The sequence below is a fragment of the Lactuca saligna genome, chromosome 1 (genome assembly GCF_052625555.1).
Source record: "Lactuca saligna cultivar CGN05327 chromosome 1, ASM5262555v1, whole genome shotgun sequence".
NCBI classification, from domain to species: Eukaryota; Viridiplantae; Streptophyta; class Magnoliopsida; order Asterales; family Asteraceae; genus Lactuca; species Lactuca saligna.
In genome coordinates, this window is record NC_136417.1 from 49,010,636 (window position 1) to 49,154,814 (window position 144,179).

The 144,179-nt window shown below is 36.4% G+C and overlaps 4 protein-coding genes and 2 long non-coding RNA genes across 15 annotated transcripts; 2 read left to right on the forward strand and 4 right to left on the reverse strand.

Moving 5' to 3' along the window:
* Positions 1-110: 110 nt before the first annotated feature.
* LOC145035752 (secoisolariciresinol dehydrogenase-like) lies at positions 111-1,182 on the reverse strand. Its single transcript, XM_078984253.1, has 2 exons — positions 1,027-1,182; positions 111-924 (listed from the first exon to the last, which is right to left on the reverse strand). Exons 1-2 carry the CDS (start codon positions 1,044-1,046, stop codon positions 129-131), a joined length of 816 nt encoding a protein of 271 aa, XP_078840379.1. The 5' UTR covers positions 1,047-1,182; the 3' UTR covers positions 111-128.
* Positions 1,183-26,722: 25,540 nt separating this feature from the next.
* On the reverse strand, positions 26,723-28,270 carry LOC145035757 (secoisolariciresinol dehydrogenase-like). The gene is made up of 2 exons (XM_078984260.1): positions 28,147-28,270; positions 26,723-27,653 (listed from the first exon to the last, which is right to left on the reverse strand). Exons 1-2 carry the CDS (start codon positions 28,164-28,166, stop codon positions 26,864-26,866), a joined length of 810 nt encoding a protein of 269 aa, XP_078840386.1. The 5' UTR covers positions 28,167-28,270; the 3' UTR covers positions 26,723-26,863.
* Positions 28,271-44,476: 16,206 nt separating this feature from the next.
* LOC144998046 (secoisolariciresinol dehydrogenase-like) lies at positions 44,477-45,710 on the reverse strand. Its single transcript, XM_078957885.1, has 2 exons — positions 45,691-45,710; positions 44,477-45,269 (listed from the first exon to the last, which is right to left on the reverse strand). The coding sequence occupies exons 1-2, from the start codon at positions 45,708-45,710 to the stop codon at positions 44,477-44,479; spliced, it is 813 nt and encodes a 270-aa protein (XP_078814011.1).
* Positions 45,711-68,338: 22,628 nt separating this feature from the next.
* On the forward strand, positions 68,339-71,561 carry LOC145035764 (uncharacterized). 3 transcript variants are annotated; one of them, XR_013678370.1, is made up of 4 exons: positions 68,339-68,547; positions 68,958-69,056; positions 69,705-71,102; positions 71,307-71,561. It is a non-coding gene; the product is annotated as an uncharacterized LOC145035764 (long non-coding RNA). The 3 variants fall into 3 exon arrangements; XR_013678369.1 differs by lacking the exon at positions 71,307-71,561 and having other exon boundaries at positions 69,705-71,267; XR_013678371.1 differs by lacking the exon at positions 71,307-71,561 and having other exon boundaries at positions 70,920-71,267.
* Positions 71,562-72,887: 1,326 nt separating this feature from the next.
* On the reverse strand, positions 72,888-110,606 carry LOC145035783 (secoisolariciresinol dehydrogenase-like). 3 transcript variants are annotated; one of them, XM_078984304.1, is made up of 2 exons: positions 110,456-110,585; positions 72,888-73,778 (listed from the first exon to the last, which is right to left on the reverse strand). In XM_078984304.1, exons 1-2 carry the CDS (start codon positions 110,473-110,475, stop codon positions 72,983-72,985), a joined length of 816 nt encoding a protein of 271 aa, XP_078840430.1. In that variant the 5' UTR covers positions 110,476-110,585; the 3' UTR covers positions 72,888-72,982. The 3 variants fall into 3 exon arrangements, with proteins under 3 accessions (XP_078840430.1, XP_078840420.1, XP_078840426.1); XM_078984294.1 differs by lacking the exon at positions 110,456-110,585 and adding an exon at positions 74,696-74,852; XM_078984300.1 differs by lacking the exon at positions 72,888-73,778 and adding an exon at positions 106,774-107,666 and having other exon boundaries at positions 110,456-110,606.
* On the forward strand, positions 94,604-96,507 carry LOC145035770 (uncharacterized). Of its 6 annotated transcripts, none has more exons than XR_013678374.1 (3): positions 94,604-94,906; positions 95,191-95,944; positions 96,361-96,507. It is a non-coding gene; the product is annotated as an uncharacterized LOC145035770 (long non-coding RNA). The 6 variants fall into 6 exon arrangements; XR_013678373.1 differs by having other exon boundaries at positions 95,191-95,939; positions 96,358-96,507; XR_013678372.1 differs by having other exon boundaries at positions 95,191-95,939.
* Positions 110,607-144,179: the final 33,573 nt, after the last annotated feature.

The following is a 144,179-nucleotide window of genomic DNA, read 5'->3' on the forward strand; positions in this document are numbered from 1 at the left end:
TCATCAGTCATCACAGGCACCTCAATTTGGTGGGACCAATGCACAAAAGAAAATTGAAAGCAGACACAAAAACAACATTAAGCATTAATCCACCACTCTCAACATAAATGTATGTAAATCACCTCAATTTATAAAGGGTTCTCTGGATATTGAAACATATTGAATGATGGGTTAACAATGCTAAATCCACCATCAATAAACAAATTATGTCCACTAATATACTTAGCCTCATCACTCGCCAAAAAAAGGGCAGCTTTAGCAACATCATCTGTTGTAAGTGTCACACCCTTAAGGTTTGCAACTGAGTTTACCTTGTTCTTGAAATCCTCCCCTTTAAGCCCAGTGAAACCTGTGGCTTGTGGTGTATCTAGTGCGTAAGGTGAAAGACAATTGACTCGAATACCAAATTGTCCAAGCTCAACTGCCAGATTCTTGGTTAAACCAGCTACAGCATGCTTTGAACAAGTGTAAGCATGTGGGCACAAGCCACCGATATTTGACACAACACTAGCTGTTGATATTATTGAGCCAGCTCTTGCTGGAACCATAACCCTAGCTGCATGTTTCATGCTTAGAAAGACACCTGTGACGTTGACACTAAGGACACGTTCAAAATCCGATTTTTCATTATCGATGATGTGATCCTTATTAGGATCCATTGTTCCTGCATTACAAAACATGATATCAAGTTTTCCGTATGTGGCGATTGCTATATCTACTGCTTTTCTGACATCTTCTTCGTTGGTTACATCACAATGGACATATATTGAGTTTGATGATCCTATGGACTCACAAACTGCTTGACCAAGTTGGTCTTGAATGTCTGCGATGACTACTTTCGCTCCGTGTTCAGCAAAGAGTTTCGCAGTACACTCCCCAATTCCGCTTGCTGCTCCAGTTATCAAGGCTACCTTCCCTTCTAACCTACAGATTATGTATTTTTTCTACTATAAATTATTCATTTACAATAATATTAATAATAATAAGATAACCGAAAAACTCAGTATTAATACTAGAGATGATAACCTTCTTGTAGTGGTTGTCATTGGCTTTAATTTGGAATATCAAAGGATTGTTGTATGGACAAATGAAAAGTAAAGAGCTATAGTTATACAATTAGAAGAATTCTTATGGCGCTACAGCCTCACATATGTACATCAGACCTTCAGTAAATGAACTCTTTTTTTTTTTTTTTTTTGTGTGTGTGTGGTTGTTATTTGCTTTAAAGAAGACAAGGGACATATATAGTTAGTGGCTACAAATGGATATGGGAGTAACGATAAAATTTAGCATGAGGATATGTGTGGCCTAACTTCACATATAGAAAAATCCAAGATTGTGTACGTCTAGGTTGAAGCGGTTACTGAGTAAAATAATAGCTGGTTAATCACAAAATAACCAAAACCAGAGTATAAAAAATCACTTTTTTAATTATTTAATCATTTATTATTTATTATTTATTATTTATTATTTTTTAATTAAAGAGCCTTTGATGGTGTTAGAAGTTGATGGATGTATGTACAACAACCAAATTAGGAGAAGAATATTAGAATAGTGTGTGTAAACTGGCCACAAATAATAGTAATAACAAGATTTTACGATGCATAACTACCCAGATTCAATACTTTCGAGAAGTGTCAAAAACTCATCAGGAGTGTCAAATACTCTCGAAACTTGGTTTTATAATGGGTCCTGAGTTTTCATACGTCCACTAAAAATTTTATATATTGATGTTAATATCCATTAATTTAATTAATAATAAATAATTAATAGAGAAAGAAAGATCCAATTTCCAAACTGGGTAGTGTGAGGGGCACACCCAAGAATTTTCTAAAAAGGGGACAAATATTTTTTTTATAATGATTTATGCAGACAAATATTTGTTTATAACCTTTTATGGGGTAAATACTTTTGAAGAGTCAAAACATATAATTTTGAAGGGTTAAAATATATTATATATATATATATATATATATATATATATATATATATATATATATATATATATATATATATATATATTTTAAAAAACTTACTTTTTAATTTTTTTTTGTTGTGGGGGCAGCTGCCCCCACTCTAGGACCGCCACCGGGTACGGTGAAGACAATACTTTATACTCCGTTGATGCTTCTTCTTCTTCTTCACTCTCTACTCTGTAGACGCTGCTTCTTTGGTTCTTCCTCTCACTCTCAAATGCTCAAAGGGTAAGTGAACTTGAATACATCTCCTATTGCTTCTTCATCTCTCTCCAGCACCACTCATTGACCGAGAATTTCCATCGACATGCTTCAAAAATTGACGCTCTCATCCAGTTGTTAATCCAAAAATTGATCGGTGTATGTGGGTGTTCATATGCAATTCTTGTCACTATGTTCCAATCGAACAGTTTGTAGTTTTTCTTGTAAAAATTACTTTCTTTTTCACTATTATGCATATGGACTAAATCATTTGTTGTGGTTATTTTGCAATGGTAAGTTATTGATGTTATGAACCTTTGAAAGACACACTTTGCAATGGAAGGTTATAGTGTAATGTATCTTTGAACTTGCAAGATGGATGTGGATCAAATCATTTGTTTGTTTTGTCTATTTCTTTATTGTGTTTCTTGATTAAATCGTATGAACCAGTGCATACTTAAGTGTCATAAATCTTTATTTTGCAATCGTTGCATAACTCGTATAGTTCATAATTTAACATTGTTGGCCTATTTCAAAGTTTAATGATCGATTAGGAGGTATTAAGTGATTTTATAAGGGCAAAAGTTACTCATAAACTCGTTGAACTGTATTCCATATTTTCATATCAATTTTCTTTTTTGTTTTTCATCACACACCTTCTATTCCGCTGCTATTGTACTTTGTCCACAAGGGCAAATTCCTTAAGAAAGATGGATACAAGGTTATTAGAAGATGACACAGAAGATGATGATTAAGAGAGGGAAAATGATTGTAATTTGCAAAAAGAAAGGACGTGGATATTCTATTAATTGCATCAAGGAGAAGGAAATATCTAGTTTTCTTGGTGATACCAGATCATCGAATGACCGCACCTATCTGAGTGAAAGAAGATGAAACGGAGGTAATTTTATACCTTAGAGCATCCACAATACATAGTTCAATGAGAGAGTTAAATGACGTGGCATACCTAATTGACATTCAATAGATTAAACTCTACCATTGTGGGATGCCATGTTGGCATTCAATAGACATGGAGTTCAATGACCATTGAACTCTTTAATGGAAAAAATAAAATCTTTTTAATTATTAAATATATATTCCATTGAACTCTATTGAGTTCAATGCATTGTAGAAAAATTAATATATAGTTGTATAGTAAGTAAAATGATGATTTGTCAATCCATTCAACTCTAATAAGTTTAATGTATTATGGATGCCCTTAGGCTGACCTAAAAACTAATGCCTTTTAATATATTCCACCGTATCTTCTTACATCTTGTTGCTATTTTTTCATCCTACCTATTTAAGATGATGAAATATACAAATTTAACATGCCAATCAATTTTAAATTTAATTGAACAACACTTGTCACCATCTAAAATAGGTAGGAAGATAATAGGAACAAAAGTAGGAGGATATTTAATTTCTCTAATTCATATCACATCAAGCTCATGTTTGTGCTGGGAAGAACAATCGGAGAACACATGAAAACAGGCGATTTATGGACATGTGAGCGAGTGGTGATGTGGGTTTTTGTAGTTTTATGGTGAAAGAGATATTCATGGTATTTTAGTATAGGATTACATTAAAATTTGATTTTTTTAATCTTTGTTAAATGAAGAGCATAACAATTTCATTTAAAAAAAAATCATGGAAGTATCAATTCCCAGTGACTAATAAAAAATCTTGATCTTTTTATCCCATCACTTGACTATTTCAATCTTACTGAAAATTTACCACTAACGATGCTCGATTGGATGTAAGATGTTATCATATCGAAGGGATCTTTTAATAGAATTAATACATAAAAACTACTCATCAACTTTTTTGAACTGAAATATAATAAGGAAATCCATATGTGGATTTTAATTTTTTCTAATCGGTCCAAGCTTGTGTTCAAAAATACCTCTCGAATGTAAACAAAGGAAAAAAAAAGCAATGTTAAACATTCAATGCCAAATATGGCCGTTCTTGTCCATCATGTTGTCTATCTGACTTCTTTTTTTGTGTTTCTTTATCCACTCATTAGTTTCATCAATTTGTAATTTGTTACTATTGAACATAATTTATTTTTGCATCGATTCCCAAGGCATGCTCATGTAGCTTCAACATCTGATGCTCAAGCATGTGCAACATTCTTCATCAACATCTTCTAGTAATTAGGCTCATGGGAGGAACTTGAGGAGATTAAAAACCATTTAAAATTAGCATCAATTTTCAACTAGTTAGAAGACATTTTGAGAGTGAACGAGAAGGTTAAGCTTATGAGTAAATTATGAGAGGCGATGACATATCGTAATTTTTGTATAGATTAGGTTATGGTTTTACATTTTTATAGTGGTGTGACATAGTGTGATCCAATTAGGTGAAGTTGGGTGAAATCATAAAAGTATGAATTAAATGAGTGTTAGGTGGGGTTAAATTGTTGATGAAAAACCTTGGAAATTGATCCATATGCAGAACCAAAAATCAACCCAGATGTTGAAATCGCTCCAGATGTAGAAATTGATGAAGAAAAACCTCGAAACCTATGGTGAAAAACACACAATAATGAATACACACATGCAAATCTTGATTGATGTGTAAATTATTCAACAAAAACCTTGTAACGATGGGAGGTGGGTTTTTGAGAATCAAGTTGAAGATTTTTTTTGAAGGTTGGGGTTTTCTAGATCTCTAATCCATGTCGTCCCCGCTCATGACCACCGTGAATGTGCCTTCGTCCGGTAACCTTTATCAGCCGCCACTTTGGTTTTCAGTTTCTTACATCTGCCTTCATCAACAATTGCGCATGACCTTCTGTTGGGTTTTATTAAAAAATAGTCTAAAATAAATAGTTAAAACTATGAGTTTAGCAACGGAAGCAAATTTACATTTTAATAAACTAAAACCATTTTACGCACCGAGGATCATTTTGCAAAGCTATTAATGATTAAAACACAACCAAAGAAGGAGAATGTGTTACAACCTTCGAATACTTTGATTCCTCTTGTCAGGTTGGAAGTTGATGAAGAATGTAGAGCAAAGATCCTTCTTGTCTAGGACACCAACAATAGGTCAATGATAAAGGTGCTAGCCAAAATCTTATAGTAATATAAAACTCTTAAACTTTAACTTAGTACCAAGTATTAACTCAAATAAAGTATGAAAGCATCATCTTCATCATTATATGACACAACCCATTAAGCACTTCAGAGAAAGAAAGGGAGAATGAGAGAGTATCCACCGTTCTTCATAAGAAAGAAGTAAGCAGAAAAAACTAGCTCAAAGGCTCCATATATGTAGTTGGAATAAGTCTTTCAAGTCACCTCATGCCATACCCATTAAGTCTTACTTTTAAGAGGTAAGTTTTAGAGTACTTATGGCAAGAATGACAAGAAACAAGCAATAACCTCCACCTTGTGGAGGTGCCCTCAGTTTTGAGTTAGAAAGAAGGGAAATAGTTCCTAACGCTCTTCTAAATCATACAAAACATATCTCAAGCTTTATAAAAACTAAACTACTTTAGGTTATGTAAAAACTAATGAGTTATACTTTAATTTTATTAAAAGATTATATAAGAAATATAATATTTATTAAGAATAATCCTTATATATATATATATATATATATATATATATATATATAATATTTATCAAGAATTAGGTTCTTACAAATAATATATTATCATCAAGTTATTGTTAGGGTGACCTTTTAACATCATATGTTACCTAGAAAATATCATTCTATAATGTTTCTTGGGCATAAAGATCTTTCAATCTCCCACTTGCACAAGAGCCTTTGTAGATTGACATAGACAGTGGTGAACGTATAACAATATTTCACTATCCCTAGTAATATGTGATTTTTGTGCAACTCTATCAAAATCTAATTTCCAGAAGCTCAAAGCTGCAATTGATGTATAAGGTAAGTTTATTAGTTATCCATTTGTTATAGACATCTTGTTGAAATGAGACTTGGATCGCAATCAATCTGATTTTATGTTCAACTTTGGGTAATATGCATTAGGTTTCTAGCTCCTAACACATAAGAGGAACATATCATATGTTGATTACATAAGCCTCTTGCATAGTTCACACCACACCTGAAAATTGTTTTTGTAACTGCCTGGTGAAGTATCAACATTTGACCACATCAACTCATAGTACTCAGTACACTTAAGTCCCATTATGTATCTCAAGTATTAAGGATACAAATATAGTACCTTTTATCAAGTATCACTCACGAAAGCTATTAGGAAGTAAAGCGGATACTAAGCAAACCTAAAAGCACACAAGATATAGTATTTACGTGGTTTGGTCAAGGCGATCTACGTCTATGGTATATAACCCATGAGATTCACCGGACACTTTATAATTCAAGATACAAGTACGTTATTTCATGGCATACAACCCATGAGCATCAGCAACACACACGATGGACCATCTTAAACCATAGTCGAACATCATGATACACAAGTGGCACATCATAAAAACTAATGTTCCAACATCCATCATGGTGACACAACATGGTATATTTCTTGAGCATCATCATCTTTTAAGAATACGTGGATCCATATGAAACAATAAAAGAATCAAGATGGTGCATCATGTACCAAGATGGTCTATGATGCCACAACATCTCCTCCATGGCATAACACCTCATCAAGATGGCACAATATTTACCTCTTGGCACAAATCCTTTCCCCATGATGCAACATCTCCTTCATCGATTCCTTATGGCATAACATTCATTCCTTTGGTGCAACTCCTTTCCCCAACATCTACATAGATGGTGCAAGATGCAACCATATGGCGTAACATCCCTAAGGATGGCCCAACTTCAGTCTTCATGGCACAACATGTTGCTACATGTTACTCTAAGTTGGTCCAAGTTCTCCAAGTTGCTCTAAGACGCTCCAAGTTGCTCCAAACCACCTTTTGGAAGATTCATTCCTTTATCAATTGATTCATTCCTTTGTCAGATGATTCATTTCCTTCTTAGAAGATTTGTTCCTTTGTCACATGTTCCATGAATCCTAAGATCTCCATCGAGTTCTAAGTGCACCATTGAAGTTAATTACTCCAAAGGAATACTCCAAATGCTCGAGTCACTTTTAACAATCTCGACTTTGACTTGAGAATCCTATGAAATCCACCTCCAAAAACAACTTCGTCTCCCTTCCTGTTGTAACACACATTCCAAGAAATTTCATTTCTAACCTTAAACTTTTTAAGTTTTTCCTTTCTGGTCCGTACGCCATGCATACTTAGGCTGTATGCATGGCGTACTCATGCATGAGGAAATTGGGTTCACAAGCATACAACAAAAATACTCATCAAGTATGTGAGGTGTATGCTATTCAGACCAAAACTCTAGTTTGAGGGTTTGCACCATATATAATCTGCTTTATGGTCCCAAGACCTTCACCTTCATTAGCTTCCACCTAAAAATCATCTCTATAGCTAACCCTGATCGTAGAGAGTGCACCTTAAGCTCTTTTGTGTGTTTTCGTGGTATTCTTGAATAAAAAGAAGGTGGTGGTAGGACTTTGGAGCTTGGAAGAAGTTTGGATTTAGGATTCTTACCTTGCTAGCAACCTTCAGGAGGTAAAAAGCTCCTAGCTTGATCACCGTTTCTTATAGATCTAGTTATTCCTTTATCAAGGGCCTTTTTGGTACCAACCTTGGTGATTATTGAGCATAGCATGCCCTTAACCAAATAAGCCATCCTTTGAGACCCATTGAGGGGTCTTGAGTCATAAAAATGAGATCTTGATGCTTAGTGTTTCCCCATGCATGCTTTAGAATGTCTTTAGGGATTAAGAAGTTAGGATTATTGGTATAAAGCACTTAATGGAAATGCAAAGTCATAAAGTTTGAAACTTTATGACTCTCAGTGGTAATTTGGCCTTGGACCTACAATTTAGTTGTAATAGATTAAGTATTAAGCACTTAACTCATTAAGTGGAGAAGCAGTGTGTACTTTAGGGGTATAAATTGGTCCACTACATGTATGTAGTTTGAACCCACAACTCCTCGGATAGTGAGTACACCCCACATACATCCGAAGTACGCCCATCGTACGAGGGCTGAGTTGACTCGACTAGGCTGACTCAATTGATTTTGTAAATTTTGACCGATTTTGACCAAGGGTATTTTGGAAGACTGTTATTAATTTTAGTTGGGAAATAATTTGGATAATAGGTGCCACGTAGAACCGATTTTTGGAGCAGGGATTTATTCAACTTGCAGTCAGACTGAGAGGTGAGTTTTCCTCACTGTAGTAGTGGGTCGAAGGCACCAACGCCAACCCACTGGATTTTATATTCTAGTATATCGGATATTGTTATGCAACAATGATCTGTTATTTATATATTGTGAGATATAGGATGTTGCTATGGACACACCTATTTTTCTGACTGAATATATGATTATCTGTTTCCTGGTTACATGTTAACTATTATACATATGTCGACATAGTATGGTTGGGTTGAGATTGTAATGCTTTCTATGGTACCCAACAAACCTGAGAGTAATCTACACATAAGTTATAGGCCCCGAGGGAAAGATAAACTTATGTTGTGGGCTTGGGAGCAATCCAGATATGAGCTGAGGGCTCGATAGGTAAGCTAGACTCATGATGTAGGCTCAGAGGAAATTTAGTCTTTTAGTTGTAGACCCAGTATATGTTGTTATATATGTATATATATATATATATATGTGTGTGTGTGTGTGTGTGTGTGTTAGTACTTTTGGGGAACTCTTTAAGCTTTTGATTACAATTTTAGTTTATTGTTTTAGGTACTTCTGAGGATCATGGGAAAACGAAGGCATGATCATGCACATCTTCCTATTTTCATATGATTGGTTTATTTTCGTAACTCTGATATTATGTTACTTTTGAAACAATTAGTTTTCTAATCAATGAAGGTTCATGGTTGATTTTAAATTTTTTTTATATTTGTTGGACTTTTGGAGTGTTACAAATTGGTATCAAAGCCTTGGTTTGAGAAAATTAGATAAACAATCATGTGAATCTAGACTCAAACTAGGGAATTGAAAAAGTTTGTAAATGATTTTCAAAATTGTTTTCAAAAATAACCAAGGAAGGATGCGATGTGTACAATCAACCAGAGCAAGAAAGTATACCCGAAGTTACTCACACTTTTATTTGTTATGATATGGTAGAATAGCATTCTAGTTTTAGGATAGGGATCTTCACGAAATTGCATGATAAAATTGCATGATGTATGATGCCTTATTCCTATAGAGTTTTCTTGTTTATTGTTTGTAGGATTCTTTCGAATGTGAATTAACTATTAATTGAATATGTTAAGTCACATTCTGCATGGGTTAAATGGGGTCGTTTGGTAGTTGATGTAAGGGTGAGGTGTGGATCCTAGGATATCCTAAGGAGTACATCGTACTCATGATGCATGTTTTAGAAATTGTTGGAAGTTTCATGGATGGGTTATGTGTAAGCATCCATCCAGTTGAGGAATGTCTAGTCTTTCTCTAGGGAGTGAGAATAGGATGTATGTGTATTCTAGTGTGTGTTGTTAGGGTTGTAGTGATGATCTCCTAAGACAAATACGGGTAGGTGTGAAAGGTAGTATGGGTTGGTACTACCGGAAGCACAAGATCTGTACACGTAACAGGGAAGTCAAAACCTGTTAGGTCATAATTTTTTTGGTTTGAGCTAGGCATCAATCTGTGTAGGTCTTGATAGGGTTTTCATCATGTAATGGGTGTTTGGTTATGTTTGCAGCTGTATGGGTGTTCACAACCGTGAACACGTGTGCGACTGTGAACATGTGTGCGGTAGTGAACATGTTTGCGCTTGGTTTCCTCCTTTATATAGGTGTTAGATGTGTCAGATAATAGTAGTCGTGTGTGTGTATCCAAGTGTACCTAACGTTTGCGGCCTAATAGACGTGTGCATTGTTGGATCATTCTTTGCTTCTACTCCTTCTTTTGCTTGTTGATTACTGCTTCTTTGTGTGTTTGATCACTGGTTGGATCTATAATTATGGACTTACAATTGGTATCAGAGCCAATCTAGTATCAAACTTGGATCAAGTGGTGTTTACGGTTGGAGTAATCTTCATTCTCAGAATTGTTCCATCTTGGTTGTTGGGTTTTCTGCATTTGATCGTGAAGTTCAAGGCCAAAGGAATCGAAATAATCTCAAAAACATCAGTTTTCATCATAATCTGGGTGTTTACAGTTTCACCTGTTGAATCGTTTACGATCGTGAACCTTGTGTACGAGCGTGAACAACTCATATTCATTGACTGTAAATCTCCATTTGATCGTGATCAATTCATTGACCGTGAACCGTTCATTGACCGTGAACCATCCATTGACTGTGAACCATCCATTGACCATGAACCATCCATTAACCGTGAACTCATCTCCTGTGCACGGCTGTGTACGACCGTAAACCTCTCTTGGTTATAGAATCTCATCATTTTCGGTTGCCAATCTCCTTACAAAATTTTATTTTCAGTTAATTAAGAAAAACTCAGAAAATTTAAAAAATGGAATCACAAAACTTAACAGTTTATCAGGAATTGGACTCGATTATTTGAACCACTATAAGAATCCCATGCTTACTGTCAGCTGAACGTTTCTCGGAATGGAAATATCAAATGGAAAAGTATATCAAGATGAAGGACTTCAAAATATGGTGAAGTATTCTAAAGGGTCCTGTCAGGATCATAACTACACTCGAAAATGGAACAATTGTGACAAGGAATTCGAAAACTACACAGATGAAGACTTCGAGAAAACTGAAGAACAAGAGAAGGCCCTTGCAACTCTAACAATGGATTTGTCTCCGGAGATAGCATAGGGATCTTGTGAGTATGATTCATCCAAGGCTCTCTAGGAAGCCCTAATCGAGGTGTATGAAGGGAATGAGGATATGAAGCAAATCCGTCAGGATATGCTTAGACAGAAGTTCAATATGTTCAATCATGTTCTTGGAGAAACTTTGGAAGCTCAACTGCAGTGATTCATTACTCTCACAACTGAGAAAGGTTCAGCAGGAATCTCAGTGCCAAGATCAGAAATCAACAAGAAGCTGGTTAATTCTATCCCAAAGTCATGGGACATGAATATCTCAATCATCAAGAAGACAAAAGATCTCAATAGACTTAGTCTTGTAGAAACAATGGCAATCATCAAAGCTTGTGATTTGGATGAAAAAAAAGAGAAATCAATCATGTGAACTCGTATTCTACTGCAAGACATTAGGATTTATTCAAACAATGTTTTTTCATCCTTTACTGCACCTGCTCCACAAAATCAAGCCTTTGTTGTTCCACAAACACCATCCTCAAAAATCCATGACTTATCTATATGCAACATCTTCCTCAAAAGCCCCTGGTCCTACCTCTGCTCCCAAAAAAGACGAAGAAAACATGGCTTTAGCTTCTGGGTTGGTGAACTGTTATAACGCCTTTGTGGCTGGTGAATTGCCACCATAGATTTCTTTTGCTGATTCAGATGAAATTCACCCAGAAGATGTGGAGGAGATGGACATCACTTGGCAGATCACAATGGCAATGTTCAGGGCCAAGCAATTTATAAAGAAAACAGGAAAGAACACTTAGGGAATGCATGCAGAGAAGAAAGTTGGTTTCAACTAGGGAAAGCTGAGATGCTTTAACTGCAACGAGCCTAGTCCCTTTGCTCGTGAGATCCCTAAACCTGATCGAAGAGAAAATAATGAAAGGACGATGGTGCTAGTGGGAAACAACAGGGGAGCTGCTACCAACAACGAAACTGGAAATCTAGCTGTGGTATCTCAGTCATTTGACTAGGAGGATCAAATTTAGGCTCTAAACATTTTTGGACCTGAAAATGCTCACTTGGCCCAGATCAGTGACATCCCTGAAGAGAAAGCTAGAGATTATCATGAAGAAGATATGATGGAATTATAGTTTGCTTTCATGGTGTCCACTACCCCTGAACTTGAAAAGAAAGAGGTCAGTCAAACTTCCTGTTCTCAAACCTGTATTGATACTGTTAAATTTTTACATGAACAGATTGAATTACTGCATAGAGAGAACGAGGACCAGAAATATGAGGGATATAACCTTATGAAGGGCCAAAGGCCGTTAAAAGAACAATTAGAGGCCAAAACTAAGGATTTTAGGAAATTAAAAGAAACTATAGCAACAAATGTGAGAACTATAATTTCATCAAGAAACAACTCACCACTGTGACTGACGAGCTTCACACATTAAAAATTCATTTTGAAAATGCTGATTTTAACTTCAAAAAGTTTGATATGTCAAGTAAGAAAGTTGCAACCATGATAGAAAGTTAGATGAAATGGCAAGACAAGAAACAAGTAGGTCTAGGGTATGAATGTGTCCCTCCACCTTTCAATCATAATTACACTGCTATCCCTTTGACCCAAGAAGAGATGGACAAAGAAGAATTTATTGAGTATGGAAAACATGTTGTACACGTGACGAAGAGTAGTGCTAGGGAAAAGGATATTAACATTTCTTCTTCCTATGTAGATTCACCTTTAAGTCAGGGAAAGCTTGCGGTAGAGAAGAGTGTGTCTTATCGTAATAGTGTGTCTGATGTTTTTATTTTAAACACCGCTACTTTTGTTTCTAAGACTGATGTTTTGATTTGTGATGACTCTATGTCAAAGCATGTTGATCCAGTTGTTTTTGTTAAGCGTGATGATGTATTTGCTAAATCTCATGTTTTTATCAAAAGCACATCCACTCCACCCACACCTGTCACACCACCTGAGTCTTGCACATGCACGTGTAGGAAGAGTGAGGGAGTAAATAAGATTAATAGACCAGAGAAAAGTGGTACCAATTTTTTTGCTAAGAGGAAAACATGTTTTAACTGTGGGACTGCTGGCCATATTGCTTGCAATTGTCCAAATAGGTAATTTGTTCCTTTTCATGCACACAGAAGATAGAACGAGTCACAAGGAAGATCTCTCATTAGAAGAATCTTGAGATCTCATCCTCATGATGATGATTGGAATGTTAATAACAATAGAAAATGGGCTGAGCTTAAAAGGAATAAACATGTTTTTCGTGAAAATATAACATATACTTTTACGAATTTGAACGTGGCTAAGCCAAGATCGGGTTCATTAAAGTCTTCGTGTGGATCTTCGGTTGATATTAGACGAATACCCAAATGATCAAAACAAAAGAAAACTATTTCAAAATCACCTGAAAAAACTTCAAAACATAAATACCAATGGGTGCCCAAGAATTTAAATGTCCAATCGCCTGTTTGTGCATCTGGTGATAAATCAAAATCAAAAAGTGAAAAAGAAATTTTTGTTGCTAAAAAGGGAAAACCCAGTGTTTCTATGAACTGGGTTCCAATATCTAACTAATATCACGCATCGTACAGGAACAGCTACGGAGGAATGTCGTCAGACCTTGGTATGTCGATGGTGGTTGTTCCAGGCACATGACAAGAGACATATCCCAACTGCATGACATTCAAAATTTCAATGGGGGTTATGTTTCTTTTTTGGGAGGAGAAGGCAGAAAGATCACACAAAGAGGAGCTATTACAAATGGAGTGCTGAGTTTTGAGAACGTTAATTACACTCCCAAGTTGAAGCATAGTTCATTGAGTGTCTCTCAAATCTAAGACATAGGCTAATCAACTCACTTCACCGATAAAGAATGACTTATTTTGAAGCCTGGAATCATTATTCCTGAAGATTGGATCATAGTGAAATCAAAGCAGGATGGAAATGCTTACGTCATAGACATGAATCATAATATCCCGGAGCAATTCACATGTCTCTTCTCTAAAGTCTTTGAGCATAATGCCATGCTTTGGCACCGTTGAATCAGTCATGCAAACGTCAAGAACCTGAATCGTCTTGCCAAGAACAAGATAGTGCGTGGCCTACCTGTCAAAGACTTCTTTACTTTTGATTAATGTGTGGCATGTGGACAAGGAAAACATCATCCCAAGCCCCATTTGCCAAAGGCAGTCAACTCAATTAGAAAGGTTCTCTAATTGTTGTACATGGATTTATTTGGTCCTATCAACATTCTTAGCATCAAGAAAAGTTCCTATTGCTTGGTTGTGACAGATGACTACTCGAGGTTCACTTGGTTTTTCTTCCTATCCAACAAGAGCGGAATTGCTAATCTGATCAAAAAGTTTGTGGTGATGGTTAAGAATAAAAAAATAAAAAAGTGAACGCGCTCAGAACGGATAATGGCACGGAATTCAAAAACATTGTTCTTGATCATTTTTGTGCCGAAAAGGGTATTAATGCATCAGTATAGTGCTGTTCGCACACCTCAAAATAATGGTGTTGCTGAACGGCACAATGGTACTCCAATGGACGCTGCAAGGACAATGCTATGTGATTCTAAACTTTCGGTGTTCTTTTCGGCAGAGGCGATCAACACTGCCTGTTACATCCAGAATCGTGTGCTAATCAACAAAGCCCAAATGAAGACCCCATATAAAATCTATATAATTACAAGCCATTTGTTGCTTACTTTCGAATTTTTGGATGTCCTTGCACCCTCCTTCACTTAGAGTCCAACGCCAAGTTCAACTCGATGGATGATGACTGTTACTTCATGGGATATGCTACACATACTGCTTACCTTGTCTACAACAAGAAAACCAAGAAGATTGTTGAATCTTTCGACGTGCGTTGGCTGGAGGAGAATGAGACAGACGCCCGAGTCGGTCCTGACCGGTTATTTGATTACGATTCTTTATTTAAATCATTTCATGTGTTTTTAGATGATGCATCAGGGTCTTGATCAGGTTCGAAGGTTGTATTAAGATGAAGAGTAAGATGTTGTGTACAAACCACCTTCGGTGCCTTTTACGATGTCTAGGGTGGATGACGATGTTCCAAGCACTTCTTCAGATTCTCCTGCACAAAGAATCAATCCTGATGCTGAAGCCACTCCACTCACTCCTGCTGAAAGAAAGTTCATGACCAGAGATACTTCTGCTACTACTCAAACTTTCATGGAGCTTCTCTTTCCCAAGCCGATTGCAAATGGATACGTGACAAACACCTCTCACCATTTAATATCATATGAGTCGTATGAATCAGCAGGTGACAGACATATCAACATCAATAACCTTCCTGTCACACTCAATGATATCAGCCATAAAATCCCCACCAGACTTCAATGCTATCATCCGATCGAAAACGTCATTGGTCAGCTAGGCGGCAGAGTCAAAACGAGGATCCAGAGTAGAGTTGTCAACACATGTCTCTACTCTTGCTTGATCTCTTAGATCGAGACAAAGTACATAGAAATGGTGTTGAATGAGCCTAGTTGGGCTATAGACTCGCCGTCTCTACTCGACGAGTCGGGCTATAGACTCGCCAACCTACACGTGCACGAAATCCCGTCTCTACTCGACGAGTCGGGCTATAGACTCGCTGAGTCCCTCTTGAAAACTTCTTAATAAATAACATGGAAACAACATACCAGAGACCTGTCGTTACAGAAACGAAGAAACCTTAGATCTGAAATCCCTTGGATCTAACTCTTTTGATCTCATGAAGCATAATAGAAAGGGAAAATTTATGTTTGAAGGAAAATTTCCATTGGTAAAGTTTGTTCAGTTCGCAGAAGTTAGTGATGCAACTGAGTGTGCAGAATCCACAGGTGGTGAAGAATCTGAAGACGAGGTTATTACAGCCTCAGAGCATGGAGCTAAGCGTGTTCCTCTAGTTGCAATCATTGCTGAGGAACACGTTCCATTGGTTAATATGGAAGGAGATGATGATGATGATGATGAAGAGGAATTGGATCTTGGTGGTGACCTTTATGGATATGATAACGATGACTTATTCTTCGGGTTTGAGCAAAGTCACGACATAAGGCTAAGCAATGTAGACCTTGATGCTTTCTTTGACAATGTCAATGAAGTTGCACAAACTCAAATGGAGACAGGGGAAATGATTATGTTCTTAAGACAACGCCTCCAAATTCTACTTAGAGGGCTGATCCTTCAACTATTATGGATACAACTTCAAGAATTCCTCCCCTTCCAGTTGATTTTCCAACATCATTGCGATCTGACAGTGATCCAATGTTAACACAAGCCTCCCCGGCTCAAATCAAGAGAAGAAAAGTTGCTCCTAGGTTGGGAGTGCTTCTAAGGGAGCAAGCTTTGTATGTTCAAAAATCCACCACTGCTGCAACATCTATTCAACCAACACCTAAAGAAGGTCTAAGTGTTATTTGAATTTCGCATGAAGGCGGGAGCTCTTCAGCTCTTGGGGGTTCTTCTCCATCAATACCTGCACATGACACCGCCTCTGAAAGGCTTTCTAGGTTATTGGAACAACAAGATTTTGATCCTTCTTCCCAAGCCAAAGGAATATCTATTAAGGAAGGAAGTGTAGGGGAGCGGATCCGTCGATATCAGACCTAAGAGCAGAGATTGGAGTTTTGAACCAAAAGATTATTGAAAAAGACGTTTTGATTAGAAACCTTGTCGTTCGAGTTTCTGAACTTGAAGAAGAAAATGCATTAAAGTCATAACAAATCTCCACTCTACAACTAAATCTTGGAACCCTGACGGTTGGATACTTTGACTTGAAAAATAAACTTATTGCATAATTTGGTGACAAGTTCAAGACCACAGTCGAAGATCCAAAGGCATCCGAGACATCTCAATCTGCCCTAGCCAATACATAGCAATCTGATCACCTTTATGACAATATTCTAGTCTGAACAACAACAATCATTGACCAATTTGAAACTGAACCTGCTCAAGCGCCTCCAATAATTACTCTCAAGCGAGCCCGACAATCGGTATCCTCTCAAAAGAAATGGCTCTTCATGAAGAATTATGATTAGAATATTCATTGAGACCAACCCCAACTCACTGTGACGGATATCGGAAAAAGGCAGTTCAGAGATAGATACGGTGACAGGTCAAGGGTTCGTATGTGGGGGTTTCATGATAAATTAAACTGTTAGCTGATCAAACACAAGAGAGGGAATGTGGATTACTATAAAGACAAAAATGATTTCTATTCCTTAACGATGGTGGATCTTACTGAAATCTCTACAATTCTATTCTCCAATCCATCAAATGACCCATGTGGATCAGACTTCAAACTCTTCTTGGAAAACCAAGTTAAGAGAAAATTTGATGGAATGAAGAACGCTGAATCATTTCTGAAGAGAGCCAAAGATGTGTTTGACCCAAAGACCAATAAGGTATTCATGAATTTCATGTGGCCTGCAACAAATCAGATGAAACAGATCCCAAATGCGAAGAAATTTTGTGATGGATCTCTGCGCAAGATGGAATATTGGGCCTATGATGAAGCCACAACATCTGCTGTCATCAAATTCCCTGATGAAGTATTTCGTATTGTTGACAAAAGGGATTTGCTTCAATTTGGTGAAAAGGACATTCACACTTTGGCCCATCATCAAATCTTACGCTAACATGAAAATTTTGAAGCTGCTGCTAAGGATTTCATAGGCATGATCGCAGAAATCATCGAGAAAAAGATGTGGTTGGGCGCAATGGGGAAATCAGACGTGCTAGTCATCGCGAAAGAATAAATCTATGCTATCCTCAAACCAAGGGGGAGACTGTTAGGTCATAATTTTGTTGGTTTGAGCTTGGCATCAATTTGTATAGGTCTTGATAGGTTTTGGTCATGTAATGGGTGTTTGGTTGTGTTTGCAGCCGTAAGCATGTTTATGGCCGTGAACGTGTGTACAGCCGTGAACGTGTGTGCGGAAGTGAACATGTTTGCGTTTGGCTTTCCCCTTTATATAGGTGTCAGATGTGTCAGATGAATAGTAGACGTGTGTGTGTATCCAAGTGTACCTGACGTTTGCGGCCCTAATAGACGTGTGCATTGTTGGATCATTCTTTGCTTCTACTCATTCTTATGCTTATTGATTACTGCTTGTTTGTGTGTTTGAGCACTGGTTGGATCTAGAATTGTGGACTTACAGTTATGATTAGTGATCTATAAGATATGTTTGTTTGTTTATAGGTTGGTTATTTGTAAGCTTGTATGTGATATATGTGTGTCGACATGGTATATTGTGTGGTTGGGTTAAGGCGGTCCTGCTTTGTGCTGAAGACCATCAGACCTAGGGCATCTTGGATAGACTGAAGACCAGTGGGGAATACATGTTAGGCCGAAGGCCCAAAGAACGGTCCATATATGATGAAGGCTAGGTGTGGCGTACCAGTCTTGTTGTAGGTTCTGTGAGTGTACCAGGTAGACTATAGTCTAGTGTGGCATTCCAATCAGACTGAAAGCTTTGTATGCATGTTGTTTGCTGTTATTGTTAGCATTATGAATTGTGTTGCTATTTTGGGGGAACTCACTAAGCTCTGGGTTATAGTTATAGTTTATGTTTTAGGTACTTCTGATGATCATGGGAAGGCGAAGGCATGATCGTGAACTTACTTGAGTTTTGATTTATGATTTTAGGAAAACTCTGATATTTAACAAGTTTTGAAAAGTAAATTATAAACAATGATGATTTATGGATGGTTTTAAACGTTTAAAATATTTCATGAATTTTATGGATGTTACAAGTTGGTATTAGAGCCTTGATCTGAATGAATTATTGGAACACTTGTGTGAATCTAGTCTCGAACTAGGAAAATGATTTTTTTTTTTTTTAAAAATTTCAAATATTTTTCAAAATAATCAAGGAGGATGTGATGTGTATGATCAGCCGGAGCCAGTAAGTAGACCCCAAATTATCATACTATTATTCGAGATTATGTGATGATATGTTAGAACAACATGCTAGTAACAGGATATGGATCTTTAGGAACTGCATGATAGAATTTCCTGATATATGATGTGTTATCTCTTTTAGTGTACTTGATTGATTGTTGTATGACTTTTTCGAGTGTGAACTGACTATTGAGTGAATACGCTAGGTCACATGCTACATGGGTTAAATGGTCTTAGGATAAGGATTTGGTCCTACTGCCCATTTCTTGTCTGAGTCCAACCATTTTAGGATTGAATCTTTTAGTCTAATATTGTTTAAGTAGTGCAACATGAGATTGTATTCATGTAATAGTTATCTAGCACCAATAGAGGGTTGTGTGGTAGTTAGTGGTAGGATGAGTTGTGTGGGGTCGGCCGACTAGTTTCGAGATGTGTAGTCTTTCTCTTAGATGTGGGGATTTTTGTATGTGTGTATGCAAGTATGTATTGTTAGGGTGTGTTGTTCCAAAGGAGTAAATTTGCTTTTATTGCCAAGAGAAGGGGCATTGGAGACAAAGTTGCTCTGTCTACCTGAGAGATCTAAGAGATGGGAGAGTCAAGGCGTATGGCTCTACTTCATGTAAAATCCATTAACTAACTCTATAAGTTCCTATTTTTGATTCTTAATACATGATGTGATAAGATTACATTTGATGTTTTGTAGGATCGAAGAAAATAGAGGAAGCTTAAAGGAAGAAGTAAGCTGAGTCTGATCGCAAAGAAATGGATTTCAATCGCATGATTCGATGATCGGATTTTTTGGAGCTTCTACTTTTAGAGTTATGATTGCTTAAGAATATTTAATATCGTAGTTTTCATTTGAATTTCATTGTAAGGGCAAGTTTTCCGCACCTTTTATAAATAAAATAAATTTGATTTTGTCTTATTTATATTCCTTGCAATGGCATGAATGAAAATTGATGTTTGTATATTTTAATTCTTAGCAATGTTTAAGTGGATCTGATTCTTAGTAATGCTATTTATGGTAGTATCATAATTGTCTAAGTAAGGAAAGATTTCCATCGCCCAAGTTTCAATTGGACAAAAGCTTGGACTCATATGATATGGGTCATGTGATGCATGGAAATCTTGGTACTTGGAAAATTAAGACTAATTCCTTGATAGAGTTAAGTGAAGGACTAGGAGAACTAATACAAAATGTTGTGCACTAGTTAAGTCCATCACAAAAAACAATAAGATTATTCATCATGATTTACTAAAAGTCTGGTAAATGTGGTTATGCTTACAAGATTAAGTGTAAATCTAAATCATTGAAAAGTTTCAATATATGACAGAACAAATAAGAAGAATCATTTAGGCAGAAAGATAAAAGTTTCTCCAATCTAAGAAGAAGGGAGAGTACTTTTGTATCATGTTTTATGATCATCTTGTTGATTATAAAACCGTATCACAATTAATCCTCTAAGAACACCTTAGTGCACTAGTATGGCTAAGAAGAGGAATAAAAAATTATTGAAATGGTTAAATCAAAAGGATGAGTCATAATTCATTCCAAAATCAAGTCTTAGAGTCATACTCTAAGATTGTGAATTAAGTGACACATCTTAAAATGTTTTAACACACTCATCAAATGTGATGTAGAAAAATTGTTTTTCATGCTATTGCACGTTTGAAATTGGTATGTTGTGATGTCTTACACAAGACGAGGACCAACTAAGACCAATTGTGTGTAGTGTTTGTCTTGACTAGAATTCGCACTAAATCTTGAATATTTGTTTGTTAAGAAATGTTTTCTTGACAAAAGAATCTTATATGTCAAGAGGTTAGTGGGATTTTAAACGATGTTGAAAGGTTTCAAGAACTAATCAAGAGTAAACCTATTGTTAAATACTAGTACACGACTTGAGGTTTGTAACCCATCGTGTTGATGTATTCTTGTTTATGTGCCATTCCAGTTTAGTAACCTATGCATATGATTCTACGATTTCTCAATAGACTGCATAAGGGCAAGCACCTTGTTCTATGAAAGTACATTGACTAGTATAGGTGGGCTGTTGAATAACTTGGAAGCAATGGCATTTGTCACAAACATTATCTTATGATTGTGGTTATGGAAAATTCACATGGATAGGAACACATGCACCAAAAAATATAAGTGTCAAAAGGTTTCTCTCCTTCATGAAAATGATTGTGAGGAAACGCTTTCACTAAGAGAGATTTTAAGGAGATAACGATTATGTAAATTGCATTCTCAAATTCGATTATGATTACGATATCCCTCTTCGTAGTTCGAATTGTGAGATTTGGTGATTAGTCTGAACGTTTGGGACTTAGTAATATAAGTTCTGAATTAGTTTAGACACACATGTGAGATGTCTAAGGAAAGGTGTATGAGTTTGAGAAGCTTAGATAAAGGATTATCGAAGCATATTGTATTAGAAAATATGAACTTTGGAAGTCAATAAGTATTGTTTTCTGGAAGTTTAGCTAGTTTCTGAATACGTGTCAAAGCTAGTGGGAGCATAAATGTTATGTTGTAATGGATATAATCATCATGTTAGTGGGAGCATGATTATTATTTTAAGTGTTGCAAGTTGGAAATATTAATTATAGAAAACAAAAGTTTCACGTTGCAAAGTAGCAGGGATTGAAAAGTTGTTTTGCTATAATTAAAGGAGAGAATGTTATACTTCGTTTCCAATCTAAAATCTTAGATCAAGAAATTTTAATCAAATTTAGTCAAGGATATATTAACTTCATTCTCAAAATTCAATTATGACTACGACATCCCTCTTCATAGTTCAAATTGTGAGAACGTGGCAAATAGAAATATTATGGAAAATGGCTGATAAAGTATCATGCCTTTATGTAAGACATTATGAATCGTGTCCCATATGCTTCGAGTATAGGATCGATTGCATATGCTGTAATATTTGACAGTTCTAAAATTTTTCAAATTCCTAGGGCATTAAGAAGGAAAAAGGGACTAGAATCGGATTTGACTAAAATAGTTAAACAACTGTCAAGGACAATCTAAGGTTCGCCAAAGATTGGTCGCTTGTGGACAGTTGGAAGTATAGTCATGGATGGACCATATTGACATTATTATGAATAGATATGATTCTATTTATAATGAGTTGTCATATGGAAAATATGGAAATGTTTCCTTATTGGGAGTTGGACGTTAAGAATTTATGTCTAGATTAGAAAATTTTATGCAAGAAGGATGTTCCAAGGAATTTATTTTGAATGTGAGACTTCACATCTATGGGATTGTCTTGTAACAATCTCCAATAGAGCACTTTTTAATTTTATTGGCAAAGTCTTGGTGACTTTGGCGAGAATTTGAATTCTTCCACTAATGAATAGGATTAGGAATTGTGAAATGAGCATCATTGGAAATGTTTTCATTTGATCTATTTCACAAAGTAAGGACCATAGGTAAACATTGTGTGCATACTTGGTGCATGGGAAAACTGTTGTTATAATTCAAGTAAGAAGTTGATTACCCGAAACAACAAATAATGAGTAATCAATATGATGATTAAATAGAAGGTGTTTTATTTATGCTCAAAAGTTTGGGACCATATAGAATTAGTATTATTCTTGTATTTCACTTTGCATGTTTTGACTTCCCGAATAATAAGATTATTCAAACCCTCCACAGTCGCTCATACTTTGGAAGTAGGTATGAATGAAGACTGTCATGAATCCGTCTGTAGATTGTCTAAAGCGTTTAGACATAGCACAAGCTTGCTGCATAGTTCATGAGTGCTGCTATAAGATTAGAGTATTGGATTAAACCCACGCTCACTTAGATTGCTTCATGGATTTTATCATGAGTGATTGGTGAGACGATAATATCTTATATTCTTGAAACCGAGATGTGTGCGTTGTATTTTGCAAGTCGGTTGCACATTGATAATATGTAAACGCACCAATAACTTGGTGTTATAAAACATATTGTTGTGTGTGATTTTATGAGTAGGTACAAGCGAGCATTCGAGTCAAAGTTTATCCATTTATTTTACCCAAAGTGGGATAAAAGCGATATATGTGGGCCTCTCGATGATTTAGTGATGACACCCTAAGCGCTTGGCCAAGCCGGGACTGAATTGATGTGTTTAATTGTAGTCTATTGTCAGTCGTCATAAATCGGAAATCGGGAAACAACACATAGACTGAGAGAATGATTATAATCCATGTCTAATGTCTATACGATATCTAGAATGGAGGAATATATGATCCCTTATCTAAAGGATAAGTTGCTGATAAGATCAGAGTTCGACAGCGTCTTTGAGAGTTACAATTGTTAATCAGATTGTACTTACATTATAGTTACTAGAATTATCCAAGTGGGAGATTGTTGGATTAGCGTCTAAGCCCGTAACTATATTTGGTAAGTATTTGATCCGGTTGTGCATGGTCCTTTTGGATTGCCTTCACCAAAGTAACTTGATAGGATGATTTATGAGGAGAGAGGTTAATTATGATTTATTAATATATTATATGAAAAATATATTAAAGGAGAAATCATATTGTTTAATTAATATTAGCCAATAATTAATTAAGAATTAGTTTTGTGGTTAAAGAGATTAATTAAACTTAGGGGATTAGAATTGTAATTATAAGATAATTACAGTTAGGCTATGGATCACCTTGGAACATTGATTGGACGAATTCTATGGGAAGCCCATAAAGAATTCGTCCAATGAGTGCTCTAAAGAGAGTCCATGGGCTACTTGGAGTATAAACAGTCAAATTAGGGTTTCCTTGTTTGATAACCCTGATAGCCTGATTATATAAAGACCCCTATGGCCCCAAAAACTTGGCTACGTACCTCTTTTGGAAGAGCCCTTGGCCGTTTTTGGTCCTCATTTCCCTCTCTTCAAAGTCATTCTCTTGCTCTTTGTGTTTGTGAGCCATTAGAGGTGTTACATTTGTAACACTAAGCTTCTTGAAGATCAAAGGACTCTTGTAAACATTGTAAGGTAAGATCTAAACCCTAATTCATATGTTAAATTGTTTATTGTATGCTAGATCTAGGGTTTATGAGCTTTGGAGGATTATTGCATGTTCATTAGACAAACTAGATCCAAAAGATTTAAGGTTTGCATGTACACCATAGGATTGATATAGTGCTCAAAACCCATCAAAATAAATATCAAACATAAAGTGTAACCATAAATAAACAAAATTTCAATATTAAAATAATATTTTTACTTTTACTTATAAAGTTATGACTTTAACTTTTAACATATTATTCTTAATTTATGAAAATTTTATGTTATTGTATGTCAACTATTATCAGTTTAAAGCTACAACTTTTGAACAGTTTGGATAAAATATAAATTTCAGTTCAACTTAAAAAAACTCAATGAATATTTTGTGAATTGTTAAATGTGATAAATTATAGTGCTAAATGCAAAAAAAAAAAAAAAAAAAAAAAAAAAAATTATAAGATTAATTTAACTAAAATATTTCATAAAGTTACTTTTATAATCGTTAAGAGTTTTCAAATAAGTAGCTTAAAATAACTTCTAATAATAATAGTTAAAAATAATTATATATAAATGATTATATTGTTACCTTAAAAATAAATAAAAAAATATTTGATGTTTTAAATAATTATAATGATAGAAATTAAAATCTTAAACAAATAAATTTTTAAAAATTAATTAACAATAATAACAACTATAAATACATTAACCCATATATTATATTTAATTTTATTCATGAGTAACTCGCAGATAGATGTGTTTTAAATGATTAACATTATACAATTATAATATATATATATATATATATATATATATATATATATATATATATATATATATATATATATATATATATATATGATCATATAATTCAAAATAGTCAATATATTATTTCAATTGAGTATAAAAATTATTAAATCAAATTTCACAACAATGTTATTGTTATATTTAAAAAAAAGATATATTTGTGAATATTTCAACTATATAGGTCTTTTTGCGCAATGCGCGGACATTCGTCTTGTACTGTTTATATTTTTATATGAAATAATTTGCTTTTGTCATATTTTTAAAAGTAGTGTATGTGGAGTTGTTCACTAAGGCGTTAATTAATTAGCTTGGGATTGGGTATCAAAATTATCATATGTATATATCCGGATCAGAAACAAAGGGTGACCAGGGTTCTATGGTGAACACGGGTGGAGGGGAAAAGATGGATGCAATCATGCATCTCAGAATGTATAATCAAAATCTTACACAAGTGTTGTAGCATGTAGTAGGGATTCCGATGTCGAATGGTGGTAGAATAACTACAAATGATGTCTAGAAAGTGTTTATATTGATCATACGTATCTCATGGTGGTACAATATACATTCCTTAATAAACTGTATTTTAGGAGATGCATAAGATGTCGATTAAATTTCAAATTTGTACAAGTTGGTAAAGAACAAAAGATTTCTATATATGACTTTGAAGTTAAATGCATTGGGGGATGTTTGATCTGGATCGACTTTGAGAATAATAAGGATTCCATTAAATTTAAGCAATAACATGTCGGTGTAACACTAAATTATAAGGAACTTCAACCTCTTTCTTCAATTATTTGCGGAAGGAGAAACTAGTTTGGATTAAGATCAACAGTCTACCACTCCTACTTGGTCCAAGAATGCATTAAAAAAAGGAAAAATGACATAATTGTCTTATGAACTTTCTAGGTTTACCCGTTGAATCTCTAAAGTGTTTGTCGAGCTTTATGGGTCCCAATACTAGGATATGATCTGTTCTTTTAGTCACTGTCAATATGTAATAGCCAGTTCAGTGACCTTTAAAAAATAAAAAAAAAATAATAATAATAAAAAAAAACCCATCACGTTGTGCCCCTATAAAACCAAAACAATAAGTTCGGGGATCAATTCGTATAAAAAAAACTCTCCTTTTCTTCTAAAGCTGATTCACACTCAATTTGTGGTGATCCCCAAATTTTTTTTGGTATTATAAGGGCACAATGTGTGTTTTTTATTTTATTTTATTTTATTTATTTATTTATTTATTTGAAAATTTACTGAACCGGTTATTATAGATTGACAGGGACTAAAAGAGCAAGTTATATCCTAGTTTAAGGACTCATAAAGTCCGATAAAAATTTTAGGAACTTAACGGATAAACCCTAAAAAGTTCGTTGGGTATTTGTGTGATTCTCCCTTAAAAAAAAATCACAAATACATGAGGTTTACCTTTATTTTGATGAAGACCAGAAGATTGTCGTAGTTGTGATAGAATATGTATTACCATATCTAGCTATCACTTCAATTATAATTTCCCATATGTGATGGTATATGTAGATAACATGGTATACAGAGTAAGAGCAAAGAAGATTTCCAGTTAATTGGGTACCAAATATTGATAATGATGCGATGAATTTTGAAAAAGACAAAAAGATTAATTTTAACTGCATTAATGTCCACAAACATAAATTTATCTATTTCTTGCTGCGTGATGTTCCAGTTGAATTGCAAAACATATCTATATGCTGTAAAACACACCTCAAGGTAAAACCTGCACTACCGCCTCTCATCTTCTTCAAGATACAGAAGCGTCAACCAGTTGCTAATAAAAAGGACATAAACAGAGATTCACGGAAGGCACTTCAATCCCAGATTTGCTATCTCAGTTTTATTACATTTCTCTAACAAAAGGATTTGTCCATTCTTACTTCTACAAAACTAGATCTATTTTGTGTTAGTGATTAGAAAACACGTTACACACGAAGGGAAAGACCTCGGGTAGAACTTAGAAGAGCCTATAAATTCAGGTCATTATTTTTAAGAACTAAGAAGTAATAAAAACGACTTATTTTACATTACAAACTCATACAATATATATATGGTACAAATGTAAAAGACCTTGCATATTGTACCTTTGTCTTATTACATACACACTAATAACACTAATAATATGACATTTCCAATTCAAAGATTCTAACTAGGGTATTTAATCATGTTCAATGATGGATTAGTGATGCTAAATCCACCATCAATAAACAGATTATGTCCACTAATATATTTAGCTTCATCACTCGCTAGAAACAGGGCTGCCTGAGCAACATCATCTGTTTTCAACGTCACACCCTTAAGGTTTCCTCGTTCATTCACATACTTCTCAAACTCTTCTCCTTCAAACCCAAAGAAACTCGTGGCTAGTGGTGTGACCATTGCATGAGGCGAAAGGCAATTGACTCGAATGCCAAATTGTCCAAGCTCTACAGCCAAATTCTTTGTCAAACCCACTATAGCATGCTTTGTACAAGTGTAAGCATGTGGGGTTACACCACCGAGTCTTGAAGCAACACTAGCCGTTGATATTATTGACCCCATTTTCCTTGGAACCATTACTCTAGCTGCATGTTTCATGCCTAGAAAGACGCCTGTGATATTGACACTAATCACTTGCTCGAAGTCTGTTTTTTCAGTGTTCATGATTCCTGGTTTGTTAGGATCATCTGCTATCCCAGCATTACAAAACATGATGTCAAGTTTTCCATAAGTGGAAACTGCAGTATCTACTGCGTTTTTGACATCTTCTTCGTTGGTTACATCACAATGGACATATATCGAGTTTGATGTGCCAATTTTCTCACAAACCGATTGACCAAGTTGGTCTTGAATGTCTGCGATGACTACTTTCGCTCCATGTTCAGCGAAGAGTTTCGCAGTACACTCCCCAATTCCGCTTGCAGCACCTGTTATCAAGGCTACCTTCCCTGCTATCCTACAAGAATTGTATTAAAGCCATAATTATGTTACTTGATTTTTCTTCAAGTAAATTGGTTGTAATTCGTACAATATTCTAGATCTAATATGGTATTCCGATTAAACTCAAGAATAATTAGTAAAATAGTATTCCGATTAACTCAAGAGCAATTAGTTAAGTGTCTTGTAGCGTTTCTAATAACTTTGTTTGAATCCCAAGATTATCCAAACATAATAAAATAGAATTTTGAATATCCAGATGGTATGGTGATGTATAAAGAAAAAACGACCAGCTTTTCATACAACGACGATACTTGATTTTTCTTTGGAATCTCATCAAGTTTTATGAAAATTTCAAAACGAATTTTACAGGTTATAAAAATAAGCAAACGATGTTTTTTTTTTCTTCCAAAATACCTTTATTCATTCTTTTGTGTTGCCTAAATTAATGATTTTTCTGTTAAAATACGTATACGCACGAAACTATAAAAGCGCACGATAAGGAGACAAACCTGCTTGTAGTTGTTGTCATTAATTTGGCTATGAAAAACACCAAGGATAGGAAGTGGCTACAACGGAAAACCAAGTGGAGAGTGGAGAGTTATGTGGAAGGATGAATATAGGTCAGGGTTTATATGGATCGTCCATCTCATATGATATGAGATAAATATATATATTTTTAATTATATCAATTTAAATTTTAGGAAGAATTTCATATATATATCCTTCTTAAACATCAAAATATAATATTTACCCAATTTAATTTTTAAATATCATATTTACCCTTCATAAAATTTCTAAATATCATATTTACCCTTCATAAAATTTCAAAATATCATATATGTCCTTTTTAAACATCAAAATATCATATATGTCCTTCTTAAATATCAAAATATCGTATATGCACTTTTTAAATATCAAAATATCAATGGTAATATCTAAAATATCCTCCATTTAGAACATAATAACAATCAACAACAACAAAAACTAAACTATCAAAATATACATTTTATAGAAAGGGTTGAAAATTAATCTTTTTGTCTGTTAAGAGGTCGATATTCCAACAACTTAGAAGTTCACATTCCATTATCATAGATGTCAGGGTAATATGGTTAAATTTCATAATTATTATAATAGTTCTAAAGTATAAAAAATGATTATAAAATATTAAAAATATTATAAAAAAGGATTTTGGCAAATATAATATTTTGAAGGTTTATGAAGGGTAAATATGATATTAAGAAATTAAGTTGGGTAAATATGATATTTTGAAGTTTAAGAGGGGTATATATGAAATTCTCCCTAAATTTTAAATTTATTTACTCTCATAAATTAATTAATATAAAACCTTTCAATTACTTAATACTTGTTTTATTTGTTTTTAATAACAAACAGATAATATATTATAAATTAAAAAAACAAATAAGTAGATGTCATCAAACATCAGATGTACTTGTTACTCAAAATTATATATTTTTATAAAGGATGTAAAATATCTGTTTTAGTTATTTATGATTGCCTTTTCATTCAATGTTTAACTAAAAATCACAAAGTTGATTTATGAACTTATCGGAACATTTTATTTAGCATAATTTTTTAACTTCCGAAAGGATTTCATTATTTGAAGTGTTTAATTACCTTTAAAACTTATAACAAACCTCTATAAATAATAGGTGATGTTTGTTTTTTTAAATATGTGGATCACAGAAAAAAAGATAGACCACATGTTTGCCTTCTGTAATAAGAAAACTGCTTATCTTTTAATGTGTCCGGTCTCTTAAAATAAAGTGAAATATAAATAAACTCCTTATAATAATATATATATTTTTTTATGTATCAACCACCACCAAATTTTATATAACAGTCATAATTAATCTACTAATAAAAACAATAATTAACAATAATGTTATGACGAGATATTTTTAAAAAATGATTTTTTTTGTATATCTTTACAATCTTAATGTAAATGAAAATGAGAAAAAGATTTAAAAAAAAAAAACTATAATACACTAATTTCTTAAATGGAGAAATCACATATATATATATATATATATATATATATATATATATATATATATATATATATATATATATATATATATATATATATATATATATATATATATATATAAATATATACTAGCCGTTACCCGCGCACAGCAGCGGGGACAAATAGTTTCTTTCAACGATATTTTTTTAAAGAAAAATGTTATGTTCCAAAAGAAAGTTCATGCCGTGGGTGAGAGGAATGACGGTAGTCGTGATAGTGGTTGGTTGAAGGCGGAAAGAGGCAGAGCGGCTGTGGTGGTGGTGGTTATACTGTCTTGGTTACTGGTTAGGGTTCTTCGAGAGAGTGTGCGTATATTTCTTACTTTGAAGGGATTACGAAGATAAATATTATGAGATGACTTGTTACCAATGTAAGAAAAAAGATCCTCTATAAATTGTTGACATTGACCGCTTCAAATGGCTGAAGTGTTGAGATTGACGGGTTCAATTTGCAAATTAATTTTTCTATTAATTTGATACAATATTTTTAGGGAATAAAGGATAAGGTTAAAGTTTTAATATTATTATATTATAAATGGGTTGTACTTCAAGCTTAATAGTTTGGACGTCTTAAAAAATAATATTATTATATTCAATCTATTTATAGAAATAGTTAGATTTCTTTTATAAGTAGTAAAGATATATATATATATATATATATATATATATATATATATATATATATATATATATATATATATATATATTTGTAAACAAGTTCCTAAAAAAACTAACTTCATAAAAACCAAAAATTTGTTAAAAAACTTATAAAAATGTAATATAGGTAAAATAATAGAAAACAAATCTCTAAAGAAAAATCAATTTCTAATACTAACATATTTAATAGAAACTTATACATAAAAACAAATATAAATGAATAAATGTAAAAAATTGTAACACTCCAAAAATCACAATAAATTTAAAAATTTTAAAACCAATCATGAATCAATATTGTTTACAAAAAGAGTAATTATTTCAAAAGCATTATTTCAAATCAAAGTTTTTTCAAGACCAGAAGACATAAAAACTGGAAACTGTGTGTGATCAGACTTTCGTCTTCCCACGATCCTCGAAAATATCTGGAAACATAAACTAAAGTTATAAGTCAAAACTTAGTGAGTTCCTCCAATGCACCAATACACCACAACAAACAAGCATACAGTATGAGCAGCCAGTCTGACTGGACTGCCTTGTAGGGCTAACAGCCTATCTAGACCGCTCCACGAGCCTTCGGTATGACTGGATTGCCTCGCAGGCCTACAATATATCCGAACTACTCCACGAGCAGCTGGCCTAAATGGAGAGCCTTGTCAGGCCTACAGCCTATTTGGTCGTTCACGTGTGTCTTGGCCTACAACACAAAGTAGGACCACCTTAACCCAACCCAACATGTTGACATATGCAATAAACAAACATAAACACAGAGCTAGTAAATACAGATAATCATGCGGATCTACTGAACAGCTATATCTATCATATCACTATCCTGACCAGGATAAATAATCTAGTGGGCTGACCTTGGTGCATTCGACCCACGGGTACAGTGAGGAAGACTCACATTACAGTCTGAATTTTGTCTGAATAACTCCCAGCTCCGAAAATCGGCTCAACCCAAATCCTAAATATCAAAACATTTCCTATTCCAAATTAATAACATTTTCCCAAAATAACATTGGTCAAAATCAACAAGTCAACCGAGTCAACCCAGTCGAGTCAACTCAGGGCTCATCGCGGGGCGTACTCTGGAGGTACGCAGGGCGTACTTTGGAGGTATGTAGGGAGTACTCGGGCTTTGACCGCAGTCGAGAGGTTGACCACATACACGAGGCGTATGCTAGGGTACGCACGACGTATACACATAATTTCCTTTCCTCAATAAGTGCTCAATGCATTAAGCGCTCACGTCCAAAGTTCAGATCCAATGCCAAAATTTCATTAAGAATCCTAAGGTTTCCAACTTTATGAATTTGCATGCCTATTAAGTGATTAATACACAAAATCCCAACTTCTTAACACCTTAAGGCGTTGTAGAGCATGCATGGGAAAAAACTAAGCATCAAGACCACATTTTTATGACTCAAGACACCTCATTAGGTCTGAAAGGACTACTTATTCGATTAAGAGCATGCCATGCTCAAGAATCGCCATTTTTGGGACCAAAAATGCTCTAAATGAACAAATAGATAGATCTACAAGATAAGATGATAAAGTTATGAACTTTTTACCTCCTCGAGGTTGCTAGCAAGGAAAAAATCTTTGATCCAAGTTACTTCTAAGCTCCAAAGTCCTTGTACCAAGTTCTTCTTCTTCAAGAACACCACCAAAGCACACAAATGAGCTCAAAATGCAATCTTCTCACTTAGGGTTTGCTAGAGGGACATTTTCTTATATGGAAGCTGATAAGGGAATGAGAAATAAGGGGACAATGATGCTTATATATGGACCAATCCCTAAAAATTAAGGATTGAGGTTTCTTTATGTGCGCCCTTCGTAGGCGGTGTAAGCTTAGTGTACTAAGTCTATCCCTAGTACGCTCCGCGTACATAACGTACGCCCAATATACTAGGCCTTTGGCTAAAATCTCCAGAATGCCACTATGGTCCATTCTTGCAAACTTTGTCCAACCTAAGGGTCAAAATGCAATATTCTTTCATACATGGAGTTAAAATTAAAAATACCTCAACATCGGGATGTTACAATTCTCCCCCACATGAACTAGACTTCGTCCTCAAAGTCAGCTATTGCGAATAAATCTAGATAATGCTCTCGCATCTCCGGCTCTAGCTCCCATGTCCACTCGAAGCCTCTCCAATGTTGCCACTGAACCTTTACCAAAGGTATCTCATTTTTTTGTAGGACCTTCATCTTTCTCTCCACTAGCACTACTAGCCTCTCAATATAGTCCAGTTGTTCATCCACCTGAATATCATCCAAAGGAACCACTGCCTTATTGTCTAAAACACACTTCTGCAACTATGAAAAATGGAAAGTGTTGTGGATCTGACTGAGCTAACTCGACAAATCCATCCGGTAGGCCACCATGTCTACCCTGGAGATCACACGGAATGATATAATATACCCAAGACCCAATTTCTTCCTCTTCATAAAGCGTATCACACTATTCCAGGGTGATACCTTCAGTATTACCATATCGCCGACCTGAAACTCCAACTGTGACCAGCACCAGTCGGTATAACGCTTCTATCAACTCTGAGCGGTCTGCAATCTCTGTTTGATCTGCTAGATAAGCTCCATGGTATGGAGGACTACTTTGGTCTTTCTTATGACTCTGTAACCAACTTCCCCCCCCCCCCCCCTTAACAAACTGGGGTACGACATCTCCGATCATATAGGAGCTCAAAAGGCGGGACACCAAAGCTGGAATGATATTTGTTATTATAGGAAAACTCCGCAAAAGGTATGTAGGAATCCCAAATCCCACCAACATCTATGACACAAGTCCGTAACATATCCTCAAGTGTCTTGATGGTCCACACGCTCTGACTATCAGTTTGCGGATGATAACCAGTACTAAAATGTAGCCTCGTACCGAGTTCCTTGTGGAACTTCTGCCAGAATCGGGAAGTGAACCGAAGATCTCGATCTGATACAATCAACACCAGAACCCAATAACGAGCAACAATCTCCCGAACATACACATCGGCTAATTTCTTGTCCGAGGAACTCTCCTGGATGGCCAAAAACTGGGCGTTCTTGGTCAGTCGATCCATGATGAACCGAATAGCATCAAATCCCTTGGAAATCTTCGGTAGCGTGGTGATAAAATCCATGGTGATTTGCTCTCACTTCCACATGGGAACCTCCAAAGGTTGTCGCTTGTCATGCAGCCTCTGATGCTCGGCATTAACCATCCTACAGGTCAATCACCTCTTAGCATACCAAGCCATCTCCCTCTTCATACACGACCACCAGTAACTTAGTCTCAAATTCTGATATATATTGGTGGATCCCGAGTGTATCGACTAGCGAGAATTATGTGCCTCATAGAAAACCGTCTGCCTGATCCCACCAGAAATCGGAACCCATACCCAACCGCACCGGGCAAACGTTCCTTAACTATCAGTGACAAATATGTCGATCTCGCCCCTGATCCTCTCATATTTCCAATTCTCATTCTTAACCCTTTCTACCTATGCCCCTCTGATGAAATACAAATGTGGGGAATCAATGGATATCCTGATACACATATCCCCAGCTGAAGATGCGGCCAACTTGCGGCTCAAAGCATCCGCGACCACTTTTCACATTACCCGGATGGTGAAGAATCTCGCAGTCATAATCGTTGACCACATCAAGCCACATGCGTTGCCTCATGTTCAGGTATGACTGGTTCATAAGATATCATAAACTCTTGTGATCCGTATAAATAGTACATTTGACCCCCATACAAGTAGTGCCGCCAAATATTGAGGGAAAACGCTACCGCCCCAACTCTATATTGTGGGTATGATATCATTCCACATGCGGCTTCAACTACCGAGAAGCATACGCAACCACTCGCCCTCTCTAGATAAGAATCACCCCCAAATCAGTGATGGATGCATCACAAAATACAACGAAATCCTCGACACCCTCTGAGAGGGTCAACACCGGGGTCTCACATAGCCTCTATCGCAGTGTATCCAATGTTGTTTATCACTCCGGGCCCAAAAGAAATCTACGCCCTTCCTCATCAGACGAGAGAGATGTAAAACAATATTGGAGAAATCCTAGATAAATCTCCGATTATATCGTGCGCAACCCAAGAAACTCTTGATCTCTGAGGGAGACGTTGGAACCTCCTACTGCATCACAACCTCAATCTTGGCCAAATCGACCAAAATCCTATTCTAGTTAACGATATACCCCATGAACTGGACCTCTCGTAACAAAAACTCACACTTTGAGAACTTGGCATACAGTCGTTCCTGCCTCAATACTCCCAAAAGCTACTGAAGGTGTTCCTCGTGTTGCTCTCTGGTCTTGGAATATACCAAGATATCACCAATAAAAACAATAATTTGTCGATCGAGCATCAGCCTGCATACTCGATTCATCAAGTCCATAAACACTACATGTATTGATAAGCCCAAATGGCATCACCACGAACTCGTAATGACCATAACGAGTCTGAAACGCGCTCTCTTCCACGTCCTTCTCTTTCACCCTCGCCTGATGATACCCTGACCTAAATGAAAGTTTTAGTAATCATAAAACCGAGAGCGTGCATATTAAGAATGTCTAAATCTTACTTCATGAGAGGAAGTTATGATTTTTTTAATATTTGAGCATAACTATGTTAGCACAAAAATCAAATTTTAGATCGATTGATTTTTAGCTGAAACAATGTAAACAAGGATCAAATATCTCGTTAATATGATTCCTACGATATAAAGACAATCGGAAATGGACATCGGAAGAGAGAATTATGGATGTTTAACGTACTTTAATAGATCTCGTCGATAGCTACGAATGGATATAAAATTCGTCTAAAACGGAGGTCGTATGAATTTTTTACGAATTTTCTAAGAATTCAAATTTTTCCGTGGGTAGTTGCGCGCACCAATCAAAAGCACTGCACGCACCTACAACCCACCAGATCCTGACACATGGCCCCAACCTTCCGACATGATGCGCGACACGTCGAGACATAGTGTGTGGCACACATTTCCTTTTTCAGTTATAAATAACTACAACATTTATCTTCTTGCTCCACACCTTCTACACGATTTCTCTCTTAATTTCATTCAAATTTATCCCCAAATTTTCCTTAGAATTAGTATTCCAGTGAAGCCCTATGATCTATGAGTGCCCGATAAGTAGTAGCCATTGAATAGGTGCTCTGCCAGTTTAATTTCCAGAATTTTTTACACTCTATATTGTTTTAAGTATAATTATATTTAAATTCCTAGTTGTTGTTATGAGTTTATAAATAAGTTTTGTCATTGGTTCCAATGTCACATTACTGATTTATCTACTTATAGGGATGAGGTATAAGCTAGATTTAGTGAGGTGTTTAAAGGGAGTTTTCCAAATAGTATACTTTGTATACCAAATGGACCATACCTCCGATATGATCCTACATGGTTGGTCGTTACTTGATAGATCTTGATGTAGATAGTGAGATTATTGAGGAGTCTAGACTACTAATTAGTTATAAGAAATAATAAACTAAGACTTAGTGATAATTGAACCTAGGTCACATCAAAGGAAAAGCTAAGTGTTTAAATGAAGCGCTCCCCAAAATTCCAGTCATCCACTTTAACAAGTGAGTGCATAGTAACTTTTAGCTTGCACATAGATATAAAGCATCTAGATGATGAAATGTTATGTGTGATTATTATATAAATTGCTCGATATTTGTGTTAGATAAATTATATGATTTTACACGGTTAATCATATATGTATTTTATTATTTATTTATATAAAATATGTTGGGTAGTAATGGGTGATGAAAATAATGAGATGATGATAAAAGGACTTGACTACTGATGAACCAGTCCTCTAGCAGGGTATAGATTACGACAATGGACTATTCTAGACAGTCCATTGGAAACACTAGCAAGTTGGAAAATTGTAGGTGTTAGTTAACTATAATTTCATTGATGTACTCTAACGCCCCCCCCCCCCCCCCCCCCCCGCGACCGTGGTTTCCTTATTGAAATTTATTATTAAAAGAATCCCCCGACAAGTATTGTCTAAGCGTTGATGATGATGATTCTTACGATTGGTCCCTTGAGATCAGTATATTCGGATCAATATGTGAGAATAATGGGAACGACTAATCTAGTGAATTATTTGATGTGAAATATATAATTAAAGAACTTAATTATTGTGTGTTGAAAACATTATGTGCTCACCAGGCTCTTAAGCCTGACCTAGTCAGTTTCTTTGTATCACAACTAGCGGTACAAAGGCCCAAGGATGTTCAGTGATTTAAGGAGTTTGTAGGCCATAGTATAATAATATGTTGAAAAGCTTGTAATAATTTCGTTATGCTTATGTTTCTATATTGACAATGACATCCTGAAGTTATTATTGAAAAACATTTATTCGGAAATGCTTGGTAATAATATTATCACATTATTGGGAAAAAATCTCGTATTATAATTCTATAAAAAAACATACTCTGAAATGAAATAAGCATAATTAAATCGGTGTTTTCTGCCGTGAAAATAGGGATGTAACAAAGTGGGTCTTTTCGAGAGGGATAAATTGGCCCAAAGTGTAGTTGTTGGTCAATTAAAATAGGAAAAAAGGTCTTGGAATTCAGCTAGAAAGTTTTGAGAAGGATGCTACTGAGAAGGATTAGATGATTGTTGCGAAAGCTTGTGCTTTGGAGGAGGTTGAACATGAATTGCAGTAGGTGATGAAATAGGGGTTTTCTAGATTAGTGGACAAGGTTCCAGAGAGTTTGGAATTTGCTTATGGTGTGACTCGTGATACATGTTTAGCTGTTGCGAAGGTCATTGGTCTAAGCGAAGCAAGGGAGCTGGTTTACGTTGGTAAAAGTTTGGAGGATGGTTGTAGTGATAGTGTAGATCATAATTTTGTTATGGAGGAAGCCTTGGAATCTTTTGCATTATTGGATCATGCCTCATTGTTCAAGTTGTTTGAGTTGAGCATTTTGGAGCTAAGGCAGTTGGTGTTGCCTCGCAATGATATTGGTTCTTCTTAATCTTGTATTTTTGGATGTAAGCCCTATGTTGCTATGACTTTTCTTTCCCAATCTTTTTTGTGTAATTTAATTTGGCTAATCAGACATGTTTTCCACGGGTGTTTTGAACGTGCTTCTGTACGCTAATGTTTTTGGGCTTGTTTTCTGATTTGTTGCTTTGTTTTTTTGACATAAAGAGTTTTCTTTATGAAGTTCTTATCAATTTATGAATAAGTCTAAAACCATGAGCTTTGTAAAGGATTGATGTTTAATGGAAAATTGGATCGAGGCATTAGCCATTAGAATCCATGCAGGTTAAAGCCAGGGCTTTGGGACCGATTACCGTTTATTAGAAAATTAAGTTTAGTCATTACCCATCAGAATAGAGGAAGGTCAAAGCTAGGGGCTTTGGATCTGATTTTCATTTAATGGAAATTGGGTCAAGGTATTGGCCATCAGAGTATAAGTAGGTCAAATCCATGGTGTTTGGAACCGATTGTGGTTGTTCAACACATGTGATTTCGATATTGTGCATTCAAATTAAAGACATAAAAGTTTGCTATGGTTGCATAATATAAGGAGCGGATGATTAACGCCTCCTTGATTGCATGTTTTATTCAAAGGAAAAAGTGCCATAAAAAGTACGTATTCATAACTTCATAGCAAGTGCATTGGGGTTTCCAAAGGTCGTGTTCTTCAGTACTGGAACACTTCAAGTTCTTTATGTTCCAAGTTTTTGGTATGGTTCACCCTATAGGTGTTTCTAGGATGTATGATCCTTTCCTATGTGCTTTCATGACTTTGTAGGGTCCTTTCCATGTAGGGAAAAAATTTTCACTAGGCTGTACAAATCTAGCTTCAATTTTCCATAGGACCAGGTCCCATACCTTAAATTCTCATTCATTGACTGTCTTGTTGTTGTACTTTTCGATGTTAGGTTTGTAGGATGCCTGGCAGAGTGCTGCTACTTTGCATCTTTCTTTGACCAAATCTATGTTGATTCGAAGATCTTGATCGTTTTGTGTATCATCGAAGAAAGTGGTGTAGGGTATGTCCATCATGAGTTCTTGCGGTAGTATAGCTTCCATGTTATAGGGTAGGCTAAGTGGTGTTTCTTGTGTTTCGACACGTGGTGTGGTTTGATATGACCATAGTACAGTGGGCAGTTCATTCACACAACAACCCTTATTTCCTAATCTTATCTTATCTTAAATCCTGAGTCTATGGTTTTGTTTAAAATTTATGTCTTGCAATTTGATTATGGATAAGATATCGATGTGAAATATTGGTTTATGTTGTATTCTTCACACTAGCTTCTGAAAGGAATTTCAGCAAATTTCAGCTCGGTGTATTGACTAGTGTCCTTGGTGCACAAAATCTGTTAAAGATATTTTTCCAAATGAACATTATGACACTTCGTCCATTGATTGATGCCACTTTGTGAAGTAGTATATAACTATAATTAGGAACTTGAATTTTTTCCGAAGCTTCTGGGAAGGGTCCCACAATGTCAATTATCCACTTATGGAAAGTCCATCGGCTAGACATGCTATTCAGATGAGTTGATGGAAGAATGTGTATTGGTGTGAATGTTTGATATTATTTGCATTTCCTTGTTACTTCCGTGACATCTTTATAGATGTTAGGCCACTAAACTCCTATCCAGAATATCTTCCCGGCAAGGGCTATGGCTCCTTCGTGAGCACTGCCTCTCCAACATGTGTTTCCTCTAGAATCAACTCTCCCTCTTCTTTCGTGATGCATTTCGTCCATGGTGCTGGATAACTCTTCATGTATAATCTTCCATTTCATACAGAGTATTGAGGGGATTTGATTTTGATTTCTGATATGTACATATCTATATATAAATTTTAAGGTTATACCTTAATATTTTAGCCTTAATTATACTCATTGCTAAGGAAAAAACATACTTAATTTGCTATGTTTTGTGTATTAGCAGGAAAAGACATGCTTGGTTCCAAAAGGAAGGAAATTGGAAGCTGGAAGCTAGGAATTTGGATTAAGACAAAAAGAAGAAGAAAAATTAAAGAACCATAACGTGTTGAACATCTCTATGTTGTGGTGAAGTGAAGATTCCCGATAAATCTATGACTTGTTGGATACACGATTTTTACATCAAACCACATTGTGGTGGCCATTAATCGCGCCTTGGTTCACCAAATTTTGGAAAATTATAAATAGATCGATTCTCTCAAAGTGGATGGATGATGGGGGCTATTATCGACTTATAGATATTAGAGACGAACATTGAAGGCTTTGAAGTTCAGAATTGGATTGGTAGCTTGATTTTTGAGAGATATAAAGCAACATTACTCCTTTTTACTTGTTTTAGTTTGATTTGATCATGTCTTCCAAAGTTGATCTTGTTTTTACATGTTTTTTTGCTGAAGATATGGGCTAAACACCATAACTTTTGTAGACTAGATTACATGTTTATTTATGAGTTCATTTATGGATTGGCTTATGCTAAGTTGATTACTTCTTATGTTAGCGTATTAAAGAACTTGTCTATGTTTATGATAACTAATTTTCTGTTTATTGTAGAGTTTAATTAAGTTTATATGACCTATCAGTTTTAATTGACTTGAATCTTATGATCTTGTGATTTGCAAAATTGTAAGACTAGTGTTTTCACCAAAAACCTATGGTTAAATAGAAAAGTGTGTAAGTGAATGTAGGAGATAATACATGAAGGCCAATCATATACTGTATTGATTTAATTAACCTAATAAGATCAATTGATTATAAGTGTCACATAACTCGAACCGAACGTAGTAAAGTTGTTAGTTTATCAGCTTGATCAATGTATGAATCAACTTACTTTCTAAAGGATTAGGTTAGTGAACATTAATCTAGTCAACATAGGAATTGGTAATCAATGAAGCATTAATTCATTGCATTTTCATTAAATCAACCAAGAAAGCAAGTATATCGAATATAAACAAAAGTCTCTTAATTATCTTGGTAAAAAAAATCGTCTTTTGTTTTCCTAGTTTTTATTGTGTTTTCTAGTTGTGTTCTTTTTAATTAAATGTTTAAGTTTCTAGTCGAAAAAACCCCTTTTTAATTAAATAGTTGTTTAGGTAACTTTAGTATATAAAATTATTTAGTAATTTTGTTACCTATGTTGGATACACGCCTATTTGTGCTATCCTATTTATGATTAGGTACACTGTCTTAGGCGTAATAATTAGTTAAATTAGTTGGTTAAAACTAGTATATAAATTGCCGTTCTAAAAAAAATTAGTATATAAATTACATATCATGTTTTGGCGCCGTTGCCAGGGAGCGGTTCCAATAATTTGTTTGTTTATTTTCTACTATTGTTATCGACCCTTTGTTTGGAATTAGTTCCATTCAAAGTTTATTGTCTTACAATTTTTCTTATTTATAAAGCTCATCACACCGCACTTCTGCTATACCACGACATTGTGCTTGTTCTGTAACTTTTTTCGTTTTTGTTCTTTTTACGTTTTTTTTTATTACAATTGGTATATGAATCGTGGATCAAATTTTCCTTTGACACCACCATTTGAAGATCTAAAGTGAGTGTTCCATAAAAAGAAAGGAAAAACGTAGAAGAATCAAGCAACAAACCGGTACATGAACCAAAGTTCGAATGCTTTGAGAAGACTCCTAACGTTATTAAAAAAATAAATGCGCTTTGAATTCATACTTTTAAATTGGAAGTTACATAAGCTTAATTAAAAATCAAGTAAAATCAATTTATTTTTATATATAATTTAATTAAAAATCAACATCTAAGTAAAAATATAATTTATTTTTATGTGTAGATCTACGTACTTATATAAATAAAGACATGCATTTAACATTATTAAAAAAATCAAATTGATTCAAATATATTAGATATCATTAGGAAAAAAACAATTGACTAGACTTATTAGACTTATTGAAAGAAAACGTATTATCATGGAAAATTTTGAATTTTTATTGAGAATATAGGATATTAATAAAATAATTACAGAAAACATTTATGATGGACAGCTAAGAGAGGATGAGATGTCTTAATTAAAGACATAGACTATTGTGTTTTATTCTTATTTATAACCTTTATATTTTCTTTTTTCTTTTTTTGAAATAAATAAATAAATGAATTATATTACTAATTTTTATATTTAGGAAAAAAAAAATTACATTGATTCTATACACATCCAACAAAGTCAAAACTAAAAGCTAACAATTTGTAATACGCATGTATTTTAGAATTAATTGTTACTCACTTTTGGCAGTTATAGAATAGGTTAGTTGAAGAGATGTTAGAACAAACTCAAGGTGAAAGTGAGTTAACACCCGCTCAAGAAAGATAACAATGTACTTTGGTCGTAAACCTTTGCTCTCTGCTAATTCCACAGCTTTTGCAACCATCACAGGTAAAACAATCTACTTTGGTATTTTGGTGATTATTTGCTAAAAAGCTTGGTAAATAGGTTTTTGTCCCAAGTGTAAAAAATAACAACGTACTTTGGTTTTTTTTTTTTTTTTTTTTTTTTTTTTTTTTTTATCTTAGTTTAAAAATTGTAATCTACTTTAGCATCGTAAAATGCATGTTCATTTGGTAATTTTGGTTTTGTGGTGATTATTTGCTAAAAAGTTTAGTAATTAGGTTTTTGTCCAAGGTGCAAAAAATAACAACGTACTTTGGTTTGTTGTCTTAGCTTAAAAATAACAATCTACTTTAGCATTGTAAAATGCATGTTGATTTGATAATTTTGGTTTTGTGGTGATTATTTGCTAAAAAGTTTGGTAATTAGGTTCTTGTCCCAAGTGCAAAAAATAACAACGCACTTTGGTTTTTTGTCTTAGTTTAAAAATAGCAATCTACTTTAGCATCGTGAAATGCATGTTGATTTGGTAATTTTGGTTTTATGGTGATTATTTTCTAAAAAGTTTGGTAATTAGGTTTTTGTCCAAAGTGCAAAAAATAACAACGTACTTTGGTTTTTTTTGTCTTAGTTTAAAAATAACAATCTACTTTAGCATCGCAAAATGCATGTTGATTTGGTAATTTTGGTTTTGTGGTGATTATTTGCTAAAAAGTTTGGTAATTAGGTTTTTATCCAAAGTAGAAAAAATAACAACGTACTTTGGTTTTTTGTCTTAGTTTAAAAATAACAATCTACTTTAGCATCGTAAAATGCATGTTGAGTTGGTAATTTTGGTTTTGTGGTGATCATTTACTGAAAAGTTTGGTAATTAGGTTTTTGTCCCAAGTGCAAAAAATAATAACGTACTTTGGTTTTAGTTTAAAAATAGCAATGTATTTTGATAGTTTTTGTTTATGTTTGATAATTTAACTTATAAGTTTATATATGTTGTTATTAATTATGTAGTTAGAAAATCTTTGTGCAATGCTCAACGACTCGACATATAGGGATGAACTTTACTCGTTTTTTCAATCCCAAAATAATCGAGGAAACAATGGCAACGAAGATAATAGTATGTAGCGATGAGTTTTATTTGCATATGTTGTCACGCTTTGCTACTTGGTAGATTGTAAAACATTAGTTGTTTTTTGTAATTACCGGTGACACTAATACCGGACGACATTATTCCTTTTTATATTTAATCGGATGTTATGTAATTACCGGGCGACATTATTACTTTTAATATTTAATCAGATATTATGACTTCTGATATTTAATTAATTATAATCAAATGTTTGTTTTGTAATTAGCGTCGACACTATTATTTTTTATATTTAATCGAATGGTGTTATGTAATTACATGACGATATTATTACCGGCAACCAAAATCATTAACTAAAAAAAATTAAAAAATGAAAATTATTATTACCGGCGACTTTGTTATTAGCGGCGACATTTATTATTAGCGGCGCGGCATGGTCATTAGCGGCGACATATCTCATTAGTGGTGACATGTTGATCAATAGCGACGAAGCAGTAGCGATGCTTTATTACCGGCGACGAATCGACGCTATCATTATTACCGGTGACTTTTGTCGCCGCAAATGATTGTCTTCTTTGTAGTGTGGGTGTGACTCGAAAATGGATCATGAAAATTTTCTTAAAAATGAAATTATAGATACTAGATGAAACTCTTTTTTAACTAGAAAGCTAAACATAATGATATGGTATATATGCTTGTTTAGATAAAATTCCTACTTAGCAAATCGGGATATATATGTTTCCCTCCTTTTTTATGCCGTATTTGCGAGAATGAAGTGGAACAGTTTTGATCATTTGTTTGTCGGATGTCGAATGGCAACATGGACTTTGGGATGCTATATGCAAGTGGATGGAGATCGTTCGATTGGACCTTGATTCAGTTTTGAATCTTTTTCAGTTACTCAATCACAATATTGTTTATTAATTCAAAAAAGAAGATTTTCTTTTTCAGTTACTCAATCACAATATTGTTTATTAATTCAAAAAAGAAGATTTTAGTGCATGTCATTGTTTGTACTACCACGTGGTGCATTTGGAAGTACATGAATTATCTCTTGTTTGCAACGAGAAAGTTAAAGAAGAAAGGTATAGACTCGTTAACGAGTTTTTTTTCTTTGATATTCAATTACAAATATAAAATATTATGTTAATTTCTTGGGTTGATTAGTTGAAAATTTTAAATCTTTTTAATCTTTTTAATATATATATGGCTAATTGTTTAAAAAAATCGTCTCTCTTGATGTTGATATTTATCTTGATTTATTTCTTTATTATTTTTTTGAACGCATTTATCTTGATCTATTGGATGATACTTAGTTAACAGTATATTAGACTTCTGCAAACCTATCGTTGTGCAATGTGAGTAACGTCGGACTTAATTTTAATGCCGTTTAATATTTCATCAAAACGAAATCATTTCGTATAGATATGTAATCGGACTAAATAGTTACCTGTTTTTAAGACATTCTAAACTTTCATCTCAATGTGTTTCATTTAATAATAGATTGCCCGCATGTTATGTAGAAATAAATATACGAAGATAAAGAAAACTTACACACTTTAACGATATACGTCCATATGTAAAATTAATAACATGATTGAACAAACTCATGTAATTATTATATATAAAACCATGCACGGTATAAGTTTTTATTGCTAAAATTATTTCATGATATCAAACTTGTCGACTTATAGTTCCTCACCATATTTAAAGAAGTTGAACGATATATTAGCATAGCTCAATCCACCATCAATAAGCAGATTCTGTCCACTTATATACTTAGCCTCGTCGCTTACCAGAAAAAGTGCAGCGTATGCAGCATCATCTGTTTTGAGTGTCACCCCCTTTAGGTTTGCTGTTAAGTTCATTGCGTTCTCAAAAGCCTCCTTTTCAAGCCCAGTAATTTTTTTAGTTAATGGTGTAGCTATTCCATAAGGTGACAAACAGTTGACTCGAATGCCAAATTGTCCAAGCTCTACTGCTAGGTTCTTGGTTAGACCTGCTATTGCATGCTTTGAACAACAGTAAGCATGAGAGGCGATACCACCAAGATGTGAAGAAAGGCTAGACGATGATATTATTGTGCCCGATCGCTGTGGAACCATGACCCTAGCAGCATGTTTCATGCAAAGGAAGACCCCTGTTACATTAACATTAAGCACACGTTCAAAGTTTGTTTTCTCATTGTCGATAATACGTGCGTTGATAGGATCTACTACCCCCGCATTGTTAAACATGATGTCAAGTCTTCCAAAAGTAGTGACTGCAGTATCTACAGCGTTTTTGATATCTTCTTCGTTGGTTACATCACAATGGACATATATCGAGTTTGATGTGCCAATCTTCTCACAAACCGATTGACCAAGTTGGTCTTGGATGTCTGCGATGATGACTTTTGCTCCATGTTCAGCAAAAAGCTTTGCTGTACATTCGCCGATACCACTAGCTGCTCCGGTTATTAAGGCTACCTTTCCTTCTAGCCTACATGGGTTGTATAAAAAAAACAAGTTCATATTATCTGAAACAGCGAAATTATATATAACAAAAGGAGATATTTCAACTTGATAATTTGATCCATTACATAAATTTCAAGTGGATGATTAAGTAGAAAGATCGCTTCCCATAACAAAAACACATGATACATTAATTCCTTCTAGATAATTCCACTTGCTCTTGTGGTTATTAGTGATATCTTTCTTTACCAACAAGCAATACGTAACATTTGTAAACATTGTACAAATTTTAGATTTCATAATGCTAAAGAAATTAAAAATACGTTGCATGTTATTATAGATAAAAATACAGATATATAAAATATATTGGCAGCCAAAGAAAAATAAGTTGTTAACTTAATATCCAATGTTTATATAACGTATGTAAACACCATCAATACAAAACTTACCTTTTTGTAATACTTGTCATTGGCTTTGAAAAATATAAAGAGATAGTTAAAGATGGTTTGGAAGGAAGGTGAAGGTCAAGAATTATTATATAGTGCAGATTGCATGGTTTGCATATTTTTATTTTTTTGCCGATTAATGTCTTGGCTCAAGAATTATAATATGGTGGTAATTGATTGACCTACTTCTAATGGATGAATTGAAGGTCGATAGTTAATATATAGTGGAGATTTATTGACCTACGATGCTGAAGGGATTAAAAAATTCATTTCACGCTGTAAAGTTATGTAACCCCAATTTTGTCGACATTAACTTCTTGCTATTGTAGGCTATTTTTTTATTAGGAAGTTATGCAAACTAAACATCATAGATAAACGTAAACGTGTAATTTATTAAAAACAATCAATTTTTTTAATAATTTGGAAAAATGATCATCATCTTTGGAAGCGAACATTCCGCAGAAGACTGTTAATTCCGGAAAATTGGTGGTAAGTATAGATTGTAATCCAAAATCTCATACCATACATCACAGAATCAATTCCAAGGTAGGATAGTTAAAACCTTACATATAGGACTGAACTACTAGAAAACTAAAATTAGGGTCGTTTGATAGTTGTTGATTGGGTTAGATATCTGACTGAGTTTATACTGTTTGATTATTTATCTAAATGTTTGTGTTGAATGAAAAAATGACCATATTACCCTTGTGTTGTCTCTTGTGCTGGATAAAAAAAATTATAAAAACACAAATCATCATATAAAATCCAAATTAAACATACATCAATTAAAATCCAAATACCAAATGTAATACAAAATCCAAATACAAATTGTCGTACATAATAAAAAAAATACACCATTTAACGTGAACCAATTGAAAGTAACTGATTAGCAATCTGGTCACGCAAAGTAGTCATATAGTCATCGGCTTCTAAACCCCATTTTATGCCTTCTATGTTTTGACCCTCATTTCAGAATGAAATCAGTAATTTCACAACGAACATGAAGGGTTTTATGATTTCAGGAAAAAAACACATTATGAAATCATATTTCATAAACAAAAACACATAACAAATTGATTTTATGCTAACTCTTCAATCTAATTGAATCCAAGAATAATGAAAGAAGTGATTTCAAACTTTGATTTCAGAATGAAATCAGTAATTTCACAACAAACATGAAGGGTTTTCTGATTTCAGGGGGAAAAAAAATCACAGAAACATACCTGCAGTGGCGCTGTGTGGTTGTCGTTGGCACTGTCTGGTCTTCACCGGAGAAGATGGCGCAGCAGCAGCAGTCGATGGGATCGGATTTTATGTAGACGAAGATAAAGGGCAAGGGAAAAAATCGCTTCTCTTATTTCTCAGTCAGGAAGTATTTTTTTTAATGACCGAGTCAGCGGATTGGGATGGATTGGGCTGACCGAATCAACTCTAATATGTCAATAACAAACAGCTGACTGCTGATCGGGTCAACAGTCAGCACTAACCGGACTCAGTAAGTACAAATCAAACAGACCCTTAGGTTTTTCTTCCTATACAAGTTGTTGTATTACATTTAGTTATTCAATTACAATCGGGATCTATAATTCTCTATCGTAACTAACTGAGATGAGTTTCTTAAACATCGGTCACAATGAGAACTTTACCAACTTGCATTTTTACATGCCAACCTTGGGAGGATGAACTTTCATAGTTACACAAAAATTAAAAATGATGTTATGGATCATTTCCAACTCTAGTTTATGGATATTAGATATGTGGTAAAGTAATTTTATTCCAAATTTTAATTGTTTATTTAAAATTGCACATCTATGCATTTTCATAAGTTACTTGATGTTTGTTATGTGTATAGGTAGTGTCCTTCTAAGAGGAACTACCTACAGACAATGTTCATAAAGGTTGCTATGAACAGAAACAACCACACCGTGCATATAACGTTTTGTCTAAACGTGACAAATAATGTCAACTCTTGTACTTGGTTCCTGGTGAGGTTGAAGGAACCTCTCAGATGCTAAGGAAATATTATTCATAACCAATATGGATGATGTGATAACTTCTTTCCTAGGTAAGCTATTCCTTGATTCTTATCATGGATATTGTTGTAAGAGTGTGGTATTGCATGTGTGATCAAGATTTATCCAAATAGAACATTTGAACCTTTGTTCTGGCATACATTCAAATCATATACTATGTATGATTTTGAGGAATCATTATTTCGGCTAACCCCGACCTCATGTGAGGTGTTTGCCAACATCGGCCATACGACATAAGCAAGACCCAATTTCCCTTACATTAATTGACATTGATATTCCATAGTTTATCTTGGTGTTATCGGTAAATGAACGCAATGTAACGATAATAACCCTCATTGAGGTAATCCTTGAGTACATGCAACGAATTTTTATTCAACGCGGTGACATGAGAGATAAAATACTATATAAATATTAAAATAATATTTACTTGTAAATTGACCAATATTATAACGTTTATTTTTTAGTGGGGCTTGTCGTCATACTCACCTCGTATGCAAAGATTGTGTTTCAGATGAGGATGCACAAGTTTGTTCAGTGGCAGGGAAAACTGATCCCCTCTGATATTCCACCCGAAATTTTTGATGTTTTTTATTTTAGAAAAAATTGTGTTGTAGATCTAAATCGCCACACCTGTACATGTGGAAAATGGTGTAGTCTCATATAGTGTGTTGGCATGCTATTACCATTATGTTATTCAATTCGCAGTGTTTTACCATATGGTTTAATTGTATTACTAGTCTGATGTATATCGATGTACATAGTAAATGAAAAATGTGCATCGTCTTCCCGTCCATCTGAATGAGAAATACCAAGGTTCTAAATATTAGGCGTAACATGGTGGGATGCGAAGTCTCAAGATTTTACAAGTCGTGGCGAGTCACATCCTATGTAAGGTGTGGCTTAAGGTGACAATTTAGATATAGTAAAAAAGTCAACGATCTACCTTTCGTTGACGTACCTGTAGCGTACGTCTTACTCTACGCATGGTATAGAGTCTTATCCAGAAAACAGGCAAGAATCTGGCTACATTAGGTGTAGTGCAGATTATGCCCCACGTACATTGTGCCTTGCCAGAAAATAATTTTAAGTATTTAATATATTAAGACCATAAACGCAAAGCTAATATCTGGTTCCTAATAGCTCCATAATGGATATAGTTTCCAACTTTATCCATTAGGATGAACTTAATCCATTAAGTCAAAGCCTCCAACCTTCTGATCTGAATGGATATGATGTTTAGATGGATAAAGTTTCCAACTTTATCGATAAAAATGTTACAAAATTTCAAGATCAAAACTTTATACACTAAAATGACCCAAAAATTCTAACACAACTTGTATGGCTTAATTAACAAGCACCAAAGCACAATTTTCTGGATCTATATTTGAAACCTTCATAAATACACTTTTCCACAATCTTGTTCTTCAAGATTTGACTACCAATGGAAAAGTAAGCTCATAAATGATGACAAAGCTCAAAACAACTAAAAGGAGGCTAGGGTTTCTCAATGAATGATCTTAGGTGATGAAGGTTGGTGATTATAGGGTTTCCCATAAGTTAGAGCCCTTAAATAGGGCTCAAAACTTAATAATTGTGGTTTTGATCTGCCATGATTACACCCTATGTAACCTACGTAATGCTATGTGTAGCCCATTAGAAACACGATATACACTTAGCAAGTTGCACCCTACGTAACTTTCCTACGCCATGTGTGGGGCAAAACCCACAATTTCCACTATAACTTCAAACAACCATAACTTCTTTGTTTCAACTCCATTTTTGGCATTCTTTATATGCATCAAAGGTATTGAAAAGCCCCACAATTATATCTATTTTAACTTAAAACATACTGAACTAAAATCTTTAATTCATGAAAGAAGTATGAAACATCATTTTTTCCATTTTACCCTTTGACTCCAAAACACAAACCAAAGGCTTGGATAACATAACAAATATTATCAACATCCAATAGGGTCTAAACCCTATTATGTTGAATCCCAAGGCCTCTACTTGAAGCATTTCTTGTCCGTAATCCGAAAATAAGAAATTCTCGAAATAGAATGTTACAACCAAAATACCATTGGAGAGATTAAACTGCCAATATGTATAGAGGGAGTTAACTATGTTCAATGTTTTTATGTTTTTGATTCTTTGTCTTGCTATAATATTATATTATGTTGGCCTTGGATTCATGACATGAAAATTATCCCCTCAACATACCATCAATGAAGTGTTTGACTGAGTGATCTGAGATTAATATGTATCTGAATTTGTTTTTATTCCGATGTAGTAGAATGGCATATGTTAGTGGGCTAGTAATTTTTGTTTTTATGTTAGTTGTCTCTTAGTATAGTACAACCGACAACATTAACAGGAATGGATGTGTCCGGTTGTTGATCATCAGTCCGTGAGCTTTTTATTGTATTCGTCTTAAGTAACTCCTTATGCTATATAAGGAGTGTCAACCGTAGACCATTGTAACAATTAGAACGTCACCCTTATCATACATGAAATATTCATTCAATCATTCTCTCTAACATTCTTTTTGTTCTTATTCTTGCTTATTGTTCATACTTTATTTTATTATCTTAAACACTTTTTTGAGTTATTATATTTAAGGCTTGATGATTTTATCCTTAACATTTTTTCTCTAATACAACTTAATAAGGGATGCAACTAATCAATCTAAAAAATGTATTCAATGCAAATTGAAAATAGTTTGGGTTTACCTTTAAGATCCCCATTGCTAGTTGTAGAAGGGTATGATCATTGGAAAGTTAGAATGGAGTGATTTTTGGTTGGCAGACAAAAATGTAAAGAGATATGGAAATTTGTGAAAGAAGGTCCTCATGTCCCAGTTAGGTAAATGGTTAGAGATGATGTTGCTAATCTCAAGGTTCAAGACAAGATCATACATGCACCTCTAACAGTCAACGACATCGAGAAAATCCATGCTGATCAAATATCATTTTCTAAAATGGTGTTTGTTGTTCCACCATCTCTCTTTGAGAACATCAAATTATTTAAATCTGCAAAGGAGATATGGGACACACTTCAAGATTCATTTAAAGGTTAGGAAAACATGAAAGACAAGTATTTGACATTTATGGTGAATGGCTTTGATACATTCACTACAACTCCTAGTGAATTTGTAGCCTCTACGTTAAATCAGTACAGAATATAGGTAAAAGAAAATGACTGCACACGGTGTTGTTTAAACTCCTCTTGAGTACAATCTTAAGTTCATCAATAGTCTCAGAAAAGGATGGGGAAATGTCAAGTCTTAGATTGAGAGTAATGGATCTCTGAAGAAACTGAAGCTCTATTCGTTGTTCTACGAACTACAAGGTCATGAGTAAAGGGTTGCTTACACCTTAATAGAACTCTCTGGTGGTCCTCATGCTCTCTTCAGATTGGTCAATACACTTATTCTAAATCCAGTTGTTTCAGATCCATTCAGAGTTGTTCTCAACAATCTTTTTATCTGCTATATAAGAATTTTGCTCCTTTTCAAGTTCAAAGATCCTAGGGAATTTATTCGATAACAACAATTACCATACTAAACATCTTTCCATAATTTAGTGTTTTTACCATTCCCATTTTTTTCATTAAAATCGAATCTATCAAAACACCTTGGTTGAGAAGCCAAGAATTTGAAGCAACAATTCTGGCCCCTCACCAATCTCCAAATTGGAAATGAGAAGTATGAATCCCACCATCATCACCGAATAAACCATTTACGAATTTCACCCATTACATATCTTGATTATCAAAAAAATACCAACTCCATTTTTTGAATAATAGCAACATTGAACGCAACCAAACTTCTAATGTGTAGGCCTCATATACATTCAGAATCTAACACCAAATCCCATTGTATCCAATGCATCTTCCTATTATCGACATCACCTCCTCAAAAAAATTAGAACATAAAGTGTAACATCCGAAAAATACTAAGTAAAAATTTCAATTTTCAACCACTAAAACGAATCATTCGTTTGTTAAAAAGCCAATCAGAGTATAATTTGTTCTCAAACATCAGAGTAAAATCATAAATCGATATTGCAGAATAATCCTCCAGGGGATGCAATGGAATTAAGTCGAGCCCTGCCATTTTAAACCAGAAGTACCTGAAAACATTTAAACATGAAGCTATAAGCACAAAGCTTAGTGAATTCACAAATAAATAACCTACCATACATAACACTGGGCCCCGCCCACAAATAACATGCCTTGCCCTTATAACTAGTGCTGACCACATCAGGGGCCCCACCCAACATACATGCAAGAGTCATAAAGACAATCTAGCATCTTACATAGTTTTACTGAGAAAACTCGGCTAAACTACTCAATAGGAGCTCAACAGCTGCCTCAACAACATAATAGCTAAACCATACTAATTAATTCGAAATTAAAACCATTCCTTAGATAAAAACTTAGTATTACTGAACTTTAACCAAAATTTAAATTGGTCAAATGTCCACGGTCCACAGTGAACAATCAGCCACCATGTCGTGGCCAACTGTTGCCCACGTCGTGGTAGCCATCCTACAAAATAGTCATGGAGAAACTCGTTACGATTTCGTGGGAAGCATAGTGCTACATTATGGGCACGTCCAGACAAAACGGATGTGTTGCATCGTGCCACCAAATTGTGGGTCTTCATTGACCATTTCACGGTTTTTTGTCGGGAAAAGGAATATAAAAATAATGACTATATAGACATGCATATCCAATGCATGTCTCGCCCAATATTAGGTCAAAATGGTAACAAATGAAGTCAAAATGTCATACATGACAACGAAAGAAGTTATGAGTCCAGATCTGAAACATATAATGTACTTGGGACCTTTATAGTAATAAAGTTGCAAAATTTATTCCTAACTCTCGCTCAAAACTCTTCAACATGGAAAAAAACTCATAATACTTTAAGATCCACAAACAAGATTATAACATCCTGAGATTTTGCAGGTATTTCCAAATCCTTTCTTTTATAATTATTTTGTCATTTGTTGTGCCTGGGGTTGGAAGATTGAAGCTATTAGAAGATTGAGGGCTAAAGTTGCAACTTTGGGGTCAAGAGAGTACGCTAAGCGTACATAAGGTATGTTGAGCATACTAGGCGCACCCTAGTATGATGTGCATACACTTGTGTATGTTGAGCGTACTCACGTAAGGTGGAAACCCTAATATTTAGGGTTTAGTGTTATATAAACATCCTTTTGGCTCATTTCTCCCATCACTTTCAGCTTCCATACCCTAGAGACGTCCCAAACCCTAGCCTTGTTTGTGGGTGTGAGTTTGTGGGTGTTTTAAGCACTTAAAGGGGAAGGTGTTTCATCAAATAGTTGGAGAAGGAAGGCAAGCTTAAACATCCGAAGGTCTATGGTCCTCTAGAAGCTCCAGGAGGTAAAAATCTTATACCTTGGCAATTATATTGAGTAGATATTGTCTTGTTTAGCTTCTTGGCACTTTTCTTGTCCCAAAAACCTCAATATTGTGCATGATGCATTTTGGACATATTAAGTTGTCCTTCCAGACCCTAGAAAGGGTCCTAGGTGATAAAAATGTTGTCTTAATAGCTGAATGTGTCCCATGCATGGAGTACGAAGGTCTTAATGGGTTAAGAAACTTTTTGGACGTCCAAAGTCTTAAAGATCAAGACTTTATGACTCTTAGGAACATTTGGTCAATTGACCTAAAGTTTGGGCTTAAGTGCTTAAGCCATTAAGCACTTATGAGAGTTTTGGTACATACTCGTGTACGCCCCACATAGATAGCAGTACGCCCCACGTATCGAGTCAATGGTCCCGTTTTTCAGTCAACACGAGACAGAGTACGCCCCACGTACCAGAGGAGTACGCCCCCCCCCCCCCGTATGCCATATGTTGGGGTTTTGTGATTTGGGCTTTGAGATTGGGCCAGTCGGACTTAGGTCTTGCTGGACTCTCTGGATAAGAGTACTTTGGGTCAGTTTTGGTAGTGAATCCTTAAATGAGGCCCAATTAGGGAGTTGGGGCCAATTTGGAAAATTGGGCCAATGATGGGCTTTGTATATGCGGACTTTTGGATAGTGGATTTGATGGTTGGGCCTTGGCCCAAAGTAAAGAAAAGGAAAAATGGACTAGGTGTGCCCTTAGTCAAGATTGATATCCTATGTGTTGAATTGGTGTTTTTTATTTTGGATAGTTCGAGATTTTTGATGAGACAACGATCGGAGATTTTCAATCCAGTTCAGCACTACTTGCGAGGTGAGTTCTCCTCACTATATCAATAGAGTTTAAGGCACCAATGTTGGCCCTTTTAAGATTTGTATATGGGTTATTTCATGATATGATTATTGATTTACATCCTAGTATTTACGATGGTGATATTCTTAGTGACCTGGTTAGGACGATATATTTAAATGTGTTTCAAGTTGTTCTAGTGAAAAAGAGAAGGGCACGATGCGACTATACTCGTATCTATTATTTGTTTTGAGACATACGCTAAACTCTAATTATGTTTTCAGGCTTTATAGATTTTTATTAAAAAAATTGAAAAAGATTTTTTTACAAAAAAAGGAAATATTTGATATGTACAGTCAGTCGGAGCTTAAAAAGAAAAGTGATTCCCTATATACACATATTTGTTTGATATGTTATTTATGTGATTGATAGCAATGCATGAATCTAGCTTAAGGATATGCTTAGAATTTACATGCTAGATTTCGTGCTTAGTTGAGATGCCTTGTTGCCTTATATGTTGGTTACTGTGTGCTACTTGAAGTCTATGTTAATATCGATAAGTTGTTAAGTGAATGGTTTAGGGTAGTATGCAGTTAGAATCTTTTAAACTTGGAATTCTTGATTTGTCCTTATTGCATGTTTCTATTTTGGTTGTTGCCTTAGGGTAGGATCAGTTATTCGTCTGTCTATCTTACTCTTGACTTTGTACGATTGTGCATTCATAAGGCGACTCGTTGATATTGGTGGAGATTCTTAAAATGAGTATGGATATGTGTGGAAGATAGTATATGATCGTACTACCTGAATAACATGATACATAGTTGGAGCATGAATGGTTGCAAGGGTACTGAGGAGTTGGTAAATAATGAAATAATGGGATGATAACACTATGTATACGTTGTATCCTCTTTCTATTTGTGTCCATAATATTGTAACTGCTAAAGAAGGAGGGGAGGTTTTGTAGTAGGTCTGAGTAAGTCGAATTATACTATATGATTGATGTTGAGGTCTTGCAAGCCATACTTGATGTTATAGTAGAGATGTTTAGGAAGATCAAGGAAGAGTTTATCGTGATGTTTGATGAGAAGTATGTTCCCCTCAGACACCTAGAGGAGTTGGTCACCCAAGGCCTAGTACTATCACTTTATTGTGACTTTTCTGTGTGTCAACCCCTAATGTTTGATGAGAAGAAGGATCTAATTGTCAGTATGCGATAAATAGGTGAGGTGGAGGATGCCTTTCTGTAACGCCCCATTTCTGGTATGTAATTCAAATAAAGTATTTTGATTTTTGAAGGGGTACTCGATGAGTCTATATCCCGACTCGTCGAGTAGAGGTGGGACAATCACGCATTTTGAGCTGGCTACTCGACGAGTCCATATGTTGGACTTGGTGAGTCTGCCTATCTGGATGGAGCCCTAATTTTAAGGGTTTGCACCCTATTTAAACACACTTATGTGCCCCCAACCTCCCTTCTATCACTCTCAGAACATTTCCCCTGTAAACCCTAGCCCTATTGTTGAGTTCGAGTGTATTTGTGATAGCTTGGAAGCTTTGGAAAGGATAGAAGGTCCATTGAGGGGAAGGAAGATCCGGGAGTTAGCTTACATATGTTCTTCATTCAGGTAATGAAGTTATGACCTTGTGCATCCCTCCATGATAACCTCCTTTATGCTTGTTATGCCTTCTTTGGAGCCTTTTATGATTTAAAACTTGAGATATGGACTCTCCTTGGAGGAAAACTTCATATATGGACTCTTATTGTATTCTAGAAGTGTAAAGTTTTAGTTAAGGTCGTGATTGAAGTCCTTATTGAGCTTGGAACCTCACTAAGAACTTAGGGTTGGCATTTGAAGCCTTTAAAGCCATGCATGCATGTAAAGTTTGCAACTTTACATGATAAGCATGCCCTAGATGCATGGATCTGTGACTTAGAGCCGATGTATGGCTAAAATCAGGCCTGTATGGAAAAGGCACTGAATGGACTCGACGAGTCACAAGCTTGACTCGGCGAGTCATATGAAGATAGCCTCGGACTCAACGAGTTGGATGAGCAACTTGGCGAGTCCGATGAATATTGCCTTAGACTCGACTGGTTGTTCTACAACTCGGCGAGTCGGATGAGTTTTCCCGAGAAAAGTAGTGTTTGAGTGAAATGCCTTCATTCCTTCGTAGTTACACGTAAAGTCAGCAACTTTACATTTTCAAATGGTCCCAAGGGCCCAGATCTACAAGTTAGAGGTCCTGGAATGGATTAGAATTCGATTGCATGGAATATGCATTTGGACTTGGCGAGTTGTTTTTCGAACTCGACGAGTCGAGTTGCGAGTCCCCGTTTTCCCTTCGAGTTGTGAGTTCAGATTGGATCGGTGAGTGGAAACGGGCTCAGTGAGTTAAAGTCAAACTTAGTAAAATGAGGGACTCGACGAGTCTGCGCCCTGGCTCGGCGAGTCCGGTCAACTGGAAGTTGACTTTGACCAGGGGTAAAATAGTAATTTTACCCTCAGTATAGTTATCAGTATTTGATTGAGTGTGTTTATGGGAGTTGTAGCCGGGAGAGACCAGAGCAGCCGTAGATAATTCTCGGGTGGAGTTTCAATAGCCAGTTTTCGAAGTGAGTTTTCCTTCCAGTAGGAACGGTTCTACGGCCACAATGACGGCCATCTAGTTAGCAGTCAGTTCCAGACTTTGGTCCGATGCAGTAGTTCAGTATGCTTGATGTCTTTGTGATTCAAGCATGTCTTTGTGTTATGTGTTCCGGACTTCTGTCTGATGCAGTGTGCAGTATATGTGTTTATGTTAGTTGATATGTTTATGCTATGCTATGTTATGATCAATTAGTTTCCGGACTTCGGTCTGATGCAGGGGACAAGGTCCCAGTCAGTTCCGGATTTCGATTTGATGTAGTTTGTTTTGGACTTCGGTCCGATGCAGGGGACAATGTCCCAGCCAGTTCCGGACTTCGGTCCGATGCAGTTTCTGGACTTCAGTCTGATGCAGAGGGAAAGGCCCTGGTTAGTTCCGGACTTCGGTCCATGGTAGTTTCCGGACTTTGGTTCGATGCAGTGGGCAAGGCCCAATATGTGCTTATATGATTGTATGGTATGTGGTAGTCTGGGGGAGCTCACTAAGCTTTGTGCTTACAGTTTCAGTTTTGGTTTCAGGTACTTCCGCAAGCAACGGGAAGGGCTCGGGATTATGGCATCGCACACACCACGACTTCAGTTTTATCCTGGGAGTTGGTTTAGTTTTTCCTAGATATGACTTGACACAGTCTGATACAGTTTTATCACGATACTTTTTATGCTTTTGAGATATTGACGTATGATTTTTAGTTTATGGCATTCGATATTGTGGTTTTAGTATTATTTAAACAAAAATTTTTGGGTCATATTTTGAGTTCTTTCAAGTTGGTATCAGAGCCTTGGTTTGAGGGATTCAGGCACACTTACGGGTGTGAGTGAACTCAAACTAAGGAAATAGTAAAAAGGATTTTTGCAAGAAAAATATTTTCAAAAGAATTTTGAGAAAGAGACTTAAAAAGAAAAGAGTTTTGAACAAGAAAAAAGGGTGTGGTGCATGCGATCAACCGAGCAGTTGGATGAGCAGACCAGGGAGTTTTTCACTTCATAGGTTACCCGTATCATCCTTGAGCAGACTCCTATGATCTTCAGTTCACTCAAGGAGGGTATCTTGGAGTTGATGGATGAGAAGTTGAGCACATTTCGTGCTGAGATGGCGGCCATGATGGGGCCGCGCAAACTCACCTTCAGGGAGTTCCGAGCTTGTGGAGCTCCAAACTACCATGGGGCGCGGGACCACATTGCGAGTACTAGGTGGTTGGCATATGTTGCCAATGCGTTCCGCACTAGCAGATGTCCCGAGGGGGACAAGGTCAGATTAGCATCCTGTCTCCTAAAGGACAGGGCACATAACTGGTGGGAGGAGGTTGGGCACGGTATTGGGGATGACTCAGCACTTGACACTATGACTTGGGCTGATTTTACCACCAGGTTCAGAGTCGAGTTCGCACCGGTTATTGAGGTGCAACAGTTAGCCAGAGAGTTTCAGGACCTTACTTAGACTACAGAGACAGTGGCGGAGATTACCGCCAAGTTTAGGGAGAGGGCTCTTCCTGTTCCTCAGTACGCAGTTGGCGAGGAAATAAAGAAGGCCCGTTATCATGAGATGTTGCGGAGTGATATCAGCCAGTTTGTGAGTCGATCCAGATGCAAGACGCTGGATGACATGATTACGAAGGCGAGAGGGAGAGAGAGAGAGAGAGAGAGAGAGAGAGATTGATCTTGAGATGGAGTAGATGAGGAAGCCGGAGGCGGCTTCGGGTACAGGAAGTTCGGGCAAAAAGCCCAAGGTTTCAGATCATAGGTACAAAGGTCAGCAGAGCCACAGTCGATGTGGAAAATGTGGGAGACTGCACGATGTGGCGTGCAAGGCAGGGAGTTCCGGCTACTACAAGTGTCGTCATATTGGGCATATAAGCAGAGATTGTACAGCTTCTACCACCACCACCGCAACATCAGATCTGATTTGCTTCCATTGCAATTAGAGGGGACCTAAAAAGTCCTAGTGCCCGAGCTTAGCAGCAGCAGGGAAGGTGTCAGCACCTGCCCCTACTACATTGAGGATTATGGACGGTCGTCAGGGCCGGGCCGAGGCGCCAGTGGCGAAGAGTAGAGCTTTCAGATGACAGCAGAGGAGGCGCGAGCGACTCCTGACGTGGTAACGGGTACATATTTTCCTTTTTATCTCTACATTTATTATTGATTGTTTCTAAGGTTATATGTTTGTGTATATGGTCGTTCTTAGTGAACAGCATTTCAGCTACAATGTTGTTTGATTCGGGGGCTACCCGATCGTTTGTCTCCCTTGCGCTTAGCAAGAGGTTTAGTAGAGCTCCTGGGGAGCTGGATTGTCTACTTGAGGTGGAGATAGCTGATGATAGGACCGTCAGGGTCACGAAGGTGCATAAGGCATGCTCGCTGCAGTTATTCGATGAGCAGTTTCGGTGGACCTGGTCCCTATTCCTTTGCGAGGGAACAAGGTCATAGTAGGCATGGATTAGCTGAGCCCCAATGGGGCGGTGATCAATTGCGAGTTGCAGCTAGTGAGGGTTCGCACTCCCAGTGGGGGACAGTTAGTGATTCAGGGCGAGAGGTCACAATGCGGACCGATTCTTTGTTCAGCAGCGAGAGCGAGGCGCTACTTCTAGCAGGGTTGCAGGTTATGTCGCATATGTGATGGATACTCGGGATAAGGGTACGTTGACAGTAGATGATGTAGCAGTGGTGCGAGAGTACCCGGACGTGTTCCCAGAGGAATTGCATGGGATACCTCCGGAGAGATAGGTTGAGTTTACGATTGACCTGGTTCTTGGTGCGGATCCGATAGCCAAGGCACCGTATCGATTGGCTCCTCTAGACATGCAGGAATTGTCTACGCAGCTGCAGGAGCTGCTAGACATGGGTTTCATTAGACCAAGTAGTTCGCCATGGGGAGCCCCGATCTTGTTTGTGAAGAAGAAGGATGGGTCGCACCGTATGTGCATAGAATATTGGGAGTTGAACAAGGTAATGGTGAAGAACCGTTATCCACTCCCAAGGATAAATGACTTGTTCGGTCAGCTTCAAGGAGCATCTTGGTTCTCCAAGATTAATCTGTGCTCGAGTTATCATCAGACGCGGGTCAGGGTTGAGGAGTTTCAGAAAACAACTTGTAGGACCCATTATGGTCATTATGAGTTTGTGGTGATGCCGTTTGGGCTCACCAACGCTCCAGTCGCGTTCATGGACCTCATGAACCGCGTGTGCAGGCCAATGTTGTATCGGTCTGTGATTGTATTCATCGATGACATCTTGGTTTATTCCAAGACTTAGGAGCAGCACGAGGAGCACCTGAGGGAGCTGCTAGAGGTCTTGAGGAGGGAGAAACTTTTCGTGAAGTTCTCCAAGTGCATGTTCTGGTTGTGTGAGGTGCAGTTCCTTGGGCACCTCGTCAAGCTGAAGGGTATACTGGTAGAATGGCCAAGATAGAGGTCGTGATGCAGTGGGAGGTCCCGAACTATCCATCAGAGATTCGGAGCTTCCTAGGATTGGTAGGGTACTACAGGAGATTCATTCAGGATTTCTCCAAGATAGCAGTTCCACTTACCCGACTAACCAAGAAGTCGGTGGTGTTTTGTTGGGGGCCAGAGCAGCTAGCAACATTTGAGACTCATAGGCAGCGATTGTGCGAGGCTCCGATTCTTACCCTGCCAGAGGGAGTGGATGATTTTGTAGTCTACTATGATGCATCGATCACAAGTTTGGGAGTTATGTTGATGCAGCGGGGGTATGTAATATCTTACGCCTCCATACAGTTGAAGCCTCACGAGGCTAACTATCTAACGCATGATTTGGAGTTGGGGGCAGTGGTGTTCGCCCTCAAGATTTGGAGACACTACCTCTATGGGGTCCGTTGTACCATCTGCACGAATCACAAGAGTCTGAGATACCTCATGGACCAGCCGAATCTTAACATGAGGCAGCGTCGGTGGTTAGATGTGGTGAAGGATTACGATAATGAAATCCTTTATCACCCGGGCAAGGCCAACGTAGTGGCCGATGCCTTGAGCTGTAAGATGGCAGTGGCCCCGATCAGGGATATATGCTTAAGGATGATAGTGATTACTCCGTTGTTGGAGCAGATTAGGGAGGCATAGGTCGAGGGCCTCAAGGAGGAGAGGTAGAAGTGTGAAAGGATCATGGGATGAGTAGCTTCTTTTGATTATGATAGCCAGGGACTGTTGACCCTTCATGGGAGAGTTTGGGTACCATACTGGGGTAGAGTACGACAAGTGTTGATGGACGAGGCCCATAAGTCTTGATTTTCCATCCACCCAGGGGGTGACGAAGATGTATAGAGATCTTCGACCCGATTATTGGTGGCCCTGCATGAAGCGGGATGTCGCCTGGTATGTGGCGAGATGCCTGACCTGTAGGAAGGTCAAGGCAGAGCAACAGAGGCCCCACAGCAAGATGCAGTCGTGTGACATCCCAAAAATCTCGGCTAGAAAAGACCGATTTCATTTATGCTTTTTAAAATAATTTTCAGAGTAAATCCTTTTAATTTTAAAAGAGATGCGGAATTTGTTCCCAAAAACAAAACATGATAAAATAGATATTTATCAAAACATTTCATAAAGAAATATGATTTCATTTCATAATCAAAAGACGGGATGTCATGTTCCGATACAGATCATAAAGCATAAACGATAGCATTACAAGTCATTCAACAAATATATACATATACAGACTTGTAAACAAAACAACTTGATGTTCGCCCATCTTAAGCTCTTGCGCCACTTCCTGTAAAATAAATCAACTGAGTGGGTCAGGCTTGGGAGCCTGGTGAGCATATAGGGTTTTCAACCCACAATAATTATATTTAATTTCAACAATCAACAATAAACCCGATTACCCATTCCCGTTATCCTCACCTTACGTTCCTAAAAATAACGTCTATTATAAGGAACCTATTTCAGGATTTTTCATCGGGACGGACATCACTGCAGAGGGGCTTCCTCAACAATAAGTGTCCTAAAGGCAACCATGTGGGGGATAGAGTACACCGGTGAACACGTCGTTCACAACACCTACAGGTAATGAGCCTGCTAGTGTTCCACAGGACAGTCTAGAATAGTCTGTGGTCGTCATCCATACTCTGCTGAATGACTAGAATAACACCAATAACACCGAGGCCTCTCATCTGTTTATTACACACCAATTATCTACCCATGTTCTACCCAACATATTAGTAGATAAAAATATACGTTTTTATACATAGTTTAAAAACCTGTATAACATGCTTTAAGCAATACATATTCCACATAACAGATGAGGCATACACACATAACACGTATTTCATAGAGAATACATCAGATCTGTAAGATAGAAGAGAGTGAATATACACTCACACGTATAACAACCAAATATATACACATAACACGTATTTTATAGAAAATACTTCATAATATTGCATTGGAATGAAAATAACTACACACTCACTTGATCAAAAGATGATCGGGCAGCACTACGGCTTGCAGAAGAGGTGTTTCTCCGTAGATCTGGAAGATCTTCACAAAACCGGGCTCCTCGCGGGCAGCGTTTCGGCTCGGGAATAATGCTCTTCGGGATCCTCGGGGCTTCGGATCTTACTTCGGGGCTCGGGAATATTACCGGGGCTTTGGGGTATAAACGGCACGCAAATCGAGGCAAAACTTAGAGAGAGGGAAGAGTTTGAACAAGAGAAAATGGCTGAATTCGAGTTCTATTTATAGGCTGCTGGGTTTGGGATTACGCGGGGCGTACTCAAATTATGCGGGGCGTACTCGGGTTACGCGGGGCGTACTTTGACGTCACTGCGTGCGTCGACTGGTGGCACTCGAGTATTGGTCAGACAAGTTGCATCCGACTGAGTACGCGGGGCGTACTCAAATTACGCGGGGCGTAATTGACTTGTCAAACTTCTAAATTGCGTAACTTTCGCATACGAGCTCCGTTTTCGACGTTCTTTATATCCACGCGAAGGTCAGACCATACTCTACAACTTTCATTTAGACTCCATCGGCAAATTTTGACTTTTATTTTTATTATTTATTTTTAGAAGGCCGGGACAGAAAAACTTCGTTATAAATTCATAACTTCTTCGTCTGACGTCCGTTCTCGCCTAACTTTTCATCGTTTCACTACTAACAACAAGATCTTCGATTCTCACTTAGATTGTTTCGGCTAAAAACCGCTCGATCTCAAATCGAGTATTCGGGTTGTATACTGCTAAGTCGAAACTTCATAAAATCATAACTTCCTCATACGAAGTCAGATTTGGGCGTTCCTTTTATGCACGCTCTCGGTTTAACGAAATCTACGACTTTCATTTAGATCGCTAAGGCTAAATATCGCTCTATCTTAAATTCATATCTTACGTCACTCGGCGTCGTGTCGGTTCTGTCGCGAAACTTCGACAGGTCATAACTTCTTCGTTATAACTCGGATTTTGGCATTCCTTATATCCCCGGAATCCTTGTTTCGACCACTACAACTTTATGCAAAGATGTCGGGCTTATCTCACACTTAAATTTTGACGCTTATTTTATTCTTAATTTATTAAATTATAAAAATTAAGAAAATACACACATAAATCACATAATTCAAATAATTCACAAATAATACATTCTTATTATTTCAAGTTGAGTTACAAGGTTAACCTAGACTATTACATTGCTAAAAATGGCAAGCCTAGAAACACGGGCGTTACAATTCATTAGATATTCCAGTGTGGAAATGGGAGGATATAACCATGGATTTTATCACTAAGATTCCCAGGACCACACATGGAGTGGATTCGATTTGGGTTATTATGGATCGGTTGACAAAGAGTGCTCATTTTTTACCGATCCAGTAGAGCATATCGGCAGAGAAGCTAGCCGATATTTATGTACGAGAGGTTGTGGCGCGACATGGAGTGCCTGTATCGATAGTGTCAGACCGAGACGTCTGTTTTACTTCCAGATTTTGGAAGCATTTTCATGACGAGATGGGGACTCGTCTTCATATTAGCACCGCTTTCCACCCTCAGACGGACGGGCAGAGCGAGAGGATGATCCAGACTCTCGAGGACATGCTCTGAGCATGTGTTCTAGATTTCGGGGTTAGTTGGGATACATATCTTCCACTAGCGGAATTTTCGTATAACAACAGTTACCACGCTAGCAATGAACGTCCTCCTTTCGAGATGCTATACGGAAGGAAGTGCAGGACCCGATTTGTTGGGGCGAGGTCGGTCAGCGAGTCATTGGGAGCACTGAAGTGGTGCTCAAGACTACAGAGTTGATCCAGCAGGTTCGTAGCAGACTGCAGACTGTGTAGAGTAGGAAAAAGAGTTACGCCGACAGGAGACGTTCGGACTTAGAGTTTCAGGTGGAAGATATGGTCCTCCTGAAGGTATCACCCTGGAAGGTTGTTATCAGGTTTCGGAAAAGGGGGAAGTTGGGTCCCAGGTTCATTGGCCCTTTCAGGGTTTTGCCCCGGGTGGGTTGGGTTGCTTATCGGTTGGATCTTCCGGCAGAGCTTAGCCAGATCCAAAACACTTTCCATGTTTCTAAGTTGCAAAAGTGTTTGGTGGATGAGTCAGCAGTTGTACCCTAGGAGGATATTCAGCTTGATAGCATCCTGAATTATATCGAGAGACCAGTTACGATTTTAGATCAAAAGACGAAGACCTTGAGGAACAAGGTGGTTCAGCTAGTGAAGGTGCAGTGGCAACACCGAAAGGGTTCAGAGTGGACATGGGAATCCGAGGGGGAGATGAGGGAGCATTACCCATAGTTATTTTCAGCAGCAGCAACAGACTTCGAGGACAGAGTCTAAGATAAGTAGGGGAGAGTTGTAACACCCCATTTCTGGTATGTAATTCAAATAAAGTATTTTCATTTCTGAAGGGGTAATCGACGAGTCTGTAGCCCGACTCGTTGAGTAGAGGCGGGACGATCACGTATTTTGAGCTGGATACTCGACGAGTCCATACGCTGGAATCAACGAGTCTTCCTGTCTGGATGGAGCCCTAATTTTCAGGGTTTTCACCCTATTTAAACACACTTATGTGCCCCCAACCTCACCTCTATCACTCTCAAAACATTTCCCCTGTAAACCCTAGCGCCATTGTTGAGTTTGAGTGTGTTTGTGATAGCTTGGAAGCTTTGGAAAGGAAAGAAGATCCATTGAGGGGAAGGAAGATTCGGGAGTTAGCTTACATCTGTTCTTCATTCAGGTAATGAAGTTATGACCTTGTGCATTCCTCCATTATAACCTCCTTTATGCTTGTTATGCCTTCTTTGGAGCCTTTTATGATTTAAAACTTGAGATATTGACTCTCCTTGGATGAAAACTTGAGATATGGACTCTCCTTGGATGAAAACTTCAGATCTGGACTCTTATTGTATTCTAGAAGTGTAAAGTTTTAGTTAAGGTCGTGATTGAAGTCCCTTTTGAGCTTGGAACCCCACTAAGAACTTAGGGTTGGCATTTGAAGCCTTTAAAGCCATGCTTACACGTAAAGTTTGCAACTTTACGTGATAAGCATGCCCTAGAAGCATAGATCTGTGACTTAGAGCCACTGCATGGCTCAAATCAGGCCTGTATGGAAAAGGGACTAAATGGACTTGGCGATTCACAAGCTTGACTCGGTGACTGATATAAAGATAGCCTTGGACTCGACGAGTTGGATGAGCAACTCGACGAGTCCGATGAAATTTGCCTTAGAATCGACGGTTTGTTCTACAACTCGGCGATTCGTATGAGTTTTCCCGAGAAAAGTAAGGTTTGAGTGAAATGGCTTCATTCCTTCATAGTTACACGTAAAGTCAACAACTTTACGTGTTCAGTTGGTCCCAAGGGCTCAGATCTACGAGTTAGAGGCCCTGGAATGGATTAGAATTCGATTGCATGGAATTTGCGTTTGGACTCGGCGAGGTTTTCTTTGGACTCGACGAGTCGAGTCGTGAGTCCCCATTTTCCCTTCGAGTTGTGAGTTCAGAGTGGATCAGTGAGTGGAAAAGGGGCTCGGTGAGTTAAAGTCAGAATTAGTAAAGGAGAGACTCGACGAGTCTGTGCCCTGACTCGGCGAGTCCGGTCAACTGGAAGTTGACTTTGACCAAGGGTAAAATAGTCATTTTACCCTCAGTATAGTTATCAGTAGTTGATTGAGTGTGTTTATGGGAGTTGTAGCCGGGAGAGACCGGAGCAGCAGCAGATAGTTCCCGGGTAGAATTTTAGTAGCCAGCTTTCGAGGTGAGTTTTCCTTCCAGTAGGAAAGGGTCTACGACCATAATGCTAGCCCATCTAGTTAGCAGTCAGTTCCGGACTTTGTTCTGATGCGGTAGTTCAGTATGCTTGATGTCTTTGTGATTCAAGCATATCTTTGTGTTATGTGTTCCGGACTTCTGTCCGATGCAGTGTGCAGTATATGTGTTTATGTTAGTTGATATGTTTATGCTATGCTATGTTATGCTCAGTCAGTTTCCGGACTTCGGTCCGATATCGGGGATAAGGTCCCAGTCAGTTTCAGATCTCGATCCGATGCAGTTAATTCCGGACTTTGGTCCGATGCAGGGGACAAGGTCCCAGCCAGTTCCGGACTTTGGTCTGATGTAGTTTCCGGACTTCGGTCCGATGCAGAGGGCAGGGCCCTGGTTAGTTCCAGACTTCTGTCCGAGGAAGTTTCCGGACTTCGGTCTGATACAGTGGGCAAGGCCCAATATGTGTTTATATGATTGTATGGTATGTGGTAGTCTGGGGGAGCTCACTAAGCTTTGTGCTTATAGTTTCAGTTTTGGTTTCAGGTACTTCCGTAAGCAAAGAGAAGGGCTCAGGATGATGGCATGGCACACGCCATGACTTCATTTTTATCCTGGAAGTTGGTTTAGTTTTTCCTAGATATGACTTGACATAGTATGATATAGTTTTTATCACGATACTTAATTATGGTTTTGAGATATTAACGTATGATTTTTAGTTTATGTCATTCGATGTTATGGTTTTATTATTATTTAAACAAAAAAATTTGGGTCGGATTTTGAGTTGTTTCACTTTCACAACGATTTTCCCTGAGGAGGCATAGGTGAGTTTCGTTGTGAACCTGTTACGCCATGTGGCGAAGGATTGGTGGGGTTGGATTGTTCAGTCCATTTCTACAACCGAGCTAGAGTCATGACATAGGAGGAGTTTAGGATGCGTTAGTCCATTTCTACAACCGAGCTAGAGCTTATGACTTAGGAGGTGTTTAGGATGCGTTTCAGGGTGTAAGATGTTCCTGTGGAAGAGATTGAGCGACTAAACAGAAGTTACTGTCTCTCAAGGGGACTACTGAGTCGGTGACCGAGATCACCAACAAGTTTATGGAGAGGGCGACGTTTTTCCATGAGTATCCTGCGAATCATGCGAATCGGATGATGAAGATGCCCCTTTACTCCGTTTAAGTAACTTCCTTGATTTAGAATATCATAGTATTTTATAGCTAATGACAATATTATATATCTAATTAGATGTTTTCTTTTTAGATAAAAGAACCTATAAGGACTTTCATTGAGGACTACATCCATGAATTCCAACCACAAATTAGAGAACATATGAAATGGGTAGTCTTTTATAAAACATAAACATATAGAAAACTCATCAAAAAAATTTAACAGACCTTAAATGGTAATGTCTGAATGGACACTATTTCAGAATCTCAACTATACCCTTTTGGCATTAAAAAACATAATAAAATATAAAATCAAAAGCATGTAAATACACAACACATACCGTAAATCTTCAACATCAACATAAACAGGAAATAAAATATTGTAGGGAGTATTGAGACAATTATGATGAATGAAATTGTCGATCCTTGATGAGTATCCAAACCTATTAAAACTTAACAAAAAGATGTTGACAAAAGCCCCTTAAACGTAGTCGTCATTAAAACAATAAATCATTCTATAAATCTTCGAAATTGAAGAACTGGCAATCAAAATCAAAAGAAAATGATACAATTTTCCAAAAACATAACCTTGGTTGTATTCCAAGAACGATGGACGTTGAAGAAAAGTTTCGTTATAAGTCAATGAGGTAAGGACAGATGAAAGCGACAGTAGCATAAAGATAGACAACATCGCAACCCTGATGGAGAACCAATTGCAATTAGCATGGTGGTTTAGTGCTTTGCGAGAAAAAAGGTGAAGATGAAGGAAAGGATTGAATGTTTGGGATTCAACATTGGATAAGATTTGATTCGTGATCTACTTGGATTAAGTTGAGGAGTTTTCTGATTTTGTGGGATTGGTTAAAGATTTGGTTAAATCTAAAATCTTTACTATTATATAAAACATATTTAACATTTCTTGAAACTTAAGACGTACCAAACCTTAAGAGGTACAAAACCTAATACACTATGTACACTCATATTATGCTTATTATTCACTACATATCATCCACACACAAACCCTAATCGGGAGCTCCTCTTTTCTCCCGCACCACCATCGCACTAGCAGTGAAACATCATCCACTATCAAACCTCATAGCACCCATCGTCTCCACAATCTCTCTACCCTCGCAACATTTTTCCGACGACCAACCCCCACCACGATTCATATATGCCTCTCTTCTCTACCCTAAATTACTATCTAACCCCGCCATTACTTATCGTCATGGACAACGCAATTTCTGCTACCCCCATCTCTGCCACCATCTGGTGGTTAAGCGTCGACGGCCACCGTGCTCGGACTCTGGTGACTTGAATCGTTTAACCGACCCTAAAAATCCCATATTCTTCTATGCTAATCTCACCAAGGTAAATCTCAATATATGTTTTCTTTGTTTGATTATTCCTTATCAATGTGTATAACTGTTTCTTGCATTATGTATTCCCGTCGCACCCTGGCTCAACTGAATCTTGATACATCGTCTTTCTTCCCTCGATACCACATCTAGACTCCTCTTCTCTATGCATACATACACACCTTGCTGACAGACCCGCCTCCATTTCTCCAAACTCATTATTCTTTGGTATTCTATTCTCTACTCTGTGTGTGTACGTTATGTTTTTTTTCTTTTAGATCATAGATCAACATTATGGGTTTTTGCTCTTAATTAAGTTTGGATTGTCTTATGCAGTTCAAATGAATCAAACAGATTATTAGACAAACTAATTGGATGAGAAATTGGGCATGTCTATATATGTATGACAAATTGGGTATCTGAATTTGAGTTCTTTTCGGATACTATGCTCAAAAAATAGATTGGTTTACTTAAAATTTTAGGTTATTAGTTAATTATAGTGAAGGCTAAAAATTAAATGAGGTGATTTCCAAATCTACTAATTTCCATCACTATGCTCTTAAAATAGATTTATGTACGTAACTTTCTAGGTTAAATGAAAAAAGTAGTAACATTCTCGCCATTTTATTTCATATCAGATGTAGATGCAGGGGAAGGCATCAATTTGGAGTTTTGGACAGGCGTAACAGGCCCTGAAAAGCTTGAAAAGAAAAATGAAGTTAGTCTTCGCTGTTCAGGTTGATATATTTGTATTTACTTGGTAATATGATAATTAATTGACTTACTGATTGTATTTTTTTTTTAAATTTTGACGGGTTTACTGCTAATCTTTACATATATTATTGTGCCTTATATCTTGCATTTGTTTTTTCAGTTATTTTCTTTATAAGTTGTCAGCATCTATGATGCATTAATATAGGAAAACATTTGCTTATTTGGGTATAACAAATTTCATGTACATTTTTGGTTTGGGTTTATCAAAAAATTATCTTCCAACATGGTCAAAATTGTGTTTTCACTTTTCTTTCTCAAAGACGGATGAATATAGCGAGGACATGATCCCTACAGTGAGTTTTATCAAAAAATCATCTTCTAACATGGTTAGGAAGAACATACAGTTTGGAGATTCATATCTATATGTATAATTAGCTTGTGATACAATGTTCATGAACATGCTAATCTGCTTACTATTAAGTGGTTTTAAAACCATTATTTTTGTTGTGGGGGTTAATTGTGTTGGTTTGATGTTACGTACGAGTTAACCAAAGTTAGAACATTAAGATTCTAGAAGGTAGCTTCCCTTTGTAACAATATAATTTTTTTGCAGTCAATTCATGAGTTCACCTTTTTCTTTTGTTCTTTTGACTTTTTGACTTCATGATTAGGATTCTTCATGGTCATTAAGTGTACACACAACTATGTGTATCCTGCCATTCAAAGTCTTTGATCCTAATGCTTTAACTCGATTGATATTGATCCCAATGGTACTCTTATTTTAAAGGTGAAAAAAACATCAGACCAAAGGTACAAGAAACATGGCTTTTTTTTTTCTTATCTTTGTTCTTTATAATGTTGAGTTTGTAACATCAAAATTTTTTAAATTATGTAGATTTACTGGAACCATGGTTAGGTTTTAAAAGTCTAATCCAAAAAGAGGGCCAAACCAATTTTCTTTTACAAGAAGCTAATATAGATATGTTATATAGATTATTCTCATAAATGCTTTCATGCATATTTACTACCATGGCCTTCTGTTGATACACATGATCTGGAAAACCATACCTTGTAAGGAGTCATTAGGACCAATATGGAAATCCAAATCATCGTGGAAAGAAATAGCTTTTGTTTTTAATACAATTTTTTCTATCATTTCTCTTCCAATTACTTATAACATTTCACATAAACAGAAGAAATGTTGATAGTTGTTCAAAAAGAACATGAGTAATGTATTTACTTAAATACCAAATCATAGTAATCCACTTTAAATTTTACTGACACAAGCAAAGTGCTTACATTTCCCCTTATTATAACAACCAACAAACTGAAACTATTCTATAATCATGAATATTGACAAAGTATGTTGCTATGACAGGAAAGAAACTAAAAGTAGGATATTATGTTAGTGTGAGTAGTTGTTTGTGCTTGTATACTCCCCAAGGCTAATGTTTCAAGCTAACCTTTTTTTTTTTTTTCATTTTCTTGACAGTTATAATTATTTACATTAAAGTTTTCCAAGAAGCAATCAACAATATAAATGATAATTATACATATAGGCATTTCATTTTATAGATTAGATGCTGAGATTCTCTTTATTTTGAATGTTATCAGACTGCAGCCAATGATGAATTAGGTTTTAGTGATACCTAATAGTGTGACATGAAATTAACTCTATTTCTAGATCAAAATATTTAAGTTTGAGATTTACAATCATAGATTTAGCATTCAGCATTTATTACAGGTTGACCATTTTGGGCCAAAAGTTTTAGGGGTGAAAAAATAGTACAAAAAATGTGAACATTCTAGATCAGAAGTATAAACTGATAAAATGTTTAAGCTTTCGTTTTTAAAGACCTGATGTTTTTATGTTTTAAGTTTATTAGGTATTCTTAAACATATGATGACAGATGATGAGAACTTTGGCTGACTGGTGATGGGATAATAACGAACAAATGAGCAGGAAGGATTAAATAGCTGAAATCCATAAACAACAATGATCATTGATAACATTCATATGAGCATTCCTAGGGATGGACATGAAAGTAAAGTAAACAAAGAATGAGAAAGTAAATGACTTTCATTCTTTTAATTTTGTAAATGTGAGGTGTAATGCTTACATTAAACAGAAACAACAATTAGAATTTTTAGTTACAAGACTTTTTAATCTGTGTCCTCAAGTTTATCTATTTTGTATGTATAATGGGTTAATGGATTATCTCTTTTTTAATCAATTTTTGATTGGTTTTTTGTATTTTGACATGACCCTGCAGGAACTATTTTTTTACATACAATATGCCTAACATGCCCTTTTGGATGAGTTTGATATATTCCAAGTTCAAAGATCTTTCATTGTATTTGAAGTTGTATATGTTGAATGTATAATGATAGGAGTTTCTTATGTAATTATTTGATTAAATGTTTTTTCAAAGTTAAAGTTAAGCTTGAGAGGGGGTTTGTAATTCGTAATGGTATGTCATTTAATTATCTTTTTTTTGTAATACTTTAAAAATACCTATTTGTTTTAATTTAGTTTTTTGTAGACATAAATTATATGGTAATATTTATAAGTGGTTTTGAAGTCATAAGAAGATTACCAATCTCTTATCGAAAGTTTATAAACTAATATTCTTTTGAAAAAAATTATGTAAATATGTTAATTATATGAGTTGACGTTGTAATATAGATACAAATGCAATAAAAACTGTATTTTAATTCATATTTGCTAGGAATATTTGCTAGCATTACTCTTATTTATAGCTGTTTAGATGTAGTAATCTATTTGCGCCAAAAAACTAATCGCATATAGAAGCTAATTTCTGGAAAAAAAAAATATTATATACCCGTCGCTTGGCACGGGTAAAACGGTTAGTTTAATTGATAAATGATTTTGAATTTAGATTTCCTAATTTACAGGACAGATTTTGTATATCTGTAATTTAAGTTTAAACCAAAAGTTGCAGGCTATAAGACTGAAAGGCAGACCCATAGCATTAAAATCAATTTTTTTTTATTAGAGAAGACATGAAAATAATAATCAAAATTGGTTGTAGTTTTTTCATATATCCCTGCTTGTGGGCTTAAACTGTGAACGCCAGATGGGTTCCCATAATTTATATGATGTTTTATTTTTTATGGCTGACTAAAATCTTTGGGTTTTAGCCCAAGAACCTATAAACCTAATTCTAGCTAAATAATTTTCTACAGATTATACTCTATCTCTCCACCCAAAAAACACTTCTTTCAATTCAATATAATGATCCAATCCAAAAACATGGTTAGATCTTTTAAAACCCAAAAATCGCAAATAATTTTCAATTCGATTGAGGACGCGGGATTCATCAAAATCTGAAAAGACACATAATCAATCACTTATATCATAACAAAATCAAAGTTTCAAAAAGGGTTTACATGCAATTCAACATAATGTGGTTGATTACAACCCCTTCCTCTTCTTCAATTTCTAGTTTCTAATCGTCTTGGATTTCTATCCCAATGGTGTATTCACTATGCGATGCATTTTATCGTTAAAATTTCGCTCTAAAATTATCATCCACGAGTGACTATTTTATCGTTTAATGTGTAACATAATATTATGCCATTTGAAATTGGTAGTGATTTGTACACAATAATTTTTAGCAGTACACAACAATTTATGATTTAGATGATTGTACTATACAACTATATAAAACATAATTTGTTGTGTATGGATAAAAAATGTTGTGTGCGGATCATTTCATGAAGCGAAATCATTTGTGTTTGATTACAAATATAGATGTAAAAATAAATGTACTCAAAATAATAGGACTTTTAGTATTTAATGAGGCAAATAATAAACGTAGAACAACATGGCATAGGCTACAAACTCTATTAATTATAAATAATGAACCATACAACCACATATGTTTGTCTTATTAAAATTATTAAAAAAAACACCAAACTTCTCAACTTAAGCAGCCTCCTCAGGATACTTAAACATGTTGAAGGAGTTATTACAATAGCTCAATCCACCATCAACAAGCATATTTTGTGCAGTTACATACTTAGCCTCATCACTAGCCAAATAAAGGGCAGCATATGCAACATCATCTGGTTTATGTGTCACACCCTTAAGGTTCGCGACTCCATTTATCATATTCTCAAAAACCTCCCTTTCAAGCCCGATGAAATCAGCAGTCATCGGTGTAGCAATTCCAAAAGGCGAAACACAATTTACGCGAATTCCAAATGGTGCAAGCTCAACAGCTAGATTCCTAGTTAGACCAACTAACGCGTGTTTTGAACACGAGTAAGCATGACTAGCCATACCACCAAGATGTGAAGTAAGGCTAGATGTTGTTATAATCGAGCCTGATTTCTGTGGAACCATAACCCTAGCCGCATGTTTCATGCACAAAAAGGTACCTATGACATTGACACCAAGTACACGTTCAATGTCCTTTTTCTCATTGTCCATAATGCGTGGCTTGAAAGCATCTGCTATTCCTGCGTTGTTGAACATGATGTCAAGTTTTCCGTAAGTAGCGACTGCAGTATCAATGGTGTTTTTGACTTCTTCTTCGTTGGTGATGTCGCAGTGGATGTACATTGAGTTTGATGAGCCTATTGCCTCAGAGACCGCTTGACCAAGTTTGTCTTGGACGTCTGCGATGATGACTTTTGCTCCATGTGTGGCGAAAAGCTTTGCACAACACTCACCAATACCACTCGCTGCTCCGGTTATCAATGCTACCTTTCCCTCTAGTCTATATCAATTGTATAATAATGTCATATTCACAATATTTTTGATTGCTAACTTACATAAAAATAAAACAAATCTATAGTTAATTAAATTCAAGTAATTTGAGTATATGACTTACTTTTTGATCGGATATTAGACAAATTGTGAAAAGTCCTAATGTAATTCACTCGCTTATCAATTTGTGCAATGTATGTTATTTTTTAGTGATAATAGGAAAATACTTATATGGCAAAATATTTATATTTTTTCTACTCGTAATAATAATATGTAACCATAAACTACAATGTTCTTATATTTATTTTCATACGATAGCAACATCCTCACTTTTTTATTGACATAAATCACTTAATAAAGTTTTTTGTCCGCTAATAAAAAAGTATGAATAAAAAAGTAATCTAACAATTGCATACTTTTTTACTGATAACATAAGTGTAAATGTCAAAAAAAAATGCCATTAATAATTCTCATTTCCTCTTTAAGTTATTTAATTTATAAGTGTACTTAAAAGACAATATACTTTTTATTTATTTATTCATTTATTTATTTTTATGTTTCTTCACCCTTATGTGACAACTTGTTATTATCGAGCTTGATAGGTGTTAGCTATGATGAAACAACTATACAGACATAAATGAACAAATTTTATCATATTTAATATAGGACCGATGCTACATAAGATATTGAATACCATTTCATCATATTCTAATGATGTAATAAAACATAGGGAAGAAAAACGTTTCTGGCTTATTCAGTAGAATAAAAAATTTGGGATATAAACGATAAAGTGAGAGTACTCGATGTAAATTTTGTAAATTAACCCATAAAAATATATGGTAACAGGGTATTTTTTGTAGTTTACCTAAACAATAACATCTATGAATAAAATCAAGTATTTGAATAAACAGTCACTAATAAACTAACCTTTTTGCAGGAATCGACATTTGTTACAGACGAGAAAGATATAGCTTCAGAGGAAGATGATGAAGCTCAAGATTTATTCTATTGAGAAGAGGAGACTGAGTGATCTGCTTTATTTGGCTTTCAGTGGCTCAAGCTCAAGTGTTATTATATAGTGGAGATTGATTGGCATGCTTATTTTGACCTTATGGTTGACCCCAGGCCCCAGCTGTGATTGTTTTATTTCATTTTTTAAGATTTAGAAAAAATGATTAAAAATCATAAGAACCGCTTATTACAATTTTAAAAAATACAAAAAATATAAAAATACGTATATAATAACTAAACCAACTTTGTTTTCCTGACAATATTCCCAAATGATTTTCCAAACTCAAGAACAATCATTAAAGAAAACGTCTGGTTACTAAATAATGTTTTGGAAAATAGATTTCTAAAACTATTTAGAGAAAGCATATACTCCAATTAAATAATTGAATATTTTTTTCTTTTGTCAATAACAGGCTGCTGTCTCGAGATGCAGAAAAGAAATGAGAAAACTGTGACAAACTTTTAAAGGATTATAAAATGCATAGATCCCAAGGTTGTCAAGATCGGGATCCTACCTAAGATCGATTTTGGGTTTGCAAGATCGGGATCGAGATCCTAAGATCCCACAAAATAGAATATAATTTTAATTTATAATATTTAATCATGAAAACTATTTCAAACATTTAGTTTTTCATTCAAAAGTTATAAAAACTTCAAAATATTAGTCATAAGTCACAATAAAAAATGATAAATGGTAGATTGGTAAAAGATAAAAGGCATAAAGTAGTAAAAAAAAATTCATTTGCGGAAAAAAAAAAAAAAAAAAAAACAAAGGAAGGTAGGATCGGATCGGATCTCGATCCTACGATTTTACCTGCGATCCTACCCCAAATACGATCCTTTTACGATCCGGATCGTTTTTCATACCTAGAATCGTAGGATCGTACGATCCTACGACCAGGATCGCGATTTTGATAACTATGATAGATCCCACTGAAAGATGCAAAGTGTAGCATGGGTTTGGTAGGGAAACCAAGAAAAGTATAACAAAAAGATTTAAATAACATATATAATAAAATTTAACTTTTTTATAGCCCCCGAAAATTTTATATATATATATATATATATATATATATATATATATATATATATATAGAGAGAGAGAGAGAGAGAGAGAGAGAGAAAGAAAGAGACTTAGGTTATAATGTGGACTCTAAGTATTGTGTGGATGTAAGGATAGTTTGTGTGACAAGTGTTTTTTTTATATTAAAGTAATTGTTTCTACTTTAAAAAAAAGATATTAATTTTAAACAATTTATTAAATAAAAACAGATACCATTCCGGATACCATTCCATCTAATTAGAAAATATATGGATTGTTTTGTAACAGATTTTGAGAATCCCCAAATTACCGGAAGCAGAAGTTACCTTCAGTCTTTATCATAGCTCAAAGTTTCTTACGATTGATTATACTCAAGAAAGAAGAACCAATTTCGTAAAAGGTATTACATTTGTTAATCCTTTTTTATATGAAACTTGATTTTTCAAAAACGATCGACAGGGTTTGTTTGTGATACAGTTTCTAGAAGAATGAGAGCAACAAGGTCGACTTCATTCAAGTCTAAGTTCACGAACACGACAAAAAATGCTTTAAATCTAGACGATGATGATGATTTCGTTTCCCCAACTCCAGGTATTAAGCTTTTTGAAAAAAGAATGAGAATTTTATGAATTTTTTTGTTTACGAATACTTGAGGGTTTTGTCATAGGGGTTTTCGGTGAGATATTAGTGTTAAATCGATAGGATTCCGTTTGATGTCATGTGTGTTGTTAAATTTGGTTTTCTGGTATATGAAACATATATTGGAATATTATTCTTATGGATTCACTAAGATTCGAATAGATTCAGTGAGATTCGAATGGAATGTAGTTTACTCTGCTAGATTTAATGTGGGTTTTGTGGTGGTATGAAGTTATAATAGTATACTCTGTTAGTTTACTCGTCAGGAGCGGTATGAAATAATCTCCTCCATAATAACTACCCGCATGAAGGACGGTGAATCCGTCACGGGCCACATGCAAAAGATGCAAAGGTATGTGGACCGTTTGCTGAAGCTGAATGTTAACATCCCCGAGGAGTTGGCAATTGACATCATTTTGCACTCCTTGCCTTCTTGTTATGATCATTTTCGAATGACATATCATATGAACAAGGAGGAAGTTACCCTCAGCAAGCTTCAAGGACTCTTGAAGACCGCTGAAACCGGTCTTAAGGGTAAAGCGGTTGTTACCTCTACTACTCCTACTCCAACATCTACCCCTGTTTTAGCTATTGGGCAAGGCAAAGGGAAAAAGAGGAAGCACCCTTCGAAGGGTACCAAGGGAAAGTCTCTTGAAGGCTCCTCATCAAAGACCAAGAACGGTTCTGCCACTCCTTCTGCCATTCCCAAGGATGTTGAATGCTTTTATTGCCATGAAAAGGCACACTGGAAGCGAAATTGCCCTAAGTACTTGCAGGATCTAAAGGATGGGAAAGTGAAACCCACCTATGCAGGTATTTACACTATATTGTCTAATTACTCAACATACTCTAACTCTTGGGTGCTTGATACAGGATGTGGTATTCACATATGTTCTAATTTGCAGGGCCTAAGAAGAAGTGAGGATGTGGAGCACGGAAAGATAAACCTAATCATGAGGAATAGGAAGGCTTCACCTGTTTCCAAGATTGGAGTTTATACTTTGTTGCTTAATAATGGGTTAAAATTAGATTTGAATAAATGTGTGTACTCGTCTGAAATGGCGAGGAATATTATTTCTTTTCATGCTTTGTACAAACAAGGTTTTACCTTTTCGTTTGATAATGAATGTGGTGGTATTAATGCTTTCTTTAATAATGTGTTTTATTTTAAAGCATTACCTTGTGATGGTGTGTATGAAACTGTGTCGATTGTAGACAACTTAGGAAATAATGTGTTGTATATTGATTCTTCTACTAGCCTAGATAAAGCATCATTGTGGCATTGTCGTCTTGGACATGTAAACAAGAAACGCATAGGCTAACTCCAAAAGAGTGGAGTCTTGGAATCATTTGACCTTAAATCAGATGATAGTTGTGAATCTTGTCTACTTGGAAAAATGACAAAATCACCATTCACTAGAACTTGTGAGAGGGGTGAAGGTTTGTAGGACCTAATACATACTGATGTATGTGGGCCATTCAAAACCGCCACAAGGGATGCTAATCGGTATTATGTGACTTTTATTGATGATTTCAGTAGATATGGGTATGTCTACTTAATCAAACATAAGTCAGAAACCTTTGAAAGATTTAAGGAATTCAAACAGGAAGTAGAAAATCAATTGGGCAGGAACATTAAGATACTTCGATCCGATCGAGGTGGTGAGTATCTTAGCACCGAGTTCCTTGACTATCTTAAGGAGTGTGGGATTGTCTCACAATTGACTCCTCCCAGGACACCACAACTGAATGGTGTAGCTGAGAGGCGTAATCGAACTTTGTTGGACATGGTTCGCTCTATGATGAGTCGAGTTTCGTTACCAATATCTTTTTGGGGGTATGCCTTAGAGACTGCTGCCCATATCCTTAATCTAGTCCCTACAAAGAAGGTTACCAAAACACCTCATGAGATGTGGACTGGGAAGGTTCCCAATTTGTACCACATCAAAATTTGGGGTTGCGAAGCTTTTGTGAGGCGTGAAACTCATGATAAGCTTGAACCCCGAAGTGAGAGGTGTATTTTCATCGGCTACCCACATAAATCCTTTGGTTACCTCTTCTACAGACCCAGTGAGAATGTGGTCTTTGTAGCACGAAGAGGGATCTTTCGCGAGAAAGAATTTATAAGCCAAGGAGACAGCGGGAGGCAGATTGATCTTGAAGAAATTCAAGAATCAATTGGTGAAGGAACCTCAGACACTAGCAATCAACCTGAGGAGGAAACTCCTGTTGATCCAGCTGACGAGTCTATACCTCCGAGGCGTTCCACACGGGTTAGGAACACACCTTCGTTTTATTATGGCTTTCATATTACTACGGAAGGTGATACGTTTATTAGTGATAGTACACTGGTAAATTTGGATGAACCTAGCAGTGTTAAGGAAGCCATGGCAAGCCCGGTGTCTGCTAAATGGAAGGAGGCTATGGACAGCGAGATACAGTCCATGTATGACAATCAAGTTTGGAACTTGGTTGACAATGTACCAGGCCGTAAAACAGTCGGGTGCAAATGGATCTTCAAGAAGAAGACTAACATGGAAGGAAAAGTGCATACTTATAAGGCTCGACTGGTTGCGAAGGGTTTTACTCAAACTCAAGGTGTTGATTATGATGAAACTTTCTCGCCGGTAGCAAAGATTAAGTCTATTAGGATTATGTTAGCCATTGCAGCATTTCATGATTATGAAATATGGCAAATGGATGTCAAAACCGCTTTCCTTAATGGAAAGTTGGCTGAGGATGTGTACATGAATCAGCCAGAGGGTTTTGTCAGTGCAGAGTACCCTAATAGAGTATGCAAGCTTGAAAATCCATTTATGGATTAAAACAAGCATCTCGTAGCTGGAATCTTTGTTTTGATGAGAAGGTAAAAGAGTTTGGCTTCTCGAGAAGCGAAGATGAGTCTTGCGTGTATGTCAGAGCTAGTGGGAGTATAGTTAGCTTCTTGGTATTGTATGTGGATAACATACTACTCATAGGAAATGACATCCCAACCTTGCAGGAGGTTAAGTCCTGGCTTGGGAAGTGCTTTGCTATGAAGGACCTAGGGGAGGCTACCTATATCCTAGGGATAAGGATATTAAGAGAAAGGAGTAGAAGACTAATTGGACTTAGTCAGAGTACCTACTTGGATAAGGTGTTGAAAAGGTTCAACATGGAGAATTCCAAGAAAGGAGATTTACCGATCCAAAGCAATACCAAACTGAGTAAGACTCAGAGTCCGAGTACAGAGGCAGAGATAGCTGAGATGAGCCAATTACCATATGCTTCCGCAGTTGGCTCGATCATGTATGCTATGACTTGTACGCGTCCTGATGTGGCATTTTCTTTGAGCATGGTCAGCAGGTATCAGGGGAACCCTGGGAAGGCTCATTGGACCGCGGTAAAGAACATTCTTAAGTACCTACGGAGGACTAAGGATTGGATCCTTACCCTTGGTGGCTGTGATGACTTGAAAGTATTAGGGTGTAGTGATGCTGGTTTTCAGACTGATAGGGATAATTTCCGCTCTCAGTCGGGCTGGATCTTTACCTTAAATGGAGGGGCAATTTCTTGGAAGAGTTCCAAGCAGGAGACGGTGGCTGATTCGACTTGTGAATCAGAGTATATAGCAGCGAGTGAAGCAGCGAAGGAGGCGATATGGCTAAAGAACTTCATCGGAGACCTTGGAGTTGTACCAGCTATTAAGGAACCTATAGAGATTTTCTGTGACAACAATGGTGCGGTTATCTTAGCCAAGGAACCCAGAGATCATGGCAGATCCCGACACATTGACAGAAAATATCACTCCATAAGACACAAGATTGAAGAAGGACTCCTTGTGACAAGGAGGATATCGTCGGATGAGAATCCTGCAGATCCCTTTACGAAGGGACTGACGAGGGTTAAGCATTTTCAGCATGCGAGACGCATCGGGCTGAGGGACGATATTAGTTTTATAGATTAGATAGTTTTTCTGAAACTTGTAAAATGTAATCGACGTTTGATGATGAATAAAATTTGTGATTTATCTATGAGTAAAGTGTTACTATCATTGTCAATTATTTACTATTGTTTCAGTTTTGCATGTTTTGACTTCCAGAATAATTAATTTATTCAAACCTCCACAATCGATCATACGTCGGAAGTAGGTATGAATCAAGATTGTCATGAATTGGGTTTGTAGATGCCTTAAAGGTGTTTAGACATGGCAATGGTTGCTGCAACATTCATGAGTACTCATAAGTTATGAGTATTGGTATAAACCCACGTTCACTTGTATCACTTCATGGAATTTATCTCGAGTGATCGTGAGAAGATAACATCATATAAATCTTTAAACCTAGAGATATGAGTTGTTACCTATGAGTTGGTTGTGCATTGATTGCACGTAAACACATCAGTAACTTGATGTTATAAAACGTGCCTTTGTGTACAATTCAATAAGTAGTAGAACAAGCATATCAGTCGAAGTTTATCTGTTCCTTCTAGAAATAGAAGCGATATCTGGGCCCCTTGATGATTTTGTGTTGACCCATGTACCAAGCCTGGTCAGAACTAAACCGATGTGTTCAGTGAAGTTCTTCGTCAAACAAATCGGAAAATCGAGAAACAACTGCTAGACAATAAGCAAGACATAGTTCCATGTGTTTGTCCGGCTGATATCATGAGAACAGAGGATTATGTGATCACTTATCTAAAATGGCGCTTCATAGTTCGACAGAGTCTTCATTGTTCGAGGGAGTTTTTGAGAGCTACGATTGCTGGTTGGTTCCTGAAGTTATAGGCAAATACAGTTATTAGACTTATCCAAGTGGGAGTTTGTTGGATAAGGTGTCTAAGTCCATAACTTATTTGGTATATACTTGACCCGACCGGTATGGTCCATTTGGGTTGCATCTCATCCAAACTATTATGGATAATTTTATGAGAGTTATACACATATGTTTATTAATATATTATGAGTTATAATATATTAATATGAAATTACGTTATTTAATTAGTTTTAGTCTTAAATTAATTATGAATTAATTTAGAGATTAAAAGGAATACTAATTAAATTATGGGCTATTTGTTTTATATAGTGTGGGCTAATACTCATTTGTTAATGGGTTAGGCTTATGTGGAAGTCCATGGATGATCCATGGAGCTTTTAACCCATGGATCCTTGGAAAGGAAAAAACATGGGTTATTAGGGTTTCACCCTAACCATGCACACTATATAAGAATGCTTATGGAGCATGAAATGGAGCCTAAGAGAAAACTAGTGAACTAGTGTGTGTGTGTGCATGTGTGTGGCCGATTTTATACAAGGTGAATACTCTCTCAAAGTTTTCCAAGAGTTTGTGGTGTTTGTGATTCCATTTGAGGCATTCACACTATTGGTGCTTGGCCCTCAAACTCCTTAGAACCAAACACACCAAAAGGTATGTAATCTCTTCTAACTCTTTTATGTTGAAATGTTCCCCATGCCATGTTAGATAGGTTATAAACCTTGGAAAATTATTATTTTGCATGTATTTAGACAAACATAGATCCAAGGTTTATTAGGGTTGCATGCACACTTAGGAAGTGTTAGATTGCTCAAAACCCAACACACCTTTACCTATACCCTTGGGATCTAAAGCACAAACCAAACGCTTTTATCACACAATTGACCTTACCCACATCCAAAAGGATAAAAGCCTCGAAACCTTCTCATACCCGAATTACGGCCCACAAGCCTTAAATTACAGAACGATCTGAAACATGATGTTACAATTCTCTCCCCCCCCCCCCACTTAAATTAGATTTATCCCTCGAAATCGCGCCTCACTAACACCAAGATCATACCAAACAACCCGAGTAGCGCAACTGAGAATTAAGAACATAAAACGATCTCCCCAAGACAACCGAGCCCAAATAGAAACCTATAACTCGAAGAAGAATAAACCTTTCTCCCCTGCAAAACCACATTTACCTCTCCGAAACCTGGATTATATATTGGTCTGACTCCCCGATAGACTGCCTACGCTGAAACATCACCATGTCAGTCCCTCCTCGAATAACATACCAATAAAACGCTTATATCCCTGATTATCTTGATATGACTGATGGAACAAGTCGTTGACCATAATCAACTGCAGAACCCTTATGATCGATATACCAGTCGATCTTGACCGAAACCCAAATAAATGGAAGGGTCACCTCATACCGAAGACCAACCACCGATACTGCTATCAAAACCCATATGAAGAATGAACCTCAATACATTGCCCTCCGACATTAAAAAAATAACCCGACGATACACATGGAGCTGAAACTCTACATTATGTCTGACCTCCTGTTAGATAGAACCATTCCAATACCAAACCCAAGATAATTCAGCTTCGACCCTAAACTGAATGGCCATGCCCGGACGGAACTATCAGCTGTAATTTGCAACATAAGCCCCAACTATCTCCCAATGCTTAACACCAAATCCGAATACAAGATCGACTTCCGAAACAAAAGTTGAACCGTCAAAGGCTACCTTCGCACATCTGGCAAAACGAATCCACAACCGTTCACTCCAATAGAGTTATCTCAACCAATCGTATTGTACACATAATCACGAAGTTCGCTTTACTCAAAGCGAATATTACAAACGATCTGTAGTCATACATTACTTCCGACCTCTTTCACCTACCACTTACTAATTCCATGCATACTGTGGTCCTTCCCAAGCCAAACGAACCGAACCACCTAGGTCTAATACGTCAAATGGAAACCATAACCACTCAAAATGAAATCCATCTAAAAATCTGAATTCCCCAACCTGCCTATCCTTTAAACTGATAGCCAAGCTCAAACACAAAAGCTTGGTCCAACAACAAAATTGAACTGACTCATATCCAATCTGATACTCAACTCATGACCCGAGATCCGCAAATTTACACGTGCATTACATCCCAATCCTTTCGATTTGCGACAACCCCTCCCTAAATCAAGATATAATGGTTCCTAACCATCGCTGAGACCACCAGTCTCGCACCTGGTCCGACCACCAGGTTCCTAAAGACTCAAATGGAAAGGCTACCCAAGCCTAAGAACCCCTATGCATCACATACTGACTAGTGAATGCTATGGTTCCCCGCAGTCTTACAATACTCTCTCACTGACTAGTGAATGCTACGGCTACCCGCAGTCTTATAACACTCCCTCACTCGCCATGGGCTCACCCCACGGTCTTTCCCGACAGTCCTAAGTGATTACCCCCACTTGGATTCATCCACTCTCTCTTGAAACCCCGTAACCGCTAGATTACTGAACAATCCCACAATCTCATTATCAAGCCATCACCATACCGAGCTCATAGAACTCATACTCCGTGACCCAACATAAATAGGTGCACACACCCACCTAGATTAAGCATTATTACTCCTGATGAAGATTATCTCATACAAAGCATCTTCCCTCAATACAAATCTACACCCTTAGGCAACCCTGTCTGGCGACAAATAGCTGATTGGTCCACAAATGGAAGAGATATATAGTCATTTCGATGCTCCACTTACCAGCAGAACAAACCTGAGTCTTATAATAATCCTACAATCCAACAATTCAGGGCATCATACTCGGGAACCACGATACACTATCGCAGAATATCATGATAGCTTGTCACGCCACTGATCTTTAACTTACACAAATCGAAACCTTTAGAGCACTCTAACTTATTAATGAAGTACGAAAAAATTATCAATAACTGAGAATGCGTTGACGACAGTCCAAAACCCCAACGTTTACTGATAAAAACCCATGTGAAACTACTCATATCGACTCTGAAGTTGATTGACAAATCAACTACTGCCCTTCCTGGAGTATAAATAGCAATCTATACATAAAATTGGCAAATCTCTCAATAATTGCAACTTGACCTCAATTACTTAACCGCCTCGAAACTCGAACATTGGCGAACCCTAAAGGAACACTGACCAAAATAAGATTTCTGACCAACGGCTGCCTGCCGTGAAGACACTCATTCATTCCTGAGCACATACATCATGGATAATCTCGTTCTGCACCTCGCCTTGACCACATCTAGACCCAAGTCTCATGTACCTAGACCACAAATCCCTATAACCCAATCTTCTAAAGCCGCAGCTCGATCAGATCGATGATCCTTCCAACAAAATATCCACTTCTCCCCAACTTAGGGTTCAAACTACCGCCAATTGGTATTGCAAACATGCCAAACTCCAAACTGGCTCAACTAGATACATCATACCTAACCCTTGGAGGGTACAACATAACACATTATGATCTTCAACATAAAGACCAGTCAACTCCAGGCATTCTGAAACTCAGATGGAGACTTCGAAAACTTCCAATGTGACTGCCTCCAATCACCAAGGATCTCATACAGCTGTACATCCAGATATTTCGACAGTTCTAAAATAGCACCGACTCTTTATTTGGGAATAAATGGACTATTGCACACTTCATCTCTGAATTCTCAACCAGTACCCCATCGTAAGAATCGACATAGAAATAGGAGACCCTATTCTCACATTTGATACACAACATAGACAATGAGGGTTATCAGTTCCAATACACTCCTTCTGATCACCTAAAACAATTTTCTAGAACACGTCTTACTAAACCCAGATAAGGAATAACCTTGTCCTCATCTGTCCCAGTCCCCACTGATGACTCTCTTACAACATAAGAAATACCTCACGGTAGACGTACTACAAAAATCCTTTGGTGCAAATACCGAACTTTATGCTACCCCACGGGGTTTACCTCCAAACTCTAAAACCAGAAGCTTGCTATCCCTTCCATCCCACACGAAAAACGGGAATAATATAATTCTCATCATAAAAAATGACATCACAAACCATCGGCCAATCACTCAACTCAGAATGCAATCCTCAACAGCGCATCACCTTCACCTCCGTTTTGAGTCTGCGACTCCAACTGGCACCTCACCGGTCAAATCCTTCGGGACCTAAACTCAATTTTCTCGCAAGGCCTACTCCATTCAAACCTGATCGAAATGGCCCTCAGGCCCAACAATCACCAGGCTCATTCTCAGTCTGAACAACTGCTACCGGATAATCAATAAATATGGAAACACACTCTGCAATGAATCATGGAACCCAACCTATAATATCTACCCTTAACCTGCTACTTAGAACCCCTAGAATTCTCCTTGATTCGAGTATGGATCCTCTGCTTTCAGTAATACGGGCCCAATACTATCTTCCACATCTATCCATACTTTCCTCGAGAATCATTCCTGAGTTTCAAAGTAGCCACTCAACTCCACTATTGACCAATCCCATTCCACATGCTCGCTCCCCAACGAATACTCACTGCTAAACAGTGCACTCATTGGACTGAAATTACTCCCTAGGCTCTCCTAGGATCCTACACTTCTATGTAACCAGCCGCTGGAGAACTCCTCAGAATGTTAATTAGCTATTTCATGAATACAATCACATGCAACAAAGCTCAGATAATCCTTCAAGTAACAGACTCATCCCCACAACGGTTGGACTCAGACAAGAGCTGCACAGCAGGGTCAAACCTGTCACTCTGAGATTATCCAACCTTTTTCACATGTAACTTGACATATTCAATTAATAACTAACTCATATCACTCATGAGTTCCACAAAGCACAAAGCAAGCAGCATTCATGCATCGAACCACCTCCACCAGCACATAATGTCACTCTAGCATTCAACCCTAAGTGCTCTATCCACAACACAAAAGGAATCATTGAACTCAAGCAATCCTACCTCACAACTCCTAGAGATCTCTAATCATAGCCATGCAACACTACTAGCTCGCAAAACATGCATAAAGGCATCTCTCCTAAGCAGGCACACTAGCATGCAATACTGAGCAGATTCCTAGCCCTAAATTAGCATGTAATTCCATCAGCTCATAATAATAACTCATCATAACACATAATCAAGTAAGGGTATCTTGGGAAATCACCGCTCTGGCTCTGGCTAATTGTACACACCGCTTTGGATCTGCTTTCAAAACTCTTTAATTTCCTTGGAAAATCGTGTGATGAAAAATCACTTCTTTTGAAAACTTATCAACTCCTTAGTTTGAGTCCAGACATAACCGAGGGTGTCCCCGAATCCCTCAAACCAAGGCTCTGATACCAAATTGTAACACCTCAAATTTCAAGACAAAATTTTCATTTTTAATTCTCCGAATATTACTCATAAATTCAAGTCATCACATAAATTGTAAGTTTTTATCAAAACAATATCAGAGTATCCCAAAATCCTCAAATCTTAATAAGCCGGTAAATGTTTACAATCATGCCTCTACTTTTCCGAAATCTACAAAAGTACCTGAAACACATTTAAATCAACACTGTAAGCACAAATTTTAGTGAGTTCCATAAAACACCACATACAAAATCTTAATTAATAACCCAAAACCCTCAAGTTTGACCCAAGGTCAAACTTAGTCAAAAGTCAACGGTCAACATAAATCAAAGTCAACAAGTCAAGTTCAGACTGAGTACGCCCATCATACTTAGCTCTACACATGGCGTACTCACCATCCAAAATTGGGACCCCATGCGAGTACACGCAGCGTACTCAAAGGTACGCCCGACGTACGCGGTTAAAAGGCACTTTTCCATTAAGTGCTTAATCTCTTAATTCCTTTTATCCAACACTCATATCTAGTCCCACAACATCATTCTAAGTCATAAAGTTTCCACATTTATGACTTTCCAGGTCTAGACAATGTCCAAAAGGCAAAACCTTAACTTATTACTCCATTAAGACATCATGACACTTTCATAGAAGGTATAGAAGGATCAAGATCACATTTTTATGGATCCGAAAATCTCCATAATGGATAAAGCTTCCAACTTTATCCATTATAATGGTCCAAACCACCAAGATCTTGCCTTTAAGCATCAAATGGGACTAGAGGTGCCTCTTTTTCAAATTAATCCATTAAGTCCAAGTCTCCAACCTTCAGATCTGAATTACAATGATGTTTAGATGGATAAAGTTTCCAACTTTATCCATAACAACGTCACAAACTTTCAAGATCTAAACTTTATGCACTAAAATGACCAAAAACTCATAACACCCAGAAGTAGCTAGATCTAACAAATGCATGATCAAGATTCAAACTTTATACCTCTAAAAGATAGATCAGGGTGAACAAAGTCCAGATCTACAAGCTCCAAAGCAACCAAGACTTCTGCAAGAAGTTCCTTTTTCTCCAAGGTGCACCATGCATACTCCAAAGCACTCAAAACACCTTCTTTTAGCTCATAAGGCTCAACTAGGGTTAGGGTTTCATGGAGGGGGTGTTGGAGGGGTGGAGGTTGAAAATGGAATGGGTTTGGGGGAGTTAAGGAACTTAAATAGGGCTCAAACCACGAAAATAGGGTTTGGGCACTAATTACATACACCTAGCATACTCCTGGTATGCTCAGCATACCCAGGATTCTCTTAGTATGCCCATCGTGCACCTTTTTGTATGCCCAACGTACTCAGCTTGGCCCGGAACCACCCAAACATCAAATGGTCAGAACTTCTTCGTTGTAACTTCGATTTTGATGTTCTTTATATCCACGGAAAGGTAACAAGAAGCCCTACACTTCTATCAACTTTATTTTTTCCTAAAACCCACTCGAATTCATATTAAAAATTCATGAAATTCCCTAACCAACGCCTTTACTGATACCCTTGGGCTCTAAAGCACAAACCAAACTCTTTTATCACACAACCGCCCTTACCCACATCCAAAAGGGTCTAAACTTTTCTTCTTAAAAGCCTTAAAACCTTCTCATACTCGAATTACGACCCAAAAGACTTAAATCACAGAACGATCTGAAACAGGATGTTACAGAAACAAATGGATATTTATGTTATATCTATGAAAATGTTTTTATGGTTGTTATTATTTACATTTTAAAAGAAAATTTTGGTTGAAATATTGGGATAGTGAAACTAAGGCTTGAGAGATTTTTACAAAACATTTTGAAAAAGATTTTTTTACGAATAAAAAGGAAAGATGTGATGCGTACAGTTAGTCAGAGTTTTAAAAGAAAAGTCATTCCCGTTATACACATATTTGTTTGATATGTTATTTATGTGATTGATAGTAATGCATGAATGTAGCTTAAGGATTTTGTTAGAACTTACATGCTAGATTGCCTGCTTAGTTGAGATGCCTTGTTGCCTTATGTGTTGGTTACTATGTGCTAATTGTAGTTTATGTTAATATCAATAAGTTGTTAAGTGAATGGTTTACGGTTGTATGCAGTTAGAATCTCATAAACTTGGAATTCTTGATTTTCCTTATTGCATGTTCCTTTTTTGGTTGGTGCCTTAGGGTTCGATCAGTTATTCGTTTGTCTATTTTACTCTTGACTTTGTACAACTGTGCATTCATAAGGCGACTCGTTGATATTGGTAGAGATTTTTTCTGACATGATAGCGGTGCAGTATCCTATAGAGTCTAGGAAGATTAGTACTATGTGCATTAGTGTATATATATATATATATATATATATATGTGTGTGTGTGTGTGTATGTGTGTGTGTGAGATAGGACGTCTAGTAGTGGCTGTAAGGTGAAACTTAGGACTTTAGCGAAATTCTAAAAACAAGTATGGATATATGTGGAAGATAGTAGATGACCGTACTACCTGGATAACATGATACATACTCGGAGCATGAATGGTCACAAGGGTTATGAGGAGCTGGTAAATAGTGAATTAATGGGGTGATAACACTATGTATATGTTGTAACCTCTTTCTATTTGAGTCCATAATATGGTAACCACTAGATAGGGAGGGGAGGTTCCGGAACAGGTTTGAGTAAGTCGAATTATATGATATAATTGATGTTACAAGTTGTACTTGATGTTATAGTGGAGATGTTTAGGGCTAGCTAGAGGAGTTAGTCAACCGAGGCCTAGGACTATCACTTATTGTGAGTTTTTTGTTTGTCAACCTCCCATGGTTGATGGGAAGAAGGATCTACTTGCCAGTATGCGATAAATAGGTGAGGTGGAGGGTGCCTTTCGCACCGATTTTCCCTGAGGAGGCATAGGTGAGGTACGTTGTGAACCTGTTACGCCATGTGGTGAAGGATTGGTGGGGCTGTATTATTCAGTCCATTTCTATAACCGAACTACAGCTCATGACTTAGGAGGATTTTAGGACACGTTTTAGGAGTAATATGTTCCCCCGGAAGAGATTGCGCGAGTGAACAGAAGTATCTGGCTCTCAAGCAGACTACTGAGTCGGTGACCAAGATCACCAACAAGTTTATGGAGAGGTCGATGTTTTTCCACGAGTGTGTTGCGAATCAGATGATGTTTTTCCACGAGTGTATTTTAACGCTAATGACAATATTATATTACAATTAGATGTTTTCTTTTTTACATAAAAGAACCTATGAGGACTTTCATTGAGCACTACATCCATGAATTCCATCCAGAAATTGGAGAACATATGAACCGGGGAGTCTTTTATAAAACATAAACAAATAGAAGAATGATCAAGAATTTTAACAGACCTTAAATGGTAATGTATGAATGGATACTATTTCAGAATCTCAACCAAATCTCAATTGTACCCTTTTAGCATTAAAAAACATAATAGAATATAAAATCAAACGCATATAAATCCTATACACAGCATATAATTGAATCTTTCAACTTCAACAGAAACAAGAAATAAAATATTGTAGGGAAAGATTGAAGAACATACCTAGATGAATAGGAATTAAGGAAAAAGAGCAATAGCGGCAACGAAAACGTTAACAACATGGAGAATTAAGACAATTTTGATGAGTGAAACTGTTGATCCTTGAAGAGTAACCAAACCTATTAAAACTTACCAAAAAGATGTTGACAAAAGCCTTTTAAACATAATCGTCATCAAAACAATATATCATTATATTCTTCAAAATTAAAGAAGTTGTAATCAAAATCAAACGAAAATGAAACAGTTTTCCAAAAACATAACCTTGGTTGTATTCCAAGAACGATGGACATTGAAGGAAAGCTTCGTTAGAAGTCAATGAGGTAAGAACGGATAAAAACGACAGTAGCAGAAAGGTAGACATCATTGCAACAGTAGCATAAAGATAGACATCATTGCAACCGGAAAACCAATTGCAATTAGCATGGTGGTTTATCGCTTGGCGAGAAAAAAAGATGAAGATGAAGGAAAGGATTGAATGTGTGGGATTAAAAATTGGATAAGATTTGATTCGTGATTTACTTGGACTAAGTTGAGGAATTTTCTGATTTTGTGGGATTGATTAAAGATTTGATTAAATCTACAATTTAATTGATAAATGATTTTAAATTTAGATTTCCTAATTTACAGAGATAGATTTGTGTATATGTAATTTAAGTTGAAACCAAAAGTTGCAGGCTATAAGACTGAAAGACCTGTAGCATTAAAATAATTTTTTTATTAGAGAAGATATTAAAATAATAATAATAATTAGTAGTAGTTTTTTTCGTATATCCCCTGCTTTTGGGCTTAAACTGTGCACGCGACGTGGGCTTCTCCCCATTCCATTATATATATATATATATATATATATATATATATATATATATATATATATATATATATATATATATATATATATATATATATATATATATATATATATTAAAGTTGGGATTTTTTTTCCAAAATAGACCTTATATTTACACTTTTTTTCTATTTAAACCAAATGTTTTACTTTTTTCCTAAAAAGACCACATTTTTGGAGGATCTTTGTTATTTAGAAGAGATAACCGGTTGACTAAGTCAATAGCCGGTATCAAGTACGTATGTATCTCATCCCCTCCATTATACGTCGCTTCTTTTCTTCTACACTTGTCGCTAGTTTCATTGTTGCGATTCTAGATACACAAGTCCATATGCAAAACTAGGGCTTTTTCTGAAATTGCTCAAGAAGAAAGCCATGGCATCCAACAACGATGCCAAGAAGAAAACTAAGAAAAAAAAATACGCTGATTATGAAGATCTCGAAGATGAAATTCTCGTATCAGACATGCCCATGGACTATGAGAGGGAAAAGGTAATAACTGTTTCATTCCAATCTGTTAAAGATCCTTTTCTTACAAAACTTTTTGAAGATGAATCTGAGTTTTTTGGTGAAAAAGATGAGTATGTAGATGATTTAGTTCATCTAGAAGATGACGAGAATGACATTCTTGGTTCCAATTCTGTCCATGATCCCACCATAGAGTGGAATCTCATGGAACCAAAGGTTGGAGAGAAATATCAAAATTTTTCTCAATTGAAAAATTGTCTTATTAACTACGCTGTGGCCCATGGGTATCCCCTAAGGTTTGAGAAACTTGAAAGTACTAGGTTAGTAGCTAGATGTGGTAGAGATACAGACAAAAAAAAATGTGATTTTCGTTTGTATGCATCATGGATGAACACAGAAAGAACAGTCCAAGTAAAGTCAATGAAAAAGAAGCACTCGTGTTCAAGAAAGTTTACTTTTGGACACCTTGTATCCCCTCAATGGATTGCTTCTCATCTTGTGAAGGAGATTGTTTTCAACCTATCTATTAAACTTAAAGAACCGAGGGAACTCATTAGGACAAAATTCAAGATCACTCTATCTCTCAGTAAATGTAACAGGGCTAAACATAAGGCAATGGTGATGATTGAAGGGAAGGCTAGTGATCATTATGCTAGAATTTGGGACTATGCTGCAGAAATACAAAGATCCAACCCTGGTAGTACTGTGCAAGTGGGTGTAAACCTTAATCCTGATGGAAAACATTACTTCCATAGATTCTATGTATGCTTTCATGCATTGAAAACAGGATGGATTGCTGGATGTAGGAGAGTCATAGGATTAGATGGGTGTTTTTTGAAAGGGCAAGTAAAGGGTCAACTCCTAACAGCTATAGGAAGGGATGCCAATAACCAAGTATATCCTATATGTTAGGCTGTGGTAGACATTGAGAACAAGCAAAACTGGAAATGGTTCTTGGAGCTTCTTAGTGAGGATGTTGGAGTACAAGAAGGTGGAGGTCTTACAGTTATATCAGACCAGCATAAGGTATATTGTTATTCTTGTCCCCTATGTCATAAATTTCAAAATTTTCTTGTCCATTTTTTCATAAAAATAGTGTCAAATAACATTGTTATTCTTTTAGGGACTACTTGAAGCAGTAAAGGAGGTCTTGCTATATGCGGAGCATAGACAATGTGTTCGCCATATATACGCAAACTTTAAGAAGTCATATAAAGGAGAAGAGTACAAAGATTTGTTTTGGGCTGCTGCTGGTTGCACTGTCGAACCTGAATTCATATCTGTGATGGAGAGATTGAAGGCTATAGATGTGGGTGCATATGAATACTTAATGTCCCATAACCCGAGCTCATGGAGTCGTGCTTACTTTTGTCAAGGTAAGTATTTCATTTTCCTTTTTACTTAAATTTTTTCTTTATACTTTAAAATAGCACTTAAAATTTGGTGTTTGCACTTAACATTTGTGGTTGGACGTTTTTGCCCTTGTTGATGTGCTAGATTGTGCTAGATTGAACAAAGGAATGAGCAATTCCAATGCAACCAAAGTGGATGAATTTGTAAATCAAAGTGGATAAGGTTGTTGTGATTTATGTAAAGCTGAAAACAAAAATCTGAAAATCTGAAATCTGAAAACAGAAATCTGAAAATATAAATCTGAAAATAGCAATCTGAAAATCTGAAATCTGAAAACAGCAATTTGAAAAACTGAAATTTGAAAACAGCAATCTAAAAATCTGAAATCTAAAAATATAAATCTGAAATCAACAATCTGAAAATTTAAAATCTGAAATCTGAAAATATAAATCTGAAAACAACAATTTGAAAATCTGAAAACAACAATTTGAAAATCTAAAATCAGAATTTTGAAATCTGAAAAACATAAATTTGAAAAACAAGTATGCTTATTTTTTTAACAGATAGAGCATGTGAATATCATTATAACATATTCGAGTTTGAGTTTCATAGCTTTCAACAAATAAAAAATTGTCCGTAATTAAGAGTCTAATAACTTTTAAAGATCAAAACTAGCTCAACATGTTTGATAATGTTCACAATCGAAAAGATTCTTAACTATTATAATTTATAGAAAATAAATTGTGCAGTTCTTAAATAAACAATCATTTGTTATCGACAATCATGTTTATATAGAAGGATAAAATGGTCATTTACTCATAGTAAATTTGAAAAACAAGTATGTATATTTTTTTAACAATAGAGCATGTGAGGCTTTTGAGAACGGTGTTAGTGAAATCCTTGATGGTTGTAACCCCCACCCCTCCACCGCCTAATCCAGTTCCCGTTTAATTTCTACTCATTGTTACAGAACCGTCTTCGTTTCCCCCTCCTCGAAGCTTCTTCTACCTCTGCTTCCTCCACCGTCTTTTAGATATTAGTTCCCACCGCTTATCTTAGTTTTCTCCACACTGCCGCTTCAATCCATTCTTCCAGTATAAAAAAAGCGACCGTCTACCTCTCCATAACCAGCGAACTCAATGTCACGTTTTCTGTCTGCTTCCGTGATCATGTCTACACGTATTGCAACAAACACATATCTAGAAATTGGCTAACAGTCGAAGAAGACGATGATGTCGGAGAGTAAGCGTTGTTCGCCAATTTTTCTTTCGTCGCTGTTTCCCTCTTCTTTTCCCTTCTTCATCGAACCTTTTAGTTTTCTGATTAACTTCTCCTCTACTGAAACCCTAATTTTTTTTTATTGTTGATTTATGGTACAGATGCCAGAATATAAGAATGATGGGGAGGAGTGAGGTCATGAGGGGAATCTGATGGAGCTTAACCTGGACACCCCGTTCCCGAGTTGTAGCAGAGAAAAGAAGAGAAGAGAAAAGAAAGTAAGGAGAGAAAAGAAGAGAAGAGAAAGGAAAAGAAATTTGTGTTTTGTGTTCCCGAGTTGAAGAGAAATGGAAGGAAAATGAAACATTTTGTTCTTTCTCTCCAAATCCTTCCAAATCGGAAGGAAAGTTAGGAGGGAAAGTGATCCCTCCATTTCCTTCCACTTCCCTCCTTTAATGAAACTCGGAACACCAATTTCTTTTACTTTCCTCCCACTTCCACCTATTTCCTTTCTTTTCTCTCTTTAAATTGAACTCGGGAACGGGGTGGGAACGACCTGATTATGCATATACAAATATTAGAAGCTATATCATTTCAAGAAGGAGATATTGAAAGGAGAAGAAGCGTTCGACTTCATTCGATTGATCTCTTCCAGTCATCCAGATACTAATCGACATGCTTTTTAGTGATACATCTTTGGGTTGTGTGAAGAATTTCTATCGTTGACGGAAGGATCGATTGTGATGCTTTCTCTGGCAGATTCCCTCTTTCCATTCCCGACTCCCATTTCTCGCCTCTTTCTTAACCACCGCTTTTGGTGGGATTCCGACGCCGTTTCGATCTGCCAATCGCCGCCGGTAACCATCTCTTTCTTCGCCGTTCTTTCAGGAAATCCTCCATTTTCTTCGAAACTTTTTGGTTACTAAATATGATTTGCGTTGTGTGTAAGTGTGTTCGACATTTTGTACGTATCAACCAATAATTTGTAGAGGAAAATCCATATATCAAATACATACACCTCTAATATAGTTACAGAAAGAGAAACGTATATTACAGAAATAAAGTCTCTAGAATTTATAGCATTGAAAATTTTCTATGTCATTGAAATCAGAAATTTTATTGTACACATGCATATATACAGGGACAGAGAAAGCGATCTCTGATATAATTTGAATCTAGCAAGAAAAATTGATCAATATCACTGAGCTTTTCCAGAAATTTTCGCATTTGGGAATTCGGATCATTTAAGAGATATCTGAAGAAACCGATTGTAAGTTAATTGTTCTCTTTCAATTCATTACAGCTTAATAGAACAGGTCTCCAATTACACATGAAATTTAAATATGCCGTACCCAGTTGATATTGAGTTTTGAAGTTGAGTTTCACAATGTATCCCAACTGCTTGATGAAATGCTTGAACCAGATTCTTCTTTACTATATTTTTCCATGCTTACTACAGGTAAAGGATATAAATATTGTTTATGTTTGTCCAAATTGATATGCTTTTCATTGTAGATTGAAAGTTTTTGTGGTATTCTTGACAACCTGTTTAAGGTTTGTGGAAGTTGATGATGACTACATTCAAGATGATTTCAACCTCTTTGGGTTAAGCATTCAAGTTCCTTATTTTGATTTTGCACTTGATCTAATCTTAGATGCAGAATCTTCTAATGGTAAGTTGCATTATTTTTTCTGAATGTTAGATATGTGATTTTATTGCTTTGTATGTAGGTCATTACTTCGAGATTGCAGGAGTTGGGCCAACTCTAAGCCGAGGGACCAAATTTGACAAATCGTGAAACTGTGGTGGTCATAATATGATGTGCAATTGGCAGATTTTTTATCTATATCAAATCCGGAATCAAACAACTGAACTGAAATGTAAGAATGGTAAGGTACATTTATAGTACAGACAGCAATCAGTTGATCTGGATATATATATATATATATATATATATATATATATATATATATATATATATATATATATATATATATATATATATATATATATATATATATATATATATATATATATATATATATATAAATGGATTTAAGAGTTCCAACTTAACAAAATGTGTTGGGTAAATAAGTTAATATTTGGTTTATCCGTTCATTGAGTCAACGGATATATTTAGTAACATTTTAAGTGAAATTCCATTTATGTATTTAACTATTACTGGAATCCATTACTCATCTCCAATAATTTTACAATTTTATATTTTATTGAAGCCATATCAAAGCACATTATATAGTTATTTCCTACTAATGCAGCACTTTTCGTTTATTGGTTTCTCAAAATTAGCAGCAATACCAACCACTTTGGAATAGGGAAAGGTGGACCTTCACATTTCCCCTAATAGATGATGTTGTGACTAAAATGCACCTGCCAAAAATCCGTTGGGTGATTCATTGATCCAAATTTGAAAATCTTCTACTAATACTTATTATTTTATCTATAATCGCAAATCGTAACCCACAATTGCATTGTACTTGCACTTTTTTTAACTGATAACAACAATGTATTGTCATACTCATTAACGACTCTAATTGAGATTGCAATAACCATAACAAAAAAAAAAAAAATTGAAAATCGAAGGCTTCCAACCCCCGCAAAGAGGGGGACACTTCTCTAGTTTATATGAAGTTTTATTTTTTTAGCCGACTAAAATCATCGGCTTTTAGCCCAAGAACCGAAAAACCTAATGGGTCATCTCCCTGACCCGACTTCTGTAGTTTCTCGTTTCCTAACTTCTTAGACTTTTGGATTCCTAATTCTTGCTAAATAATTTTTTAAATATTATACTCTATCTCTCTACCAAAAAAACACTTCTTTCAATTTAATATAATGATCCAATGCAAAAACATGGTTACATCTCTGTTTAAAACCTGAAAATCGCAAGTAAATTTCAATTCGATTGAGTACGCCGGGTTTATCAAAATCTGAGCAAAGACATAATCAATTACTTATATTATAACAAAATCGAAGTTTCAAAAAGGGTTTACATGCAATTCAACGTATTGTCCTTGATTACAACCCCTTCCTCTTCTTAAATTTCTAGGGTTTCTAATAGTTTTGGAATTTTATCCCAATCGTGTATGTGATGCATTTTATCATTAAAATTACGCTCCAATATTATCATCCACGAGTGACTATTTTATTGTTTAATGTGTAACATAATATTACGTGACATCTCCAAATTTTTCGGTCAGGAAAGACCGATTTAATTTATGCTTTTAAAATAAAATCAGAGTAATTTTTTAAAAGATGTTGCGGAGTTTGTCCTCAAAACAAAACATGATAAAAAGTGATCAAAACATTTCTTAAAGAAATATGTATTTTCATTATATATCAAAACATCGGGATGCTATGTTTCGATACAGACCAAAAGCATAAACAATACATTATAAGCTTTACAACAATTATTTACAACTATTGACCTATAATCCAAAAGTCTATTTTCATCATCCAAACTATGCTCCGAGTCCACTACCTTTAATATAAAAAGCTGAGTGGGTTTGGCTTGAGAGTTTGGTGAGCATATAGAATTTTTCAACCCACAAAAAATAATGAATTTATTAATTTCATCGACCAACAATAAATTTATTAATTTCATCAACCAACAATAACCCTGATTACCTGTTCCCGTTATCCTCACTTTACATCCCTAAACACCTATCACAAGGGGCCTAGCCTAAGGATCATCATCGGGATGGACACTACTGCTAAGGGGATTTCTCATCCATACATGTCCTAAGGCAACCTTGAGAGGGATGGAGTACACCAATGAACTTATAGTTCACTAACACCTATAGGTTGCGAACCTACTAGCATTCCACTGGACTGTCTAGAAAGATCCGTGGTCGTCATCTATACTCCACTAGATGACTACAACAACAACTATTTCATCTACACATGTTATACCCAACATATTTGTAGATAAAAATACATATACAGTTTAAACCATTTTAAAACTTATATAAAACATTCATTCAACACCCGTCTCAAATAAATAAACAATAAATATACACATAGCACGTATTTTGTAGAAAATACTTTGTATCTATGTGTAAGATGAAAGTAACTACACACTCACATGATTTAACGATAATCGGGCAGCACTTCGTTTCTTAAAACGATCGTTTCCGATGAAACCGGGACCTTTAATGAGAACTGGGCCTTGCGAGTGTTGAGCTTCAAATCAAAAAGATAAATTTCTCGGGGTCTTCGGGCACTTGGGGACGATCTTCGGGTGTTAGGTATGACCCGGGGGCTTCGGAAGATGCAAAATAGCTTGAAAGAAGGTGTATGGTGTAAAAAGTGTGAAATTTACAAACAAACCGGGAGGGTTCGCACCTCCCTTTATATAGGGCGAGGCTTCGGCCAAAGGGGGAAAGGAGAAGACACCGATCGACACGGGTCCGAGCTCGGATGCGCCACAGTTAGACACGCGACAACTTAGGACTACACCTTGCTTCGTTCGAATCAGTAGGCGGACACGGGGTTGGCTCGCATGCGAGGCGACGCGACTGATTCCGAGCGATGCATGCGAAATTTGTCGGATTTTGTGCCCCAAACTTCAAAAATACCTAACTTTTGCATCCGAGCTCCGTTTTCAACATTCTTTATATGCACACGTAGGTGAGATTATACTCTACAACTTTTGTTTAGACTTCGTCAACTAATTTTTACTTTACTTTTAATATTATTATTTTTAACAGACCGGGATAGAAAAATCCGTTAAAAATTCATAACTTCTTCATCCGACGTCCGTTTTCGTCTGTGTTTTTATCGTTGTACTACTATTGAAGAGACCTTCGACTCTCGTTTAGGCCGTGTCGGCTAAAACTCACTCGATCTAAAATTCGAGTTTCTAGCTGTCTACTACTAAGCTGAAACTTAGAAAAATCATATCTTCCTCATATGAAGCCAGATTTGTGCATTCTTTTTATGAAAATTCTCGGTTTAAAGAATACGAAGACTTTCATTTAGATCATTAATGCTAAAAATTACTTTATCATAAATTCACTTTTTACGTCACACAACGTCATACCGGTTCTATCGCGAAACTTCGACAGGTCATAACTTCTTCATTATAACTCGGATTTCGGTATTCTTTATATCTCCGGAATCCTTATTTCAACCGCTGCAACTTTCTTCATAGATATCGGCTTTATCTAACATTTATTTTCGACGTTTATTTTTATCCTGAACTCATTAAATTATAATAATTAAGCATAAAACACATAATAATTAAATAATACATCTTTATTATTTCAAAATAAGTTACAAAGGTTGGCCTACACTATTACATCATCATTAGTGTCTAGCCTAGAAACACGGGCGTTACAATTCTCTTCCCCTTAGGATGATTCCGTCCCCGGAATCATACATCAGCAAACAAATGCGGATAGTAACTCATCATGTCACTCTCCGTTTCCCAGGTGAGATTTGGACCATTCGTATGTTTCCATCGCACAAGCACTAAATTGAACATCTTGCGTCACAACTTCCTAGTCTTACGGTCAACGATTACTTCTAGTTCTTCGATTAACCTCTTGCTTTCATCCAACCTTAATTATGAAGTTGGAATTATGTCGGGAACATCTCCCGTGAACTTTCTCAAATAACACACATGGAAAGTGTTATGAATACCGTGTAGTTCTTCTGGTAATTCTAGTTTGCAAGCTTGGTTCCCAATCCTCTAAAGAACTTTAAACGGTCCAATAAACCTTAGGCTCAATTTTCCTTTTTTACCAAATCTTATAAGTCCTTTCCACAACGAGACTTTAAGTAAAACCGAATCTCCAACTTCGAATGTTAGCGGTTGTCTTTTCTTGTCAGCATAGCTCTTTTGACGATCCTGAGCTGCTAACATTCTTTCCCTAATCACTTTCAACTTTTCAGCAGTCTGATGAACTATCTCGGGTCCCATAAACCGCTTTTCCCTAGCTTCAAGCCAACATGACGACGTTCGACACTTTTGTCTATACAAATCCTGATACGGTGCCATCTTGATGCTCGAATGAAAACTATTATTGTAGGAAAATTCTACTAAAGGTAATTGTTCATCCCAGTTACCTTGGGATTCCAGGATACATGCTCGTAGCATATCCTCCAATGTTTGAATCGTTCGTTCGCTCTGACCATCAGTTTGCGGATGGTAGGCTGTACTTAGGCACAATTTCGTACCCAATTCCTCTTGTAGACTTCTCCAAAACCGCGACGTGAAACGACTATCACGATCTGATACAATCGTTAAAGGAACACCGTGAACTTTCAGTATCTATTTCACATAAACGTTTGCAAGCTTTTCTATAGACCATTTCTCATTGGCTGCTATGAAATGTGCACTTTTTGTAAATTGATCGACGAACACCCAAATGATGTCGTGGCCGCTTTTTGTTCTAGGCAGTTTAGTCACAAAATCCATGGTGATGTCTTCCCATTTACCCATGGGTACAGGTAAAGGTTCTAAACTCCCATATGGTTTCTAATTTTGTATCTTAAACCTCACACATGTTACACATTCGGTTACATACTTTGCAACATCGAGCTTCATCGTCGGCCACCGGTAGTAAGGTTTCAGATCCCTATACTTTTTTGTGCTGCCGGGATGAATCGAGTACATGGTCTTTTGAGCTTCTTCCACCAGAATGTCTCTTAATCCTCCTGTCTTAGGTACCCAAATTCTATCTTGGAATACCTTCAACCCTTGGTTGTTTGTACCAAACACTAACGTTTTGCCCAAACGTTCTTCCTTTCGGCCATTTTTCTCTGAAGCTTCCTCCTAAGCTTTCTTTATACTTTCCATAATTGTCAAGATAACTTCAATTCTAAATTCTCTTGCCCTTTTCTTGTCAATGTTTACCTTCCGACTGAGAGCATTAGTGACAACATTTGCTTTACCAGGGTGGTAAAGTATCTCACAGTCGTAGTCCTTGAGTAACTCTAGCCAGATTCGTTGCCTCATGTACAATTCTTTATGATTAAAGAGATATTGAAGACTCTTATGATCAGTGAAAAGTTTGCATTTTGTGCCATAGAGGTAATGCCTCCATATCTTTAGGGCAAATACTACCACTGCCAACTCCAGATCATGAGTGGAGTAGTTCTTTTCATGCTATTTCAATTGTCTCGATGCATATGCTATCACCTTATCCTTTTGGGTTAGAACACAACCTAACCCAACTCCATATGCATCACTATAAACTGCAAAGTCTTCAATTCCTTAGGACAAAGAAAGAATCGGTGCTTCACATAATTTCTTCTGTAACTTCTCAAAGGCTTCCTTATGCTTTTCACTCCAAGTATAAGTAGCTCATTTGTGGGTCAAAGCTATCAATGGAGCAACTATCAAAGAAAAGCCTTGGATAAATCTTCGATAATATCAAGCTAATCCTAGAAAGCTTCGGATCTCCATAGGACTCTTTGGTTGTTACCACTTTGTTATAGCTTCAATCTTAGCTGGACCAACCATAGTCCCTTCTTGGTTAACCACATGACCAGAAAATTGGACTTCTTGAATCCAAAAATCACATTTGGAGTACTTCGCATACAAATTCTCCTTCTTTAATACTTCTAACACTTCTCGCAAGTATTTTCCATGCTCCTCCTGCTTTTTTAGTAAATCAGAATGTCATCTATGAACACTATCACAAATTTATCAAGGAATGGTTTGCAAACCCTATTCATCAAATCCATGAAGGTTGCTGGAGCATTGGTTAGTCCAAATGACATAACCAAAAACTCGTAGTGTCCATATCTTGTTCTGAACGTTGTCTTCTCAATATCCTGCTCTCTTACCTTTAGCTGATGATATCCTGACCTATGATCAATCTTCGAGAAATAACTCGAAGCTTGCAACTGATCGAAGAGGTCATCAATCCTTAGCAATGGGTATTTGTTATTTATTGTTTCCTTGTCCAGCTCTCTGTAATCTATGCACACTCTTATGCTCCCATTTTTCTTCTTCATGAATAACACTGGAGCTCCCCAGGGTGATGAACTAGGTCTAATGAAATCGTTGTCCAATAATTCTTCAAGTTGTCTCATAAGCTCCTTCATCTCTGTCGGTGCTAATCGATATGGGGCTTTTGTTATTGGTGTTGTTCCTGGTAACAAGTATATTCTAAACTCTAATTGTTTATTAGGGGGAAATTCAGGAAGATTTTTGGGAAAAGCTTCTGGATATTGACACACCACTGGTATGCTTTGCATATCCTTTTTCTCCTTCTTAGCATCGATCATTAATGCCAAGTATGAGGTGTATCCTTTAGATAAATATTTTCTAGCTTTCATTAGGGAAATGATTCCATAATTTAATTTGTGTTTATCTCTGTATACCATAAATGACTCCTTTCCCGGTGGATTTACCCTTACTATATTTTTCTTGCACAATATTTCGGCATCATTGGCGCTAAGCCAATCCATCCCCAGAACAATGTCGAAACCATTTAACTCGATGGGTAACAACTTCCCTTGGAATTTGTTTCCATTCAGGTCGATGACAATGTTCTTAATATAATTGCTAACAGGTATGAAATTGCCACTAGCAAATTCTACAATTAGGGCATCATCTAGCTTTTCTATAGGCAATGCTAGCCTTTCACCAAATTTATGTGATATAAAGGAGTAATTTGCTCTGAAATCAAACAGTAAATTGGCAGGCAATCCATTTACTAGAAAGGCACCTGAAGCGACATCTGTTGCATCCTTTGCGACTTCCAATGTCATTTGGAAAGCTTTGGCTTTTGGCTTTGGTGGCAGATTGGGCTTCGCTGCCTCTTTCTTCTTCGGCAGTCCCTCAAAATGTTTCCTTCTTCATTGCACCAATAACATACTTTCTTATTGAAGGTGCATTCATTGACATAATGCCCATGCTTTCCATATTTGTAACAAGTGACTTCCTCGCTGCATTTCCAAGCATGTTTCTTCTTACACTTGTCACACCATTTCGCTTTGGCTCCTCCTCCTAATTTCCTCGAATCGTACTTCGAGAACTTGTTGTGCTTGTTGGAACCTGAAGTTCCTTCAAACTTTCTCTTTTCGCCAAATTCAACCTTGTTGGCGGCTCTCCACTTAATCATATCTTCAACAGACTTAGCAGCCCAGATAGTTGCCTCCAAAGTAAGTGCATGACGTATTGGCACCACATACTCCCATGGAAGTCCCTTTGCGTACATGTCGATTTTCATCTGCTTGTCTGGTACAATACGCAAAGCAAACTCCATTTTGTCTGTGAAGTTATTGGTGTATTCCTCGATGGTCATACTTCCCTTCTTTAATGTCAGAAATTGGTTTTCCAACTCAAGTAGATTTTGGGCTGAGCAGTACTTGCGCTTGAAATGCACCAAGAACTCTGCCTAAGTCAGTTGCAGTGGCTCATTAGGGCGTAGGGTCTTCCCCAGAGTGTTCCAGCAGCGAACAACGCAACCTCTAAACTGAAGCACTGCAAATATAGTTTGTAACTTGCCTTGACAACCACATGTCATGAAGGCCAATTCCATTTCTGAGATCCAATCCATTACTCCGACGGGATCATCTTTTCCAGTGAAAGTTGATGGCTTGCATGTCATAAAATATTTGTACTTACATTCATTTCTCTCTACTCCTTCCTCTTGATTATTCCTCCTATCCACAAGTGGTTTAGTCTGACCAACAAATCTACTGTAATTTTCCTCCTCTGATTGACCGTCATTTACTTCCGGTTGTTCAACAGGCTTTAAAGGTTCACTCCTTTTGTTCAAAAAAATTATCTCAATTCCTCCATTTTGTTCAGCTATCATGGCTCGCACTCCATTCATTGTGATTGGTTCTGGTGCAGCTTCTGCTATTGACACATGCTCCATCACTTGGGGTTGAGGTTGCTGATTTTTGTTTGCATTTCTAGTTCCACTTCGTGTTCTTGCCATTATAATCTATACACCAAATAAGGTGAATTTAGATCTTCATCACTTCGAAACATTACATGCTAGATCTAATATTGTAGTCGTACGCTTAGAATCCTGAACACATAAGGTTTCCAGATCCGGTCGGCAACAGACCATAGATCCGAACAAATAATGGCATATATGGCAAACATATAGCATTTAGCACATAAAAGTATTTTAGGCATATTTCCTAAAATATACTAGTGCTCGTGTCTAAATATGGTAGACACGCATCTCACAATCATCACTTAGCATTCTAAGTTTAAGTCTAGAAATCCTACAAATTCCTATTTCGCTTAAACTAACGCTCTGATACCAACTGTGACATCCCTAAATTTCTCAGCCAGAAAAGACCGATTTAATTTATGCTTTTAAAATAAAATCAGAGTAATCTTTTAAAAGATGTTGCAGAATTTGTCCCCAAAACAAAACATGATAAAAATTTATCAAAACATTTCTTAAAGAAATATTTATTTTCATTATATATCAAAACCTCGGGATGCCATGTTCCAATACAAACCAAAAGCATAAACAGTACATCATAAGCCTTACAACAGTTATTTACAACTACTGGCCTATAATCCAAAAATCCCTCTTCATCATCCAAACTATGCTCTGGGTCCACTACCTTTAATATAAAAAGCTGGGTGAGTCTGGCTTAGGAGCCTGGTGAGCATATAGGATTTTCAACCCACAAAAAAAATAATAAATTTATTAATTTCATCGACCAACAATAAATTTATTAATTTCATCCACCAACAATAACCTTGATTACCCGTTCCCGTTATCCTCACTCTACGTCCCTAAACACCTATCACAAGGGACCTAGCATAAGGATCATCATCGGGATGGACACTACTACTAAGGGGATTCCTAAGCCATACATGTCCTTAAGGCAACCTTGAGGGGGATGAAGTACACTAATGAACATATAGTTCATCAACACCTACAGGTTGAGAACCTGCTAGCGTTCCACTAGACTCTCTAGAAAGGTTTGTGGTCGTCATCTATACTCCGCTAGATGACTATAACAACAACAACAACAACAACAACAACAACAACAACAACAACAACAACAACAACAACATCGAGGCCTTTCAGCATTTTAACATACACACCAACTATTTTATCTACCCATGTTATACCCAACATATTTGTAGATAAAAATACATATACAGTTTAAATCATTTTAAAACCTATATAAAACATTCATTCAACACCTGTCTCAAATAAATAAACAATAAATATACACATAGCACATATTTTGTAGAAAATACTTCATGTCTATGTATAAGATGAAAGTAACTACACACTCACATGACTTAACGATAACCGGGCAACACTTCGTTCTTAAAACGATCGTTTCCAATAAAACCGGGAGCTTTAATGAGAACTGGGCCTTGCGAGTGTTAAGCTTCAAACCGAAAAGATAAATTTCTCGGGGCTTTCAGGCACTTCGGGATAGTCTTTGGGTGTTAGGTAAGATCTCGGGGCTTCTGGGGATGTAAAATAACTTGAAAGAAGGTGTAAGGTGTAAAAGTGTGAAATTTCAAAGCAAATTTGGAGGGTTCGCGCCTCCCTTTATATAGGGCGAGGCTTCGGCCGAAGGGGGAAGGGAGAAGACACGTTTCGGCAGCGAGGGGGAGGAGGTGGCAGAAGCGAGGGCGAGGTGCCAATAGCGAGGCGAGGGCACGCGACTCGGTTCGCAGGTGGTCATGAGTCCGAGCTCGAATGCGCCACCGGTGCGACATGCGGAAACTTCGGACTGGACCTCGCTTCGGTCGAATTAGCAGGCAGACACGGGGCGGGCTCGCATGCGAGGCGACGTGGCTGATTCCGAGCCATGCATGCGAAATTTCTCAGATTTTGTGCCCCGAACTTCAAAAATTAATAACTTTCGCATACGAGTTCCGTTTTCGACGTTCGTTATATATACACGTAGGTGGGATTATACTCTACAACTTTTGTTTAGACTCCATTGACGAATTTTGATTTTATTTTTAATATTATTATTCTTAACAGACTGGGACAGGAAAATCCGTTAAAAATTCATAACTTATTCATCCAACATCCGTTTTCGTCTGTCTTTTCACCGTTGTACTACTATTGAAGAGACCTTCGAATATCATTTAGGTCGTGTCGGGTAAAAATCACTCGATCTAAAATTCGAGTTTTTAGCTGTCTACTGCTAATCTGAAACTTAGAAAAATCATAACTTCCTCATACGAAGTCAAATTTGAGAATTCTTTTTATGAAAATTCTCGGTTTAATGAATACGACGACTTTCATTTAGATCATTAATGATAAAAAACACTTTATCGTAAATTTACTTTTTACGTCACACAACGTCATGCCGATTCTGCCGCGAAACTTCGAAAAGTCATAACTTCTTCATTATAAATCGGATTTCGGTATTCTATATATCTCCGGAATCCTTATTTCAATCACTACAACTTTTTTCATAGATATTGGCTTTATCTAACATTGATTTTCGACGCTTATTTTTATCCTTAACTCATTAATTATAATAATTAAGCATAAAACACATAATAATCAAATAATACATCTTTATTATTTCAAAACAAATTACAAAGGTTGGCCTAGACTATTACATCATCATTAGTGTCTAGCCTAGAAACACGGACGTTACAATTATGCCATTCGAAATTTCATGAAGCCAAATCATTTTGTGTTGATTAGAGGGATAAGTGTAAAAATAAATGTACTCAAAATAAAATAACTTTTAGAATTTAATTAGGCAAATAATAAACTTAGAACAAAATGGTCATAGGCTACAAACTTTGTTTATTATAAATAATGAACCATACAACCATATACGTTTGTCTTATTAAAAATATTTAAAAAAAAACACCAAACTTCTTAACTTAAGCAGCCTCCTCAGGATACTTAAACATGTTGAAGGAGTTATTACAGTAGCTCAATCCACCATCGACAAGCATATTTTGTGCAGTTACATACTTAGCCTCATCACTAGCCAAATAAAGGGCAGCATATGCAACATCATTTGGTTTATGTGTCACACCCTTAAGGTTCGCGACTCCATTCATCATATTCTCAAAAACCTCCCTTTCAAGCCCAATGAAATCTGCGGTCAATGGTGTAGCAATTCCAAAAGGCGAAACACAATTAACACGAATGCCAAATGGTGCAAGCTCAACAGCTAGATTCCTAGTTAGACCAACTAATGCGTGTTTTGAACACGTGTAAGCATGAGTAGCCATACCACCAAGATGTGAAGTAATGCTAGATGTTGTTATAATCGATCCTGATTTCTGTGGAACCATAACCCTAGCCGCATGTTTCATGCACAAAAAGGTTCCTATGACATTGACATTCAGTACACGCTCGATGTCCCTTTTCTCATTGTCTATAATGCGTGGCTTTAAAGTATCTGCTACTCCTGCGTTGTTGAACATGATGTCAAGTTTTCCATAAGTGGCGACTGCAGTGTCGATGGTGTTTTTGACTTCTTCTTCGTTGGTGATGTCGCAGTGGATGTACATTGAGTTTGATGAGCCTATTGCCTCAGAGACTGCTTGACCGAGTTGGTCTTGGACATCTGCGATGATAACTTTTGCTCCATGTGCGGCAAAAAGCTTTGCACAACACTCACCAATGCCACTCGCTGCTCCTGTTATCAATGCTACCTTTCCTGCTAGTCTACATCAATTGTATAATAATTTCATATTCACAATATTCTTGATTGCTAATTTACATAAAAATAAAACAAATCTATGGCTGATTAAATTCAAGTAATTCGAGTATACGACTTACTTTTTTATCGGATATTAGATAAATTGTGACAAGTCCTAGGCTGTGTTTGGCGCGCCACAGCTAGCTGATAGACTTGCTTATTTTTCGAGTTTTTTCAAATTGTCATGTTTGACAAGTAAAAAAGTAGCTGATAAGCTAACTTTTTAAAAAGCTACTTTCAGTAGCTTTTTAGAAGCTTTTTAAAAATTTCCTAAATATACACTTAATTAATTACAGGAAACGTATTTTCTAAATGTCCTTTTACGTCATTTTATATATTTCAACTAGCTTATGAGCTAAATTTTACCAAACGTTATTTTTTATCAGCTAGCTTATAAGCTAGCAACTAGTTTTTCAGTTATCAACTAGCTTTTTAGTTTTCAGCTAGCTTTTCAGTTAGTCTAACCCTAATGTAATTCACTCGCTTATCAATTTGTGCAATGCATGTTATTTTTTAGTGATAATAGGAAAATACTTATATGGCAAAATATTTATATATTTTTTTTACTCGTAATAATAATATGTAACCATAAACTTGTAAGGTGTGCTTTATTTAGTATTAACAACAATGTTCTTATATATATTTTCAGATGATAATATATATTTTCATATGATAGCGACATCCTCACTTTTTTTATTGACAATAATCACTTAATAAAGTTTTTTTGTCCGCTAATAAAAAGGTAATCTAACAAATACATACTTTTTTACTGATAACATAAGTGTAAATGTCAAAAAATTTCCATTAATAATTCTCATTTCCTCTTTATGTTACTTGATTTATAAGTGTACTTAAAAGCCAATATACCTTTTTATTTTTTGTTTGTTTATTTATTTATTTATTTATGTTTCATCACCCTTATGTGACAACTTGTTATTATCGAGTTTATAGGTGTTAGCTATGATGAAACAAGACAAAACTGCAAATTTTATCCTTATGTGGTTTCCAAAAATCTTTGGAAGAGGTCCAAAAAGTTTTCAGCTTACACAAAATATCGGAAATCATGGTTTTTCTAGGTTTTTAGTTTTAGAATTAAGAAATTTGTATAGTTTTGGTCCATTGAACACTTGAATTGACTTTTTTACCCTTTAAATTTATTTATTTTTGTATTTTTTTATAATTTTATTTTATAAACATTAATGCAAAAAAAGGAATTCTCTCTCTCTCTCTCTCTCTCTCTCTCTTCCCACCCCACCATAGCCCTCCGCCTTCTCTCTCTTCCTCCTCTCCCCCTCTAAGTCCTCCTTTCTCTCTCTCGTTTCTGCCCTGCTCACTGGAAAACACGGCAACAACCGGAGTTGCTGCCTCCTGCAACACCACCTTACACCGTCACCACCCTACCACCATTCCACCTCTATCCCATCCTGTTTTGCTGACCAAGCCTCAACTCAAACACTTGCATCTTCCCTTTCAAACAAGTCAAGAAAACAAGAGAAAAACAACACAACAACAACTGGAGTTGCTGCTGCCTACCACGACACCGCCACAAAAAATAGAGAGGAGATTGGAAGCAAATTCAAGTCCCATCAAGAAACAACTTCAATTCTTCGAGATTGAGAATCACATCGGAGCTTGTGCAAGTGTCGATGTTGTCTCTTACCTCCTTTAACTTCAAATTCATCATATCTTCACTCAAATTCCCAACAAGAAACTCACGGATCTCCTTCTCGATGTTGATTACGTTTAATCCTTGTAATTTGGTTGGCAAGAAATCTGTTTTACCCATCTTTAAAGAATCTGTGAATCCAGCGAGGACATGGTCAACGGAAACCCCGAATAGGAGTGAATTTCTTGAGGTTTTCTTGGCTAAGAATTGCTCGATTCTTTTGAAATTTTCTTTTCCTTGATCAACAACAAATAGGAAATTAAACCAGGCCCGAATGGTATTCGAATCAGGTAGGTTACAAAGGAACAGAGGCGGAAACCTCATCATGGATTTCTGAAACCCAGACACTGTTGTTGGATGTAAGATTGTGATTTCAAACAACAATGGTTGCAGAGAAATCCCACAACATTCTGATTCAAGCGAATGGTTGGATTGAGGAAGACGAAGAGGACATTGGGAGTGAATTTGGAGATTTAGGAAGTCTAAAAGAGTGGGATAAAGGATGAATGAGTTCATCTGGTCATGAGAGAGAGAGAGAGAGAGAGAGAGAGAGAGAGGGTCATCTTCTTTGTTTTTTATTTTTATTTCATAAAGTATTAATATAAATAAGAAAAAAAATACAAAACTGAAATTAAAAGGGTAAATAGGTAATTTCAACTTTTTTGGACCAAAAACCTAGAAAAACTTTGATTTCGGACCTTCTGTGCAAGCCAGAAATTTTTTGGACCCCATCCAAAGATTTTTGCAAACCATAAGGATCAAATTTGTAGTTTTGTCACGAAACAACCATACCAACATAAATGAACAAATCTTATCATATTTAATATAGGACCGATGCTACATAAGATATTGAATACCATATATCATATTCTAATGATGTAATAAAACATAGGGAAAAAAAACTTTTCAGGCTTATTCAGTAGAATTAAAAATTTGTGATATAAACGATAAAGTCAGAGTACCCGATGTAAATTTTGTAAGTTAACCCATAAAAATATATGGTAACAGGGTATTTTTTGTAGTTTACCTAAAAAATAACATCTATGAATAAAATCAAGTATTTGAATAAACAGTCACTAATAAACTAACCTTTTTGCAGGAATCGACATTTGTTACAGACGAGAAAGATATAGCTTCAGAGGAAGATGATGAATATCAAGATTTATTCTATTGCGAAGAGGAGACTGAGTGATCTGCTTGCTTTATTTGGCCTTCAGTGGCTCAAGCTCAAGTGTTATTATATAGTGGAGATTGATTGGCATGCCTGTTTTGACCTTATTGTTGGCACCAGGCACCAGGCTCCAGGTGTGATTGTTTTATTTCATTTTTTAAGATTTTAAAAAAATGGTTAAAAATCATAAGAACCGCTTATTACAATTAAAAAAAATACAAAAATATAAAAATACGTATATAATAACAAAACCAACTTTGTTTTCCTGACAATATTCCCAAAGATTTTCCAAACTCAAGAACAATCATTAAAAAAAACGTCTGGTTACTAAATAATGTTTTGGAAAATAGATTTCTAAAACTATTTAGAGAAAGCATATACTCCAATTAAATAATTGATTTTTTTTTTCTTTTGTCAATAACAGGCTGCGGTCTAAAGATGCAGAAAAGGAATGAGAAAACTGTGACAAACTTTTAAAGGATTATAAAATGCATAGATCCCACTGAAAGATGCAAACTGTAGCATGGGGTTGGTAGTTTGGGAAAGGGATAATGATTTAGGAGGGTAATAACGTTTTCTGTTTGTCCATTTTAAGTCTTTAACGTATTTTTTGTGCGTATTACATCATTAATGTTATTATAACCGTTTACAAATAGTCCTTTTAACAGGAAGAAACCGGTAAAAAGGATTATTTATAAACGGTTATGACAACCTTAATGGTGTAATATACACAAAAAATACATTGGAGACCTAATATGGACAAACGGGAAACGTTATTACCCTCCTAAGTCATTATCCCATTAAACTATAAACCCCTATAGTAAATTTTTACTTTTTAAATAAGAAACTTGTAGGTCTTGAGGTTGGTAGTTTGAATATTTTTAACCTCGGCCTTCTTTATAAATGGAAGTGGCGGTTTCTTAATGACAAGGGAGCTCTTCGGGTTAAAATTGTCAAATTTTGTCATGAGAAAGGCTCCTCTAATCCCCCGACGCCAATGAAAATTACATCCCCCCTGGATCCCATTATTCACTTACTCGAGCATCTTGATTAAAGGCCAAAGCAAAGAGCCTCCCGAACCGCTCCCTAAGAGAAATATCCAAGCACCAAACATCCTCCTAGAACCTTGTTTGAGTCTCATCCCTCACCACTCTATATATGTAATTAGAAGGAATACAACCATTCTCATGGAGGTGATTAATGGATCCTACAATCTTTTGCCAAACACCCCCTCCAATTCCTATTCTCGAATCGTCCGAAAAACCGCCACCTTCCCATGACAAAATTTGACAATTTTAACCCGAAGAGCTCCATTGTCATTAAGAAACCGCCACAATTCCATTTATAAAGAAGGCCAAGGTTAAAAACATCCAAACTACCAACCCCAAGATCTATAAGTTTTTTATTTAAAAAGTACAAATTTATTATAGGGATTTATAGTTTCATGGGATAATGACTTAGGAGGGTAATAACGTTTCCCGTTTATCCATATTAGGTCCCCAACGTATTTTTTGTGTATATTACACCACTAAGGTTGTTATAACCGTTTATAAATAATCATTTTACCGGCTTCTTCCTGTTAAAAGGACTATTTGTAAATAGTTATAATAACCTTAATGGTGTACTACGCACAAAATATACGTTAGGGACCTAAAATGGACAAACAGTAAACGTTATTACCCTCTTAAGTCATTATCCCCCTAGGAAATGAAGAAAAGTATAACAAAAAGATTTAAATAACATATATATATATATATATATATATATATATATATATATATATATATATATATATATATATATATATATATATATATATTGTTAGGTTCATGTGAGACGGCCTAATTTTGTGAGACCGTGAGACGCATTTTTTTACTTTTTTTATTCTTTTTAATTTTTTTTAGTTAATTCAGTTCCAAAAATAATATTTAAAAAAAGATATTCTTGGATTTTTCCATTTATTTTTCATTTTAAAATTAATTTTTAGAATATGTATAGTGTAATATTCTATTACAATATTTCACGTACTTTTAAAAAAAAACGGGATTTTTAAAATTTTTTTTTTTAATTAATTGATTTCCTGAAATAATATTTAAAAAAAGAATTTTTAGATTTTTCCATTTATTTTGTATTTTAAAATTATTTTTTAGAATATGTAATTGTAATATTCTATTAGAATAATTCACGTATTTTTCAAAAAAAAAAAAACAGGATTTATTTTATTTTTATTTTTATTTTATTTTTTTAGTGAATTGAAGTTCCGAAAATAATACATAAAAAAAGAATTTTTGGATTTTTTCATTTATTTTGTATTTTAAAATTATTTTTAGATTTGATCTCACGGTATTAAAAAATTAAAATGGTATATATATATATATATATATATATATATATATATATATATATATATATATATATATATATATATATATATATATATATATATATATATATATAAGACTGGTTCGTTGATTTTGAAGCCGTATGCGAAAAGTGAAAAAACAATTTTTTTATATAGAATAAATTAAAAAAAGAAAAACAAAAAAATTAAATTAGATAAAAGTGGAATTATGCAAATTTATAAAATTTAAGGTGTGAAATATATAAATTTTGAAAACTAACTTAGTAAAATAATTTAACTTTTAAATGTGCCAAAGTGTAACTTTAAAAATAAATTATTTGAAAAATAACACACCATATGCAAGGTAATGGTATCGAAATCCTAATGAATGGGAAAGAGGCATAGCAAGTGAACTACAAATGGTTTTTAAATAACTAAATCTCTTATTCAAAAAACAAAAAAATTGAAAGCTTGAGAGTGGGCTTGAGCCAACCATGGTCCTAAGGTAGCTCCGCTTATATATATATATATATATATATATATATATATATATATATATATATATATATATATATATATATATATATATATATATATATATATATGCTTAGGTTATTTTGTTTTTTACTAATTATTGTATGCCAAAATGCTCAGATCTGGACCACTGGATGAAATAGAATCAAAGGTCATGATCTGAGGGTCTATGTACTAGAATAGGATAACATGTATCATATAATCACACAAATTTCAACATAAGGACATTTTAGTCAATTAAACTATATTAAAAAAGGAAATTTTCGGATTTTTAGGGATTATTAATTCCTTTATTTTTGAAAATCTAAATATTTTTAATTAATTCAAGTTTAAAAATTCGATTTTATTCTGTTAGAATGACAGATGCCAACCATGAACTAGTAAATATATTTTCGATTTTATTCTATCAAAATAACATAATGTCAATCATAAACTACTAAATACATTCTAAAAGAATACACAAAATAGATTATTGAACTAATAATATACCAAATAATTAATTGTGATTCTTTGAATAATAACAACATTCTGAAAGAATAACATGTGTAATTCTTAAAAAATAATAACATTCTTAAACATTGAGTGTGATCATTCTTTAATTCATTTTTCAAGCCCTTCCCATCAAATCTTCAAGCCGTTCTTCAAGCCATTTCTATCACAAATTTTGTTAGAATGCAATAGTAAAATTCTGTTAGAATACATTATCTACATATAAATATTAAAAGTTTATCAAAATAAAACAATAAAATTCTAGCAAAATTTATTATCAACATATAAATAATTAACCAAAAACATAATCGGAAGACATGAATAAAAAAAATTAACAAATTTTTATCATCTTAATTTATTAACAATCAAATGAATAACAGATATCTAACCAAGGTTTTTATCCTTTCATGTTACTTGCAATTTCTATGACTTTATATATTCTAACAGAATATGATATAATACATATTATACATTCTGGTAGAATATATAGATATACAGAATATGATTTCAACTATGCATTTTATCAAACACGTGGTGTGCTTCTTCAGTTTCTTCAAAAAAAAAAAAAATAGTGAGAGGCTTACCAATCATCATGTCGCCATTGATGGAAACATCCATGAAGTTGATAACTCCTTCTGTACATTTGCTTGGTTCTGAACATCGCTTCTCTTCTTTCTTTCGCCACTGAAACAACATGTTGTCTTCTCCTTTGTACAGCCGCATTCCCAACTGCAGCTTCAGATAAATAAAATTGAAATCACTTGTCAAATTTGAACTCATTCAATCGTTCATAAAAAGGGTCAGATTCATTCACACGAAATGAAATGGATTCATCGCTATATCATCACAATCAACAGAAATAACTGGAAGAGAGAAAAACCAGAGTCAAATTCCATGTGTTATGAACTATAGAGAAATAAAGCATGCCTATCTTCTTGATCGGTGGCTGCGTTCCACGATGGTGGCGGAGTCGATCGGTGTTGGGTGAAAGCCAGAGAGAATAGAAAATGGGGGAAGGGATTGATGACAATTGTAATTTTCAAGCGTAGGGGTTTTTTTGGGTTTGACTTTGATATCCCATATTTAAAGGGATGATAAATATATTAATTATCTACCATACTTAAATATTCCAAGATTACTATAATACCCTTAAATGATTTACTTAATAATTTATTATTTCTTGAATTCTCATTGGTGCACACAGGCACACAATAATTATCAAAAACATTTGAACCTCTCTCTCTCTCTCTCTCTCTATATATATATATATATATATATATATATATATATATATATATATATATATATATGGTTTGGTTATATTGTTTCTAGTAAGTATTGTGTGTCAGAATGCACAGATATGGACCACCGGATAAATAGAATCAACAATCATGATTTGAGAGTCTATGATATTATAATAGGGTAGCATGTATTATATAATCATACAAATTTCAGCAAAAGAGTATTTTGGTCAATTAACCTATTTTAAAAAAAAGGAAATTTTCGAATTTTAAAGGATCATTAATTCCCTTATTTTTAAAAAATATGATTTTTTTAAAATTAATTATAATTAAATTTTAATATTATTTTTAGTAATAACCGATTTTATTCTATCAGAATGACAAAAAGTCAATAATAAAATAATAAATATATTTGCAGTTTTATGCTTGCATAATATTGTTTCATTCAAGATACTTTTTATATTAAACATGCTTACATAATTATGCAACCTATTATCAAGAATAATATTTTCTAAAGGATACGAATTTTATTTTTTAAGAATCACTATTTACATTTATCCGTAAAGAAAAAGAGCATAAACAATTATTACAATCATTCTAAAAAAATGTGACTAATAATGGTTTAAGGATTACATTTATTCATAAAGATTAAAACTAAAAATGGTTAAAAAGGAAAAAACAACAAAATCTAACAAAAACGCTACACTATTCCGAAAGAATATTATCGTTCTCCATATTTTCTTCATTTTCCATATTAATGGCAACCTCTTCAAAACCTAAATTCACAAGGAAAACATAATCAACTTTCAAATATTTAAAATTTTAGTGCATTAAATAGAATAAAACAATAAATTCTAATAGAATGTGATAGACATTCAAATAGAACATAACTATAATTTCTACAAACCAACATTAACAATCATCCCTAAACTTGCAATGTATATTATTCTGAAAGAATGTAATGTTTCATTATTTAGGATATTATTCCATAAGAATCGAGACCAACAACAAGAATATAAACCAATTTTATACTGGTAGAATTGGTTATGGTAATTCATTGTTTAAGTTGACAAGGAATTCAAGATTCTATTCTGACAAAATTAGAATTCGATATACCATTCTAGCAGAATGATCGACATCAAGATGCATTAAATAAACCTAGATTTCAACTATGCATTTTATGGAACACTTGGTGTGCTTCTTTAGTTTCTTAAAAAAAAAATTAGTGAGGGTCTTAACAATTCAGTTTCTTGGTGGTCGGGAACTGGAGATACAACTAAAAAAACATGTTATGATTAGTCAAGAGCATAGAATATTAAGATATTCATATTCGAAGAGGGAAAGTATTAAATACCTGGTAGATTAGGGTGCACAATCGAGCAACTACCCCCATGGTCTTTCTTTTCAGTGCCTTGGCTACCTCAAGGTCTTACACACAAGTGTCATGGGATACCCCCATGGTCTTTCATACAAATGTCGTGGGCTACCCCCGAGGTCTTCCATGAAAGTATCACAAATACATCTATAATCCTTCATAGTATAGTGAGAAGACTCACATGTCTCACGAAATCAGCTAAGAATACAACTCACTGCCACGCGAACGATCCTACGAACCACTTAATGCATCAAAAAGGGTCTCACCTTAGTTTAACCCCTAAATTGGGCCAAAAGTCAAACCATGTCAACAAGTCAATAGTCAAGTTCAAATTTAAAGGTCAATTCTTCCATTAGTGGACCCTTACATCGTGACCAACTCATGTTCACGTTGTGGGAATGGGCTTAACCTGGTCTCAAATCAGTCACGATTTGACTCTAACTCAACTCACCTCAAACTCGTTCCTACTCAACGTTATGTCGTTAAGTACTAGTCATCGCGTCATGATGGAGAACATTACAAAAAATCAAGGAAGACCCTTGTCCTTACATCATGACAGTAAGGGTGTTACATCATGAAAACTGGACTTTCCAGCTTAATGGATTAAGCTATTTTCCATCGATCCCATAAGCTCTAATTCTCAAATTTAATTCTCCCCAAGGTCATAATGGTTAAAGTTTCCAACTTTATCTATTGAGACATCACTCTAAGTTAAGATCTCAAGTCCAAGGTCCATAATGACAACTTTAATGCGTGGAATAATCTATTAAGCACTTAATCTGTGAAGTCTTTAATCCAAAACATCCAAAAAGGCTTTAGGGACCCTAATGATCCCGTAAAAATACAAACCTTCGGGACATGCATGCCCCATGTATGTCCTTCCTAAAATCTAGATCAAAAGGTGCAAAATGACCTAAGATCCAAGCAAAGTTCTTAAACGACCCTTAAAACCTAGATCTATAAGACATGATGCTCAAGGGATATAGAGAAACCATAAAGTTTCAAACTTTATCTCTTCAACCCATTCTAACCACCCCAAAGGGACCAAAACAAGACATAAAACCTAGATCTAAAGTGGAAGCATAAAAAGATGGAGACTTTGATGACTTACAAGGAGTCCAGAAAATGCACACAAATGAGAGATAAGATTATTGGATTAGGTGTCTAAGCCCATAACTATAATTGGTATGTACTTCACCCGATAGTAGCATGGTCCTTTTGGGTTGCCTTCACCATAGGAATTTGATAGGATGAATTATGGAGAAAGAGGTTAATTATGATTTATTAATATATTATAAGAATAATATATTAATTTAGAAATCATATTATTTAATTAGTATTAATTAGAAATTAATTTTGAATTAATTTGGTGATCAAAACAAACCGATTAAATTACGGGGATTAATGTTGCAATTATATGATAGTTACAAGTTGGGCTTATGGATCCCTAGGAAGGGGTAGACAAAATTCTATCTGTAGCCCACATAGATTTGTCCAAAGAGGGCCTTCTGGAAGGATCTACTAGGTGCAAAAATTGAGGCACAAAGCTCTTGAAGGTCAAGATTTACTAGCTATAAGGAAAAGGTATTCATCTAACTTTGTTTTATGTTATAAATCTCAGAAATTATATACTAGATAGGGTTCATGCTTTAGATGATCAGAATTGCATGTATAACTTGAGAAAAACCTAGATCCAAAGCATTAGGGTTTCATGTTCACCATAGGAATGTTGTAGTGCTCAAAACCCATTAGTGATATTAGAGCTTCAGGTGTTTTTCCGTTGTATGATGCAATTGTGTTGTTTTCAAAGCTGGAAATTTTTTCAATTTTTGGCCTCTGACTGGTGGACTCGACGAGTCCTATGAAGAAACTCGACGAGTCTATGCCCTGACTCGACGAGTTGGTTCGTCAGATGGCAGATTTTTTCGATTTTTAGCCTAACTTAGATAAGGATAATTACCATAAGTTGTTTTAACTGATTAAAATTGATTTTTTCTAATATGGTAATAAATATCCTCATCTAACTGAAAGATAATTGTCAAATTTTAAGATAATTACAAGATTATGTGATAAATTAATTATTTGTAAAATTTGAATTATATTTATCTTACCAATTAAACTGGATTAGGTCAAATTTTGATAAGGATAAAATTATATGAATAATTTAATTGTTTTAAATTTAACCTAGAAAGTTTTGAAAAGTTTCATAACTTGCCCTCAAATTTTGGATTTTAAAATTTGATTAAAAAGTTTTAATTTTGAAATATTAAATTCTAAAACCCTAGTTTTTTTAAAGTTTAAAATACAACCCTTATAATATTATAATATTAAAAGCTTAATACTTATATATATATGTATAAGATGAGTAAGTCTTACCGTTAGTAGACCTCATTCACAAAGCTGGTCTATAAGGGTATTTAAGGAAACGGCCTGTAAAATGACCGTCATTAGGTATCTACTCTAACCCACCACACTCTTGACTAGTGGAGGATCATTACCCAAACGGGTAGGATAAGACATTAATTCCTCATTAATAAGTATAATGATTATTATAAAGTAACTAAATGTTTTTATAAATTCTCAATCTTTGTTACTTTAGGAAAAACGTGAAAATGATGCTATTCCATGAAATTGCACTTTGCATCTTGCCAAGTCGTTAGTGGAGCATGTGTGGTTAATCGGCACACTAAATTGGACTAAAAAGGATTGAGAAGGGTAGCTTGATAATTATCACAGATCAATGGAGCGTGTGTGGTTAACCGACAAATTGATTAGGTGGTAAATGACTTGAGAGTACCAAGCTAATTTGCATGGTTATTCACACCTTGTTTGTGATCCTTGGTATCCCAATCACAAACTTGAAGGGCATAAACGGGATTAAACATGTCATTTAAAAGTTCAATGAGTCTCAAAAGAATCTAGGAATTTCATTTCATTTAAAACCTAATTGTTCATTTAGTTTTTCATGGTGGAATTGGTAAATCGTCATTTACCTACCTTTATATAATTTGCAATTGGATTACGCCATCCCTCTTCCGAATTGTGAATTATAGTGTTGGGTCCTAGCCTTAATATTTCATTTGGGTGTTATATTAAGGATTTCTAATCTAATCAAAACTTTGTCTCTTTTCTTTTTCAGATGTCTGACTCAAACAACGTTTCTAGCTCGAACCCCTCAAGCTACTTCTCTCTTATGAACATTTGTGCGAGGGTCACTTTTGATGGGTCCAATTTCAATGAATGGGTCTGCAACATCCGCATGGCCCTCCGATACGAGGAGAAAGAATACATCCTCGATGAAAAACTCAAAGAGATAGATGAAACTAAAGCTTCCGCTGAAGAAATAGTTGAGTATAGGACTCACGAAAAGGACGTGAAAAAGGTGTCGTGTATAATGGTAGCCACTATAACTCCTGAGCTGCAGTGGTTCTATGAGGACTATTGGCCTTACGATATGTTCCAAGATTTGATGGAAAAGTACCATCAAAGTATGCGTCAAGAGAGGTACGAGATTGTTGTCTCGTTCATAACGACCAAAATGAAAGATGGAGAGTCCATCCCGGGCCACTTGCAAAGAATGCAAAGGTATGTGGATCGTTTGCTCAAGTTGAATGTCAAATTTGATGAAGAGCTAGAAATTGATATCATTCTCCACTCTTTACCTCCCTGTTATTATCATTTTAAGATGACTTATCATATGAACAAGGAGGAAGTCACCTTGAGCAAGCTTCAAGGGTTGTTAAGAACAACTGAAAGTAGGTTGAAAGGAAAAGTTGTCGCAACCACTCCTACTACTGCTACCTCAGTCTTGGCTATTGGACATGGGGAAGGGAAGAAGAGGAAAGATCCCTCTAAGAATCACAAGGGAAAGTCTCATGATGGATCCTCTTCAAATGCGTCCAAAGGAAAAGGTGGTTCTGCTGCTCCTTCATCCGATCCAAAAGATGCAGAGTGAAAAGAGCGTCAACAATTAAGTTGGTGAGTTGATAAGCATGTTTTTAATTGAAATCTGTCGTTATTCTTACAAAAATGTAAACATGTTTTTCCCAGAAAATCCTATAATTTTTGTTGTAATATGATGTACTCAAAATGTGTAAAAGTTATCATACTCTGATATAGTATGCTATAGTTTTAATCCATATGAAACCATGAAAAGTATCTTTTCTCTGTATCGACTTAGTATTTTGTATTTGTACTTGTAAAATATTGTATTATAGTTTTATTATTTAGTAAAACTATGTGAAGATGTTTACTTATTCTTACACTAATTGTATTCTTCAATACCAAAATGATTCATAAACTATACCTATTATAGTTTATATGTTTGTTTTCCGTATTGTAATATGAACTTTGAAAACTAACATGTAAGTTCCGTAAACTATACCTATTATAGTTTATATGTTTGTGTTTTACAGAAACGAATACCTTTGTTTAATTTGTAAAATTTGTAATATGGTTATTCCTTGAAATTCAATATTTATGTCAAATGGTACTAAAACAGTTTGCAAAAATTATATTTTTGTTTAAAAACTTTGAAATCGTTTTATACTTATATAAATATAATATTTATATAATTATGATTTAATAGACAATAGAATAAATAATTCTACCACAATCCCATAACCAAACAAGGAACGGGAAATGGAGCCAAATTATCAAGTCTAAGCCTATTGAATCGTAATTATATAATTTATACATATATAAATATATATTTTTAACAATGGAAACAATTAGAAAATTATTGAAAACATTTATATATTAGCACAAATTTTAATGTGTTACAGTTGAATTCCCCCCCCCCCCCTAAAACAGTCAAAACTTATGAAAACATAGGGGTATGAACTCACCTTGTGTATGTGTTTCTGGTTAGATTCTATGTGGTTGCGATGATTCCTATTATAGAATATGTGTAAATAGCCGTAACCTAATTATATTTTACACATAATTATATCTATAAATTAGCTAGCTAATAATTTAACATGATAATTAACACTAGATTGTATAGACTACTTACAAATTATAAAGAATTTCTTATGAAAGTTTGAAGGTTTCTGGGTAACTGCTTGCAGATGCAATGGATTTGATATGTGTTTTGAGAGCATATGAATGAAATGAGTTTACTGTATGTGTCAAATGAATTCATTTGTATTTTAAATATGAATAAAACTCATGAGGCGGTGAATGTGAGGTTTACGGTAGTAATCACTGTTGGATAAGGTGTCTAAGTCCATAACTTATTTGGTATATATTTGACCCGACCCGGCATGGTCCATTTGGGTTGCACTTCACCCGAACAATTTATATGGATAATCTTATGAGAATAGTATGTTTATGATTTATTAATATATTATAAGTTATAATATATTAATATAAAGTCATGTTATTGTTGGGTATTTGGTGTTGCGTCTTGGGCTCGTCTCTTAGCCCGTTTTTGTATCCGGTATGGGCCTGTCCGTCCGTGACTTGTTTGTTAGGGTTTGTGTATTAATAGATGCTTGTATGCATATTTTCCATAACTGACTGATCATATTTTACGTGTTATATAGAAGATCTCTTTTGTAACCCTAAAATCCTCGACAGCGGAAGTTCTTAATCGAGCTCTGCTGAGGATTGAAAGTTCTAATCATTCGACTCATTCAGATCTATACTTGTCTATTGTTTCATTGTTTTACGTTCATTGTTTACCTGTTACAAAGATCTAATCGATCAAAGAGTTTATAAATCTCATTAATTGGTATCAGAGCAGGAGGCTGTGTAATTCATATACATCTCTTCTGTGAAAGAAGTTATTAGGGTTTATTCCGCATTAACTGATGTTTATTGAGCCGTCACTCCATAATTGACGTATCTCATTACTTATTTGTTTTTCCCTAATATTATATATTACAAGTCTGATATTTCAAACAGGTTAAACGATCAAGCATGGATGATTCTCAATCTAATCCTATCAACATCTCAAGTAGTATTGGATCAACAACAAATATTCCTATTCTTTACGCTCAAGATTACGAAGTTTGGGCGCATCACTTTGAAGACTACGTCATCGGATCTGAAAACAATGGGTATCTTGTATGGGAAGCTATTGTGTCAGGACCATTCGCTCACTCAGGAACATCTAGAATTATTAAAACTCAGAAAGAGTATAATGATTTGCTAAAAGATGTTAAAGATGTGGCACAAGACGAAAAGGAAAAGTTTCAGTGCAACATTAAAGCTTTGAGACTGATTCGATTCGCTCTTTAATCTGATACTTTTAGATTGGTAAGTTCTTGCAGTACCGCTAAAGAAATCTGGGATAGGCTGCGAGAGCTATATTCCACAGATGAAGATTTGGAGCATTCTATTCAGACTTTGCTCTTATCTGAGTTTGGTGACTTTAAGTAGAATTCTGATGAAACTGTTACTCAGATGCTCAATCGCTTCAATCATCTTCTTAGCAAGATGATCAAATACGATATAGAAAGGAAGCTGATTGAACAGAAAGTCACCTTTTTGAATGGCTTAAGATCTGAATGGAGATCTGTTGTGTCTACGGTCAAAGCTCACGAACAGTTCAAGTCTTATTCACTGGCAAAGCTGGTGGGAATTTTGAAATCCCAAGAAAAGATTGTCATGCAAGAGAAGAATGTAGTTTCAAGTTTGGGATCCTTGGCCCTCCTATCTAAAAGCAAAAATGTGGTAGAAGATGAAGATCTGGACCTAGAAGACTATGATCTTACCTCTGAAGATTATGCAATGATGGCGTCTAATCCAAAGAGATTTATCAAGAAGAGATTCCCTACTAATAAGAACCGAAACTGGAAGGGAAACTATAGTTCTGAAAAGGTAAGGGAAGAGCCAAAGACAGAGGAACCAAAGAAAGAGGCGAAAGTTGAAGGAGATTCAGGTGTGAGTTGCTACTACTGTGGAGGAAAGAACCAATATGCCAAAGACTGTGTTCTAAAGAAAATAACAGAGAAGGATGAGGAAAAAGATGAAGAGTCCTTGTTAATGAAAAGGCTGGAAGGGATCAAGAGAAAGAAAGCTACTGCTAACCCTTCAATGAATGCTTTAATTGTGCAGGGTTCGGCAGTAGATGATGAGTTCGGTGGCCGGCGTGCAGGTCTAGTCATCCGACTCGGAAGATGATGAAGTCAGGAAACCATCTCTTGGAGAGGCATACGTTGCTAGAGGTGAAGGAAGCAGTGGGAAGTGTTTGATGGTGACAGATGTATCTCAAATAAGGGGATACAATACGGATGGTGGAAATGAAGACTCCAAGGAGCGAGAGGATCTATGCTTCACAGCAAAACCTCTCAGCGTGCAAATCAATGAGCTAGATGAATTGATCAAGAAAGTACAATCTGTTTTTGTTTCATCTAAAGTTCCACAAAATTCATATGAAAAAGAATTAAAAAGCTTAAATTCAAGAATCTTAAATCTAGATAGTAGCTTAACTCAAACACGGGTCACCAATTCTAACCTAACTAACCAAATAAGCAGGGTGTCTTCCAAGAGTGAAGAACGGAGGATGTGGATAGAGCTGAAGGAGTCGGAGCTGATTAAATCCAAAGATGAAAACATTTATTTGCAAAGAGACAATTTAAAACTTTTGAAACAGAGAAATGTTTTTTGTTTAATTGCTAAACATCTTTATGCTAACATCACTCAAATTCATCTGAACTGTGAAATAGGGCAGAAAATTCATCGCATGATTTTTCCCTTCCTTGAGTTTAAGGAAGATGAAATCGATGTTGAAGCATATAATTGCGAAAGTGTTGTATCGTCTGATGATGTGAATCCCACTTACATGTATGGCCTGGACAAAATAGAATCTTTTATAAAGTCCAAGGACCATAAGGACATGCTGAAAAATCTTTTGGATGAAAATGATAGACTGAAACTAAGGACCGAAACTATACAAAAATTTGACTCATTGAATGCCAATTTAAGTTCGGAAAATAAAATTGATGTTGAAAATGCATCCGAACTTAATGAGGATGATGATATGAGTGTAATTTCTGTAGAAGATGAAGTCGATTGTTTCGAGTTTGTAAAAAGCGAACACGAAAACCACAAAAATCTAATTTCCGAAAATTCTGTGGAGTTCGCTCGTCTGTCACCAAATAAGTCCCCGATTCTTAAGGAAAAGGCTGTTGTGTACCAGAAGGTGAGAACAACACCAAATCAGGTATATAAAGTCAAAGGAGTATCTGAACATCAAACAGCCGAACTCACTACCATTGTAAACGAAGATAACGCAGATGGATGCGATGAGTTCTTCTGGTCTGCTCCTATCGATAATGCCGATGAAACAGTTGGTTTATCAGAGCGAACATCCTGGAAAACAAAAGGAAGATATATACCAGAGCCGCTGAACAAGCCTGATAACTTTGACGTGCCAAGTACCAGTGGCACTTAAGAAATTCCATTAGAAGAAGTCACCTCCACAACCGAAACCTCATCTACAACAAGCGAATCTGTTGTTCAAAAGCTAAAACAAAAGGAAAATATTCACAGGCAACCCCAATAGGTGAAAAACCAAAAGCAACAAAGGAATCTGAGATACAAGAAGAATCTATCAGAGTGAAAACAGTTATGGCAATCTCAAAATGCTCGTTTTTCTGATCATGACAGGAAGTCAGAGAAAAAGGAAGTCAGACCGCAAGAAGGCATTAACAACCGAAAGCATAGGTTCGGCTCAGAACACACAAGCTACCGAAATCATAGGTTCGGCTCAGAGCACACAAGCTACCGAAAGCATAGGTACAGTTCAGAGCACACAAGCTACCGAAAGCATAGGTTCGGTTCCAAGAGCACAAGTTACCAAGGTTCAAGGTTCGGTCTCACCCATGACCACCAACAAAAGGGTCACCTAGAATCTCGAGTCAAGAAAACTTCTCAATCTAAATTCTCTCATTCTAATTCTTCTCAACCCCATTCTAAATCCAATTCTGTTCAAACTCAAAATCCAAAATCTTCAACAGATTTGAAAGGAAAGTCGACGGTTTCCTCGGTCAAGAGTGATCAAAAGCATTCCAAAGTCCAAAAACCTGCACCTGAGTTCAAACCAACTGTAACAAATCCCAATAAGATTAAAGTTTACACTATTAAGAAGAAAGATAAAACAACATTAATAAAAAGAACATATTTCGTTGATATTTCTCTCACTATTCCTGTTCTTGTGAAAGGATCACGTAGACCCAAGAAACTTTGGGTTCCTAAATCTGCTTAATTTTGCAGGTTATCAGTGACGAGTAGTTCAACGAAGAATGGTATATTGATATTGGCTGCTCGCGTCACATGACAGGAAGGAAAGAAGAGCTGAGGGATTTTCGATCACTTCCAAATGGTGAGAATGTCAAGTTCGGGAACAACTCATATGGCACGATTAAAGGTTATGGGATGATAACGAATGGAGACTTCACGATTAGAAAGGTTGCATACGTTGAAGGACTACAACACAATCTCGTCAGTGTGTCTCAGCTTGTTGGAGGTACTGGTCTTAAAGTTTCGTTTGATGATGAGGGTTCAGAAATAATAGAGAAGAAAACAAAAAGAGCAATTCTCAAATCGGAGCGCAAAGGCGAATTGTTTCCTCTCAATCTCAAACCTATCAAAGGAAACCCAGCCATTTGTTTGTTATCCAAAGCACATTCTGATGAAAGCTGGCTGTGGCACCGAAGGCTCTCCCATCTCAATTTCAAGGATATTAATAAACTCGTCACAGGAGGTCATGTTAGGGGTCTTCCATTGCTCAAGTTTGATCGAGAACATTTGTGTGCTGCGTGTGAAATGGGGAAGCAAAGTCGTCAAAGTCACCCATCCATCATAAACACAAAGGTTGTTGAACCACTTGAGTTAATTCACATTGACTTGTGTGGTCCATCTTCTATTGAAAGTATAGGCGGTAGCAAGTATATTCTTGTTATTGTCGATGACTTTTCACGTTTTACATGGGTGTTCTTTCTGAAGCACAAATCTGAGGCAACTCTCAAGCTGAAGCTGTTTATCAAGCAAGTTGAAGTGCAGCTGAAGAAAGTTGTACGCAACATCAGAAGCGACAATGGGCTGGAATTCAAAAATAAAGAATTTGAAGACTTTTAGCGGAAAAAGGAACCAGTCACAACTTCTCAGCCCCCTACACCCCTCAACAAAACGGAATTGTCGAAAGACGAAACCGATCTTTGTGTGAGGCGGCCAGAACCATGTTAAGTTTTGCTTCTTTACCATTATATTTCTGGGCTGATGCTATCTCTTCAACATGTTTTACGCAGAACATGTCCTATCTCAATAAGCGTTTCACTCTCACCCCTTATGAGATCATCAACAACAGAAAACCAAATGTCAAATTCTTCCACGTGTTCGACTCACGATGCTTTATCTTCAATTCTAAAGAACATCGTAACAAGTTCGACGTAAAAGCCGACGAAGGGATTTTTCTGGGATACTCTCTTACTTCAAAAGCATATCGGGTCTTAAATAAGCGTTCAAGGAAGATTGAAGAGACATATTATGTGACTTTCGATGACAGCTTCTTCAAAAGGATAAAGGCTACTGAAGAAGCAATTGGAGAAATTTTCACTAAAACAGGTCATGTCACGGCCTCGATTGCTAATTTGTTTGAGTCGTTTGGGGAGTTATTCGATGAACCTGAGAAAGCCACTCTCTCAGAAGTCTAGGCAGCAGACAACAAAATCAACCATCTGAAGCAAATCATCGATGAAGCTTCCAAACGACTGGGTGACGGAGAATCAGCTCCAAATAAAACTTCTCAGCACAATGCATCAGTTGAGGGGGAGGGTCCATCTTCTTCAAAACAGTCAAGCTTACCAGATGAGGGGGAGCACTCTAGTCCTGTAGCACCCGAACGCTCCAATGCACCCGAAGGTACTGTAGCACCCGAACGCTCCAATGCACCCGAAGGTACTGTAGCACCCAAACGCTCCACAACACCCGAAAGTACTGTAGCAACCGAAAGCTCAAAACTATCAGAGAACTTTACACCATCAGAGAACACAATCACACCCGAAAGTCGTGCAGCACCAGAAAGCTCATCATTCGCGGGGGAGAATGCCGATATGTTTTATGACGAAGAAAGTCAATCTGAATTGGAAGAGATGGTGAACGCTGAATTGGATCCTTCCTATGATCCAACTTACCCTCCTCTTGTCAAATGGACTAGAGATCATCCTGTTTCATAGGTTGTGAGTAATATCTCTGAAAAGGTGTTGACCCGATCTCAACTGAAGGCAAAGAAAACTTCTTTATTTTCTAACATAGAGTTCTGCATGTTTAACTCTTTCGTCTCAAAAGTTGAACCAAAGACAGTAAACACTGCTCTTGATCAATCTGATTGGGTTCAAGCTATGCAAGACGAACTTAATGAGTTCGCAAGAAATAAAGTTTGGCGTCTCATTCCACCTCCTCAAGATGCCTCGGTTGTTGGTGTCAAATGGGTCTTTAAAAATAAAATGGACAAGGAAGGCAATGTAATAAGAAACAAAGCTCGTCTAGTGGTGAAAGGATACTGCCAGGAAGAAGGAATTGATTACGAAGAGACTTTCGCTCCAGTTGCAAGGCTGGAATCTATTCGAATGTTTCTTGCCTATGCTGCACAAAAAAACTTCGAGGTCTACCAAATGGACGTAAAATGCGCTTTTCTGAATGGAGAACTCGAAGAAACGGTCTACGTGGAGCAACCTCCTGGTTTTTTCCATGAGAAGTACCCAAATCACTGTTATATTCTGGACAAGGCAGTTTACGGCCTGAAACAAGCACCTAGGGCCTGGTATGAAATGCTAACTAAGTTTTTAAAGATGTCCAAATTCAAACAAGGTTCGGTTGACCCAAACTTCTTTCGTAATAAGGAAGGTAACCACCTTATGATTGTTCAAATCTATGTCAATGATATCATCTTTGGCTCAACGAATCCCAGCTTAACAGTTGAATTCAGAAAGCTGATGGAGACTAAATTTGAAATGAGCTCAATGGGTCCGATTAACATTTTCCTTGGTTTAAATATTAGACAGGGACCCGAAGGTATCTTTATCAACCAGGAAGCATATACCAAAACTCTTCTTTCCAAATTTGGTATGATGGGAGACTCAAAGATCAAAGTTCCAATGGCTTTCGACACCAAACTCACACCTTACCTAGAAAAACCGGCAGTTGACATTACGCTATACCGCCAGATGATTGGGTCCTTAATGTATCTTACTGCTAGCAGGCCTGATATAATGTTTTCTGTGTGTTATTGTGCTAGGTTTCAGACGAATCCTCGTGAACCACATATGCTTGCAGTGAAAAATATACTCCGGTATCTGAAACGAACCACCTCTCTCGGTCTATGGTATCCATCAAACTTAGGCTTCTTCGTTCAAGCCTTCTCAGATGCAGACCTTAGAGGATGTGGTTTAGACAGTAAAAGCACCACAGGAGGTTGCCAATTCCTTAATGGGTAGTTAGTTAGCTGGCAGTCAAAGAAACAAACCTGCGTTTCTCTTTCTACAGCCGAAGCAGAGTATATCGTAGCTGCCTCTTGTTCATCTCAAGTCATTTGGATCCAAAGCCAGCTCCGAGATTATGGACTCAACATGAAAAAGATCCCACTATATTGCGATTCAGAGAGTGCAATTAGGATCTGTCATAACCCAGTGCAACACTCTAAGACCAAGCATATAGCATTGTGGTATCACTTCATTAAGGATCATGTGGAGGATGGAAATGTCGAAATTCACTTTGTTCGAACCACTGATCAACTGGCCGATATTTTCACCAAAGCCCTACCTGAAGCAAGTTTCAATAAAATCCTTCAAGGTCTAGGAATGATGGAATCAGAATCGGTACCAAAAACACCATCTCTAAATTAAAAGTTGGAAGCGAAATGAACCGAACGCTCGGTCTATTTCAGGTTCGGTTCACATGGGAACCGAAATGAACTGAATGCTCGGTCTATTTTGGGTTCGGTCCCATTGCACATATTTTCGCTCAATCTCAAAAAGGTGTTGTCTATGGTTGTATACTTTTGTGCAGTTGTTTTCCAATTATTAAAAAAAAAAAAAATTTAGGAACCGAAATGAACCGAGCGTTCGGTCCATTTCGGGTTCGGTTAAAATTTTTTTTTTCTTAATTTTGTTTTGTTTGGTTTTTCTCTTATCAAAAAAAAAAAAAAAAAAAAACAAAAACAAAAAAAAAAAAAAACAAAACAAAACTTAAAATCTCCAAAATTATTTTCTTACTTTTTCTTCCATTCTTGTTTAAATATCGATGGGACAGGTTTCGTTCTTACACTTTATTCTAACTAGTTAAGCGTCCCTAGAAGCATGCTGCTGCATGTAGTCTAAAGCCTCAACTGATTTTGAATAAAGCCTTAATGACTAGGTATATACAAACCTTGTCTTTCTAATAAGGCTGCTACATTTATTCTAATCCTGAGCTACCTTACTCTTTTCTCATATGGGTTAAGAGTTTACTTCTTGGTCACAATTTTCAGCAGAGGTACTTTAGTTTCTTTTCACCACCTCAATATTTTTCTCCATCATATTTCGGTCCCATATCGTAACCCTTGAGACTCTCAGAAATAACCACTGAGGTTTATGGTTACACACTCTCTGTGTTTATGATCTTAGCCTCGTGTCACTACGTGCTAAGTGAAACCCTAAATTCAATACCTACCATGAATTGACGGTAAACATGAAATCTCTTTCCATTGTGAGATTCTTATGAAATTGTTATTTACTATAACATTTCTTCCCTTAGAATCTAGTTTTAATTTTCTTTTGAGATTTCACAAACACACATCTTCAATGAGTCACTATATACATATTCCAACCTACTTGTTCAACAGACCACATCGGTCTCACAGGTACTTCATTTAGTCTCGGTCTTATGTCAAGGTCTGGGATTCTAAACTGAAGCGAGAGCCACCCTTTTAAGCCTTATCAAAAGATGCCTTTCAACACTTCTTAACAAGTGATTAATCGTAATTCAACGGGAATCCATACAGACACTTTAAGGTCTCTCTTGACTTTGAAGAAAGTGATTCGTGCCCGGGATCAATTGTTTTATGTCTATATTGATATCACAAATTCCCACTTAAATATCGCTTTATTTCCTTATCTTTGACACTCTATGCACGAAAATCTTTGATTTTCCAAAAGTCTAGTTCGGTTACATCATTATCTTTTATTTGGATGACAGCGATTTAACAGATAAGGTGCTAACTCAGCCGACAGAGTAACGGCTTCAATAGTGAGTTGACGAGCACGTGTGCAATACGGAACAATTTTCTCTCTCATGCGTAATCATTGGGGTTGCCAACTGTCGCGCTTCTGTCACATCCGAAACCGTTTCGTGTATCAAGAAGATTTGGGGGATGATTCTTCTCTCTCCTCTACCAACCGTATAAAAGCAACACTCCTGATTCATTCCACATTTACAGCAATCAAAAATTAAACGAGCAAAATCAGGTGATTTATTCTCTACTGTTCATCATCTTCAACATTACATTCAACAATGGCGGACTCTTCCTCAGTTCAGGAAACCTCTTCTCGCACCAACATTCTTCCCATTCGCGCTCAATAAAGCCTGGTGATCGATCTAAACCCTAAAGTCTACGAGAATTATATGTATCCCATGGTGGAGTGTCTCAAATACTCTCCACTGGTTCTAGCCCTTTCGAAGGTCGAGATTGTGCCCATGGTATGTCTTTCCCAGGTCTTCTCCACTGCTCATTATGATAAATCAGTGGATCGCATCTACTTCGACCTCCTTTCTCACAAGACCTCCATCTCCAAGCAACAATTTTGCTGGCTCCTAGGGTTTGAACCTGATGAATCTAGGGTTAATCCCGACTCCATCACTGTGGGACAGTTATTCTCGATGTTCTACAACATGGGCTACACAGAAATACTCAAGACTGTTAACAAGTTCAAAAAGTCGTGTCTTTCTCCTCCATGGAACGGCTTCTTCACCATTCTATTTAAAGGGCTCTCTGAGCGAAGTTCTGGTTCTGATGGGGCCAGTAAATTGTTCATGACCATTCTCTATGGTCTATACAATGGCATCAACCTCGACTATGACTCGGTTCTCTGGCAACAACTCATTCAGAGCCTTGCCTCCTCCTCTCGCCATACTGAAGTGTCCTATGCTAGATTTTGGAAACTGATAACCAAGTGGGCAATGGATAAGCTTCATGTTCCTACTGTATCCGATTCCCTCCTCTCCTCCATCAGTTTCTTCCACACCACCAAGATCATCATCACTGATCCGACCAAGTTCTCCTTCGTCGGATCCATTCCAGATTCCATGTCCGCTGGTGTGTCCAAGGAGAGTGTTATCATGAATGCCTACAAGGACTTTCGTCCTTCGGGGCCACGGGAACTTTCTGCGGAAATGGTTCAGTCCATCAATGATGCAGATAAACCAGCTGCTAGAGGGAAGAAACCCGAGAAAGGGAAGATTAAGAAAACAACAAAGGGTGCAAAGGGTCCTTCTCCTAAGAAGCGCAAACCCTCAAAGACAGATCTTTGCCCCCCAGTGAAGAAGAAGAAAACTCAGCCGAAGAGGAAACTTATTCTCTCATCTTCATCAAGCGATTCAGAGGATAACCAATCTGACTCAGACGAGTCAGCAAGAGGCGATACTCCTCCTCACTCACCTGCTCATGAGGTACCAGTTTCATCAAAACCTCCTTCTCATTCTCCTATCACCATACCCTCCATTCCCACCATAACCTCCTCCATTTCCATTCCCTCCATATCTAACCCTATTTCTATTCCCCCCCATAACTGATGGGTTTTGAGCATTCTAACACTTCCTAAGTGTACATGCAACCCTAATAACCTTGGATCTATGTTTGTCTAATTATCATGCAAAGTTGAATTCCAAGGTTATATTCCTATCTAGCATACATGGGGAACACTTTTATCTTAAAGTATAGATAGAATAACTTACCTTGTTGTTGTTTGTGTTCCTTGAAACCTTGTGAGCCTAGCACCCCAAGTGTGATGCCTCAAATGCTTCACACAACACCAAATGCTCTTGGAAGAACTTATGGGAGAACACACACTTCTCAAAAATCGGCCAAGCCCTCTTGTTTCTTAGTGTACACCTTAGTGTAGCCGATTTTAGGTGGAGAACATGTTTCTTATATAGTGTTGACACATCTAGGGTTAAACCCTAATGTGTCATGACTCTTCATTTCCATGACCCATGGGTTTGTAACTCCCATGGAGCATCCTATGGGTAGAACCCAACTTGATAATCCATGGAGCCTCTTAGCCCACTATACAAGATATGGATGATTTACATAATCAACCCATATATTTAATTAGTTATCTTTTGATCACATAATTAATTCTAAATTAATTCTTGATCAAACTAATCAAATAATATTATTAATATATTAGAACTTATAATATATTAATAATCTCCAAGTGTTATTTCTCTCATTTAGTCTATCCAATTGCATGGTGCCATGCAACCTAAATGGACCATGCCGGGTCGGGTCAAGTACATACTAGAAATAGTTATGGACTTAGACACCTTATCCAACAGTCTCCCACTTGGATAAGTCTAATAACTATTACTGCAAGTATGACTTTAGGAACCGATCGGCAATCGTAGCTCTTTACAAGGTTTCTCGGAACTGAGAAGATGATGGTACGCCATTTAAGATAAGTGATCATATAATCCTCTGTTCTAGATATCAGTCGGACAAATACATGGAACAATGTCTTACTTATTGTCCAACAGTTTGTTTCCCGATTTCCGATTTGTTTGACAAAGAACTTCATTGAACACATCAATTTAGTTCTGACCGGGCCCGGTACATAGGTCAAAACAAAAACATCGGGGGGCCCAGATATCAGCTTCTAATCCAAGAAGGAACAGATAAACTTTGACTCATATGTTTGTTCTACTACTCATTGAATTACACACAAGAGCGCGATTTATAACATCGAGTTACCAATGCATTTTTCGTACAATCAATGCATAACCAACTTGTAAGTAACAAATCATATCTCTAGGTTTGAAGACTTATATGATATTACCGTCTCACGATCACTCGAGATAGAATTCCATGAAGTGATTCCAGTGAGCGTGGGTTGAGTCCAATGCTCAGAACTTATGAGCACTCATGATTGTTGTAGCCTTGTCCAAGACCTCTACAACCAAACATGACAGTCTTGATTCATACCTACTTCCGACATATGACCGACTGTGGAGGTTTGAATAATATGTTATACCAAACAAAAATTATTCTGAAAGTCAAAACATGCAAAAGAAATATAGTAAACGATCGACAAGTGATAGCAACACTTTACTCATAAATAAAACACTTTTTATTCATCATCAAATGTCAATTACACTTTACAAATTTCGAGGTTATCTAACTACTAAATCTAATATCATCCTTCAGCCCTATGCTCCGAGCATGCTGGAGATGCTTAACCCGAGTCAGTCCCTTCGTGAGGGGATCTGCTGGATTCTCATCTGATGATACCCTCTTTGCCACGAGGAGTCCTTCTTCGATCCGATGTCTGATGAAATGGTATTTTCTGTCGATGTGTCTGGATCTCCCGTGATCCCTTGGTTCCTTGGCTAAGGCAACAACACTTTCACTATCACAGAAAATTTCCATTGGCTCTTTAATAGCTGGTACAACTCCAAGATCTCCAATGAAGTTTCTCAGCCATAACGCCTCCTTTGCCGCTTCGCTAGCTGCAATATACTCTGATTCACAAGTAGAATCTGCCACTGTCTCTTGCTTGGAACTCTTCCAAGAAATTGCTCCTCCATTTAGGGTAAAGACCCAGCCCGACTGAGAGCGGAAGTTAACCCTATCAGTCTGAAAGCTAGCATCACTATACCCTACAACTCTCAAGTCATCACTCCCACCGAGGGTAAGGACCCAGTCCTTAGTCCTTCGTAGGTACTTGAGAATATTCTTTACCGCAGTCCAGTGTGCCTTGCCAGGGTTCCCCTGAAACCTGCTAACCATGCTCAAGGCAAAGGCTACATCAGGTCGAGTACACGTCATAGCATACATGATCGATCCTACAGCCAAAGCATAAGGTACTCGACTCATTTGTGCTATCTCAGCCTCAGTGCTAGGGCTTTGTGTCTTACTCAGTTTGGCGTTACTCTGGATGGGCAATTCGCCTTTCTTGGAGTCTTGCATTCTGAATCTCTTTAGCACCTTATCCAAGTAGGTACTTTGAGTAAGTCCAATTAGTCTTTTACTCCGATCTCTCAAGATCCTTATCCCTAAAATATAGGCAGCTTCACCGAGGTCCTTCATAGCGAAACACTTTCCAAGCCAGGACTTTACTTCCTGCAGGGTTGGAATGTCGTTTCCTATGAGTAGTATGTCATCCACATACAATACCAAGAAGCTAACTATACTCCCACTAGCCTTGACATACACACATGATTCATCTTCACTCCTAGAAAAGCCAAATTCCTTGACCTTTTCATCAAAGCAAAGATTCCATCTGCGAGGTGCTTGCTTTAACCCATAAATGGATTTCTCAAGCTTACACACTCTATTGGGGTACTCGTTGCTGACAAAACCCTCTGGCTGACTCATGTAAACATCTTCAGCCAACTTTCCATTAAGGAAAGCGGTTTTGACATCCATTTGCCAAATTTCATAGTCATGAAATGCGGCTATGGCTAACAAAACCCGAATAGACTTAATCTTGGCTACTGGAGAAAAGGTCTCATCATAATCCACTCCAGGAATTTGAGAGAAGCCCTTTGCAACCAGTCTAGCCTTATAAGTGTGTACTTTATCATCCATGTCGGTCTTCTTCTTGAAGACCCATTTGCACCCTACAGTCTTTCGACCTGGTACATTCTCAACCAAGTTCCAAACTTGATTGTCATACATGGATTGTATCTCGCTATCCATAGCCTCTTTCCATTTAGCAGACTCGGGGCCTGCCATGGCTTCCTCGTAGCTGTTAGGGTCATCTTGACTTACTAGTGTCCCATCACTAATAAGTGTCTCACCTTCTGCAGTAATATGGAATCCATAGTAATGCTCAGGTGCACTCCTAACTCTCGTGGAACGCCTCAGAGGTACAGATTCGTCAATTGGCTCAACAGGAGTTTCCTCCTCAAGTTGAGGGCTAGAGTTTGAAGTTCCTTCACCACTTGATTCTTGAATTTCTTCAAGATCATTTTTCCTCCCATTGTCTCCTTGGCTTATAAACTCTCTTTCTCGAAAGACTCCTCTTCTTGCTACAAAGACCACATTGTCACTAGGTCTGTAGAAGAGGTAACCAAAGGATTGTTGTGGGTAGCCGATGAAAACACACCTCTCGCTTCGGGGTTCGAGCTTATCATGAGTCTCGCATCTCACGAAAGCCTCGCAACCCCAAATCTTGATGTGGTCTAGTTTAGGTACTTTACCAGTCCACATCTCGTGAGGAGTTTTGGCAACTTTCTTTGTAGGGACTAGATTAAGGATATGGGCGGCAGTCTCTAAGGCATACCCCCAGAATGAGATTGGTAGCGAAGCTCGACTCATCATGGAACGAACCATGTCCAACAAGGTTCGATTACACCTCTCAGCCACACCATTCAACTGCGGTGTCCTGGGAGGTGTCAATTGTGAGAGAATCCCACATTCCCTTAGATAGTCGAGGAACTCTGAACTAAGATACTCACCACCTCGATCGGATCGAAGCATCTTAATGTTCCTGCCCAATTGATTCTCGACTTCCTTTTTAAATTCCTTAAACTTCTCGAAAGTCTCTGACTTATGCTTGATTAAGTAGACATATCCATATCTACTGTAATCATCAGTAAAAGTCAAATAATAACGATTAGCATCCTTTGCGGCATGTTTGAATGGTCCACACACATCCGTGTGTATAAGGTCCAACAAACCTTCACCTCTTTCACACGAGCCTGTGAAGGGTGACTTTGTCATCTTTCCAAGTAAGCATGATTCGCAACTATCATTTGACTTTAGGTCAAACGACTCCAAGACTCCATCCTTTTGGAGTTGGCCTATGCGCTTCTTACTTATATGTCCAAGACGACAATGCCATAATGATGCTTTATCCAAGTTATTATTATTATTAGAATCAATACACAAAACATTATTTCCTGAATTATCTACAACAGACACAGCTTCATACACACCGTCACAAGGTAATGCTTTAAAATAAAGAACATTATTAAAGAAAGCATCAATAGAACCAACTTCATTATTAAATGAAAAGGTAAACCCTTGTTTCTACAAAGCATGAAAGGAAATAATATTTCTTGCCATTCCTGGCGAGTAACAACACTTATTCAAATCTAAACTAAACCCACTACTTAGCGATAAAGTATAAACTCCTATCTTGGTGACAGGTGAAGCTTTCCTGTTCCCCATGATCAAGTTTATTCTTCCTTGCTCCACATTCTCACTTCTTCTTAGTCCTTGCAAGTCACAACAAATGTGAATACCACAACCGGTATCAAGGACCCAAGATTTCGAATGGGTTGAGTTATTAGAAATGATAGTGTAAATACCTGCATGGTTGGGTTTAACTTTCCCATCCTTCACATCCTGCTGGTACTTTGGGTAGTTTCGCTTCCAATGTGATTTTTCGTGGCAATAGAAGCATTCTGCCTCTTTTGGGTCTGAAGAAGGAGTAATGAAACCTTTCTTGGTTCCACTTGAAGATGAGCCATCAAGGGTCCGAGCCTTGGTACCCTTCTAAGATCTCTTTCTCTTCCTCCCTCGACTTTTCCCGATTGCCAAAGCCGGAGTTGAGTTTGAAGTAGGAGTGATAGCAACCGACTTCCCCTTAAGACCTGTTTCTGCAGTCTTGAGAAGTCCCTGAAGTTTGCTGAGTGTGACCTCTTCCTTATTCATGTGATATGTCATGCGGAATTGATCATAGCACGATGGTAAGGAGCGCAAAATTATATCTATTGCAAGCTCCTCAGGGAGGTCCACATTAAGTTTTAGCAATCGATCCACATATCTTTGCATTTTCTGCATGTGGCCCGTGACGGAATCCCTGTCCTTCATCATGGTTGTTATCATGGTGCAGATGATATCGTACCTCTCTTGTCGTGTACTTTGATGGTATCTTTCCATCAAATCTTGGTGCATTTCATAAGGGTAGAAATCTTCATAAGATTTTTGGAGTTCTGCTGTCATTGTGGCCAACATGATGCATGCTACTTTCGTAGCATCCCTTTCATGTGCCTGGAAGTTAGTGATCTCCTGAGGAGTTGCAGTGGTCTCATCAATCTCCTTAAGCTCCTTGTCAAGGACATATTCTTTGTCCTCGTAGCGGGTAATCATCCTGATGTTTCTGATCCATTCATTGAAGTTGGATCCATCAAAGGTGACTTTCCCACACATACTCATAAGAGTAAAGGAGCCATTAGGATTCAAGCCAGAAGCATTATTTGAAGACATCTGAAAGAGGAGAACAAGCTTAGTATAGATTTAAGAGAGTCCTTAATAAAACACCTAAATGTAATATTAAGGCTAGGATCCAATCACAATATAATATAACTTAGAAGAGGTATGCCGTAATCTAAGATATACCATATTTGAAAGGTAGGTGAATGACGATTCACCAATTTCCACCACGAAAACCGAAATATTAGATATTAGGTTTTATAATTGGTTCTTAGAACTTCCTAGATTCTTTGAGATTCAATGAACTTTTCAAAGGCATGTTTCAATCTCGAGAGTGCCCTCCAGGTTTTGTGACTGGGATACCGAGGATCACAAAACGAGGTGTGAAGTAACCATGCAAATAACTTGGTACCCTTAAAGTTTATTACTCAATCGATGTGCCGGTAAACCACACACGCTCCACCGATACTATAATAAACCTTAAGTCACCCTTTACCTTACCTTGTTAAGTCCAAGTTAGTGTGCCGGTTAACCACACACGCTCCACCAACGACTTAGACAAAGTGTAAAGTGTAATTTCATGGATTAGCACCTTATTCACATTTTTCCAAAAGTAACTAAGATTGGGAATTTAATAAAACATTTAGTTACTTTATAATATTCATCATACTTTGAATGAGAGTTTATAAGTCTTTGTCTTACCCGTTCGGCTAACGACCCTCCACCAGTCAAGCAAGCGGTGGGTGAGAGTAGACACCCATTAAGTCACCGTTTTATAGGCAACAACCTTATACCCACCTTATAGACCGGCTTCGTGAATGAGGCGTACTAGCGGTAAGACGACTTTATTCTTATACATATATATATATATATATATATATATATATATATATATATATATATATATATATATAATTATTAAATCATCATAATATAAGTATAAGGGTTGAATTTTAACTTTTAAAATTCTAGGGGTTGGAACTTAAAGTTTTAACTTAACTTTACTTGTTCCAAAACTTGAGGACAAATTTTGTAACTTTCAAAACTTTTCATTTCTTGTAACTTATGAGTTTAATAGAGTAATAAAATGAAGACTCTTCATTTTTATAACTCTTGTGTTTGTTTTAATGGTTTTTAATTCAAGTGTGACTCTTGGTTTTCCATAACTTGAGGACAAGTTATGGACTCCATTAAAACACATTATGATCAAGAATTAAACTACCACATAGGTTACAAATAATTCCTATGATCATCTAAAACATCATAAGAACAAGAACATGAATATGAACTTATTCATAAATCAAAAATTACACTTAAAACTTTGTAATTTTGATAACTAGTTGTTGTAAATGAATTATCAAAGACATTACACCATATAAAACAAGTTTTTCAAGTACCAAAAATGTTTAGGGTAATGTTTATAATTCATTTCCAGCAACTAAATCGAAATTCTGCAATCAATCGACCCTACTCGCCGAGTGCATGAACTTTACTCGCCGAGTTGGTTGAAGATGCACATGAACTCGACGAGTCCCCCCTATAGACTCGACGAGTCCATTCGCAGACAACAAGATTTTCGATTCTTTTTCAACTTTATAGCACAAATAAGAGCAAACAAGCCTAGGCTCTGATACCACTGATGGGTTTTGAGCATTCTAACACTTCCTAAGTGTACATGCAACCCTAATAACCTTGGATCTATGTTTGTCTAATTATCATGCAAAGTTGAATTCCAAGGTTATATTCCTATCTAGCATACATGGGGAACACTTTTATCTTAAAGTATAGAAAGAATAACTTACCTTGTTGTTGTTTGTGTTCCTTGAAACCTTGTGAGCCTAGCACCCCAAGTGTGATGCCTCAAATGCTTCACACAATACCAAATGCTCTTGGAAGAACTTATGGGAGAACACACACTTCTCAAAAATCGGCCAAGCCCTCTTGTTTCTTAGTGTACACCTTAGTGTAGCCGATTTTAGGTGGAGAACATGTTTCTTATATAGTGTTGACACATCTAGGGTTAAACCCTAATGTGTCATGACTCTTCATTTCCATGACCCATGGGTTTGTAACTCCCATGGAGCATCCATGGAGCATCCTATGGGTAGAACCCAACTTGATAATCCATGGAGCCTCTTAGCCCACTATACAAGATATGGATGATTTACATAATCAACCCATATATTTAATTACTTATCTTTTGATCACATAATTAATTCTAAATTAATTCTTGATCAAACTAATCAAATAATATTATTAATATATTAGAACTTATAATATATTAATAATCTCCAAGTGTTATTTCTCTCATTTAGTCTATCCAATTGCATGGTGCCATGCAACCCAAATGGACCATGCCGGGTCGGGTCAAGTACATACCAGAAATAGTTATGGACTTAGACACCTTATCCAACAATAACTACCTCTACTCCCATACCACCACCAATCTTCACTGAAGCCCCCAAAACCACCACCAGTGAGATTCCCACCAACGTATTTGATACGGGGGTTCGCACTTCACAACCCGAACCTACTTCCGTACCCGAACCCACTTTACCTACCGAACCCACTTTACCTACTGAACCATCCGCCACACCCTTATCTCCCACTCCATCTGCTGAAACCGAAACCTTTTTGGTAGGGGAGGATATGATCTTTGATTCCATCTACTACAGCCCCTACCAACTCCAAAGTGATGATGATGATGATGCTCCAGTTACCAAAAAGCACATCAAGGAACTCCACAAGAAGATTGGTAATCTTGTGGCTTCTTCTTCTTCCTCAACATCTCACATTTCGGAGGCTGCCATTCAGGGGATGGTGGAATCTCTCACCAAAGCACATGAAGCCTCCATTAGCTCAGCTGCTGTTGCTATTGACAAATCTACAAAGACTAGTGCTGCTGTGACCGAAAAAGTCGAAAAACTATTTCAAGATGTTTAGATATGGCTGGAGTCTTTGCAGGCGGCATCCGAAACCAATACCAAGAAGATTCGCACCGTTGTGGAGAAGCTGGTCCATTCTTTCGAAACAGAAAAAGACCACTTTGCCAGTCTTTTCAGTCTTCGGTTGCGGATCGTCTTCTCACCTTTCAAGCAACTCTTGCCGCCGAGTCTACTACAAAGGATGAGCTTGCTCGTAAATCTTCCGAGCTTAATCTTGCAACTCATCGGCTCTCCCAAGCCGAGAAGGAGATCAATTCTCTTCTGTCTGAGAAAGCTGTGGTTAGGAGTTGTGTTTCGGATGTTCATGGGGCTCTATCCAACATCATCGAAGCCCATGATCCGATTATTAACTACTCGGTGAGGCGCACTCTTACCGAGAAGCTCGCTCCTGCGCTTGCCTTGCTTAGCCACATTGAAGGGGTTCCTGAGCAGGATGAACATCCGAAACAAGGGGGAGAAGGGAAGCCCACAGCTCAATCAAAACCCCCTCCAATTTCCAAAGCTCAATCACTCCCAGTTTCTTCACTAGTTCCTCTGAAGGCACCCAAACCAACAACTGTTCCTACATCAGGTTTGAGTGCTCAAAGCAAAGACAAACAAATCATCAATGACAGTGATGAAAGTGAGGACCTAGAACCGATTGCCAGCCTACTGAGGAAACAGGACATAGAGAAGGAGCTTGATGAAAATGCTCGTATTACCAGAGAGGCTGAAGCAAAAGAGAGGAAGATAAAGGAGGCTCATGATCTCCTTGAAAGCAGAAAAACTCTATTTCCTCCTTGGACTCTTGAAGAGCTTGTCAAAGAAGCTATCGAATCCCCCTTCACTCTTTGGCTTGAACCAGTGATCTCCTTGGACCAGATTAATTCGGTGGATTCCCAATTTGACATGCCCTTGACCAGAAAAGCTTTTATCTTCCATGTATTCGCCCACATAGCTGAAGTTCCTCATCCTCACCCGAAGGTTGATAGGGAGCTTGTAGACTTCTATCTGAGGACCGCTCAACCTCAGTATCAGACGTGGAGCGCACAGAAGATCATCAACGTTCGGGTTCTCAAACCTGTTTGGGAGGGTAACTTCACCAATGTCAGATTCAAGGTCTTAAGGGGATCCGAAAAAACCGAGCATTCCATCTCTCTAGCTGATCTTCCCAACTTAAACCCTCATGACTGGATAATCTTGCACAACATTCTTCTTGTTAATGAAGTGGAATATGGTCCGATCATAGATCATTTTAAGAGAATGTTGGTGTGTTATATTTTGGAGGTTGCCAAGCTGGATCAAGAAGTTGCACATGTTCTTAGGTAGAAGCCCACTATCACTCCAGTTGGTTCTACAAGTGATTTAAACAGAATGCAGATGGGAAAGATTGATTCTAAACGAAACTCGGTCATGTTCACCAGGGCAGAAGGTCAGAAATGCTTATTTGCTTTGGCCGACAAACATCTTTACACCACTTCCTGCTTGGAGCATGTTCTGGGTATCATCAATCGATACAAACATAACTCGGAGAGTGATAAGAAGTACTTCAACGATATGATCAATTGGTACATTCACTTCCGACAAACACTTCTTGCTATAATTCCCTGCCTATTCAAAACTGTGAAGAAAGCCAGTGCCGCAGGAGTAAGCAAGCTGGAGTGAGGTCTCGCCCTTATTGACGCAAAAGGGGAGATTTTTGGGTATTTGGTGTTGCGTCTTGGGCTCGTCTCTTAGCCCGTTTTTGTATCCGGTATGGGCCAGTCCATCCGTGACTTGTTTGTTAGGGTTTGTGTATTAATAGATGCTTGCATGCATCTTTTCCATAACTGACAGATCATATTTTACGTGTTATTTAGAAGATCTCTTTTGTAACCCTAAAATCCTCAACAACGGAAGTTCTTAATAGAGCTCTGCTGAGGATTGAAAGTTCTAATCATTCGACTCATTCAGATCTATACTTGTGTATTGTTTCATTATTTTATGTTCATTGTTTACCTCTTACAAAGATCTAATCGATCAAAGAGTTTATAAATCTCATCAGTTATTAAATTAGTTTTATTCTTAAATTAATTATGAATTAATTTAGTGATTAAAAGGAAGACTAATTAAAGATGGGCTATTGCATTTTATATAATGTGGGCTTAAACTCATTAGGAATGGGCTAAGCATGCATGGGGATCCATGGATGATCCATGGAGCTTTTAACCCATGGATCCTTGGAATGGAAAAGACATGGGTTATTAGGGTTTACCCTAATCCTCCACACTATATAAAGATGCACATATTGCAAGAAATGGCAACTAGTTGTGTGAGACTTTGTGGTGGCCAATTTCTACATAGCATATTATTCTTTCAATGTTTTTCCAAGTTTGTGGTGATTTGTGATTCCACTTGAGGCATTCACATTATTGGTGTTAGGCTCTTAAACTCCAAACAATCAACCACCATCAAAAGGTATGTATTTCTACTAGTAGTTTTATGATTCATAATCCTTATGCTATGCTAGTTAGGAAGAAACCTTGGAAATTATTATTTGCATGTATTTTAGAAGAAAACATAGATCCAAGGTTTATAGGGTTGCATGCACACCATAAGAGTGTTAGAATGCTCAAAACACAACAGTGGTATCAGAGCCTAGGCTTGTTTTCTTGAATAGTTGATGTAAATTGTTGAAAAATGTCGAAAAACTGCATTCTACACAGCTGACTCGCCGAGTCCTTCATGGAACTCGCCGAGTCCATGTGTATATTCAACCAACTCGCCGAGTCAGTTCATACACTCAACGAGTTGGCAAACCTGAGTGCATATTTTCGAGTTTTGGTGATGGAATTGGTCTAGAATCATTACCTTAAATTGTTTTGAACTTATAAAACCTGTTTTTGATGTGGTAATGATGATGGTGGACCAATTTCAAAGTTATAATCAAAGTTTCAAGTTTATATATGATTATATGATTCTTGAAAGTTGTTGATTATGAATGTTCATGAACTTATGAGTTTTGATAGATCATAGGAATTGTTTGCAAATTGTTTGATAGAATAATTCTTGATCTTTATGACATTGAATGAACTCCATAACTTGTCCTCAAGTTATGGAATTTCAAAAGTTTTTATTTTAAATGTTTGTTAAGAAGTCATAAGTTACACTTTTGAAGAGTTTTTTCTAATAGATGTTTTTATGGACTCCATAACTTGTCCTCAAGTTATGGATTTCCAAGAGACTCTTCATTAAAAGTTTTGAAAACTTAATTAAAACTCATAAGTTATGAATATCCAAAATTTTATGAATTGTTCAAAACTTGCCCTCAAGTTTTGGAATTTGTAAAGTCTCACACAAACTTTAATTCCAAACCCTTAGAGTTTTAAAAGTTAAAA

Bases quoted from the DNA above. Each gene is read 5' to 3' on its own strand.
- LOC145035752 (XM_078984253.1), bottom strand. From the start codon at position 1,046: ATGACAACCACTACAAGAAG. The intron at 925-1,026 runs GTTATCATCTCT...CATAATCTGTAG, and splicing joins ATGACAACCACTACAAGAAG to GTTAGAAGGGAAGGTAGCCT.
- LOC144998046 (XM_078957885.1), bottom strand. From the start codon at position 45,710: ATGACAAGTATTACAAAAAG. The intron at 45,270-45,690 runs GTAAGTTTTGTA...CAACCCATGTAG, and splicing joins ATGACAAGTATTACAAAAAG to GCTAGAAGGAAAGGTAGCCT.
- LOC145035757 (XM_078984260.1), bottom strand. From the start codon at position 28,166: ATGACAACAACTACAAGCAG. The intron at 27,654-28,146 runs GTTTGTCTCCTT...CAATTCTTGTAG, and splicing joins ATGACAACAACTACAAGCAG to GATAGCAGGGAAGGTAGCCT.
- LOC145035783 (XM_078984304.1), bottom strand. From the start codon at position 110,475: ATGTCGATTCCTGCAAAAAG. The intron at 73,779-110,455 runs GTTAGTTTATTA...CAATTGATATAG, and splicing joins ATGTCGATTCCTGCAAAAAG to ACTAGAGGGAAAGGTAGCAT.